The following is a 144,179-nucleotide window of genomic DNA, read 5'->3' on the forward strand; positions in this document are numbered from 1 at the left end:
CGAAGACTTGAAGAAGTTATGTGCGGCGGAGCGAGGCTATGGCAAAGACCAAATGAAGAAAGGTAAAGAAGGGAGCAAGAGTACGAGATGGCTATACTCGGGGAAGAATTTCTTGACGAACTGAGGTATCTGCTGGTTGAAGTTGGGTATTTGAGCCAGATAGTCTCTGAGAGTCGTAACATCAAGAACGTTAGAAAGGAGAATGTTAATCGGTCGGCGAAAATTGCACGGCAGTTAACACACTTTAAAGGTTTCAGGGAAGAATCTGGAAACGTACGGGTGCAGCCTGTGAGGATGACGCAGGCTACACAGACGGAGGGCCCCGCCACTGAGACCAAGATTGGTTTAGAACTGCTGCGAAGACTTCTACAATCGGACTCACTAGATGAGCTTGCCTTAGCGATAAACAAGATAGCAGGTACAGGCCCAACTCGATGTATGGAAACGTATCAGAGGAATCCGGCTACTTGCTGGAGGAAGAAGAGAGGGCCAAGATCTTTATCCTAAACTCCAAGGGTGATAAGAGGAGTTAGTTTGCCGGACATGCGTGTTTGCTGTGGCAACTGAATGGTGGCAAGCTTTCCCCAAACGCTGTTAACAGAGAGGTCTCTGCAGTGGCCATCCGTGGGGAAGAGGACAATCTTATTAGTAGGGGAGACAATTATGTGATTGTTGTGGAGGGTGAAGGCAGTGAGGTGATTACTGACCTAGTGAAAGGCCTGGACAAAATATAAGAAGTTGAGGAACATGATACGGTGTTTGCGACCACCAAGGGCAAGTTGGGGCTGACAGTTAGAAAGACTCTGGAGTACTGGCTCAGGAAACGAAACTTAGAGGCCACACTCTACCTAGCGGATGAGGGACCCGGACCGATCCCAAGGGAGGTTCAGAGAACGGCAATAATGGTGGTGCGCCACCTATACCGACCTTCTTGGGAACGATATCTTGTCCGTTAGAAAGGACAGGGGGAAGACCTAGAAATTAGACTAAAGGACGGAGGAAGAGCTCCCCAGCCTTTAAAAGACAAAATCCTCGCTTCTGTTCCTAGTGCAACGGTGGCTGAAAAAGGAGTTTTGGGGACAGCTGTAGTACATATTAAAGAACTAGATGCCGAGGTGACGAAGTTATGCCCGCGGTCAATAGGTCACTGAGTGACACCACCTCTGCCAAGGTTACGTCGTTGAGGCCGGCGTTTGATTGCACACAAAACGCTACAGTGGTTCTGTCGCCAGGCACGGCGGCTGACGGCCGGTGGGAGAATACTCGTTGGTTGGCAGTCGTGCCGAGCTGAGATCAAGAGGCCGGAGGTAAACCGCTTCAGGGAGGTTGAACACACAGCGTCCACATGTAAAGGAATAGACAGGAGCCGTGCCTGCTATAACTGTGATGGACCTGCCCAAGGATAAGGCGTAAGGAGAAGCCTAGGTGTGTTCTATGTGGAAAAGCCGGTCACAGAATGGGTAGCCGAGAGTGTGAGTACAATAAATGAGGTGCTTATATATGAATGCAAATAGGTTCTTATTAACACTCGATATAGTTAATTTTTTACTATTATCGATAAATCATAAAAAATTCTTTGATATATGTGCAATATTTTTCGCTGAAGAGTAACATTAGTAAAGTAAACAAACATAAAATACCATAATTACAAAATTCTCGTAGGTGTTTTTGACTTAATCAGCTTGGAGAATGGAAAAATATTTTTTTATTATTTTTTATGAGCAAAACATTTCCATTTCTAACTATTTCCATGGTGATTTTATCACACGTTACAAAATTATATTTTATAATTTAAAAAAAATAAGTTAGGGTACTGTAACTTGGTATAGACTTGTAATTACTGAAGGAAGACTAAATAAATACAAATAAACCATACGTGGTTTATTTATATCTATTTCCGCTCCTGCCAAATCTTTTTCAAAAGATAGCTGGGAGGAAAAAATTCCGAGAAATAGAAATTAGCCCTAATATCACAAGGAAAGCTTTCAAGTAAAATGAAATCGGGTAATTTTTGAGGGACTTTCTGATTAAACGGAGCCGACCTGTTTTCAATAGGAAGAATAATGCTTTTAAAAAACCCCAAACATGTACACACAGTATAGCCTTTATTTATATCATACAAAATTTTCGAAATTTTACAAATTACATTTGTGCTTGAACAGAGTCCCAAAAGTTGACGATGTCGCCGAGGAGCTCGTTGAATAAGTTGCCACCGGCCGCCATCGCCACATTTAATCAGCCAGATACGAATCTATATTTGACCTTCACTGCGATAAGGGCCAATCTATTAAGAGGAGTATTTTCTTCAAAACAGATAGCAAACGAACCTCAACCTAACAGTCGCAGCGCGCTGTGTTAGGATGACCTCAGTTTAATCAGAAAGTACCGTTTTTGAGCTAATCCATCCACTTCACAAGAAGGGTAACAAAACAGACGTCAACAATTATAGAGAGATATCATTACTACCAGTTACGTACAAAGATTTCTCGAAAGCCTTTCTAAACAGATATGAACCCCCATATCGAAAATAAATTAGGATAATACCGATGAAGATACAGGAAATTGAGATTATCTCCAGAGCAAATCCTATGCCTTTAACTCATCCTGAAAAAAACCCGGAACAGAACACAATTTATTAGATTTCTGGACCTCAAAAAATCATAAGATTCCTTAGACAGAGAAAAATTGCTAAAAACGATGAAATAATACGGGGTACGTAACAAAACAACCAAGCTAATCCTAAGAAATACAATATCAAAAAGTTAAATTCAGAAGACAACTAAGCGCTTCCTTCGAAATTGAAACAGGATTAGAGCAAGGAGACGGACTATCTTTTCTGCTTTTCGCCCTCATCCTGGACAAAATACTCAAAACCTTCTCGGAAAAGAACGAAAAAGAAATAAGAGTAGGAAACAAAAACAGCGGAAAACAGCCAAGTCAAATGTATGACCTTTGCGGTGACCTGGCTTTGATAGCAGAAACAGAGCGAGATGCGATTCAACAGGTAGAGTATCTGTTCTAACCTACCGGGTTAGAACAGATACTCTACCTGTTTTCGCAAATACTCTGTTTGTATTCGATATATACGAGTGGTGAACTCGTATTCGCAAATCAGCTGATTTCGAAGTTGAGAGTTCTAAGGTTCAAATCCTAGCTTTAATACGAATTTGAATACTAGATTATGGATACCGTGTTGAAGAAACAAATTGAATAGATTACATTTTCAGATCAAAGGTATTCGTACTACATTAAAATAGAACCTCTCAAAAAGGGCCAAACTCAAACACTACAGTGAGACCAGTAGTATTATAGGGAAGTAAAAGGATACATTTACCTGGAACCATTAAAGAAAATTGAAAGAAGAACACTAAGATCAATCCTAGATCCCAAGAAAACAGCAGGATATAGACTGAAATCCAACCGAGAACTGTGTAAAGAAATAGATGATATCGAAAATAAGATAAAAAGAAGGAAAGAAGATTCGTGGGTTACGTTTAAGAACATGTTCGAATGGACGAACAGAGACTAATAAAGAAATATTCATTAAACTCTGGGAACAAAAAACCAATCGTTGACACCTAAAAAAAATTAAGAAATAATTACAGACCCTAGGGATTCAAAAGTAGATAATGAAATGAAGGAAGGCAAATCACATAAAAGTAAAATATTCGGAAAAGAGAAAGACCAAACACACGGAAAGAATATCGGGAGAAAAGAAAAAGGAACTAAAAGAAAGGATGCTTGCATTGTCCATAGTTGGCTTAAGCGCAAAAAAAAAAAACCAGCGTGAGCCTGTATAAAAACAAACAAAAAGGGCACATTTTAATACACTTGAAATTATAAAATTCAAAAAACAAAAAACGACAGCCAAAATTCAAATCCAGTGTACTTTATGATCACATTCGAAAAAAAATCGTTTTTATCGAATTCTTAAATAGAGGCAGAATTTTTTATCTACTAAAAAAAATCATTACGATTATATTAGTTGACGGTTGAAAATAGCAGCACTATAAAAGAGAACTAAAATATTCTGAAATAAATAGATGTGATTTTATTTAAAAATTAACGTCATAAGCTGTTTACATAATGGAATCGTTAAATTAAACAGAATTGCAATTGAAAACTGCATTTTTAAAATTTATTTTACAGATTTAACCCTATCTACTTTAAATATTCGTAATATATAATTATATAATTAATGTTCTTAAAGCTCCACTTTCACGTGTTGACGTATGCGCACGCGCCCAAGAGAGAGAGAGATTGTGTTCTGGGACGTATTCCCTGAACTTCAGGAACCGATTCAAGATACCAAAATGAGCAAAGAAGTTCATATCGACGTAAGTCCTACTTTGCTTTGTTTTCCTGTCGAAAATCACAAAATTGTGTCCAGAAGGAAAACAAAGCAAAATAGTACTTACGTCGATATGAACTTTTTTGTTCATTTTGGTGTCCTGAATCAGTACTTGAACGAAGTTCGGGGAATACGTCCCGGAATATATATATATATATATATATATATATATATATATATATATATGCTAAATGTTATAACCATAATGTTTGTAGGCAACCTGATATGAACCAAACAAATCGAGGCTATTCTCAGTAATAATAATAATAACCAGGCTTATTAAGCCTGACTTATTCAGAAAAGTGAGAAGTACAGTGGTTTCCCATTATCTTCTACATCGAGTCAGATTTTCACAAACGTTTTTAAGTTGGTTATTAAAAAAGCTTTTTTTTAAATTTTATTCGATTTGTCGCCGCATAAATTTATATATTTTTAAATAATATCATAATTCATCGTAAAATCAGTCGATTGGAAAAATTATTTTTTAACTTTTTTTTTCAACAGAAAACTTAAATTGTATAGTTTTCAGCGACGCACTGACCCGTTAAAAATTTTCGGTGAAATAGTAATTAATAATAGAAATATTTATAGATTACGTGTATTTTTTATTAACTATTATATTGATTGTAAGGTAAATTATTCGGCTAGCGGTATACGGTGGAATTACAATCTTGCACCGTGAATATAAAATACGATATTTAAATCCGGTAAAAATTAAACAGAGTGAAAAGAATTTAAAATTTATTTTGCCCTTCTATTTTGTTTGCGTTTCATTTACGAATTGAAATACAAACAAATAAAATAATAAAATAAAAAGGAAAAAACACGCTATACATAATTTATGAATTTTATAATAAATAAAAATATGTTTTGAATTTTTATTATTTTAGAACCCGAAATCGTACAAATAAATTTTATTTGTCTTGTTCTTTTATTTTTTTAAATATATAGATATTTTTTTAATACTTACGAGTTTAAAAATTTTGTTATTTAACTATTGTTTTACACTTTTGAAGTCATTATAAGGTCTTTTTTTGAGAGAGGAGACCAACTCTATGAAATAATTTTTTTTTTCAGTTTACACCAAGTGCAGCCGGTTCCTTATAATCCGACATTCTTTAGTCCGACACCTCCAGTAATCCGCCACTTTTCATTTTAACTGCTGAGGCAATTCGTGTAATACCACCAATTATTTGTTTTTAGTTTTGAAGACGTAAAACCGTATGCACATCGCGCTGAGTTTATTTCAAAAAGCCGAAATTCTTAAAAGAATAGACAAAGGTGAAAAAATTGGTGACCTAAGTACACTGTACGGAATTGGACATGCAACAATTTATGACTTGCAAAAAAACGGGTATAAATAATCGGAAAACATTAAAATGTGGCACGTTCCCGTTAATGGAAGATGCACTTAATGCTTAGTTTATCCAGGAACGTTCCAAACATTCTCCTGTTTCTGGCGAAATCATCAAAGAAGAAGTTAAGCTTTTCTATAAAGAAATGATTTAAATAATTAAATAAATTTATTTAATTATATTAATTATGTTTTTTTAACGCGATTAAAATCTATGATATTTAAATTTGTTTTTATTTCATAATAAACATGTTTTATTTAATATAATATGTCGCCGACCTCCGTGGTGAGTAGGTAGCGTCTTAGCATTTCCTGCTGAAGTCTTAGTTTCGAATCTCCTTTCATACCAATTTCCACCTGGCTAATGACCAAAACTGTTGATTCCTGTTCTTTCATAACAAAAAAAATACATTTATATAATCTGACAAGGAGGAAAAAGGTGTTAAATCTCAAATCTATCCCTTTTTGTATTTAAATTTTGTATCACGGTAACGAAAATATTTTTCTAAGCTTGAATTACATTTCTACTGGGATTGATTAAACTAATTTATTTACAGGTTACCATTTTTAAATAAATTTTAAAGAAAAGTAATTTAACGGTTATTATAGATTTGTATAAGAAAAAACTCTACTGTAATATACGACAGCACCTTTTTCGCATGTACCATTCAATTAAAAATAAATTTGTCCTTCACTTTCCCTACCGGTTATTCTTGATAAATGTTTACACTGTTTTTAGAAACGATAAATGACTCACGATAAATTCCCTAGAAAAGTTACGGTTGTCATATTTGAAGAAAAATGGCAAATTAAAAATAATATCATTGTAATTGTAGACGAGGGAGATCTCTGTATCTATTTAAAGATAGTGGATTTTTTAAATTTCACGATTACTAAAACAGTAGATTATTATTATCATATTAAACTTTCATTTTATTTTCCTACAAAAAATTAAATATCTTTAATTTAAATAAATGAATGGACAGAGTAGGAATCTTTTTTCTAAGAATTTGAAAATGAACTTTTACAAAAAAAAATATTAATAGGTAAATTATAAAAATTTAAGAATCAATTCTTCACTATTATTTTCTCATTAATTTGCGAATAGAAACTCTATTATTATACGAAAACATACACAATAACGTTTAACTGTTTATCTTACTGTTTACGAATTATACCATACAAAAAAAAAACTTTTATATCAATTATCCCGTTCGTACTTTCATGACAGGTTTATGTAATAAAATCTGTATCCTACACGAAATATAAATGAACGTTTAAATTCAGAAGGAAATTAGATTTCTTTTTTTTAAAAAAAAGGAAATAAAAAGATAAAAATGATGGAAGGATGCAAGGTTACTTTTCACATAATTATTATATTTATACCTGCTAAACGTGCCTCATTATTTTCTTTTTTAAATTTACATTTCACATTTAACTTTTACTTTTTTTCTGCTTAGTATTTGATCGTATGATAATATAAGAATACATCGTAGCTGTTATTTTGTTTAGGTTAATTGATATTTTCAAACACGTACATATTCTGATTGATTGATTGATATTTTACAATTTTTCTAATGTTTACAAAACTTTCCAAGTAGAACGTTTTATACGTCTGCCCAAAAAGGAGTGTAAATGTGATTTAGGCTGTATGAGTGCATGTATATTTCTTCCTCCGCAGCATCTCATCGGCTGAACCGATTTATATGTATGACCCCGCGTTGGAATTCCTGCGTTACCAGGAGTGTCATATGCCGTATAAGTTTTTGTGTGTGTGTGCGTATATATATATATATATATATATAAATATTTTTTTTTTTTAAATTGAAAAACCTATACTATACACAATATTGTCACCCGCACACTCTTTAATTATCCTATGTTAGTAATTAACCTACATTAAAGAGCAATTTTTTTCGGCAGTCGTGTTTTTTAGTTTTAATGTTTACCTCTTTTTAAAGAAGAAATCTCCTTCAAAATTCTTCCTTAAAATCCCTGTATATAATCTTTTGACTGACGGGTTGAAACATTCAGATAAAACGTAATAACTACATTTAACATTTCATCTGACATCTTAATTTTAATATATTTTTCTTGGAAGTAATGTTGATGGAAATCATTAACGTTAGCGTTTTTTTTTCATTTTGTCTCATTAAGTTAAAAAGAAAAAAAAAATTTTACAAAATGAAATTGCTTCAGTAGTTGACTGATGTAAATATTTACGAATGGATTTCGAAAAGTATTTGAAATCCTTAATGACCACAAAAATAATTAAAAAAAACACAGACATCAGAATAGGTTTCTAGACAAGGGGTCGCAATCGTCATTATATATCGTACGGTTTTTACAACTACGCAAAAGTATCCACAATCAGATGGAAAATCCAAATTTGACAACCAGTCCAGAGCACTCGGAATCGCTTGATGTAGAGTCCCCAGATCATCGTCAAACGCTCGAAGCGGGTACTCCGCAACAATATGTATTATTGACTGCTCCGCTGCGCGGTCGCAGTCAGCAGATGGGCGGAAACCCCACCTCTTCAAGGTGCAACCACACCACCCTTGACCCGTTATAACGCGGTTCAGTCTCTACCAGGTTTGTCACGGTAGTTGAAATCCCTCGACTTTCTTTGTTGGATCTTGAACCAGGTGAGCATTGTTGGGTTGGAGTCCAGCGTTGTTCCCACTTGGAGGCCGGGTCAACAGAACTGATACTTTCTAAATCAGTCCAGGTCGGTTTGCGTGACTTCAGCCGAGTTATTGGCAGATCCTGCAGGGCCTTCCCGAAGATTGTGGTTACTGTAATCGGGCGATACATGGGAAACGGTCTAGTACCGGCTGATTCTTCTACGAAGGTGTTGCTACACAACAACAAGTATGCAAGAGAATTTATCATCATTAATGAACAAGCAGTTGTGCACAACGATCCTGAAACCGATTTGGACCTACGGGATCCAGCTCTGGAGTTGAACTACTTCGCCTCATAATCAACTTAAGATTTTTAACAACAGATCGAAAGGATTCTCAGCCTTGATTTTCAAAGCAATCGCTAATATGATAAGAGAAATCTGTAAAGCAAATATTAGATCTGAAAAATGAATATTTAAATCGTTAAATTAATCAATTTTTTAAATCTGTTTAATAATTAGGAAAAAATAAATATAAAATTTCGTCTTACAAATATTAGTATAAATAATATTTAAAATGAAACAACAAAACAAACGAATATATACGTTTTGCAAAACCATTAGCGATTGACCTTGGAATCATAAATACAATTAATATAATAATACAATGAATGGAAAATAGAACATTCAGGATAAAAAGTAAAATAACAAGTAATTCAAATTGTGAAAGAAAACTGATAATTATTGTAAATGAATAAATATATATTTTACGCTGATCGGAACAATATAATACATGAAATACTGTAGAATACGTCAGAAAATGAATGGATTATGCTACACCACGGATAAATAAAGGAACTGCTGCCTCAGCGTTCGCTAGAATGGATCAAGAGAAACTATTATAAAACCTTGATCAAAGCAGCATCACAATTAATTGTAAAATAGAATCGATTAATAATATTAAAGTGTATAAAATTGTACCTCATCGGTTTAAATCGGGCAACATAGCCATATATTAACATGTGGCTGAAATTTTTAAATTGCGTTTAAAAACTGACAATTTTTTCCATAATTTTTGGCTCCGCTTGAAAAGGAAGGTAATTTTATGAGAAAAAAGCTCTGCTGTAATATACGACAGCAATTAAAAATAAATTTGTCCTTCATTTTCCCTACCGATTATTCTTGAGAAATGGTTAGTTTGTAGAAATGATAAATTACTCATGTTTCCGTAGAACAGTTGCGGTTAATTTGAAGAAAAATATGGCAAATAATTTAAAATAATAATATCATTGTAATTGTAGACGAGGGAGCTCTCTGTATCTATTTAAAGAGTAGATTTTTTAAATTTCATGATTACTAAAACAGTAGAGATTATCTTGTATTCAATGTATGTATGTTTGAGATCGCAACATTACTTTTTTATGATGTAGTGTCAAAGGATTCTATCAGGTCCATAACGAAATAAATATATATATATTTAGAAAATTTTGTTTCATTTAATGTTTACTTAAAAGTTTATCATATTTTGATGTTTTCTTTAAAATAAAAATCAAAGTGCTTACATTTGTGTTTAGTTTCTGTAGATTTTTTCTTTCTCTTTCAGTCAGAATAAAATTTTCTACAAGTTTTGTTTAAAACTTTTACGTATTAATTACCCGTTTAACAATATTATTTTACTTCAAATATACAATAGTGTTTTTTTCGATCGAATTTTTTGTGTTTACTCCAAATTTATCGAAAACTACTAAAAATACAGCTTTGGGACTTATTATTTTCAATTTTTCATGTCACATTTCTTAAAAAAACCATTAAAATGTACTCCTTAATTTGGTTTCCAAGAATTACAGTCTGATTTAATTTTACCGAAGACGCAGAAATGTAGTCGAAATCTTTCGCTAACGAAGCGTTTCCGCCCTTATTTTATCATACCAGTAGAACATGTCCTGTAATTTTTGTACATTCATCACGAATCACGTGTAAATGTGTGTGTGTGTGTATGTATGACCCCGTGAACCTTGTTGTTTATGTTGATTTCCTGAATCGGTTAAGTTTGGCCAACACCGGTCGGAACATTCCGTAGAGTAATTACTTTTAATGCGGCAGGAAAATAAATTTTAATAAAGCTGAAATAAAATGATACTTTATTCCTCCCTAATTTCAATATTTTTATTTTTATTAATAACAAAATTTATCAAAATGATTAACCTATTAATAATTTCGAAATAATACGCAAACAAATAAATCAAACGAAGGTAGGTTGGTTATACATACATACGGTGTGTGTTGAAGGGACATGATATATCAATTTATTTGTAATTTGTTGTCGGTATTAGTCAGCTGTAACCCCGATGACGCACGCGTAGAGAAGACGAAACCATGAGACTGCATGACACATACATACATATAGTAACAGTAATCTTCTCCGACCCTCGCTAACTACCCTTACGATAGTATAGCCTTTAAGCGATCGTATACTACGAGGTTGTTTGTGTGACTCATCCTAAATACATCGCATAACACCGGATACTTGCATTACACTCAACATATTAACACATACGTATGTATTATACGTACACAGATAGTAAGTATTAACAGGAAATGAAAGCTATGAACTAATACTAATATATATTTAGATGAGTAGTGTGTGAAGTAGGCAGTACTGGATCTGCTGTTGACCGGAAATACACACAAAACTATTTATCTATAGTATTATTGTGTAAAATACTTTGCGTTCCGAATTTATTTTCAAATAAATAAAAAAAAAAACATTACAATGAAACGATACGTTAACCTTTTTTTTACTGTAGGTTTTTATTGAATAGTATTATTTTGTACAGTATAATGAATTATAAGGACACAATGCAGTTTGTTAAATTAAAAATAAACTTTATATTACAATGACCTGAAAGTAACAGTAACTGTGCGTGGTTTTTTTAATCTATTTATTAATATAGAGTACTCCTTTTAACTTGCACTACCAGGAAATTTCGTAATTCTTCCTTTATTTCATTTTGTATATAATTTTCTACATTTATTAGCAAAATATTCGTATTTTAATTATACGGAAATTTTAATAACTCAAATAAATAGATCTTCTGATCGGTACGTAATAACAGATTACATAGATCACGTCAGGAATGGGTAAATCATACTCCACAAACACAAAAAGGTAACTGTCACAGCAGCGGATGAAGGAAACCCGTAATAAGACATTGATCAAAGCAGCGTAACAAAATATAAAATAAAAATATAACGAAAATAAATGTAATTAAAGTCCACATTAATTATTTTAAAAATATAAACACAAGAAATAATTATTATTAAGATAAATATATGATATAAAATATAGGACTGAAATAATTCACAAATTTAGTTTTCTTATAAATATTCCAGAAGTCTCCAGATATCCCATGCAGCTTTCTGGATTCGGGAACCGAAGGCAGCCGGGTCCCTTGTTCGTCACGTGCGATTGAGGTGTAGTCTTGTCTAAGGTCGACCATACCTGAGATGAATAGTTACTAAAACCCCAAAGAACAAAAGTATTCAAAATTAGTATTACAAACCGAATTAGGATTTTAACCTGAAAACTTTTGATTTCGAAATCTGCTGTTTACGATGTCGAATTTAACCGCTGTATCAAGCCGACGGGTAATTCACAAATCAGAATATTTTAATGAAACTTATTTAAGCAAATATTCATATACACGTTGAACGGATATAGAAAACTCTGTTTCCTAATTAATATTATTTAAAAATTCAGGATAATATTGTTTCTGTAAAAGAAAATTAACAATTTATTAGTATATATATATAGTACCCTGTCAGGAGACTCTGTCCCCTGCAACCCCCTGTGCTCATTAAACTCATGCTTGTAAAAATAATAATGATAAATAAAGATTAAAGTTCAATTTATAATAACTATCAATGCACTGTAATTTCTTCAGAGCAACAGTTTGTTCAGAACAGGACAAGAAACTTTGAGTGATCTGAAGAATGCAGGTTTCAAAACAGTTGGCCTCCCATTTAAAAAGAGTAGTTATAGCTGGTGGTTACCCGTCCATTGAACGGGTAAAAATGAATTTTGCCCGATTCTTAGCGTTACTCGACAAACAACGCTAAGAAGTGACCGTACTTTGTTTCTCTTACTTTTTCGAATGTTTTTATTTTATGTTTTTCAGTCAAGTAACCGGAGGCACGTTGCGTCGCACGTATAGTAACAATGGCAGTGGCTCTGTTGGTTGAGCCATTAACAGGTCGCACTCCTTAAAAAATCCAAATTAAAAAAAAACCCGAGAATGATTTTTAGATATTTTTCTGATTTGCAAGCTCAAAACGAGAGAAATCTCGTTCAGTATGGTCAGAAATGGGGGAAATCTGCAATCACTGTTCAAATCTTTTTCCCTTTCTCAGTCCCTTTCAAGGTCGAATTTCGAAAAATCTAGAAATTGATTTTTAGATATTTACATGATGGTTGCGAGCGCGCAACCACATGCACACACAACCACACACTTACACACACATCACACCAAAAACCAAGTTGATAACTTCACTTGTTATCGAAAAATTAAAAAAAATAGTAATTTCATTGTTACTCCATTAACCTTTTAAATTAGGAATTTCAAAAAATCCATTCTTATTATGCCTTACCATAAGAACTGGTACACAAATTTGCATCAATTTATCTTCGCAGTTTTTACGGGAATTGATTACAATCACTGACTATATATATATATATATATATAATTATTATTGCAATAAACGAACTTAATGAATTATATACCTAATTTATTACTGTTTAGAATTACAATGTGACATATTTATCATTATTCAAACGAAAGATAGTTAATTAAATAAAATTTTTATTAATTTGAACATATCACGGAGTTCTTTAGAACTTCGTCGGTAAGAGGCAACGAACGAACTACGTTTACAGTTCTAAACATGACTTAACCTAACAGTGAAGTGAAAATGGAAAAAATAAGCGAGAAACATTATATTTCAGTTCAATTAGATTTGTAATAAAGAATATTTTCAAAAAATATTTCGAATTTTGATAAACAACGTTTTTTTCCATTTGATGAACCGCGGGACTCGAATATGTCATTTTATTCATTTTTTTTTAATGTGCCTTTACGAATCGCGCCGCTAGATAATAGTACTAGGTAGCGTACAAAAACTTCATAATGTACTTGAAATAATAAAATTTAAAAGAAGATATACTACAGCTTGTTTTGATAGTAAATGTTCTTATGTAAATGAAAGTACTGAAGATCAAACAATTTTTTTTAATTCCTATCACTTCTACAAGAAAAAAATAAAAGTATTAGTTTGCAAGAGATTATACTAATTTTATTAAAAAAGAAATAAATAAAACAGAGATAAATTCGATTGGTAAAATCGAATTTAACGATAAAATTCGAGGGTTACACTTACAAAGTAATAAGTGCAATATTACATCACGGATCTTTGATTCGTAAACGTCATTATACTAGTTTTATTAAAAAAGGAAAAATATTGTATGAAGTGAATGATATGATTATCAACAAAAAAGACTGGCCGTTAAATTCACAAAATTTGTTTGTTCTAGAAAGGAAATAAATTTTAATAATAAATCCATTAGTAATTCAAAAAGGCCCATAAGATAACAATCAGTAATTCGTAAAGAAAATAAAATAAAAGAATAATTTAACAAAACGCAGTGAAATCCAAAAAAATTACAAGAAATTGTAAACCGTACGGTAAGTCTCGCAGATATCATTTCTTCCGCTCAAAAAATAAAAATTTCTGTTAATATAAATAGAACTGTTTTTAACAAAGCGATACTGATGTCAAAAAAAGTTAAAGACACTGCATTTCTATTATCAAAATCTGTGATAAATTTAGAATTTTGTTTAAAAAAAAATACATGCTAAATATATGTAATAGATAAAAGAAAAATGTTACAAAACTCTTACCGGCCCGAACTTATTTATTAAACGAATACATATCACATTTACAGAAATAATTCATTTCTTATGATTATTCGTTGTTTAATAAATGAAATCGAGCCAGTAAGAGTTTGGTGAGAAATATTTCTTTTTTTTTGCTTATTACACGGAACGCTTAAACATTGTTTATTATGTATTATTGTATATTTATTGTCTATTACGTATATTTAACGTGCATCTTTTTTTTAAACAAAATTCTAAATTAATAACAGATTTTCATAATAGAAATGTAATGTCTTAACTTTTTTGATATCAGTATCGTTTTGCTAAAATTTGTATTTATATTACAGAAATTTTCGTTTTTTGAGCGGAAGAAATGATATCTGCGAGACTTACCGTACGGTTTACAATTTCATTGTAATTTTTTTTATAATTTATAACGTATTCACAATTCTAATTTTAAAAAGTAAGATGATATTTCGATTATTTATCTACCTTCGATCGACGTATGAAAACATTGCTTTGATTGCATTTTTACCGGTTTATTTTTAAATAGATTTATATTTTCCGGATTATTTTTAAAATTGGATACAAGATATGCCTTCAAAATATTTTTAACTCAAAACAGTAATCTAGATTAGAATGTATTTTTCTTGACAAAAGAAGTTTTGTGGCGGTAAAACCTGTAAAGTTTCTAGTTTCATATCCACCGATGACACCAGTCATTGATTGCTTTCTCTGAAAGTTCACTTTACACGGATCAGTTATACATTTGTTTTGTTATGATTTGGTCGATTGATCTGATAATCGAGAAATCATATAGACGATGACAACGCTGTAGATGTGTACAACGGGTTTCTACAAAGTATTTCTAATACTGTTTTTAACGATACGTAATCAATAATTGAGTTTATCTAAAGGATGGTGATTATAATAGAACATTCGTTCAAATTATATTGACGGGACATATAACCGTAATAATTGGTTAAAGAAGATGATTGTCGATTCATTTTTTTTTTTTTTTTGAGGACGAATAAAGCTTTCTCGTTACTATCACCAGGACTATAATGAGTTTTTTTTTTAATAACAGAAATTAGAACTGGCCTAAAAACTAATATCACAGTTAAAAATTCTCTTAAAGCACATTTAAAATTAATATCACAGCCATAAACATGAATTAAAATAAGCCTAAACACAAAAAAATTTAAAATAAAATAAATAGAAAAAATTTAACGTAAATAGAATTTAACAAAGTCCGAGAGGGATGTAAAGGGCCCCTTTCCGGATAACAGAAAGACTAAGAACTAACATAAAAACCATAATTGATATAAAAAGTAAATAAAACTAATATCACAGTCGGAATATTAACAATACAATAAATTTATTTAAAATAAAAACTACATAAACATAAATAAAATTTAACAACGTCAGAAAGGAGTGTAAAGGGCCCCTTCTTCTCGGATAACAGAATAAAAAAGCAACACAAAACCCAAAAAAATTAAAAGAAAAACAACCACATTAAAAACTTTTCCCGGTACAAAACAGTATCAAATTTTACATATAAAATCAACACGACGCAAAAATATAAAATCCGGTCTAAAACTTTATTATCATTGCCCAAGAATCGACAGATATTTCTGGGCAATATAAACTTACGACGCAAGGCCGCATAACAAGGATGTGACGCATATCGGAATGACTCCGATATGTATTAACCGGAATCGGCAGAGGACTACTTCCTCTCGACGAATTTTTCTATAGGAGTTCCATGACAGTACAGTATCTTTGATGTGCCGGAGTTTATGTCCATGTAGCAGTCCAGTCGCTTTGCCCGAAGGACGATTTTTACACAATTAATAAAACCGTATGTTATAACGCGAGTGTTGAAGGACGGTTGACTAAATGCGTCTTTAGCAGCGGAATCTGCACGTTCATTTCCTGGAATTCCCACGCGGCTACAGATCCAGTAGAAACTCACTCGTATGTTGTGACTGTTTAATTAAGCGACTGCGTTATAGATATTTAGAACGAAAAGGTGTCTAGAACACAAATCTACTAAAAGATTGGAGTGCACCATACAAGTCACTACAAATAAGGATATTACTGTATTTTGGGTTGATAATATTCAAAGACTTATCGATATCATATAGTTCACAAAAAAGACAATTTTAATATCAGATAGGCCAAACAAATTCGTTCATTAACGGCAAATGGGCATCCGATGGTATCATTCTATTTCGATCCATCTGTTTATGCTACTGCGTCTGGGTTTATCTTTGGCGAAGCATTTGCTGAAAGACGATAGGAGTTTTTGTGTCGATTGTTTATTGCATAGTAAGTTCAAAAATATAATTTATAAGGTTGATTCTCCACGGAGAATATGAACAGGGATAAGTTGGTAAAACAGATGTATCAACATTTATAAGGTTTAGTAAACGCCGGGTACGAATACCTACATCTTCTGTACAACGAGAGTGGTCCTGATACCTACGTAAATAAGAATTAGCAAGGACCGCATTAAAATTTGGGTGATTTGGATGCGCTTTAAGACGGATAGTGTAAGATGTAATTGTTGCTGATGATATTCCATAAAGATTATATGGCAATATCAAACATTCTATTTTTGATTTGTTCGTGGATAGACATGCTCAGTCTAACTGCGTTTGAATATGGCCACGGAAGAATATATATGACCGGATTACGTTTAATAGTAGAAACATATACGAAAATTAATTATTATTTCACAAATCGAGTGTTAAAGCGTAAATATAATCAAATTTTCTTTACGTCGATAAGAGGAATATCTAATGACCAATGTTATTAAATAACAAATTAGAGAAAAAAATGACTAGAAAAATTATTATTTATTCAATGACAATAAAACTACTTTTCAATGTAATAAATTTAGGCACTTTTTCCATTTTTCTGATTCCAGTAAAAAAGAATTGTTGACTTCAGTGTCTGAGCCATCCTTGTACCGAATTCTTCACCCGATTATTGTTACCGAACTCGATCCCACATAAAAACCATTCGAGAGGACCAAACAAATAAAACCCAGATAGCGCGAAATAGGGACTTATGATGAATGCGGCTTCACCTGCCGTTTCGACTTGTGAACATTTTTTTGAATGGTTTTGGAGCGGGCGTTATCGTGCAGACGTATTACGCCTTTTTAGAGAGAACCGGGACGTTGCTTTCTTATTGGGGTTTTCACTTTATTTTCTATCACATCCTAATACTAACTCGCTGTTGATTGTACGTTGTTCTTATAAATAATCGCAATAATTGGGACTAATCTCAAAACATCATTATCATCACTTCACCGGCTGGTTTGTAGGTTTTGAATTTTTTTTCTGGCGGGCGAACGGGGATTTTTCCAATAGACAATCTGAAGTTTCGATTCAGACTCAAAATTATGAATCCAAATATCATCACAAGTTGTTACACGATTTAAAAAAAGGCTGACAACAGCTGCAGGAATTTCTTGGAACGCGGCATTAGTCGCGTGAAGGGAAAGTCGTACAATTGTAGATTGATTGTAATATTTTTTCGTTTATATAATTAGCTAAACTAATAATATAATTCCACAACTTACATACAACAAATTTCGTTTGTACGGTCAGCAGATTGGTGTAACCGCGAGGCTTAACGCACCAGCTACAGAGTATATCGGACTATCAGTTTGAAACCCAGCCAGACCGAGTTACTTTTTTACACCTTAAATATTATTCATTTATTTAATTCTACCCTCACCTGTGACGTCACAAAAAAACGGACAAGTACAACAGCTGTACGTAGCTGCTTTCAAATGTTAACTAAATTGAATTAAATAAATAATTAAAATGTAAAAAATAATTTGGTCGACGACCCTGTGGAATTTCAAATTTCCGGTCAGAGGATGGGGGAAAAGGGAAATTCCAGGATGGCGGACTGCGACACTAGCGCTCCTTTGTGATGGCAGGGGTACTATTGACGCAGTATACTCACTTAGCCATTAGTTAAGAGCATTTTTTAGGGTGGGGGTGCGATTTAAAAAAAAAAAAATTTCCAAGTATGTTATTTTCTAATTGTTAACAGGTATGCCTAAGAAAAACATGACCTTAATCAGGTGAAATCTCGAGATACTGAGTGTGACCTAGCTCTAGAGGCTCACCCGATTGAGCTTTTAAGTTGAAAATTAAATGGCATCAATGCCCCATATGTAAAAGTAATCCGATCAAGTTTGGTCAAAATCGGTCCAGTAGTTTTGCAGATATAAGGTGGTTTAGAGGCCGACACTGAACACACACGCGTACATACGAACATTAACATCGGGAAAATTTCCATCCGGTTTTTGAGTTCAGTATCAAAACGTCAAGATCCGGTGAAAACCGCATACGGTCAAATTGGACAGATTACATTACTTTCCCTTCTACAGCTATAGCGCTACCTAGACGGAAAAGTAATAAATATTTATATCTAAAGCACAGACGTACTTTAAACAGAACTATTAACAACAACAAAAATTCTTACCGTCTTGAAGTCGATGTACCGATCACCATTTCGTATATATAAATCAACAGTATTAAACTGAATCCTTCTAAGATCTGATATATTTTTTCATACCGTTACATTAACGTAGTCAAAACTGCCTCAAGCTATCGGATACCGCTAAATTTTAGGCGGTATATCCCTTTAATGGAGAAGTTAGCTAAGCTATTCGCGTGCGCAAGATTTATGCTTAATGAGTATATACGTGCATAGTACACGTAAATGTTATTATTATATATATATATATATATATAATGAAAAAAAAGAAGTATAATGTTTCGGTTTAAAAATGTTGGTGAACGGTGTGGTAATGCGGTAACTTGTGGTAATGGGATAATTTAAATAGAAAGATTATTATTTTCTTTTTTTTATTTCTGGTCGTTGTACTTTCTTCTTTTATAACTGTACGAAAGGATATAAGTACAGGATCGTGAACCTGCATCCTTATTCAACAGCTGACACTCACTATAAAGTATGCGGCTGTTAATGTATTACCTGTTCTTATACCCATATCGGCAACGTGGCTTAATAGGAATGTTGTGTTTGTATGTGTGCGTGTGTGTTTTATAGAGGGGTTTGTAGTAGTGGAAGGGTGGAATATAAGTGAGAAAACAATAACGATCAAGTACGTTACACCTTTAGATGGTAATTTTATTTTATACTGTATTGTACTCGTATATCTTAAACGGTAATAAATGCTAACTTGACATACTTTTTCAAATAAGGATTTACTTATTATAGTCGCACTATATTTTTATCTATGAATTTAAACCGCGATAATTCTCTTCATTACAAGTGTAAAACAAATAGAACGGTTTTTTTATTTTACTAGCAAATAATTTAATTTTTTCAAAAACTGGAAAAATTACCAATTTTAATCATGCTCCATTTACACTAACATGAATTGAGAAAAAACTTAAAATGTGCCCTAATAACTGCCTAATTTTTCCTTATTATCCTTAATAAATTTGTAAGTTTTTAAACCGACAGTTTTCTAGTTACCGACCATTTTACGGGCTTATTTCTCACTACGGATACGGAATTATAATTAAAAAAAAAAAACATGAACGCTCTTTTTGCAACTAATCTCAGAATGAATCGCTGCACGTTCACTTTTATATTACCTGTTTGATTTCTGAAATTCAATTAATAACATTTCTTGGAACTATAATATAAGCATTATATATTACTTTCCCGTCTAGACAGCTCTAAGGGAAAGTAGTGCAATCGGTCCAATTTGTCATATGCAGTTTTCACCGCATCTTGACGTTTTGACACCTAAGGAACTCAAAAAACCGGACTGAAATTTTCTGAATGTTCGTACGTACGCGCGTGTTCGGTGTTTCACACCTTAACATCCAGCAGTACCGGACCGATTTTGACCAAACTTGATTGCTTCTATATATGAGACATTTAATTTTCAACTTAAAAGGTCAAGGGGATGAGGCTGTAGAGTAAGGTCACCCTCAGTATCTCGAGATTTCGCCGAATTAAGATCACATTTTTCTTAGGCACGTTTGTTAACGATTAAAAAATAACAATATTTGCAAAATCGCACCCCATCCCAAAAAATGCTGTTGTATTCGTGTTCTATGTTGTGATGTCACCGGTGAGGGGTAATATGAAATTAATGAATAATGTAATAATATTTAAAGTAATAATGCTTATGTTAAACAGCTCGATCGCCCGGTAGAGTCGTTAAGTGGTGCGTTAAGACTCGCGGCTACACCGGCCTGCCGACCGTACAAGCGAAAGTTGTTCTATGTAAGTTGTGAAATTACATTAATTTAGTTAGTGCCGATAGTCGCCGCTAGTACTACTACACCCGCGCAAATTAAATACGATATGCGCGCGCGCGCTTTAGTTAGAATCATTGAATTAAAGAAGCGAAAAAATATTATATTTAAATGAAATGATAACTATTTTAAATTAAGTTGTGTGTATAAACCACGCATCAGAAACAACGACAGAAACATCTCGAACAATAAATAATTGTAACCTTTGGATATTTTCTAAAATATCGATTTTAAAATATCGTTTAATCGATTAGGGGACGGTAATACTTTGTTGTAAAATACTTTTACTTGCAAAAAGAACAGAATTAATAAGCCTAACACATTCGATACTCAAAATCATGTTTGATTTTGTCTTCTACGTAAATCGTGGATACTTTTTGCCACTTGGGAATCCGACTTCAGCCGTGTGACGGGAAACTTCTACAACTGTGTTGTCAGCTTTTTTTGTTCAACAAATTGCACGTTATAACGGTAATAATGGAGAGACATCTTATTTTATTCCTTGATTACGGAAATTTAATTTCACGGTTGATTTTTTTCCCACAAAACCTGTAGAACTAAAGAAAAACCTTTCTTCATTCATTACACTTAATTCTAACTCGATTTATTTATGTACGAAATTATAAATAATTTAAAAAATAATTCCTATTAACTGTCACATAAATAATCTTTTATAATTTTCTTTACTAACCTGGTTGTTTATGGCGTACTAGTTTTTCCTTCGTTAGATACTTTTTTAGATAATAGCTATTTAAAGTAACGAACATTTACTTTAAAAAAAGGCAAACAAAGAATTACACAACTTTCTTTTTTTGGTAGACAGTTATGCAACTAACTCTGGCTACCGAAGGTTTTGTCCTCGACAGACTACTGGTTAGAAGGGAAATTAGGTGGAACGTTAAATTATGTAATAAAGGATTTTTTTAAAATTATTCTACTCTTTTATTAAAATTTACGGTATTCACGTAAGGATGGGACATTATTACCGTTTACTCCCCACCCCCTTGACGAATTGTAAACAAAATTAAATGGAAACAGCGAACCGTATTATGAAGTTATCGTGCAAAATTTCATAAAATCCGGGTTATCTAGCCTGAAGATATCCAGAAAAACGATAACTGAAGAACAAAACAGAAAAAAAGCTTGTTCAAGATCCTCCGCCTAAAAAATGAAATCGCCCGCAAATACATAACAAAAGCGATGGAATCATCTAATTGGTATAAGAATGTAACAAAAAAAAAGCGATTCACCTCTTTATAGCGATTTAAATAAGGCCGAATCGCTATCCTAAAATATCTTTGGTACCTAAGGGACAATAAATTATGTGAAAAAAAAAAAAAACTTATCCTCTCAGTAAAATTTTGAGATATAATATCCATAAGTTTGGTATCTTCCTTCCTTCATAGCCACATGTACCAAACTTATTACGATGGCATCAATGTCCCATACACAGAAATCATCGCGCCAAATTTGATCCAAATCGGTCCGTCCAGTTTCGAGATATCTAAAAAATCAATCAGGCCAGCATAAACACATCCTTCTGGAATTCTTCAATACTAAAATGGTGTTTGGTTAAAAGCAGAGGTCATGAACTTAAAAGACCTGCAAAAATGAAAAAAATTGACTCGATTAGCATTTTTCCCCTTATACAGTACATCGTTTAACCCAGCATCGTAACTACATAGCGGGAAATATAAAAAAATCATAACTATAAGTTAAATAAGATATACAACTATGAAAAATATCTATTATTTGGATTGTAAATGTACCAGTGTTTGTAATGTATAAAGATACGTTTTGGGGAAACTTTACAGATATCTTCATTTTCCGAACTAAAAGGAGTGTAATTAGATCAACTGATACGTTTGCGTAGTCGTTCGTTCATCTTGTAGGAGGGTTTTCATCGAATACCGTACACTTTCTTCTGTCTTTCAAATGTACATATATATTTTTTCGGATAGAATTTTACATTTAAAGAAATATGTCAAAATGTTTAACAATTCATTATTAAAATTTTCATAGCGGTAGTCAACTGATAAATCAAACAGCATTTTTTCTTTGAAGTGTTTTAAATTATAAATTATTTTTATAATAACTGCCACACACTTAGATTCGGGGAAATTATTCTGGAAGTGACTGTTAAAATAACTTAAAAACACTTCCAAAAAGAAAAAATATACATATTTAAAAAAAATTATTTAATAACCCACCGGCTGGGTCTAGTGGTTAACTCGTCGTCGCAAATCAGTTATTCAACGGCTGATTTTCAAGGTCGAAGGTTTTGAGATTCTAATCCCAGTAGAAATTAGTTGCTTTTAAAACGGATTTGAATACCAGACAGTATATCCGGTATGATGTGGTGGTTGGGGTTCATTTAACCACACATCTCAGAAACGGTCGGCTTAAGTCTGTACAAGACTAGATACACCTCATTTACATGTCATACGTATCATCCTCATTTCATTGGGCCATGGAATTGAGTATTCTTCAATAGTCGAACAGATTGTAACGTAAACATTAGGAAAATAAAAAAATAATTTAATCTATAACGTCTTTTACATTGAGGATGAGGCTCTGTTTTATGGAAGGTGAGAGCGGCTACAAAAAAATTCATGTTTTTTACGATCGTAAATTGTTTCCGTGGCCGTAGTGAGAGAGCGTTTCCCGATTACTTTCAAATCCATTAACTAATAATTCATCTCTTATAAATTTACTTGATATCTGGCTTAGTAATATTTTACAATTATAAAAATGTAATACTCGCCCGGCTTAAAACCCAGGAGCAGATCGTCTATTTGTTTTATTCGAAAAATTACATAGGTAGCAAAAAGAATGAACAACCGAATTTTTTGATGTATTTTTTCTAACACGCCAAAACAAACGATTTCCAGATTTTCATGATATTTATTATTCGATTAGATTTATAAAAATGTAAAATATTATTTTCAAATTTTACGATAACTAAAAATTATATTAATTTTGCTACAGGCTTTAAATAATTTAAACGCAGATAAATTAAAGAATTTCTCTTTCTACAAATTCAAATTAATTGATTAAACTACAAACTGTTTTTTTTCTTTTTTGTAAAATCGTGTATAAAATTTATTGTTTTTTCACTGTTTTATGTCGTTTTAGGTTTTAAATGCGTTTCCTGTTAACCAATTATATTGACTGATTGAAGAAATGAGTAACGGATACACATGATAACTTCGATAGGCCATCGAATGAATACGACGATAGCCGATTGGTGGATGATTTTTATGAAAGTGGAGGGGGTAGGTTAATCGACGATATAAATTTTCTCTGCTGAACATGATAATATTTTTTTAAAAATGTTTATAAGAATTACCGATTTTTCCTTTTAAGAAGAATTACGAATAAGGTTGACAGGAAACTCAAATTTGAATAGGAAATAAGGGACACGAAAATCACGAGCGGTAAAATTTTTAATTAGTATTTTTTCATCGTAGTTTCTAATAGGTTTCAATATAAGGTCGGCATTACGTAAATGAATTACAGTAATTCATACTACATAATAATGTGGCATTGTAGAATGATTCATTTGAAAAGTTAATGCAAGCTATGATATCCTTGTGTCCTTCTACCATAATGCACGCACAAAGAAACCACATATATTTAACACCATTTAACTACTACTGACGGTAGTCATGATAGCGTAATCCTAATTCACGGAATGCCGGTTCGAATTTTGTTCAGACCATTTAAAATATTTAATCTACTGAATGATTCTTCAACCGACCCAATTAATAGGTACATCTTTTAAAAAATTTAAATTTTAGAAGTGTAATGGCGATCACATCGTTCATTTGTCTACCTTTTGCTGTAAAATGATGTAGCTCTGTTTACGTCATATATACTTTTCTATAAAGAACAACTTTAAAAGCTATTTCTAAATTTTTAACAGTTCTGGGGCAAGATTTTCACAGAAGAAAAGCCTGACAAGATTCTCATGATTTCTGAGGTAAGAAGAGGTTTGAATTTAACCCCATCACACATTAATAATAAATGAAATTTATACTAATTCCTTTTTTTTACTGTTTGTCATCAACACCCAAAGATGTTTATTTGTGCATCTTTTTAATAAACATAAACCCTGTTATATCATCTATTTAGATAGAAAACTGATCTTTCCACCTCTTCACTGATTCTCTTAAACTACTTTATATACAGTATTCTTTCAAATTCATATATTTTATGCGATTAAATCGCAGTTCTCTACATCTCTTACTTTATCATAAAAATATACATTCGATTCCTGACCAATATTTTTAGGTATCTTACTGTCTAATTTGGTCTATGGAGCCACTGATCTTGGTAATCTCAGGTTGCAGATGACAACCGATCGGCGATCTCAGTGTTGAAGAGGAAATTTTCCCTAATGTTGGCGAGAGTAAAAGAATCTATAAAGTAATATCCTAACAAAACCAAGCGTATGTCTAGTTGCTCTAAGGCAGCAGCTCCATCATCGGTCTTAAATGCAATCAAGCTAGTGTATTATTTGGGTAATTTCAATCGCCTTAAACCATTAAAAGAAATCTCCTTTGTAAGGTAGCTCTCCTTTGAGAGTACACACGTATACATCCTCAACTACCCACACAATAAGACATAGCCGATCTGAATAGAGGTAAACTCCAATCTAGGAGACCACCTGTGAAAACTGTCGTGGAGCTGACTGTGTCAGGGATCAATTTGACAGGTTTCTGGGAATGAAACTGGATGCAGATCTGTCCTTCCTGAAATGCTGGAAACTTCCCTCTATAAGGGAGAAACCTCCCGCCTTCAAATGGCCTCACAGAGTATCGACGTCAATCGATAGAATCCGTACTAACCGTGGCAGATGTGCAGACTCACTTCATAAATGGGGTAAAGTGACATTTCCAAGTAGTGACTGTGGAGCCAATACAAAAACCGTCCACCACATAGTCACATAATGTTCAAACAGGGCCTACGGAAAAAACTTTGATGAGTTCCTGATGGCAATAGATGCTGCAGTTGACTACGTTTTAAAACTGAAAGTGTGATAGTAATTTTAGTATTTATCACTTGTCTAACCTGGTCAATAATAATTCTTTATTACTCTTTTGTATGGTTTTTATAATTCTCTATCTAATTTTTTTTTCTATCTTAATATACAATGTGAAATCATGTGCATGTGCCAAACGATAAATAAATTAAAAGAAATAAAAACAAACTGAAATTTGGATTTATATTATTAAGAAGGTCTTAAACTAAAACATATCAAATAAATCTAATCTAATTAACAATAATATTGCTGGGTTTAAAGACTATGATAATTGCAATTTAATTTGGAGATAAAAGACTCGACTGTTAAAATATTAAATTTTCATTAAATATTTTACTTACTCGGTTTTTATTAAGCTCTATTATGTCAAAATCCAGAATAAAAGGTTCATAACTAAATAAATCTGTTGCATTTAAAATTATATTTGTACTTCTCATTAATAGAAACCAGTCAATCTTTTTGTTTCAATTCGATCTCCTTAAGTCACAACCCAGTACTATCTATTGACTACAATAAATCTTAATGATAAAAATACGACTTAATTTATGTGTAAAAGTAGCCCTGCCATTAAGTCGTATTTTGTAAAAAATACGACTTTATTCAAGCAGCATCTCAAATCCAGGTCAGGCTTCTAATACCTGATAGGAAATAGAGTCTCTGAATAGGTCCATAGGCAGAACCACACCATCCCAATTACACAAGCACAACCGAATGGTCTTCATATCCTTAGTATTAACCCGGCGATTGTTTTAAGCAAAACCAACAGGACAGGATACGACAACAGCAAGAAAGAATTGGTTAAGGACAAAGAAAAATGTTAAGTATTGTGATAAATGGATAATCCACCCGTAGAGGAACTGTGAAACGAGATAAAATTCCACTAGGCGTTGGACATCTATGATCATAAACTTAATGTCAATAGTCATAAATACATGGTACAAAACGTTACTTTTTGTCTAGATACTAAAGAGCCACCTGCAGGTTTTCCTTAAGGAAAACCTTCTCCTGTCCCAGAACTGTGTTGTAATGAACAGAATTATCCGATTGAACATCATCCAAACACCATCCACCCAAACTTAAACTAGAAGATTGGTAATTGTTATCAAATTATTTGGCACGACTTAAAAGACTAAAACGAATACGGCCCGTTGATCAATAAATTGCAAACATTTGGGTTATTGCTAATATTACTCAATTTAACCATTATATTACCATTTTTATAACCATTTACATTTATTTATTTTATAAATATAATTTAACCAAACTTAACCAACGCTTGCTTTGCTCACTAATCTTGACTAATTAACACAAGGTTAGTGAGCAAAGTAAGCATAGGTTAAGTTTGGTTAGATTATATTTGTAATTTATATCTAAAATTATAAGAAGAATGCTTATATTTTTAATATGTAAACTATTTTAATAATCCCATAACTTTGAAGTATTTTCAAAGTTACAGGATCACAGGATCATTATGGTTATGGTTGACAGGCTATGAAAGCACCCTTAAAAGCCTTATGGCATTTGAATGCTTACTTTTTTAATAGTAGTAGTAGTAGTAGTCAGATAAAAAATAATATACTCGTAAACAGAATTTTTATTTAAATTTATGACCTCAGTCAAAGAGTACTCTATTAATGATTTTTATGAGGAAAGTGAAATGAATGAAATCTTAAACAAACAAAGGTCTCATGTCTATTTCAAAGACTGAAATAGAGATCTACTGGAATATTGCCAGATATATTTACAACTGAGCCAACTAGGTGGCATTTACAGATTTTTATTAAGGAAGTAACACAAACGGTTTTACATAGAGGTAAGAATAAAAAATGACCAATGTTTTGCTTACACAAAAACACTTTACCTTTGTAAGACACTCCCATACAATACCAATATGATAATGTTACAAGCGAATCAGAAAATCATGCACTGTAGGTGCATTGCAAATCGGACTATGTAAAAATAAAATAGGAAAAAAATAAGTTTTATTGTTAATTAAATACATCTAACAGATCAATTACCCCTAAATATTACTTTTTTTTCATATTATAATACATTAGTGTTCAACTTACCTTCAATATGTAAATTTCCTTCAGTTCTGTAACTGTTTAATTCCTGAATTTATTGAGTGTTGTATGTAATTTTACTATATTTCATTATGATTTGTTCTCTAAATTCTTAAATATTTCTTGAAAGACAACAGACTTCAAATGGTCCCACAAGAAAAAATAATAGGATTGAGATTCATAATTTTATCATTCTTTCACACTGTGAAAAAAAAAGAATTGGAAAATATTATGTTTACGGTCAAAACTATACTTTAACATTATTATTTAAGTACATAACTTAAACTTTAATAAACAAACTTAAACTTTAATAAATTTCGGGTACTTTTATGTAATTATAAGGCAAATACTCTCACATAACTGAAACGTCTTTACAAATTTATTATTGCTAGTGGTTTTTATTTCAAACTAGCTTTGTGCTATGTCAAGTTTCATGGCATTTTTTAATTTTTAATTTCTTAATTGTTCATTTAGTTGTCATAACTTTACACAACACCAAATCCATGTGATTTTTAATCGTAATTGTTTTAACTTATGTCAAATAAAACTATTTTCCACACTACCCACTTTTTAAAAATCTATTATTTTTCCAGCTGCTTTTTCAGTTTTCTGCTATGAAATTCTATTATCATAGACTTTTCTTTTTCTTTTTCTGTTTAGCCTCTAGAACCACCATAAGGAATTACTTACTTAGAGGATGAATGAGGATGATGTATATGAATGTAAATGAAGTGTAGTCTTGTACAGTATCAGGTCGACCATTCCTGAGATGTGTGATTAATTGAAACCCAACCACCAACAAACACTGGTATCCATGATCTAGTATTCAAATCCATACAAAAGTTACTGCGTTTACTAGGATTTGAACCTTAGAACTCTCGACTTCATAATCCGCTGATTTGCAATGACTATTTCACCACTAGTCCGACCCAGTGGGTTCTATTATCATGAACCAGCATTGCTCAATCTGTGGTTGAGGAATAATCTGCAATGATGGGAAGATGGTCCACAAGCAGATTAAATTGAAAATTATCTAAACAAAACAAATAATAATTTGGAACAATTTTTATGATAAATTTCTGTAGTTTTGTGATTCATTTCAGGTTTATAATCACATTGAAGTTCTTACCTTCAATTAAGAGGTAAATTAACTGAATTATTTGAAGAAGCAATGAAAATCATGCATTTTTTAACAACCTATCGTGAAAAGGATTTTCAATTCTTCTTCAAATAAAAATAAAATACAGAAATCGTCTTAGCATAAGTGCTGATCTTTGACCGAAGTTGACCAGTAATGAGCCAAATATCCAGGAACTGTATACGAGCCAACAACCTTAACCATCTCATTAAAAGTAAGTAACATAGTTATATCATATGATTTATTAGTTTAATAAAGATGAAATCTTTGTTCAATGATGATTCACTTTTAATAGTTTACTGCCAATTTAATTATTTCTCATATCTATTCAAAACATACCTTCATATCGATTATTATATAAATGACCCAGTAAATCCCAATTGTTGGTAAAAGACGTACATCAGGGAAAAAATGAGGCTTACATAATTTAATGGTCTGTAGAGTTTTTGAGACATTTTACTGGTCCTTGAATTTAAAAAAATTGGGAAACACAGTCATAGACCATTGTAATTTGCTCTAACTATTTTAAATGATCAAATAAATGTAATCAAATGATACTGGATGCTGTCAAATTATTATGTATTAATATTATTCATTTTGTAGCAAACAAATGCGATATTTATTTATTTAATTACAATTAATATCTATAACAAAGCAGACAGTTTTCATTCTTATTATATGAACTGGAATAATATCAATTAAACTAATTAGAAATACCAAATGAACAAGAATAAAAATAATTACAAATAATTTATCCTTTCTGAGATAATTAACAGGCCTATACCAAATTAAAACTATCTAACATTTGTAACAGAATTATAGGATCTCAATAATATATACCAACAGAATTAATGAAAAGTTAACCACAAAAATCAAAAAAATGTTCTAATAACATTCATCATTTTTTATAAAAAGACATTTTTAATAAATCAGAATTATAAGAATAATTTTTAGTAGTTTAACCATATTTTTTTTATCTGATCAATGAAAATCTTACAAAGTATTTAGAGAGAATATTTTTGTGTGTAATCTATCATATAAATAAAGAAAAATAATTTAAAAATCAATTACTTAATCATTTTTAAAAATTCTGTTTTCTTCTGACACGCATGAAGTATGAGTGTCATCTTTATTACTTTTTCAACCATTATATGAGTACTTCAAAGAGGAAATGATTAAAATTGTTTTATTATATATCTGAATTACTTTTTCATACCGTATGACTTAAATTATGAACATATTCAGATCACAAAGTGTACAATTTCAGAATAACTGTGATTTCCTTTAATTTGAATGGAGTTTTATAACTTTTTAAAATTTTTATATTTGAAATCTCACTTCAGTATATCAAGAATATTAAAACTATTCTGAAAAACTACTACTTAGATAATCCTCAAAGAAAAAAATCTGGTGATGTAATGTCTGAAAATTTTGCCAGTCATAACATTTTAAGATCAAAGAATCATAAAAAAATTCTTGAAACAAATGATTATCATTTCATTAGTAGTATGACAAGTAGAAGTCATCTTGCAGAAACCATGTCTCCTTCATTTTTTCAAACGGTATATTTAACCGTTGGATTAATTCACGATAAACTTCACATCTAACACTTATTTTTTTAATAAAAAAATCGATTACACAGCAATGAGAGATTGCATAACAAACACTAATTTTAAACGTTCATGAAAATTATAATTTTCAATGCTCTGATTTAAACATTTAGAATCTAGGAAAACCCATCCTCATCAATAAAATAAATATGATCCAGCAACTCATGCCATTTTCACCAACAAAAGATCAAAGAAATGAACTACAATAAAGTAAATATTTTTTATGGAGTGGTCCTTTCAATCTATGAACATTACTGGTATGTTAATTATGCTATTTCAATTTTTTGAAGCTTTGAGGACAATAACTATTGGTAGTTCAATCTTTTGTATAATTTACTAACAGAATTTTTTGGTGTGCAAACAATGTTCAATTTTTAATTTCCAAGAACTTCTTGATTAAATTCAGCTTATTGATTGATGGCAATGATTTGTCTGGGCCCTTTAGATTTTAAACCCTTCCACACTCATGAAATTTATGTTCAATTTATGATGTGATTGAGTCATTGAGAACTGCAAACTGAGAAAATTTGTACTGAAACTTTATATTTCACTTTTTTAAAAGTACATAAGAGAAATAAATCTACAAAGAAAATACAGTCAGTCATCCTTGGAAGAAATAGCTGAGGCAACACAAAGAAATGAATTCTGAATGAAAGGAGATTCTACACACAGCTGAACTGTATGTAGTACTGTGTTGCCATTTGATAAATATAATAACATAAAATTTACTCTTGTTTAAACTACAGACTCTTTCTCTATGAGGAGGGTACAAGAATTCCTTTAGTAAAACAGAGGAAAAGTATTTTTCAGTATTTTGAAGTTCCTGAGTAAAATGACCAAAATCTTGGTTAAAACGTCTTGTATATATTCATACATAGGTATGAGTATGTGTTTATATGTACACTGGCATAAATATTTATCTTTTGGTACTGCTATATTATATGTTTGAATTACACAGCTGGAACCTGAATCATAATGAGGGTCATTTTGAAATATATTTTCATTATGATACAGGCATTCAACCAATCAAAAGCCTACTCTTTTCATCCACTGACCGATCAGAAGCGGATATTGTTGAGTGTATCAGCTGTTTTTTTACTTTGATTCTAATGTGTTTAGTTGTTAACAAGCAGAGGTTAATTTGAAAGTACACTGATAGGTAACTAAGTGTCTATATTACACTGCTTATCCTTTTATTAATTATGTTGGATTCTGAGGAAGAAATTTCTTTAACACCAATTAATATTAAAGTAAAGGCAAAATGTATAACTAAAAACATACTGCCACTAAAATGTATTATTTATGGTATTTTTTGAAAGATTTTTAAAACCTATTCTGTAAACAATGTATTTTAGCATTGATTTAAATCAATAATCCCAATATCTTCTCAGCCATAGAACTCGCATCATAGAAAGCACATCAAAATTAAAGTGGCTATAAATAGTACTGTAGGTGAAAAAGTTCTATCTGCTACCGCAAGACACCACCATGGGTATTAACAACAAACCTAGTTGCCATTGTGATATGTATTGATCACATGATACTTGGAGTAGTGCTTTGTTTATTACTTGGGAAAGATGTAATTTTCCCAAGAGCAACCAGTTTTTATTGTTGAACATTATTTTCGGTCATTCTTATGCACTTGTTTTAGATGAATTTCATGGGAAATATCCAGATGTGGCACTACTTATCAATTCGACCACAATAAGATTAACTGTCTGTTTTAAAGAGTGGGTCAGTTGCAGATAAGAAGAGAACTGGGAGATCAGCTGTTTTGACTGATGCTAAACCGGTTGAGGTTAAGAATGTGATAGTGTTCACCTTCAAAAAGCTTGAGGAGACTATCAACATACTCTCAGATCTCATATGGAAGTGCTCAGAGAGTGATGAAGTGGTTACACTTTCGAGCATATCATGTTTGCAAGAACTAAATAAAGCGTAAAAAAGAAATAAAGCGTAATAAAGCGATAAAGAAAAGCGTGATGAGTACTGTACATGGTTTCAGTCATTTGTTGTCAACCATGGATTTGCTGAGCTTGACTGTGCTTTCTTTACTGATGAGACGTGGTTTCACCTTAGTCACTATGTGAACAGTCAAAACCATCCCATATCACGTCGTTGAATAGTGGGCACCATTTTCTTTGAAACTACAATGAACAGTATTGTGTGCCAAGATGTCATTAACAGTTTATTGTGCTTCTTGAAGATTATGAATGTGATTGTTGGTTCCAGCAGGACAGTACCTCATGTCACACATCTAATGAAGCCGTGCATTTCTTGCACGAGTTTTTTTGGAAGTGTATCATCTCTAAAGCATTATGGTCACCACGTTCACCAAATTTGACATCCCCAGATTTTTCCCTGTGGGATTATGTAAACAGGCCCCACACACTCTGGAGGAACTAAAGATGAACACAACAATGGAGATTAACATCAGTATATACATGTTCCACAAGGTGGCCTCAAACACGGTAAAAAGAATTTGTACACGCATTACTGAATGGGGCAGCCATTTTGAGAATATGCTGTGAAAATAAATAAATCTTTAAATATTATTACTTAATGTCTTTTTTTTAATTACTTTGATGTGCATAAAAAGAGAATCTCTCTTTTTGATTATTTGTTTATTGGAGAGGAGGAGGGTTGATTCTACAAAGTTTTAAAAAATACAATAATCAGGTGGAGAGATATTGAAGAGAACTTATCTTAAGCAGGGTTGACTGTATAGAATTATTATGAGCAGATTTCTTCAGCTTATGAAAAAATATAAATTTTAAAAGAAATTTAAAATTTATAATATAAATTATAAATAGAAATTTTATTTTTAGTGGTATTTCTGAATATCACTAGAACAAAAACAAAATGAATAAAAAAATGACAGAAAAAGTTTGCAAAAAGGATCCCACCTTTAAAAATACGTTTATTTGAAAAATGTTTCAAACTGTCTGCTTGAATTTTTTTAAATTTACTCTTCTATTAATGAGGCATTATCAGAATGGGAACATTTTTAATACTAACAAGCAGGTTAAGGGTTTAATAATGCTGGCTCCTAAAAAGTAGTTCATCCACACGTTTTACAGTTTCAGCCCAACTGTCTTAATTTTTTTTCATTATTTATTTTTGAATGAGATGTTATAAGAGGAAAGTTTATAAACTTTTTTGCAGTTTAATTTTTTTATTCTTTTAAAAATTTTATTTTTGTTTAAATACGAGAGAATAGCCTTATTTTGACTTGAGACTTTTTAAGTGCAATTCATCATAATTTAAACAAAATATTTTAGCACAGCAATGTACTTTTAGTATAACAAATTATTCTAAAATATTTTCTTATTACAGCCACTTTAATTACTTTTTTTACATAATTTTTTTCTTAGAAAATAATTTTTGAGTTCATCACTGATTAATTTAAAGCATTATGTAGATTTTGGAAAAGTTCAGGAACCTAATGGACCAACTTTTTAAAAAATATAATAAAAGTTTAATTCAGAATTGTCATTTTAACAATAAATTGTTTTTATTTTACATGACCTCAATAACATCTCACTCGGGAAACATGTTTCCAAGAGATAGTATCTTTAGCAAATATTTTACCCGTTGGACACTACTAAACGCCAAGTAAATTAAATAAATTTTTGTTATGTTTAAAATAAAACAAATTAGTTTAAATGCATAATAAAAATTAAATTCTTTCATTTATTCTTAAGATATTTTACATGTTTTCTTTAATTCAGTTATTAACCATTATCTTAATTACTTGACATTATCTTAGTATATTATCGCAAGAACATTATGTATTGTAGCAATAAACAAATAAATTTTTCGCTTTTGTAACCTTGGACATGATTAAGCATATTTTAACAAAGAATTTGCGATGAATAAACCGACAAATAAAAAAAAAATTACAGAATTGATAGGAATCAAACCCAACACTAGCTAACACAAAAAACCTACTTGCTAACCACTATACTAGCTGCCTGACTGTTGAATTTTATACCTCGATCAGAATTTTTTGTATCAGATAAACAGATTGAAATAAGCTTGCCTTTTTTAATATTAAATAAAAATAATTTTGGATGAATAATCTTTTTATTTTTAGTAAACAGCTATGAAACTCAAGATATAATGAAAATTTACCCAAATTATTCTCTAATAAAAGACCAAATTTATTATTTCTTAAAAAAATATATAAATTCAAAATATATATAATTCTCTATAAGTACTTATAAAATATGATTCACTTTGTAAATTTGTACCTTCTGTATGCTTCCAGAAACTTTTTTCAGATCTATGATGAAGTTCTTTTCATGTTGATGTTGCCATGGAGGAAGTTCCACATACTGTTCTTCAGTGTAACACTACTGAGAATAGAACTATATCATTTTTCTAGAAAGGTAATCTGGAAGCATACCAATATTTACAAAGTGAACCATATTGATTTTTTTTTTTGTAATGTTTAAATCAAATTTTACCTAACTGTTCCACAAATCTATGTCTGATACTAACATTTTTAATTCTGTGATTAATATACTCTGCTTTTAATGGTTTTTTGACTTCAATCAACTGTTTTAATTTGATTATATAGTATTATAATTTCTGAACCTCTTAAATTACTCCCATGTTTACTGTTTGTTTTTTGTACAGAAAATTTATAATGGTCTATTTCAAATAAGCACTGTAAGTCACAAATAAGTATTAATAATGTTAAATAAATTTCATTCATATTATTTATTTCATTTTTAAATAGATTTCATCCTTCTTCATGGTATTATTTACAACATCTGCCTTTTTATTATAACCATTTTTTTCTATAAGATAAAATATAATATGTTGAACATCATGATAAAATGTGATAATATTTTGATATTATTGATTATTAATCAATAATATAAATTTTACTTATGAACTGATGGAACTCGTTTGTCCAAAGACTTTTGAGAGCTAATTATCAGCTGCTTTTGTTTTTACACATTAAAATTGTATTTGTTCAAACAAATACAATCCAATTATAACCATTACCAGCTACAATACAGTTTCACATACACCAGCAAGACTCATGGACAAAAATATTAATTCAATTCAAACAAAACACTTGAAAACAGCTCATACATAAAGAATACAAAAAAGCTTACACAAAATCAAGGTGTTTGTCACATTATCCATACTAACATACCAGTACAAGAATCCATCAACAAATTGCATAAATTGCAAAAAAATAACGCAAAGATATAACAGAGCAAAATTACTGAAGTAACTTGAATATGAATATTCAAGTACAAATATAACATTTAACAAGCCTATCGGTGGATTCATGCATTTTTACCCTCTTAGCTGATAAATTTCTAAAAAAATTGAATATAATCGCACACAATGATAAATACCAGATAAAATAAAATAATGCTGGCATCAATTCCTGATGATTGAGATAGATTTCTCCTTCAGATCAACAAATTACACCCTAATTTTTTATTTCACTACAGAATATATAATACAGCAGATCAGTTTACTTTTTAAACTCATCATATCAGAAGTAGACAAAAGATGCTCATTCAAAATTAACAGAAAACCTAATGCAGCAATTATATTTATTTACAACACATCTAACTAACTATTCTACACAGTACAAACATCTACAATTTTTTTTGCAGATAATACATAGTCTAATTTACACACCTTCAGCCCACAATTACATTAAACAATTCATTTAAATAAAACATCTAGCATACATTAAAATGGTTGCCCCATTTACAATTATAAATAATATGCTACATAAAATAAAAAACAAATCAAAAACATACCTAATGACAGAAAATCAACCAACAATTATATGTAATTGTCATCATTACAGAAAAAAAGGTTGCTAAGTTGTTTTCAAACCAATAAGCAGAAAATAATTCAGCAAACTAATAAAATACACAGACAAATATAGATATATGGGAGTATAAAAACCAGTGCAATGATTACACTAAATACTGCAGTGCAGGTCTCAATGAACATTCACTCTCGATACTAGAAAAACTTTTGTCAATCATATCATAAGCAGACCACAAAGACCTACAACATGAAAATTTTGTACCTAGCATATAAAAATTAAGATCCAAACACATCTCCAATATTAAATGATTAAACACAGCTGAATATATGATTCAATTATACTTAAATAAACCCTTAAAAAGTTTCTTAAACCTTTTAGTAAGGGTCACAATAACAATGGTAATAACATATAATCCACTGATTAAAACTGATAAAAATTAAAATTAGTATTGAAAGGCATTTGTAAGAAAAATTTCAATACATAATAGGCGAGTGGTTTAATATTTAATCAATTTAAAATATAATGCATTATCAAATAAATTTTTCAGTAAATTTATGTTTTTAACTGATTTTTATTATTAATTAATATATCTGAAAATTTTGGCATGTTCTTAACACCCACTATTTAATAGCAACCTTTTAAAACCAATTTGGGTTATGAATTTAAACATGAATATTTTGTTCATCATTGTAATTTTTATTTAAATAATTCAAAACTCATTCCAAATGTTTAAGTGAATATAAAAAATAATTTTTTTTTTTTATTAAAATAATTAACCAATTTGTAATAAATTAAAATCTAACCTATATCAAAAATATTCTTTAATACCTACAACAAACTACTTAAAAATCGTACTTCATTGAACATTAGAAGCATAATAGTTTCATGTAATTCTGTAAGAGTACGCATTTAATCAAGCCTCGTTGCTGCTGCTCGATAGGCGTTTTCAATTGTATTTCAAAGTTGTAAATTTTTTAAGTAATATGTATGCTTTATCTACGGTTTTTTTTTTTAATTTTCAATTGTAAAAAAGTTAAGTGCATTATAATATATTGATTATAAACAGCAGAATTTGAATACTTCAGCGATTACGAAAAATACTGACAATAGGCAAATCTATTGCCGTCAAACGATTAGTTTATCCTTATTGGTTTTCCACGCATTAAAGTATCACATTAATCATTGTTAAATCGTTTTTAAGAGTAAGATTATTATAAATCCAATAAGAAAAAAACTAAAAATATATAATTTATTATTTATATTTGCCGTATCGTATAGTTAAAAACGAAACCAAAGAACATGCAACTAAGAAACCAGTGCTAAAAACAGTACTGAGGATTCTCACGCGATCTCTTAACTTATAATAATGATTTTAGAAGTAAGCTAAAAGCATTATACAAGTCGACACAGTGATAATGAGTACATGAAAATAAATAACTTCAAGTTTTTATAATGCACACAATTAACGCACCAGTTGATTTATATTACATTCTAATTATAATGAAAAAAATAAAGACTTTTTAGAACGGTTTTAATTGCAATATAATTTTAAAAACAAAGGCAAGTTACACGACTCTGGCTATCAACAGACTACTACTTAAAAGAAAAATTACATGTAACATTGAAATATGCCATTAAAGAGACATTTTACTACTCAATAATTTGTTAGTAAATTATTTTTATTTTTAAAAGTAAAAAATTTACTTTTTGTAAAAATATTTTTGAGATCCGCGACCATATCTCCCCATTCCTTTGAACAACTGTAACCAAAATGAATTTGCATTAATGACACATATTCGGAAAATATCGTAGAAAACTTCATAAAATTTGTATATCTAGTTTACAAATATCAAACATAACGATAACTGACGAAAAAAGTAGACTTGTTAGCCCCCCCCCCGAAATATATTGCCCAACTATATAACCAGTCGAATATTATTTTAATTATGGAATTATCTAAGTTTTTTGTCCCCAATTCTTTGTGGGAGTTTGAATAAGACCAAACACCACCAGAAAGTATCTTAACTAACTAAACGGCATTAAATTCTGTGAAAAATATATTTACTATTTAAGTAAGATTTTGAGATACGGAATTATAAAATCCGTATCTACCTGACCCCTTGATCGATTGTGACAAAAATAAAATGGCATTAGTGCCCCATTTACAGAAATCATCGTCCCAAATTTCATCCAAATTGGTCATCTTTTTTATTGTACTGCCGAATATATGTTCAATTTCTAATTTCAATCTTTTTTATTGAATAATACGTGACAGTAAAGTGTACTGCAGCATCGGATGTATATATATATATATATATATATTTAATATTACACAAAGTTTATTGAAAATTATTGACCCAAAGCGGCATGAGGACGTTTAATAAAAGTGAGGATTCTTTAACGCTAAGCTGACATACGTATATACGGCTATTTAAAATAATGACAATAAAAAAAATGTATTAGATTAAAATTATTTAAAAACGAAAAAACTGATATTACATATCAAATTATAAATATTTTTAAATTAATTCTTAGCGAAACTAATAGATAAAAATGCCTGCAACTTTTTTAATTTACTTTTCTATTTCTGTTCTGCCGAACCTAGAAATTTTCTGATGTAATTTTGTGAGATTTACTATTACATAAAAATAGATTAACGAAAAGAGAGAACACAAGTAATACAGTAATAAATGAGCTTTTCACGTGACTTACAAAATATTTTATATTCAGGAGCTTCCTAAAATTATATATATACTTACTACATGAATATCACCACGTCGTGATTGTCTTAAAATAAATTCGGCGTTATTTATCAATTTATTATAGTTTACTTCTTTCATTTCATGTTAAATTAATTTAAATGCAACATTTTTTACAATAAATTACAAGGACACATAAAGAAACAAATTTATTTATTTATATATGTACTAGTATGTCATTTAAACCAAAATCATATTTTTCGTAAGTGTCCTTTTTACGAAACAAATTTTGGTCATCCGATTTCAGTACTCGCTTTGTTAACAACCGATCTTTCTGCAACAGAAAGAGACTATTTAAAAATGGCTGGCAAATTAAAATAATTTATTTTTACAGTAGTACCTCAGCATCCAGAGCCTGAGCCAATATTAAATATCGCTTGAAAAGCCGGGCCGAACGGTCAATTGTGAAGAACTTCATGAAATATTTGGTTCTTCAGCGAGTTGGATGGGGAATTCGAGTAACCCTAATCTTTAGGGACCGCTTGGGCGTTCTCGTGTCGCTAAGAAAGAAGCTGCGTCTTTTTTTTTGTTCTGTTATTTCATGATGCTCGTTTTATTTCGTGGTAGGACCATAGCTCAAAATTTAAATAATTTATTTCTGTTCGTTTGAGTAGTTTGTTTTTGATTTTGTTTTGTGTTTATTGTTAGAAGGTTGTTACACCGATGGAAATGTCATTCGTGGCATTTACATCGGTGGCATCCTGATGGAGGCCAAGCTGTTAACTGAGAGATGTTATTCAGTCTGTGGGTTCAGAAGACGACCTCCGGTAAAGCCCATCAAGGCTAGGTACGGAGGATGTGGCGTGACAACCGGAATCTTCACATAGCGGGATCTTCCCCTTTGGGGTCAGGATGTTATCTGTAGAAGTGGATTGAAGTGAATTTTTTTCATACAGCAGAAAAAATTTATTTTATTATTATCCACTAGCAGCTCTAACACGATGCCAACAAGAATAAAACAGAATATAAAATAATTAATCGGTGTTGATTTTTCTCTCCTTCTAGCCGATTGTAGACATTCAAAACACTTATTCATTGTTCTGAGGGAACATATTGCAGATATTTAATTCTGCACAATAAAAAAATCCTTAACAGATTTGTTTTGTATTGTCAGTTAAAAAGTTTATATTTTTAAATTACTATGCGTTATATAGAAATAGAAGAGATAACAAAATCGTTTCATTTTCATTACACAAGTATAATCTATAAATTATATTACTCTTCCATTTATTTTATTTGCAAATATAAAAATACAGAATTTGATAAATAAAATCTATAACATAGATACAATACTATAATATTAAGAATGGTTTGACACAACGAAGTAAAATTTATTTCAGTAGCACCAATATCATAGTTAAAGAATATTTATTTTTCATTACTCAATCGTAAATATTATCTTAATGTTAAAACAAAAAAAAAAAAAAAAAAAACAAATCGCTGAGGCCCTACAGAAAGACTAGAACTTGAAAATTCATGAGAGGGTCCCCCTTTCAAACCCACCTAATGAAGAAGAGATGACAAAATTAATTCAACAACTAAAAAGAAATAAAGCAGCTGGTAAGGATCAAATAATAGTGGAATTCCTGAAAATAGCCGGTGACAAAGCGACTAAATATTTACTTAAATAATGTAAAGCATCTGGACGGTGGTAAAATCCCAAGAAACTGGAAAACAGCATTAGTCCATCCAATATTTAAAAAAGGAGATACAACTGAAATAAACAACTACAGAAGATTTTCACTGCTCTCAGTTCCATACAAAATTCTCTTATTACCGCTTTTATTTGTGAAGGATTGAACCGTGTGTGGAAAACATTTCGGAAGAATACCAAGTACGATTTAAGAAGGGTATAGATTAGATCTTTTCTTTCAAATCCATTCTGAGGCGCAAGACTAAAGACAGTAAATATACGGTTGTAACATTCGTAGAATTCAAAAAAACATGACTGTATCGATCGAGAATTGCTCTTTAAAATATTAGATGTAGGAATAGTTAAGGAAACTGCAAAACAAAATTAAAGACACTCTAACAAAAACAGTCTCAAAAGTTAAATTCTTGAGGGTCTGTCAGATCTGTTCAAAGTTGGGATAGGAATTAGATAACGCGATAGACTTTCACCCCCTTTATTCAACTGCTCCTGGAGGAAGTTATATTTGAGAATGGAGGAAAAAGTTAAAAGGAAAAATACAAAATATCTGCTTGGGAACTAAAAAAATAAGAAGATAGAAATTAACCGTTTTGCATTTGCAGACAATATAACCATTTTTACAGAAACGATTAAAAACACTGTAGATAAAATTAAGGATGTACCCAAATAAAAGAAGTTGCTGAGAAAGTCGGCCTAAATATCTACTTTGTAAAAACATAATTCTTCATAACAAAAACTGTGGAGAAGAGAAAGATAAAAACAAAATATGAAACGATATGCAAAGAGAAAAATCCAATACTTGGGAGAATAGGTCCGACTGAATGACCACGAAAAGAGTCACTGTAGAACAAGAAACAAAGCTAGCACTAACCGTCAAAATACATCTACAATAAAAAATCTATTTTGATCAAGACAGTATTGTAAAGCAGCGAGACCGAAAGTACTTTATGAAATAGTATGCCGTTCTCTGAATGGCATCAGACATATTCAAAGGATTAAGAATGTAGAGAAGAGAATAATAAAAAAAATTCTGGGACCCAAAGTAAATGGAAGGGGGCACGACAGATTGAGTCCAGCAGAAGAACTGTATAAAATAGAAGGAATGAGCAAAATAGAAGATGCAATAAGACAAAGAAGGCTCAACTACTTCAGGCACTTATACCGAATGCATGGAGGAAGGCTGAAAAATAAAACTCTTCAATTACATCTATAAGAAAAAAAATAAAAATCAGTTAGTTGATGGAGAGAGTGACTGAGGATATTGAAGAAATAGACATTGAAAAAAGAACAATTCTGTACAGAGGAAGGCACAAAAGAACAGTCAAAATGTTTAAAGGTTTTCGAAGATAGTAACAGAAAAGGAGGAATGGGTTACTCAGTGGAGACAAGAGAAACAGCAAGAATTAGAATGAAAAAGTATTGGGAAGATGTAAGATCTGAAAGAACAGTGAGAAGAGTAAAGCCTAAATAAGCCTGTTATATGTGATCCATAGATAGCCTGAATGCAGAAAAAAACTTAACAAATAAAATAAACAATCAACTAATAACTAAAATAAATTTATAAATATAAATATTAGAATAACAAAAGGTAAAGTTAATATAAGTAAAATGTATTAATAATACTAATCAGTAATATATAATTAGATCCGTTATGATATAAATGACTACGTCTTAAATGCAATAATAAATTATGAAATTAGTATAACTCATACAATAAAGTATAAATAAATAATTGTATACTTCAAAAAATTTCTATTAATACATTAATTCATGAAATTTAAAAAAAAAAATTAAAAAAAAAACATGGTACTTATATATTCAACACTTATATAAGTGTTTCCATACGACTGCTAAATTTGAATTTATACTAACAAAAATTTTACTTAAAATATTTTTAAGATTGTATCTTTCATTTTTATGAAAAAAATTGGAGCTTACCTTGGACCTGAAAATGCATCAGGGTAAGCTCTTAAAAAAAAAATTGTCTCTAGTAAACACGTTAAATTCTTTAAAGCTATCTGAACACGGATATCTTGTTGGTCTTTATTTTCCCGGCAACATCTCAATTTCTGGTGCAGTAGCATAGCTATAAAGGTAAAGTATAGCATTAGGCCATAATATTGGGTATCAGGGTTTTAGGAAATGTTGATATTTCAATACCTTAGTCCAAAAATTATAGAAATTTCTGAAAGTTGCATGTACATACAAATAATAAAGTACTAACAGCTCGTGAAGTTGCATGTACATACGTACATGCAACTTCATAAGCTGTTAGGGAACTTGAGAGAATACATTCCTTTCTGGATCTTCGTAAACTGAATGATCCGCGATGAGTGGTCTATAGTAGCTAGTTTTCTTTGCGCCCTTGTGGTGTGTAAGTCTGCAGAGGGAGTTTAATCGAGGTATTTGATCGTGATAGGATCCCGGGTGGCTAAGGTTCCTACCTAGGCATTGGATTGGTTGGAGGAGGTAGGCGCATTGGCATCGTGCCAAGATTATATTAGTATTGTTTGCGATTCGATTTGAGACTCCAGCCGGCGGGGGTGGCCGCGTTGCCGAGGTATGGTAGCCCGTGCGACCGGGGGCGTAGCTTCGTTCCGCCGGTGGCGGTGGTGATTGTGACTCTGTAATACCGCGCGAGACTCCATGGAAGGATCGGGTGGGGGTGCAGGGTTTGTCCCCCGGCTCCTGCGCAGACCGGAATGAGATTACGTTCCACTTGTTAGGTGACCTAATTTGGTCGAATTATTTAGGTGTCTGAATTTCTATGTTGCGTAAAACATAATTTTGATCGGTACGAGTGTAGCACTGATTTAACTTACAAATCGTTCGTTTTCTGAGGCATTCACAGTCACGAACGGTGTTGTCAAATTTAGACTAGGCGCGGGGTCCGCACTTCCGCGGTCTCGGTTAGTTAGTTTGAGGGAATCGTGTTCGGTTGGATGTGAAGATGTCTGTTTGTGAAGGCAAAATATGATTTGAATTTGTAACTGTTGCAAATGTCTGCCGAGGCATTTACATCGGCGGCATCCCGACCGAGTCCTGGCTGATGACTGTGAGACGTAATCAGTTAGAAGGTCTAAAAACGACCTCCGGTAAAACCACTAAGGGCTGCGAACGGAGAGGGGTGGTGTAACGACCGGTAACGTCAGAAGAGGGGTATCTTCCCTTACGAGGTTGGGATGTACGTACGTACGTACTTAGGTCTAAATTGCCATTGTTGTGATCAACAATTTTTGAGTGGTATGAGTTCTGAACTGATATTAGACTTGTTTACATGAAAGTTATGACATTTACAGCCATATCAAGCTTATTCAACTTCAGTATTAGGAATAGGAGCGGGGTTCACGACTATTCTTAATACTCGGTTTGCGAACTTTGTTCACCGGTGGTTGGGTTTTAATTAATCACACATCTCAGGAGTGGTCGGCCTGAGACTGTACAAGACTACACTTCATTTACATTCATACATATTATCTTCATTTATCCTGTGAAGGATGAATGAAGATAATGTGAATAAAGATAATTCTGTTTAGAAAAAAATTACTATTAGAGAAATAATCTCGGCATTTTTAAATATTATTTTATTGTTATTTTTATTTAAAATAATTTTTTATTGCTTATTCTATCAACAAAGGCTGAAAATTGATAAAGCCAGAGTTGACCGTTTCTGGTTGTGAGCTAGACTTCGGTTTGGTATTTTTTCAAAAACCTATAATATAAATTTTTTCATCATATAAGAAACTTATTAACTAAAATAAAAATAAAAGTAATATTTTAAGAAGAAAATACAATCGCTCGTTTAGATTTATTAAAACACGCATTCATAGATCGATTTCATAATTAATATGTTACATTCGGCTATCAAGATAAATGTATGCATTTTAACAGCTCTAATGAGCTGCAACTAAAACGTAAATACTATAAAATAATAATCTACGAATATTTTTTAGGTACGCTAATAATCACGAAATTAAGATTTCCCGTAAGTCAATACAAATCAAACGTTTGAAAAATCTTATTCATATTGGATGATTAAGGCAAAATATTTACCGACAATTGCTCATCCTGACGCTGCTTAACTATAATATTTTTTTTAGATAATACTTCAGAGGATGATACGTATGAGTGTAAATGAAGTGTAGTCTTGTACATTCTCAGTTCGGCCAATCCTGAGATGTGTGGTTAATTGAAACCCAAACCACCAAAGAACACCGGTATCCACGATCTGGTATTCAAATCCGTATAAAAGTAACTGCCTTTACTAGGATTTGAACGCTGGAACTCTCGACTTCCAAATCCTAGTAACTGCCTTTACTAGGATTTGAACGCTGGAACTCTCGACTTCCAAATCAGCTGATTTGGGAAGACGCGTTCACCACTACACCAACCCGGTGGGTTGAATTAACTTCAATATTGAAATTATGTAAATGAACAGTATATATTTAAACAAGTACTATTTAACGAAAACTAATTAATATTATTATTAGTATATTAAGAAAAAATAAGTTGAAATGAATAAGTTTACAAAATTCAAGATCGTTAGTCGTTATTTTAATAAATAATCAAGGGAGATCGAAATAACGTAAAAGTATTTTTATTAATTAATGCATGGTTCAATAAATTCTACTGCAAAATGTTAAACTATCCACATTTTTTATCTTAATTCATTACTTTTTTAAACACTGACCTTAATTAAAAATAAATTGATGCGTGGGAACTGCAGTTCATTGTTGTTTTTTTCACGTGATGTATAAGCTTAAAGGTCATGTTAAGCGCAGTGGGAGAACAGTCCCAAAAGTAATTTATCTACGCGTTTTAGTTATATAGATACAACATCGAATGACATTTAGTTTGTAGTTTACATTATAATAGTTATTTGTTAGGTCACGAGGTTTTTAAAATTTTTAATCTTATAAATCAATACTTATACGTAAGTAATTTTAATGGAATTAATATTTATTTTCGAGGTCAGATTTTAACGTTATTATTAACTTTAATAAAAATTGTATAAGATAAAACATGTTGAAAAAGGAGATATTTGATTTTATGACGCGTAAGTAATAAACAAAAATGTCATATTTCAAGGACATATTCTTTCTGCAGATATAAAAATAAATAACTTGAAAGGGAGTCGAGTCGTGTGAGTAGCCTAAAGGCAAAGAAAGAAAGAAGCAAAAGCACAATAAATTAATTTAACGAATGACCTCCTGTAGTGCAGTCTATGGCGGGAATATTAGGTTAGGTTAGGTGTGAGGTCTACTAAATTAGCATGCAATGACGTCATGTAAATTATGACGTCAGTTCTTTTTTGTGACCAATGATTTCACGTCGTTGTGTTACATACGTACAGTGGGAGTAAAATGACGGTTGAACATTAAAAATTTTTTTTTAACTGTATGAACAGTTTTTTCTTTATTTTAGCCTGCTCTCTTTTTATCATACTGAATTCAGATGTGATCTTTTTGTATATTTATTAAACTTATTACAATGTATAGTCTTTGTCCTAAGAAACTATTTTATGATCAGCTCCATTGTGTGTGTGTGTGTGTGTGTGTGTGTATGTATGTATATATATATATATATATATATACACATACAGACACAATGAAGCTGCAATGTATATGTATATACATATACATGTTCTTAGCAAATTTCTTCTGATCTTTAGAATTATATTTGTATTATATACAACATCTCAGTTGGTTCATTATCCACTCAATACTGTAATGTTATTGACCTCAAGACTGTATTCATGGTCTATTAGTAATTGATTCCGAGTACGTTTAGGTTTTCTCTTATTCACAAAAACTTTTATTTATTAAATGCACCAGTAGTAGAGAATAAAAATGCTCATGACCCACCAACTCTAACTACTCCATGCCGGTATTACCTGTTTCTTTTTTTAGATTCATGGATACAAATAAAAAATCATGGCATCCCACCTTTGATTATACCACTAAAAAAGAATTAATTAAAAATAGGAAAATTAAATAAACAAGAATAAGCCAGTACATAATTAAGAAAACATTTTAGCATTAATGATAATAATTTAAAATTCTCTGTCTCAAATAAGTTGCAGAAAAAATAAATGTAACAGGAATGTAATAATGCAAAATGAAACTGATCGTAATGGTCTGCCTAATTTATTGTTACTTAATGTCATTTGTTGTATATATTAGAGTTTAATCTTAGCATTATGTATCTTAATATATATTTTATTTATCTTTTTTTATGGTAAATATTTTTAAATAATGGACATATGTACTGTTATACATACATACATACATACACAAACTTGCCTTAATAATTTTACTACTTATTCCCTAACACTCAGAAATTTTATTTAACTGCTAATTCTCACATATACTTCCTAGTCTATCTACAGTTCTCTGATAATTACAATCCTTCCTATTTAAATTATAACATTTTCCCAACAAAATCTTAGCCTGAGAGCTTTTTACCATTTTGGTAGCTTCATAAAGGATCTTTCCAAAATTTGGACATATGACAGTAAAAATTAAGATTTCTTCCACGCTATTATTGTTATACAAGAGCACATTAAATGTTTTTCATCTACCTTCAGTTAATAATTTAAATTTATTAATTATTCCCTAGTTAAAAATATATCAAGTATATAAATTAAGTTTATTATCTCCAACATAACCTCTTTCTCCAAAATCTCAAGTCAAATTTAAAAAAAAAATATTGTTACCTATCAGCTGCACAGATACAATTTTTCTAATAAAGGTGAACTAACTGTAACAACTTTGTTTCTGTTGATAAGTTCAGAAAAAAAAAATGGTTGAGTTGCTCTCTACTGATACATTCATTTATCATGAATCATCCCAAGAATTTATTATGATCATCCTTAGCTTTAGTCTTTATCTACCACCTTTTGTTCTAAAATCTCAGTCGAGCATTCCCAGAGGCATTTCTAATACTTTTAAAATATATTTAAACTGAACTGTTCCGAGTCTATTCAAATAATGATGATAAACCTGTTTCTAATGCAATAACATATAAGAAGTATTATGTAGAAGATCAAACATTTTTAAAATAAAACACCTGTATAATTAATCTAATTCCCTGTAAACTTCAAATTTCCAAATATGACCTCAATAGTAGACAACATAGATAAACAGAATTAAATGGTTCGGTCTTTACAGTGAAATTAATTTTCTTCTTGTTTATAAGTTCTTCCAACTGAATACAGTACTGCCTTAGCTATAATAAATTGTTTTGTCATCAGATTTGCTATTAGTAACAGTGTGTATTATATTTAACTGTTTATGTCCTTTATAATTCATTTCTTGTCTTTAATTCACCTAGCTAAAAGACAAAGAATATATTTGTATATATTTTAATTAGATGACTGACAAGTTTTCTTGGAATGATCAAATTAATTTCATTTGTAATAAAACCAACTAATTTAGTTTAAAGCACCTTAAAAAACCTCTAGGTTTATCATCATCATTATTAAACATTTACTATCGTTACATACATTTTAAGTATATAATCTCTTAGGGTTCCCTTAAAAAATGAGAATACATTTTTAAGATAAAAAAATGAACTGTCAGATCATTGTTTGGCACCCTTAAGTATAAATCACGTAGAACAATATTTAGAAAATTACACATGTTAGCTTATCCTTATGTTTATATTTACTGATGCATAATCTTCACTAAAAAAAAGTAGCCGCTTATTCTTAAAAAATAACAGTATCCAAACCAGACAACAGAACTGTTTTCTTGTAACTAAATACATACTTTGACGTACAAGAAAGGGCCTTATTATCCTTCTGTTATCATTTTTAATTAATTACAAAGTTAAAAAAATTTCCCAACAATTTATTTAAAATAAAATTATAAGATTTTCTTTTAAAATATTACTCTGTCAGTGGATTTTTTTAATAATATTAATTAAAACATTTGAAAAGAAAACACATTTTCTGCAACCTATTCAATGTGTACATACTTCCTCGTAAATATGTACTAAAATAATTTTCATTAATGTCTTCAGAACCGTGAATTATTTTGAAATGTTTATTTTTATTTTTAATGCAATTTACCTTAATATTATTTCACGTGTTTATATTATAAATAATAAATATGTAGTTTAATCGACTGTACTTTTTCACCTTATAATATATATTTTTATATTTACAATTTATCTTTTAACAATGTATTCTATAAAATTTATTTTTATGTATAAATCATAATAAAAGATCATTTATAAAGATTATTTATTACAGAATCCACAATTCTTGAATTTGTTAAACTAAAAGAGATGCCAGGTAACACAATTATTTTCCAAATTTGTTATTACATGCTGTAGGAGTGTTGAATTTGTGATATAGTAATGAAAATGTCATGTATTTATGTTAGTACCCTAATAACTTACATACCCTCTTACACACCATCAATCAAATCATATATTTAAAAAAAGAGAAAATAAAGGTTTTAACTTAAATAAACATCTATATAAGCCTCATATTTGTAAAGAGAGTCTCTGAATAGAGTAGTGGGTACTTACGTATTAACGCCACCGCAGCTACAGCTTTATTTAAAAACAAAGTAGTCAATCGGATTTCGGTGGAAAATGAACAATCTCTTTATTAATTTTAATAAATGGTTATTTATATTTATTTATTTTATAAATATAATTTAACCAAACTTAACCTACGCTCGCTAACCTTGACTAATTAACACCGTAATTTTTTGAGTATTTATTTAATAAATTCAGTAATTATTGCAATTATTTATTATTTAAATAATCAAAACACTCCTGTTAATTAGTCAAGGTTAGCGAGCGAAGCGAGCGTAGGTTAAGTTTGGTTAAACTATATTTATAAAATAAATAAATATAAATAACCATTTATTTAAAATTAATAAAGAGACTGTTTTGAATCTATGTTAAACTATATCGGCCCATTTTCCACCAAAATTCGATTGACTACTTTGTTTTTAAATAAAGCTGTAGCTGTGGTGGCGTTAATATGCAAGTACCGTAGTGATTCCCATACACTAGACACTAGCATCAGTACTTTTATTTAGTTATCCAAAATAGTTAAACATTTTGTTGAAACTTTTAATCATTTCAGCTTAAAAAACAATTTTCCTAAATGATATTTTTTTAAATTTCTGAAAAATCAAAAAAAAAAACAAAATATTCAACAACAAAAAAAATCAACAAAACACAGAATATTTTCTAGATGTATCTACATTTTTCAAATTTCTTTTTTTATGTAAGAATATTAACAATTTCTAAACAAAACAATTCAAATAAAAAATATAAAAAATTAACTACTGTTAATAAGTTTGATTTATATTCATTTAATTAGTATCACAATTCACCCATTTAAATAGTCTGTTCAAGTCAGTAAACTACAGGTTGTAATATAATGGGTATAAAAAAGAAATGAGCAGAAAAATGAATAAAAATAGAAATAAATTGAATGAAGTTACAACAACAAACGATGAAGATACCTTTAAAGTAAATTAACATTTACTGGGAAAAAAATTTACCCAATTAAACAATTCTTTAGTAAATATAATATAAAAATGGTTATAAATACATATAATAAACTAAAAAAGACTTTTAATAGTAACATAGAAGAAATAGATACATACAACATTAATGGAACATACAAAATAAAATGTAAATGCAATGCTACATACATTGGACAAATGGAAAGAAAATTAAAATTAAGATATAACAAACACATGAGATCTTTTAAAAATCAAAAACAAAATTCTAATTATACAACACATTTAATAAAAGAAGGCGATACCCTGATGAGAATGGAATAATTAATGAAATTAATTCACAAATGCATTGAAGGAAGAAGAATGAACGTCCTTTTCAAGAACATCAATTTATTGAAAACAGGAAATAGATAAATAAAATTATAAGATAAGTATAATCATTAATAACAAATAAACAAGAAGAATGCCAGATAAGGCATAATGTCAAATAAAGGGAGGGGCGTTGACTAAACACTATACGAGTATAAAGATTAACAAAAATTTAAAAGTACCAGTACAATAAGTTTTGACAATGGAGTGGTTCTGAAATATGTTAACATATAATAAAAGAATGACCCATGGTAAGAACCAGTAAGTAAATTTCACACTGGTCCATATGGATAGGAACACAAATTACCAAATCCATCTATAAATAAAACTTAAAATTTATAACAGCCACTAGATAACCTATGAAATCTGCCCGATAATAGAAAGATACAGCAGCAAGGGACATTGTCCAGGCTCTGCGATCTGTAGGGAGAAATATTGAAACTCCCGCCATTCTTGCGTTCCGTTCTGTAAAAGAATGAAGTTAAGGAAAGTAAACAGTACTCAACATAGAAATCAGCAAACTATTTTTCTATTATATTAATAACAGATCTGCCTCTATAATTAGTAATACTGTTCAAATTTCCTTTTTTATTTACATAGAAGATTAAAAATTTCTTAAAGCAAACTGAAGATGTTGCTCATGCATTGTAAAATAGTTAATAGTGCTGATTAGGATCAAACCAGTATTGGCCAGATATCTTGTTCATATCCCTCTAGCAAAAAGGACCATCCAGGTCTCTTTTGCTAGGAACATGATCTTTATTACATTATTTCTATACCTTTTTTCTGGTTCTATAAATATAAAACACACACAAGTGCACACACCACAACACAGGAATACATTAACTGAACAATTAGTGTTATTTACAATATAAGACGTAAGTGTTATTCACATTAATCTACAAGACATAAAAGCTGTACATAACAGATGCAATCTTTTGATAAACAATCAATGAAATTACCGCAGTGCTATATCAAGTGTACCACTGTATAGTGCTGAAACATGGACACTAACAAAGGAGGACAAAAGACGATTAGATGCACTTGAAATAAGGATGTAGAGAAAAATGGAAGTTGCAAGATGGAGGAAAAGTAAGAAATGAGGAAGAGCTGCAAATTGCTGTGGAAAAAAGAAGAAGAAGAAGAAAGATGAATGAGTTAGGACTATTCTATTTAAATATAATAGAATCATTAAAGACTGGAGGAAGATATGGACTGCAAAATGAGGACCTACCAGACTTATTGTGTGAGGACCTCCCGGAAGGCAGAAAACAATTTATTGTTTGAAAAGTGCACTGTTTACATATTAAACAATATGTTCTGTATTTCTCAAATGCCTAATTACTTGTATTTGCAAATTGTTTAAATACATATCAATTTTGATCATTTTTTTTGTATTAATTTACTCATTAACACTATACTGTTATCTATAAGAGTATTAACACCCAACCATTGATAGTTATTTATAAATCACATATACATTGATAATTAAAAAACTTCAGAGATATATCTCCAAAATGGACAACCAAACCAAAGCAAAGAGTGCAGTTTCTATCACCTAGTAACCTTCTGTAGGGGACATGCTTACACCATGAGTGCAACAGTTTGCTTTTGTAGCTTTACAGTTGTGTAACAGAATACTGATATCCTTTCACTTGTGAAGGATGAAATTAAACTTAGCATATTCTGTTCTTGTTAGTTTAGTTGACATTATATTTTCTAAGATAGCAACATTTTATAGAGGTAATTTTCCTTAAAATTGCCTTTACAGTTTAAACATAACAAAAATTATATTCCCTAAACTCTACATATTTATCACATGGTTTTTTTATTCACCACAGATGATAAATCCAACATTCTACGACATCATAATAAAGGTTTCTCTTTAACATGTTGACTCTTTTCTTTTCTCCTGTTTAGTTTCCAGGTATCAGCATCAGGTATACGTCTGTGGATGAATGAGGATGGTATGTATTAGTGTAGTCTTGTACAGTCTCAGGTCAACCACTTCTGAGATGTGTGGTTAATTGAAACCCACCCACCAAAGAACACTGGAATCGACGATCTAATATTCAAATCTGTCTAAAAGTAACAGCCTTTACTAGGATTTGAACGTTGGAATTCTCGACTTCAAAATCAGCTGATTTGCAAAGACGCGTCACCACCAGACCAATCCGGTGGGATATGTTGACTGACATCACCAAAGCGTACATAGTTTCTTATGTAGTCTATGCACCAGTTTTGTAATTCATACAGAGTTCCAACAATCTGAACTCACGTCTATTCAACATCCATCTAGTATGTTTGTTTTGTTACAGAGGCACACATTATGACTCCTAATTCATTACTCAAGTGTTGGTTTGAGGAAATTTTTGTCATACAGTAATTTAATCAAGCTTTTTGAAAAATTTAACCAACTACATTTATTTTTGTTTAATTATTTTTACTATCCCTCTCTATGAATCATGAGACCTTGTCGGCGGTGAAGGGGCTTGAGTGCTCAGTAATAAAGAGTATCAGGACTGAAGAAGCAACCATATCAGAGTGGTATCTGTTGAGAGCCAGGCTAAGGAATGATTCCTGAAAGAGAGCAGCAGCTGTTGGGCATAGGTCAGGAAGACTTAAACGACCATATTAACATCACTCAATCTTCAAGAATACTGCACAGCTGAAAGCAAAGGAAAACTACAGCTAATTTTTTTTCCAAAAAAAATGTAGCATCTTCATGTAATAAAGATGGAGGTGCCTTCCTTGGTAAAATATTCCGGAGGTAAGCTAGTCCCCTGTTTGGATCGATAAGTGGGGACTGCTAAAAAGGGGGTCACCAGAAAATGAAATAATAACATTCTTTGAATTGGAGTGTGGAATATTAGAAGTCCAAAAAAGTTTGGTAGGTAGAAAATTTAAAGAGCAAAATGAGTAGGTTAAATGTAGGATGAATAATTAAAAAATATGAATAATTAAAATGAATAATTAAAAAGGAAAAGTAAGAAATGAGGAAGAGCTGCAAATTGCTGTGGAAAAAAGAAGAAGAAGAAAGATGAATGAGTTAGGACTATTCTATTTAAATATAATAGAATCATTAAAGACTGGAGGAAGATATGGACTGCAAAATGAGGACCTGCAAAATGAGGAAGAGGAAGATGACTTTTGGTCAGGTGATTTTAGAATAATTAACTCAGCATCAAATAATGGGCAGGCAGGAGCAGGATTCATACCCCACTGAACTGGTCTTGTGGTTAACGTGTCATTGCAAATCAGCTGATTTCAAAGTTGAGAGTTCTAAATTCAAATCCTAGTAAAGGTACTTTAATATGGATTTGGATACTAGATCATGCCGTCCTCTGTGGTACGATTGGTAGCATCTCAGCCTCTCATCTGGAGATCCTGTATTCGAATCCCAGTCAGGCATGACATTTTCACACACTACAAAACGTCCATCTCATCTCTGAGGCAATACCTAACAGTGGTCCCAGAGGTTAGGAAAAAAAAAAGAAAGGATACTAGATCATGGATACCATTGTTCTTTGGTGGCTGGGTTTCAATTAACCACACTTCTCAGGAGTAGTCAACCTGAGATTGTACAAGACTACACTTCATTCACATTTATACATATCATCCTCATTCTTCCTCTGAAGTAATACCTTACAGTGGTTCCGAAGGCTAAACAGAAAAACAGAGATGAGTAGGGTTTGTAATGAACAAGAAGATAGGGAAGAGAGTAGAGCATTTCAAAAAGCAGAATCAAAGCAGAATCTGACAGAATCATTGTAATCAGGATAAAATCAAAACTTAAGCTGACAACGATTGTTAACATCTATATTCCTACAAGTGCTCATCATGATGATGATGAGGTAGAGTGTGTATACGAAGAAATTGATGAAGCAATTAAATGCATAAAAGAGAATGAAAATTTAATAATAGTTGGAATGCATCAGAAAAGGCAAGGAAGGAAATATTATGGGTGAATACAGGCTGGGCAAAAGAAATGAAAGAGGGGATTGACTTATTGAGTTTTGCACAAAGTATCATTTAGTAATTGCCAACACCCAGTGTAAAAATCATAATAAAAGAATATACACATGAAAAAAGCCAGCCGATACTGCAAGGTATCAGCTAGATTAATCATGGTTATGCAAAGATTTAGAAATCAACTTATCGACTGCAAAGCATATCATGGAGCAGACAATGATAGCGACCATAATTTAGTGATAATTAAATGAAAACTGGGGTTTAAAAATCTGATTAAAATGTGCCAGATGAATCAGTGGAATTTAGAGAAGCTTGAGGAAGAGGAGGTGAAGAAGATTTTTGAGGAGGACATCACAAGAGGTCTGAGTAAAAAGTAAAGTACATAATATAGAAGAAATATTGGAAAATGTTAAAAAGGAAATTTTTAAATCAGGAGAAGCAAACTTAGGTGGAATAAAGAGAATTGGTAGAAAACCTTGGATATCAGAGAATATATTGCAGCTGATGGATGAGTAGAAATTATAAGAATGCTAGTGTGAAGGTTTAAAAGGACCTATCAACAATTAAGAAATACTACAAACAGGAAGTGCAAATTAGTGAAATAAGAGTGGATTAAAAAAAAGTGTTCAGAAGTGGAAAGAGAAATGATCATTGGTATAATAGATGGAGCATACAAGTAAGTTAAGGAAAATATTGTGATACACATGTTAAAATATAATGTGTCAAATAAAGATGGTACACCAATTTATACTATGAAAGAAAAGGTTGATAGGTGGGTGGAATAAATCGAAGAGTTATACAGAGGAAATGAATTAGAGACTGGTGTTATATAGGAAGTAGAAAAAGATGAAAATGGAGATACAATACTGAGATCTGAATTTAATAGAACATTAAAGGATTTGAATGGGATAAAAGGCTTCTGGGATAGATGGGATACCTGCAGAATTACTGCGCAGTGCAGGTGAGGAAGTGATAGGTAGATTATACAAACTGGTGTGTAATATTTACAAAAAAGGGGAAGTTCCGTGAAACGTCAGAGTGTTACTGTCATGATACCAAAGAAAGCAGAAACACATAAATGTGAAGGATTCAGAAGAATTAGCTTAACTACTCACATATTGAAAATTTTAACTACAATTCTGGACAGAAGAATTGAGAGGAGAGTAAAAGAAGTGCTAGGAGAAGAACAATTTGGTTTCAGGAAAAGTATAGGACAAGGGAAGCAATTTTGGCACTCAGATTAATAGCAGAAGGAAGATTACAGAAAAACAAACCAACATACATGGCATTTATAGACTTAGAAAAGGCTTTTCATAACATAGAATAGAATATATGTTCAGCATTTAAACAAAATTAGGTTTTTAGTATAGAGATAGAAGAATATTTACAGGAACCAAACAGCAACAGTAACAATTGAAGAACATAAGAAAGAAGCCGTAATAAGAAAGGGAGTCTGACAAGGATGTTCCCTATCTCCGTTACTTTTTAATCTTTACATGGAACTAGCAGTTAATGATGTTAAAGAACAATTTAGATTCGGAGTAACAGTACAAGGTGAAAAGTTGAAGATGCTACTATTTGCTGATGATATAATAATTCTAGCCAAAAGTAAAAAGGATTTAGAAGAAACAATGAACGGCATAGATGAAGTCCTACGCAAGAACTATCGCATGAAAATAAACAAGAACAAAACAAAAGTAATGAAATGTAGTAGAAATAACAAAGATGGACCACTGAATGTGAAAATAGGAGGAGAAAAGATTATGGAGGTAGAAGAATTTTGTTATTTGGGAAGTAGAATTACTAAAGATGGACGAAGCAGGAGCGATATAAAATGCCGAATAGCACAAGCTAAACGAGCCTTCAGTAAGAAATATAATTTGTTTACATCAAAAATTAATTTAAATGTCAGGAAAAGATTTTTGTAAGTATATGTTTGGATTGTTGCTTTATATGGATGTGAAACTTGGACGATTGGAGTACCTGAGAAGAAAAGATTAGAAGCTTTTGAAATGTGGTGCTATAGGAGAATGTTAAAAATCAGATGGGTGGATAAAGTGACTAATGAAGAGGTATTGGGGCAAATAGATGAAGAAAGAAGCATTTGGAAAAATATAGTTAAAAGAAGAGACAGACTTATAGGCCACATACTAAGGCAACCTGGAATAGTCGCTTTAATATTGGAAGGACAGGTAGAAGGAAAAAATTGTGTAGGCAGGCCACATTTGGAATATGTAAAACAGATTGTTAGGGATGTAGGATGTAGAGGGTATACTGAAATGAAACGACTAGCACTAGATAGAGAATCTTGGAGAGCTGCATCAAACCAGTCAAATGACTGAAGACAAAAAAAAATCTTGGGACTGAAAAAATAGATCAACTGAGAATTGCACTTCGGTGTATTGTGGTGTGCAGCAGACTACTCTCTAGTGAAAGAAACTATAAAAAGGAAATGAAATGTAAAAAGAGGCCTTTTTTAGTAGACCTGAATATGGTGATGTCTTCATTTGAATTGTAAATTTAAAAAATGATATCATGCTTCACTCAAATCAGTAATAGCTTTTTAAATTATCTTTTTCTCAAATTATTCCAGATAAACTGGATGAAATTTGTCACATAGCTCTTCCTGATCTATATGTAAAGAATTTCATAAAAAATCAGTAATAAACTCAAAGACCAATTAGCACTACCTTGTAGAAAAAAGGCTGCTGAATCAACATTTTGTTTATTCGAAAGTTCTACCTAGTAAATGGTACTGAAAAATCACTAAATTGACATGCTAAATAAGTGACCTGTTAACTTGTTAAATATTTCATATTTAAAAAATATTAATAAGTAATATTAAATAATCATAAAGCATATGATGTTTTAGCAAAATTCTTCATCAGGCCTAGTTTTATGAGTAGAGGTGGTAAAAAAATTTTTTGGCCAGTGTAACATTTTGTAAAGCCACTTTGGTGACCCGAGAATAAATCCCATTTTTTGACATAGTATTTGGTGAAACGTGCAAATTCCTAGGTTCACAACTCACAAATTAGGTCACCTTAGTTCTGCTTGAGTAATGTTCAGTATTTGATTCTTCTGTAATGTAATTTCATTTTGTTTAACGTCATTTATTTATTTCACATCTGGTTCGACATGAAATGACATTCGTCTTAAGTATCAAATATAGGTCCAACAACTTATTTCTTCATTGTTCCGTGAATGATGAAAAAATTTAAGTGGTTGTAATTTAAAAACATTACACGATGGGTTCTATCATCAGGTTAGCGGATTTGAGGGTCATCTGTACCCCTCACCTATACTTATGGATAAAGTATTATTTACTATTTTATACTATCTTGACCTTTAAAACCCAAATTGGGAAAATTTTCAAAATACTATCAAGTATTGTTTATGCTAGGTCATGTTGTTCAAAAGAAAAGGCTTAATATTTTAGCACAAACATACATTTCGATAACACTAATGTTTACAGAGATAACAATAAACATGGCTGCCATTTTGTAATTTGCGAAGGTATTTAGAATCCTAATTTTTTAAAAGTTTTAACAAGACGTTTTCAAAATATTAATGTTATTTAACTAAATTGCAGACAGTGCTAGTCCGACACTCTCCTATTTATGGTGGATATGTAAATGGAATTTTTCTTAGACTCATCGACAGTGAGAATGAAGGCGAAATTGCAACTTTTCTGCCACTTTTCCTAAGTATATATTTTGTAAGTAGAATCTGAAAAATTATAGTCACCCCCAAAACACGAAGTATTTAGTGAATATACATGATTCATTAAAAATTTCAGGTAGTAAAATAAGGCTTGGTTAAAACTCATCCAGATCTTTAGTATGTTAATTTCTATATTTATAATTTTATGCTTTCGCCCCATAAGCATGAAGCTTATATGTGGAATATGAAAATTGTATGTAACAGCGAATAAAAATTGACATGCCTAACCGGAATTCAAACCTTGGACCTACAACGGCTGAAATAATACCAATCACAAAGAATAAACTGATAGTCAAAAAGAATATCTGAGAAATAATATCAAGAACCAAATGAAAAACCAACAATCAAATATAGAATCAATAAGGTCAGACCTTTCGCAGAAACTAATATGGCCCGTATATGAAAAGAAGTCCTCAATATAGAAAAATTACAGTACAACATAGTACCATGACCAGAAGTCATATGACAGACTCCTACCTACATTAAGACAAGGGGAGGAGGTATGGTGACTGGAATTGTAACAAGATGGGCGTCTTCCCCTACATGGGTTGGGATGCAAATCTGTTTCATGATTTCTAGTTATTATCTCACTGCCAGAGTCAATTTTCTAATCATTCAGGAAACAATTTCCAAATAACTGTCTCCAAATAATGCAGTGCTGCAGGTAACCTTATTCCTATTGTCCTCTTATCCAGAAAAAAAATTAATTAAACGCTACAAATGAAGAAAAGAAATGATCAACCCACAAAGGTATTTCCTTACAAGGTCTGGATATTTTATCGTCTTATCCAGGACTGTGTTATCTTTCCTTACAGGAATCCTAACAGTAAAAATTTAAGCAAATGTGACGAAATTGACCAAAATTTTGAAAAGTATACAATTAGAAAAACTAAAATTTTATATGGTCACTTCAATGGAATGGTTGAATCTAAATAAATAAAACAAATATTTAACTTTGTTTTAAAAAAAAAGTAAACCAATAAGCTAGTTCAAAAGAATTGATTTCTAATTATTAAATATCTCCAAAGAAATAATTTTTGGTGAAATTTTTCAGAAAACTTGTGGATGAATCTACATTTCCAGAGGAACAGAAAAGGAAACACAGTGAATGGATCAAAGAAAGAAAAGAAAAGTTTAGGGAAAAATGAAGTAATTTGGAAAAGAAAGAACTCAGGACACTATGCATGGGTGATCCTTACAAAGACTGATCGCAAATTTTCTCAAGAATTCCTAAGACTTATATTTATTTTTAAAACTGTAACTTTTTTTAAAAACTCAACTTAAACTATAACTATAGTGGCTTCTTCAAAACAAACAATATAGTGCATTTAAGAACTCATTCGAGTTGTACCTTACTGTGACAATGTTTTATGTCTAAGTGTCTTCATGAAAAGAATTTCATTTCAGTGTATAAACAATGAAAAGTATTTTTTTTTTTAAATAAAGATTCTCTTATATTTTAAAACGGTTATTTTGAAGACACTTAATACTAAACATTAATTTAAGCCGCTTAAGTAACAGAACAACCTATGTACATACCCATTTATGTTTCATTTACTACTGTTAGATTATATAATTCTATGAAAGTTTATTATAAAAACATCAAGGATGTGTTCAATAAATATTATATTCACTCAAAAAAGTGAATTTGATTTTAAAAAAACAGTAGTTTTGCCTAAGTCTTATACTGTTCCAAAGACCTACAAAATTTCTTTGGAAAAACCTTATAAAAGTTGTAAATATACAAATATGTATATAGAGCACATTACACTTTTTGACATTACAACAAAATAAGAAATCCAAAAATTTTAACAACAGAAAGTTTAGAAATTGTATTACAAAGTTACAAATTAATGTAGATTTTATACCCAATTAAAAAAAAAAAAAAAAATAGTTTAAACATTTATTCTCAAAATGGGCTAAAAAATGCCCCCTTGTGAGCACTGCAGACATTCAGGGTGACAGTGAAAGGCCCACAAAAAATTGGGAACGTTCAGGCAGGCAATGATTAAAAAAAAGGCAAAAATATGTTTTCCTGATATTTCAAACTAAAATTAAACACCTACTACACTAGACAAAAAATTGTTCAATTGAAAGCTTTATTTTAATTATTGTATTGTTATAATGAATATGGTAGCAATATTGTTGTTATGTAACTATATAGATAAGAAAATTTAATAAAAATACTTTAAATATGATTTAATGTTTTAATTGCTCATTTAAAATGAGAAATAGGATATTTAAAATTTAACTAAGAAATAGGATATGCCACGTTTAAAAACAATAATTGCAATTGCTGTATTTAAGAGACCATCTTAAAAACTGCAAATGTAATTATTATTTTTAACAGATGATTAATTTAAATATTTTTAGAGCGCTAGAATCTTTATGATTCTCAATATGGGCGGCAGGTAAAAAATTTCAAATGCTTTATGCAGCTATTACTATCTCATTCCTATTTATTATTGGAAGGAGCCAATAATTAGTTACAAATGACTTGGAAGAAAAATTACATTAATCTTAAACTCAATTATTAATAACTTTAGTTTTATGTTATTTTTGTCATGCCCTTCGATGAATAAATGCACTATGCATTTTACAAAAGCATTATTACAAATTTGAGTTTATAAATAACGTTTTTGAGGGTTACATTTATATCATTTGTGCGAGGCAGTAAATGTTCAAGCATTTCTTCAAGTACAAATATTAAACCCTTTAAACAAACCATTAAAATAGATAGCTGGGATGGGTAAATAATTTCAGCAACAATAACCAGTATGCCTTAATATTAAAAATAATTATTAACACGGAAAGTAGAGCTAACTACAGGCATGAATAATAAAACGAAAATTTGTCCACGGGCAAAAAAAATATTAAAGTTTCAAATAAAAGATGCATCTAAATTGACTATAAACATGACGTCTTAAAAGTTACTTACAGTTTTATATTATTTAGATAACACCATTAGTATTAAGTACAACTGAAAAAAATTAATGTAAAACGGGTTTCAAAACTCACATTCATATTGTGTACAAATTAAGAAAATTAACTACATGTCGTTCATTACATACTTTTAGTTGAAAACCTCCAAACAAAATAGTATTTCATTATTCGCAGAAACAGTAAGCATTCAAATAAGATTATTACAACTAACAAATCAATCCACATCGTTAAATTAATTATTAACCGTTAAGAGTACGTTAGAAAGGACGCTAACCGTGCAGATCCATGTTGTTAGGTAATGAATTTTAACCCACCGGATTGGTCTAGTGATTAACGCGTCTTCCCAAATCAGCTGATTTGGAAGTCGAGAGTTAGAGCGTTCAAGTCCTAGTAAAGCCAGATATTTTTACATGGATTTGAATACTAGATCGTGGATACCGGTGTTCTTTGGTGGTTGGGTTTCAATTAACCACACATCTCAGGAATGATCGAACTGAGACTGTACAAGAAAGACTACATTTCATTTACACTCATACATATCACCCTCATTCATCCTCTGAAGAATTATCTAAACGGTAGTTACCGGAGGCTAAACAGGAAAAAAAAAAGGTAATGAATTTTACGCGTTCCCACGTCGATTACAAAAAACAATCTTACATATGCCGCCATTATTATCCGATTTTTAAAATCTACGCGGGAAACAAATCAAGTTAAGTGTTGTTATAAATTTATTCAAAACAATATTATTCTGGAACTTATCAAAACCTAATAAAGAAGACAAGATTAAATAAAAATATTATACTTACATTATTTATTCACACCAATACATTATCTTTTTTCTATTTACAATCACTGTTTGGATAATTTTCTTGGAATATCCTTTCATTATTTACAAACTGATAGCCTGCGTTGTCAGTTTTAATTCTATTATTGAATTTATCATGGAAAAAAAACATTGATATTTATTATACTTCCATCAAATTATTTAGTATGGATTATATATGTATCTGTTTGATATTCTCTTACCTACTGTTTTTTATGATTGTATCTTAATGCATTCTATTACTACAAACCTGTAAAAAAATAGCTTAGTCTATCAGTTTTATATTCATTTATTATAACATTTAGCTATGTTAATTTACTATTTTTAGAAACATGTTTGTTATTTAAATATATACACATTTATATATACTCCAGCTGGTAAGAGATGCCTGTGTTAGTGAACACATCTAGCCAGATGTGTTCACTATCCAAATGGATGCAACAAAAATAAATATTTTACAGATATTCATTAAAAACAAAAGAATGAGTTATTTTAAGTAAAAGGATTAATTTTTGTTTCTTTAATGAATACCTTCAAATCAAAATTTCACTCCCATAGGAGCTAGGGCCTTGATCTATGGCTAAAAACCTTCCCCAGGATAACATGTGTGTACCATACAAATTTGAAAGCAATCAGTCACTTGGTTCTCAACTGATGCTGTTGCAGACCAAACTATATATATATATATATATATATATATATATATATATGTTAGTACGTTGTCTACCCATTCCTGTATATGTATTTATAAGTACAGAGAAATATTTATTTAATAACATTAAGTTTACATTACTGTAACATAAATATGCTGAAAATCACAAGAAGTCTATGTTTTAGCCCTAGTGAACTTGCAATAAAGTATCTGAACTTAATTTACCATTCCATCTTTCCTAAATTGTTCTTAAGCTGACTGAGATAGTGCTTAAGGGCTATTGTTTCCTTTACAAAAGGTTGAGTGTCTGCTTGTAAAAATGAAACTTATCCTAGAGTCATTTATCCAGTCGTGTTTAGCACTTGTCAGGACAACATCCTCGGCTCCGCAAGTTATCGTGATTAGTATTTGTTGTAAATAACATGGCTCCACTCCGCCAGTGTATCATAAAAATAAATTTCTATTTATTATGTCTTATAGTTTAGTGAACAGTGTCATTAAATATCAGTTACCTTACATATCAAGTATATTCATTCACATACCGGTTCATAGGATTGTTCCAGCCCTAGCATTATACTAAACAGTACACTACCTGCAAATCAACATAAATTTTCTACCTAAACTGTATAATCCTATCATTCATTAAACCCAACATTTATTTTAATTTTCTTAAGTAAACCCCAAATTTTTATGGTGCTCCAATTTCAATATTTCTTCTGTTTCTCCCAGTTACTCCCTTTTCTACTTTACAAATAACAGAGTTTCTTATATTGTAGCAATGAAAACACAGTAGTTTGCATATGATTGCATGAAATATCACAATTCTTCATTATTATAATAAACATGTTTATTTTGAAACCATCATAAATAATTTTGTCCACATCAACTTTCACTATAATTCATCCATTTTTTGTAACCATTATTCCTACTTAATTGCAATGAATTTATTCTAGTCTCATACAGTTTTGCGTAAGCTTGCAGTTACAATTTCTTCTACTGATGTGTTTTGTTTTTCCTTTCTTCCCAATATTTCTAAGTGCATCTGCTTACTTTCTTCACTCCATTTTAAATCTGTATTTGATGTTTACTCTTCAATTTGATGATCCTTTATTCCTTTTATAAATCTTTATAATAAAGTAATGAGGAGGTATGCAATGAAAACCTTTTATTTTGCTAATATTTCTACCATTGTTTTAACATTACTATGAGTCAAATTTTCTTCTTAGTTTTTAACTTCTATTTAGAACAAAAGAGTATTCTGTAATAATTTTACTCTAAGATAAAAGAAAATACAAGACATATAGTAATACCTGAGTGATGTTAGAAATCGGTTTAAACAGGAATTGTGACTTACTACTTACAGAAATATAAATGCCTTATCTTATTTATTTTGTTTTTACGTCCTTGTATGAATTACAATGAAGAAGTATTGTACTGGCAAAAAATTTCAAATTTCAACAGAAGTATCCATTTTACCATCCCTGAATCCATTTTGACTAGTTTTGGCATGACATCTGTATGAACGTATCTCGCTAATTGTTTTTTAGTTACACGAGAATGTTGAAATTTTGGATTTAGGACTGTTGTACATCTAGTTGTGCACCTCCCTTTTTTTGAAATCACCTTAAAATCTCTTAATTTGAATTTTATCAATTCACTGATTATAAATATGTTTCAAGAATTTTGATTTAACATATAAACTCCAAGCTTGTAACTGGGAATATGAAATGAACATTCGTATAAAAAATGTCATCTCTAAACAGAATTTGAACCCAGGACCTCCAGATGAAAGGCTGAGACACTACTACTCCGCCATGAAGATTATTTGATTAAATGTTTTCCTAATAAAATAAATAATATTTTTTCTAAAAAACATAACATTTTTTTTTTAAAGTAAATATTTTATTTCATTCCATGTTACCGGATGACTGTATTTCATTCCAAAGATAATTAAATGAAGGAGAAACTTTATATGTTAAAACACTGTCTAAAAATTTATAGCTTTAAAGATAATAAAAATAACTTGACGATTAATTTTCAAACTTCAACGAAATTAGTCTTCCAAGGACCTCCTGTAATAATTATCAGCTCCTACTTTAGCTCAGTTAGCGGTGGTACTACATTAATGTCATCTATCTTAAAAAGCATTTTTATTATGTAGTTAAACAATATATTTTATGTATATTATGTTCGTTAATTTAACATCTTGGTTTTGTCGTGTTTAGTGTGTTTAAAATTTCACAATTGTTGCAATGTACTTTGATCTTGATTTATTGTATTTTGTGTCAAATTTACCTGTCATAGTTATAAAGTATTTATATGTGTTCTGCTAGTATGAATTGACTTTCAAAGTTTTTTTTTTGTCAAAGAAATGTTTGTTCTCTTATGAAATAATAAAAATAATGAGCTACTGTAATAAAAAATTGATTCTCTTTAAAAAAATGTTTTCTAAGGGATTCTCATAACTGTTTTAGGGCCATTACCAATAAAGACTGAGTAAGGTGATGTACAAAAACTTCTGTTACTTTACATCTTATTTCTATTTTCACATCACTTGATGCACATATTTTTGTAACATTTATGTAAATATTTTGCATCAAAAATTAATTTAAATGTCAGGAAAAGATTTTTGAAAGTATATGTTTGGATTGCCGCTTTATATGGATGTGAAACTTGGACGATTGGAGTATCTGAGAAGAAAAGATTAGAAGCTTTTGAAATGTGGTGCTATAGGAGAATGTTAAAAATCAGATGGGTGGATAAAGTGACAAATGAAGAGGTATTGCGGCAAATAGATGAAGAAAGAAGCATTTGGAAAAATATAGTTAAAAGAAGAGACAGACTTATAGGTCACATACTAAGGCAACCTGGAATAGTCGCTTTAATATTGGAAGGACAGGTAGAAGGAAAAAATTGTGTAGGCAGGCCACATTTGGAATATGTAAAACAGATTGTTAGGGATGTAGGATGTAGAGGGTATACTGAAATGAAACGACTAGCACTAGATAGAGAATCTTGGAGAGCTGCATCAAACCAGTCAAATGACTGAAGACAAAAAAAAAAAAAAAAAAATGTAAACAATATAACAAATTTTTCAACATTTTTAAAAACTTGCTTCATACTTTTAGTCATACTTTAATCAAATTATTATCACACATTTCATGAGTTTAATTAATAGGCTAATTTGGATTTCAACAGATATCATCATATATTAAAATTTCTAATACATTTATAAAATATCAAACAAATTTTCAATCAAACATTTACTATACGAAGTAATGAAACAGTGAAGTTTTTATATCATCTGCAACCGCAAAAACCCCACATAGCCGTTTTGCAATATTTTACACCCATACGCTTAATTTATCCCCATACACAAGAATGTTTGCAAAAGTAATGGTAGAATATTGTATTGTCACCCAACCTTAGTAATTGTGCAAAATTTCATCAATCAGCAATGTCAGGAAGTATATTAAATTAAGGATGCAAGATTTGATAACAGACATGAAAATAACATTGTGAGTTAAAGAAAAGCAAGTAAAAATTAGATTACTTACAAATTTTATTTCAAAAATATTATTTTTTAATGCAACAATTTAAGATAAAGAAAACCCAATATTTTAAAGACCTACAAAAACTCACTACTTGGTGCACCTTTACTGGAGAATAACTCAACAATACTCGGCCAATCTAAGGTTAATAGAATAGCAAAAGTAGGAACTTTATTTTGTTTTAGTACTTAATAACAATTATTGACAACTGTTACTTGTACATGACGTCATTTGTGTACATGAATTGTTAACAGTACACAAACAAAAATATACCTATTTTTTTTAACAAAGTTTTAGGTTTTAACAAAACTGTCAGCAGATTCAATGTTAAACAAATCCAGAGCACACAGTTATAAAAAAAAATCATATAATTACTATTAATATAATAGTATTATTATTACTTTTAATTTATCAACTGGCAACAATACATTTTTAAAGTTTTATAAAGTATTGCATTCTATACTGTAATTGGAAATATTCTTCTTTGCTGTCAACATTTAATCTCTGATCTTGATTAACTTTTTCTAGCTTCTGGTTACGATACTATCAATACAATCTTCATTTTTACTGTCATTCTTAACATTATCACTTAGTTTTGTTAACTAAATGATCTTTTATTTTGCAATTTAATCATTACTATTTGGTTTTCTAGTAAAAAAATACTGTTATTTTGCAGTTTATCACAAAAACTAAACTTAGTCAAGAATCTTTAGAAAGCTATAAAAAAAATACTGGTTCTAATTAATAAATCATTAACATAAAAACATTCCTGTCATCATCAAACAACATGCTATTGCAAAACATACCCTCCTATCTGTTATTTAAATAAATCTACAATAATGTATTCTGTCAACTGTTCTTGCTTGTTTTATCCAAAATAACTAATTGGAGATTATAAATATCCATCATCTGTGCTATTAAGATCCTGATTCCTTTAAAGTCTCTTTGTAAAAGTACTTATACAGATATTTTCCAACACAACTGTCTCAGCAAAACAGAAATTGATTTTTTTTCTGGATGTGAAGAAAGTAACTAACCTTAATAATTTAAAAGCTAATCTAAAAAAATAACTAATTATTTTACAGGCATGCCTAATTAGGATTTTTAAAATTTCTTACTCAAGTTAGAATAATACCTAGAAAAAACACATTAGTTAACCAGGATAGCAATGTCAAAAAAAGAAAAAGGTATATATTCAGACACCTGGTAAGATATTCTTAATACTAAATTTGTCACTACATTATACTAAAAAAGAAATTAAAGTGAACATTTATACCCACCATGATTGTAGATAATATAGTTATCATTAGAAACATATACAAAATAAGCAAATATTAATCAATGTCTGATTAAAACATTTCATTAACTCCTTCCAGAATGTTGTACACTATTTTGTAGTCTTCATTAAAAATGTAATTATTAAATGTTGGTAAAAAATGCAGTGACTATATATGTGTAATTCTACTGCAACTGGCCAAATTGCTTGGTAAATGTTATGCTTGCTTTTAAACTATAAAACTAAATAAATAAAAATTGTTTATTTAAATCAGTACATTATTTAATACCTCAGATCACAACTACACTTCAGCAAGCAGATTATTGGTTAGTATATGAACTTGAATTCTTCTGTTACATTACAATTAGAAATATCGTACCTAGACAAATATATAAATTAAAAATAATTCTTTTAATTAACTTAAAGTAAATCCATCTATCAAATTTATTTAGGCTAACACTTAATTACTAACATTATATTAACAAGCTCCCGCAAAAACGAAATACAGAACTAGCGCTATCAATACAAACAAGAATTCTTACAAACTAATGAACTACTGCTGTTTTGATGGCAATTTCTTTATGAATAAATAGTATACTAAATAAATGATGCAGACAAAAACGATTCAGGAAATAACAATGAAGATATTCTGAATTTTCTACGTATACGAGGCATCAATTGAACAACATTTTATAAATAAATTCGTTTCTGGATAAGATTAATCACTAAATAAAAAGGTTTCACCTCTGCACCACCTATTTAAAGTATTTCCTGGTATAAATATGAGAGTTCACATAATGTCAGCGTTCAGTATCAGCTTTTTTCAAATCCATCAATAAAAAACAAGTTTCTAGAACATTAACATTTCTCAATTAAATGATTCAAAATAATTTAATAACCACTCGTTCTTATCGTTTTATTATGTAATTAATTTAACTTATTGAAAGATCAACGTAGCTAATGTACTAGTAAATAAATCAGTAATTAGCTAAGAGCTAGTGGCAACCATTAATATTACTGTTACTAAAAAGGAACCTTTCTGATATACATTAATATATAGAAAACAGCTAATAATCTTTGCCTTCGTGAACATATTGTACTGTCATATTAATACTAAAAATTATTTTTGTAGTAGTAGTAGTAAGCTTTGAAAACTAAAAATGACAAAAGTGAGAATCCCTATGGTAACTATTCTTATTTTTCGCTGTAATTGTTCATGAAGGTTGGCGATGAAAATTATATATCTTTTAATAAAAACCGAACTAAAATTATGCGTGGAAACTTATATTTAACAATTCTGGCTGAGCTTTCCTTAAAAATCTATAATGCTACTTAATTAATCCTATCTAACATGCGAGTCGTCTATTTACCCATAATTTCAAGAGGGAAAAGTCTTGCCTACTGCATTAGTGGCTGGGGGCTGGAGTATTACCACGTTTACAGAGTAATTATTTAATAGTGGTTATCAGCTGAGCATTAATCGGTCTCTGATTGATAAAGTACAACTGGAAACTGAAAGAAAGTTATTTCAAAATTTCTTAATGAAAATGAAACAATCAATTTAAATCAATAGTACTTATCCTCAAGTCAGAAAGTTAATTATATATATAAAAGTAAAGTAGTTTTATTAATTATTAAAAGTAAAGATATTACTTTTTTTATTACTGTAGTATGTGTTTAGGTTTTTAAACCATGGGTATATATTGAAAAATTCTAAAGCGTATTCCCAGTTTCATTGAAACGTCTTTGGATCAGGAATAAAATCAATTTGGCACCGATACAAACATCGCTGTCAAAATTATTTTGGTCAGCTGTTTCAAATAGAGGTGTTAGTGATTTTTTAATTTAAATTTATATAATGTATTATTCATATTGTGTGAACAGTTCAGCGTATAAAAAACGTCAAATAACGTCGTTTTTAAACTTAAGTATTTTTGTACGTAATACATGTATTGTTTATGTAAAATGTTCGGCCTAAAGTTCGTATGTTTCCGAAGATTGTTAGGTACGCCTACATAGTAAAGGAGCCGAATCGTTTATATTATTATTTATTGTTTTAGGTAGATATTCGTGATATTATCCAAAATAAAAATGAATCATATAACTCAGTATAGAAGTGCTTTACCGCATCAAATTCATCCTAATCATTGTCCGCCGCTACAAAATTTTCCGGCGAGGTTTCCAAACCCTTCAATACCCGATAATGTGAACGCATTAATGATTTCTCAAATGGCTAATGAAGGTACTTTACAGTATCATAATAGTAATATCCAACATTTTGTAGTTGAAAATAGACATTTAAGTAACGATACAAGTGTTAAAGATGTTCAAAGAAAACAGGAACCTAGAAATTTTCAACCTGTATCTATGAATGTGGAGAGGCCTCAACAGCAGCAACAAGAGGTTAGAAATTCAGAGAATTGTAACGATTCAACTTTTAAACAGGCTCCTACTACAAGTTCACCACCAGAACCTCAGCGATATGTACATTGTAATCGAGGTGCTAAAAATTGTGTGCAGTGTTTTAAAGGACAGCAGTCAGGGAAAATTATGGTTGATGCATCTACCATGACAGACAATGATGAAATGGATCAGGCTGCTGGGTGGGCTAATGCAGGACCTCAGTCTGGCAACAAAGTTGCTGAATACTTAACTAGTCTTCGACAGTTTCTTAAGGTAATAGATAATTAATGTTTATTTATTTCCAGTATTCAATACTTACTTTGTTTGTTTTATTTTTATTATTTCATTACTTTTGTTATCATTTTTATGTTACAATTAACAAGCAGTTGTATCAATATTGTTTTGTTGCTATTTAGCGAGCTCTTTTTATAAAGTTACGCCAGCTTTTAATTAATTTCCTATTTTTTTCCTACTCTGGAGAAGATTAAAATATGTATTATGAAATTTCATTTTTGTCTTTGAAACGCCAATTTATGTTGTATTCTTCATACTGGAATTATATTCTTAGATTCCACTTGGTAGTAAAAGCATGAAAACTTAGTCAAATAAGGTTAAATTAGCACCAAACTTAGCATCAAATAAGATTTAAGAATTTTGTTAGTAATGATGAATTACATTTCCTTAAGATATATTTTCAAAGAAATGTATATTAAGCAAAAAAACAGATCACTTTGAGAGTTCCTAACTAATACCATTATGTTTGGCTTTATAGTTTTCAGTTTCAGTTTTTAGGTAAAACGTATAACATCCAACATTAATAAATAACATTTACAATTAAATATATATATATATATGTGTATATATGAATCGTAACCAATCATTAAATGTGCTGATTTGCATAGTTTCATGTAAACTCCTTTGTGCAGCCATAGTAGCGGTTACTATGTACGGTGTTTACCATTCTGTGTAACATAACATTTTTGAAGTCATATGAAGGAATTATTACATTTTTTGTTATATTTATTGATGCATAAACATAATTTATCACCTTTTATATATGAAATTGACTGTAAGGCTTACCAGGGAAAGTGAGGAGAAAAGTGGATTTATAGCGCTTGCTTAACTGAGCCAAATAAATGGTTGTGTAGCAGCATGTCAAGCTCGGCAAAATGCAATTTATATCCAATCCTACTTGTGATACCTTCATTCTGCATACTATAGGCTGTATAATGAAGTAAGTAAATCTGATTGGTTCCTGTAGTAACAAAGATGCTTTAAATGTGATTGGGACAAATAATATAGAGTAATGTAACAAGTTAATATCTCCTTTTCTCTTATGAAACAACATTACGCTATTTATGCTGCTGATTTAAGTTAGTAAGGAAATGTATTAAATTAATTATGTTAATGGTATTTTTTATAAACTTGTCTAAAGTGTGACAACTTGTGTGTTGACTTGTGGGTTGTCAATGGTAGGATTGTTTATTAGTGCTAGTACTAATGTATGTTGTTGAGATCAAGTGCGTTACAAGTGTAAACAATCTAACATTTAAAAAAAATTAGACTTTAGATAATAATTTTCTTTTATAATTTTAGTAATTAAATGTTTTTTCACAATATCAGTATCATCCTCCTTTGAATTTCTAGTTGCGACTATTTATTGAGCTTGTAAAATTATGTTAAAGATAATGGTCAATTAATTATTAACTGTATAGTTTTTGGGTTTCAAGTGTGTGCATATAGTCTTCGGCTGAAGTTAACCTATGAAATATTTTATTTTAAGGTTTTAGCTACCTGATTGATTTTAATTTAAGGTGCATTACCACTTCTTTATAGTCTAGTAAAATTATCGTTGGATTATAATTAATATTCCTGTACCAATAAAATTAGTTGATCTGGATTCTCATCCCATTTGGACTTAATAGTGCACTTAAACTGTTAAATTACTGATTATAATAGTAAGAAAAATGTATTTTCTGTATTACAAATCCTCTGAAGATATATTTCAAATGTATTTCTCAATATTATGTAACTCTGGAGGTGGTTTGGATGTCTTCATTGTAGCCCTGTTAAAACATAAAAGAGTTCTCTTGAACAATGACCGATAACCTAAGAATTGATAGGAGGCATCCTACCCCTGGCAGTGAGTTGTCATATAATTTTTCTTCAAATTCCCTAATGTGTTTTTATGACTGTCATAGCTAGAATGGGGCAATTATACATAAAATATAAATATATCTGAAATGTTTCTCCACAGATACAAACACTACTTTTTTGCTCTGGCAAAAGTTTTTTTGTTACAGTCTCCATGATTAGGCAACAATTGGCTTGGCCTATTCCTGGGCTAAAAATCTTCCAGTCATACCAAGGTTATAAATCCTGCAAGTTGATTGTTATTCAGTAATTAATGGCATCCCATTTGTTTCTACGGGTTGCCAATAGAGAAGAGTCCAGTTTTTTATTGAGGAGCTGTAATATGCATATTCTTTTCTGGATTAGTTGGGTGTACTTAGACTGGAAGAATTACTCTATTCTGTCTAATAAATCTCTCCCAGGCTTGATTCACAAAACTGTATATATTACTGATCTCATTTTAATTTGAGTAATACATTGCTGCAGAAATAACTTTGCAAGGAACATGGTAGCTTAATTAAATAACATTTGATATACCCCTGGAACTAGCAATAAGTTATTTTTCTGAAATAACCTCAAATTTTGCTGCAGTTCTATTTTGTGATATCCAGCTTGTGGCCTTATGGATGAAATATGAATAGTGGGTGGTCAATATATTCCAATTGATCCAGCAGTGATTTTAGAAAAACTTCATATTTTGTAGGTGCATTCTCTTATATGTCGGTAGTTCTAAACTAATCTTATTAAATTTTTCTTCTATCCAGTTCAAAAATGGGCCATTTATGTTTTAAGCCTTGTTTTTTTTGCATTTGTAGACATCTACAATTTTCTAAATTATTCAGCCCAAGTTGTCCTATCCTTTTTAAAGAACCAACTGAATTAGTCTAGTGGTGAACTCATATTTGCAAATCTGCTAGACCTTAGATCTCTTGAATTCAAGAGCTCTAAGCTCCAAATCCTAGTAAAGGCAGTTACTTATATGGATTTGAATACTACAGTGGATAACAGTGTTCTTTGGTGGTTGGGTTTCAGTTAACCACACATCTCAGGAATGGTCGACCTGAGACTGTACCAGAGTACACTTCATTTACATTTACACATATCATCCTCTGAAGTATTACTTTTTTATCCTCTGAAGTGGTTCTGCAGGCTAAACTGAAAAAGAAAAGCCTTTTTAAACTGCATTGTGTTCAGTACATTCTGGCCTACAAATCAAAGCCCTATTTACCTACTTAATATGATTTTGTTCATGTATGCTTTGTAGCCCAAAGATATCGGATGCAAATGAACAAAATTCAATTTTTTTGTAGAGTAATCTCAAAGAAGGAACAGTTTCTTAGCCTCATTTATTTTTGTGCTTTTGCATATGAGTATATAGTTACTTTATATAAAATATCAGTGTTGAGTAGCTTCCAAAAATTGAATTTGTTAGATTTTTCAGCTGCAGTATCTCTATTGGGGGACCAGATAAATATCTGAAAATTGCACACATAAAAGGTCTCTGTGGTATCAAACTTCATTATAAATTTCAACTTTTAGATTAAACCCAATGTAAGTATAAAAAGTATAAAATTCAAGCAAAAAATGCTTGATTTCCTCATCTGGGATAAGTGGGCATAAGAGTATAATGATTCAGTTATTTAAACGTATATCAAATAAGATAATTATTTTGATAACAATACAGGATATGCATTTAATGATGTGTGGTAAATATGCTTGCAGTGTTATATAATGTTAAATTTAAAGGGAGTAATAAAATACAAACTCTTAAAAAATAGAATGAAAACAGCAATCAGGTAAGATGTTATAAATTGTTACCCTGAACTACCTTAACACTGAATTAACAATTAATAAGCTGAACATTTTATGTCTTCTCACTTTTAATCATTTTTATTTTAAAGTTGTTTTAACAGCAGTGAGATTTCATCAGGGTGCCTAGATACAGTGGTGAATTCCAGGGGAGTCAGCTTCTTCAATATATTTTTGATTGACATCCAAACTTGGTTCTTTTCATTTTTTTTGGAACCTTGAAGTATCATTGGTACTACTTTTGTAACTTGATGAAGTTCCCTGTAGGTTGATGATGATATGTACTAACTTTTTAGCATACTTTCTGATTGTGGTATAAAACAATGAAATGATCTAATGCCCTTAATTTTCTGACAAGTGTTGTTATGTCATTCCTCTAAGGTAATAATTTTCAACTTTTTAGCTCCATGACTGCCAAAAAGCAGAACAAAAATTGAATATTTCAAAACCCCCAACCAAATGAAACCTGTTAAAATTATTTAGCTGTATTGGTAGTGACGTGTATGAACATGCTTGTATAAAATGTACAAACATGAGCAATTTACAGATTTCAACTTGATGTTTATGTGCTACAGAGTAGTGTGTTTGCTGAACTGTGTGATGAAATCGGTAAAAAGAAAAAAATTTCTTCATTCCCATTTCAGATATTTGTGGGGGAAAGTGTTAATCTGGTTATTGGAATTGCAAGATGAATTAATAGTATTTTTTTAGGATAAACAAACACCATTCTCAATGTTTTTACAGAATAATGAGTATGTTGCTGTTGGCTTACTTAGCGGAAGTATTTTCTCATTTAAATGACTGGAATGTGAATTTAAAAGGACATGATAAAACATTTTATTAATGACAAAGTTCATGCTTTCATTAAGAAGCTTGATATCCAGATTATTCACCTTTGAAGGAAAGATTTTAATGTTTCCATTCGCTTCAGATTATATTGAGAAAAATTTAGATAAGGAAGACACTATTAATCACCACAGTTTGGATAGCATGAAGATGCACTTACGTGAATTAAAAATTCAGTTGGCGGAGTATTTCCCAAAATATAAAATTGATCTATAGAAGTGATGGGTACTGAATCCATTCAGTGTTGCAGCTGCTAAGTTACCAGATGAAATTCACAACCGGCTCATCGAAATGTCTGCCAGTAAAATGTTACAACTGCAATTCACATTTGAAGATTTATATATGTTCTGGCTTGCTTGTTGAAGTGAATGTGGAAATTTAGGCACAGAAGCATTGAAAATATGAATCTCTTTCGCTACATATTACCTCGGTGTAAAGGGTTTTTCAGATATGGTTGTGCTAAAAACTTAATATAGGAATTGTCTTTTATCGCTTGAAAGCAATCTACTTCAAAAACAAACAAAAAACAAACGCAACCATTTCATTAATTTATTTTCTTTACATGTGTGCTTATAAATTTAAGTAAAATATATATATAATAAATGATATTTTTTCACATAGAATGATTTCATTATTCCTTACTTGTAAAGTTGTAGGCTAATTTTGTAAACCTCAGGTTGAGAAATGCTGCTCTAAGGTATTGGAACTGAGTTCTTGTATTTCCTCTTTTTTTTGTCTTCAGTCATTTGACTGGTTTGATGCAGCTCTCCAAGATTCTCTATCTAGTGCTAGTCGTTTCATTTCAGTATACCCTCTACATCCTACATCCCTAACAATCTGTTTTACATATTCCAAATGTGGCCTGCCTACACAATTTTTTCCTTCTACCTGTCCTTCCAATATTAAAGCGACTATTCCAGGTTGCCTTAGTATGTGGCCTATAAGTCTGTCTCTTCTTTTAACTATATTTTTCCAAATGCTTCTTTCTTCATCTATTTGCCCCAATACCTCTTCATTAGTCACTTTATCCACCCATCTGATTTTTAACATTCTCCTATAGCACCACATTTCAAAAGCTTCTAATCTTTTCTTCTCAGGTACTCCAATCGTCCAAGTTTCACATCCATATAAAGCAACAATCCAAACATATACTTACAAAAATCTTTTCCTGACATTTAAATTAATTTTTGATGTAAACAAATTATATTTCTTACTGAAGGCTCGTTTAGCTTGTGCTATTCGGCATTTTATATCGCTCCTGCTTCGTCCATCTTTAGTAATTCTACTTCCCAAATAACAAAATTCTTCTACCTCCATAATCTTTTCTCCTCCTATTTTCACATTCAGTGGTCCATCTTTGTTATTTCTACTACATTTCATTACTTTTGTTTTGTTCTTGTTTATTTTCATGCGATAGTTCTTGCGTAGGACTTCATCTATGCCGTTCATTGTTTCTTCTAAATCCTTTTTACTTTTGGCTAGAATTATTATATCATCAGCAAATAGTAGCATCTTCAACTTTTCACCTTGTACTGTTACTCCGAATCTAAATTGTTCTTTAACATCATTAACTGCTAGTTCCATGTAAAGATTAAAAAGTAACGGAGATAGGGAACATCCTTGTCAGACTCCCTTTCTTATTACGGCTTCTTTCTTATGTTCTTCAATTGTTACTGTTGCTGTTTGGTTCCTGTACATATTAGCAATTGTTCTTCTATCTCTGTATTTGAACCCTAATTTTTTTAAAATGCTGAACATTTTATTCCAGTCTACGTTATCGAATGCCTTTTCTAGGTCTAAACGCCAAGTATGTTGGTTTGTTTTTCTTTAATCTTCCTTCTACTATTAATCTGAGGCCTAAAATTGCTTCCCTTGTCCCTATACTTTTCCTGAAACCAAATTGGTCTTCTCCTAACACTTCCTCCACTCTCCTCTCAATTCTTCTGTATAGAATTCTAGTTAAGATTTTTGATGCACGACTAGTTAAACTAATTGTTCTGTATTCTTCACATTTATCTGCCCCTGCTTTCTTTGGTATCATGACTATAACACTTTTTTTGAAGTGTGACGGAAATTCCCCTTTTTCATAAATATTACACACCAGTTTGTATAATCTATCAATCGCTTCCTCACCTGCACTGCACAGTAATTCTACAGGTATTCCGTCTATTCCAGGAGCCTTTCTGCCATTTAAATCTTTTAATGCTCTCTTAAATTCAGATCTCAGTATTGTTTCTCCCATTTCATCCTCCTCAATTTCCTCTTCTTCCTCTATAACACCATTTTCTAATTCATTTCCTCCGTATAACTCTTTAATATATTCCACCCATCTATCGACTTTACCTATCGTATTATATATTGGTGTACCATCTTTGTTTAACACATATGTATTTCCTCAGTTTTCACAAAAACATATATAATTTTCGTTAACATTTTCTTTGCAGAATTTAAATATTTCCTGAGCTGTCAAGATTTGATCCTTATAAGGTTACTGTAAACTATACTTTGTCATGGACTGCTTCATACTACCCCTTTTTCATTACTGGCATTTTTCTCAGTCCAAAAAATGCCACTTTATGTCAAGTCCAATATCTACTTTGTGATAGAACATATTTAAAAATTTTTTTTATTATTATATTGGCTTGCAGCCCTGTCAGAGATACAGATTAATTTTTTTTAGAAGGATGGTATTTAATGAAATTTGTTAATTGAAGTTGAAATGCATGGACTTTTGTGGTATTATGTTCTAAATGATCACTTGTAACACAAAAGCTGAGGCTCATTACTTTCTCTTGATTTTTGTAATAAAACACAAATGGATGAACTGTAGCCTGCTTGTTTACCCAGTGGTGCCCATATGTTTTGTCTCGCGCAACAAAGGAATAATTTTCTGAAAAGTCAGCTAGAACAATGCATTCATCTGACAAGATTTGTTTTTTTTGTCTTTAAAAAAATTCCCTTGTGATTTTCAATAAAATAATGAATCTTTAGATTTTCAAGTTTAACAATCAATATTTCAAAGAATTCTTATTATGATAATTTTACAATTATTTCAATTCTGTTAGTGTTGCCTATTGTTTGAATTCTATATTGTTTTACATTGAGTCTCCTTCATATTCTTTAAAACATGTCAACTAAGGCTTGTTTGCCTGGACATTCTTGACATTTTCCTATCATACAATCACAATTATTTGTTTTCCATACCAGAATTTCCAAAAAATTGACACCATCAATGATCAACTTCATATTCTGATGGTATAACAGACACAAACATTACAAGTGCGAGATGCCCCACCGCAGAATTTTGATCCTCCAATTTAATGTCAGGGTTCTTTTTTTTAAACTCAGAAAATATTTTATTTAAATTACAAAGCACTAACCTTTTTGTTTTTGATCCTTAGTATCAGTTTCCTTCAATGAAACACAATCCTTTTTCACAAACGACTATTTTTATCTTCATAAAAACTTCAAACTGTTTATATTATGTCTACTTATTACATTTTATGCTTTACTATTTTGTAATTCAGGTAAAATACCTTGTTCTTTTACTAGGTTTCTTGTTAACTTTAACCGTACATTCTGATACTTTAAATTCATTGCTAACTTTTGCTTGGCTCCAAGAATTTGAATGTAAACTGATAATTTTAATTTTGTTCTCTTTGCAGGAAATGTGACATTTAGTTTTTCTATCAGATCATCATATTTGGTTTGTAAGGTTTGAGAATTGTCATCTGGATCAGAAATAGGAATTTCCTTTTAAAAATGGGACTTCAAAATTTTTTCTGACAGTAGTAGAAATTTTTTCAGTTTTTGTTTTCAAGGCTACAAATCTTTTTTCTTCACTTAATTATCAAATTTTTCAAGCAGGCAATAAATTTAGAATAATACAAGCTGAATCTAACCTTGTTATTTCATAAAATTCTTTCTAAACTTTCACCATCCCTTTCTTTGTTCGCAACAAATATTTTAAAGTAACATGTTGGGCGTAATGTTTTTCCTGGTATAAGATTGACAGGAATGCTTGTATTCTTAGAATAGTTATTCAAAGCTATTTGTGTATCCCTTTTGTTATAGACTTTATATGTCTTTTGAAAGGATCCAAGCGAGATGGCTATAGAGATAATAAAATTTTTTCAAGTATTTTATTTCATGATATTTACAAGTTGAAGTGACCTCAGAGTTCATCTTAAAATAAATAACACTTTTTCTTCTTTACTATAATCTTTAATTGAATTAATGTCTTTAGGAAAAACTCCACAGTTTTGTGGCAATCTTTATTAGTAAAAACATCTGAAGAAAACTAAACTCCATTTTGATAAAAGATTACACAACTGTACACTTTAAGAGCACAGAGTAAAGTGACAAATAATGGTGGAGGGAAGACAATACACTGCAGGCACAGACTTGCAGATGCTTGAGTGAGCCTGTACAATCCTGAACCTATTTAAGAGAACTGTGATTCTTTAGCACCATTAATTAACAAATTAACAGTATAAATTGTGTGTGTGCGCACACGCACATGTGCATGTATATATATGAGGCTCGGCTGATAAATTTTGCAAACTAGTGTGCTACATGACGACAAAAAGTACTGTCGAGTTGGGCGTGGCAGCACATGATAGCTAAAATCCCCCACTAAAAACCTGCGATAATGCGTTGAAATCTGTTTACTAGTTTTTTTTCAGTAGCAGTTAAAATGAAGTAGAGTACAGCCAATGTGTTAAAACAGCGCAGTGATCGAATTTTTAATAGCAGAAAATGTGAATCCTACAGATATTTTCATTGTTTAAAAGCAGTTTACAGTAGTAAAACTGTTAACAGGAGTACTGTGAACAGGTGGGCATTGAAATTTCGTGAATGTGAAGCTGGTAAAGCGACACTTGAGGATGCATCTCGCAGCAGATGACCAGTTTCTGTGAATGACGAGAAACATAGAAAGGAGCTGGACGATTTGCTTCAAACTGACCACCGAATCGCCCAGCAATGCATTGCTATTCAGTTAGGCATATCTAAAGAACGAGTAGGCCATATTATCGAGTAATCGGGTTACCGTAAAATCTGTATATGATGGGTACCGTGCAGACTCTGATGGCTCTCTGCAAGCTGAAGTTTGAGCCTATTCCGCATCTGCCATACTCACCGGATCTGGCTCCGTGCGACTTCCACTTCTTCCCTCATCTCAAGAGGGATCTCTAAGGTAATCATTACATTGACAATGAGGTGAAGGAAGGTGTGGCCACCACTTGAGTCTGAGAAAGACCACCAGAATTTTTCAGTGATGGAATGCAAAAACTTGTCACACATTGGGAAAAGCGTATCAGTGTAAATGGGAATTATATTGAAATAATTCATTTTGCAGCTAAGGTGTACTTTTATTCATTTTTTATTTCATTCCAATATCTCTTTTCATTCCCACGCTACACATATGTGTGAAAAATTTATCAGCCGAGCCACGTATATGTAATTTCTTTCAAAATATAATTTATTTAATTGAATTGCAAATATAGACTTACTTATTAATGATTAAATTAATTTAGGCCTCTGTGTAATAATGAGTTAATTTATTATCTCTTATAAACAATTTTTAATATTTATTTAGTATAGGTCCCAACTTCAGGATAAAATTATTTTGATAAAGATAAACTTTGTGTCTAAAATAATTCAAAATTATATATTGGGTAGTCTACATGATAATTTATAATAAGGTACTTCATTTATTTTAAAGAAATGTGGTTTTTATTAGTTTAAAATACCTTAGAAATAATAGAAAACTCCTTATGCCGGATGTGGATGTGGATGTGGAAATCAAGCATTTTTTTCTTGAATTTACGATTTTTTTACTTACTCTGAGTTTAATCAAAAAGTTGAAATTTATACTAAAGTTTGATACCATAAAAACCTTTGATGAATGCAATTTTCAGGTTTTTGCCCTTAAACAGTGATATTGCAGCTGAAAAATTTTAACAAATTCAAAAATTCAATTTTTAAAGGGTAAGCTTTTTTTATATTTTATGTAAAGTAACTATACTTGTATATAAAAACACCCTTCTGTGAGGTTATCCTATGAAAATTGAATTTTGTTCATTCGCATCAGATAACTTTGAGCCACAAAGAATAATAGATTGGTCAGCAAGATCACCCGACATGTCACCATCGGATTACTTTCTATGGGGCAACTTAAAAAGTATTGTTTATCATAATAAGCCCCAAAATAATCAATTATTTACAAAATATAATTTGAGAATCAACACAAAATATCACTAGGAAATCATTGAATAATGCAGTATCATTCTTTTACAGTCAACTGGCACACTGTCAAACAACAGAAGGAGGACATTTCAAACATTTATTAAAATCAAATGTAAGCAATTAAGTAAACGTTATCCTTAATAAATAATTTATTTTTTAAATAAATTTACTTGATAATATTCATTTATATAAATTTATTTATTTGTGATAACAGTTGTTTAAATTTACAATGTAATTTTTTTCAAAATCCAAACTTTTTATTTATACTATTTTTTTTGTCCTAAAGAGATGTATAAAATGATTTATCACACAAAGGGTGTTAATATTTAAAATATTTGAGTTACATTCCTTGGGCCATCCCCCCAAGAAGGGTTGAAATTCTATTTCTCATCAAAAAGTGAAGTAGTTGACCGATACCTTACCCTGAAAGTTGCAGTACTCTATTGGGAGTGGTTTTAAAGTTGTGATAGTTTCCATACTTTTGACTCAATTGTTTATATTTGGATTGGATAATTTTTATCTGGATGCAATATTCTGTTATAAACTGTGTTATTATTTTACTTTTGCCTGTATTAAAAGTGAAAGTAAGGATAAAAAAAATTGAACAATTCTGTCGGCAAGGTACATGACTTATTTATTTAGATGACTTAAAATTATTTATTAAGAATAGTTTCTCAAGAAATTGATATTCTCTTAATGTTGAACAAATCAATTGTTATTAACTGAATGCTGGAAAATTGTGTCCAGTTGAAAAAGTATGTTTTATCAGGAAATTTTCTATGAGGTCTGATAGAAAAATATCAGAATTGATGAAAAAAATTAATTTTGTATGGCTAAGCGTCATTCACATTATCTTCAAATTCTGCTTTTTTTTTAATTCACTGACCACAGTATCTCCACATTCTTGCAATTATTGGAAATGTCTCTGGAAATGTTTAAAATCTTTGTGTTATTCTGTCACATTTCATTTTATTTCTTTCACATTTTGACGTTACCATTTTTGCCCTAGGGAATAAGCCAAATTCATAAGAGGTAGTTTGGACGATGTGCGGAATCACACATTCTGGACTCTCACAGATGGCATGTTTTATAAAAATTTGGGATGAAAGCTCAGGAGTACTGTCAGTGTAATGATTTGGTTGTTTATTTGTATATATATATATGTTGCATACGTACAAGAATTCATTTGCCGTATTCCTTTATTATGATTTTGATCCATTCGACTGATTCATGATGACAAATACCTTGTAAAAAAAAAATAAAAACAAAGTCTGTTTCCCTTCACCTGGAGTAAATTTGTCTGCCACCCTCCCCATTGCCAAATCAGCAATAAAAATATTATGAACTAATAACTCTGCAACCGATTTCCATAAACATGAGATGACTAACCTCAGAGGGCTGTATGAATATGAATTTTTCCAGCCATTTAATTACCTTGAAGGATATTTATCGCTTTCAAAATTCACTCTATCCTGTTTAAATCTTGTAACTGCTAAAAAGCACATTGTATAATGCGGATCTTTATCTATAAGCCATTTGTGACAACATTTGGTAGGTTTCTATTGAGTTTTATGCAAGTTATTGACAGAAATTGTTGCATGTTTGATATTTGTAAAATGTAATCCAGATTTTTAATACGATACAGTTAGATGGAAAAATAAAACAGTTTTACTCAATTGCTTATATTGGCTGACTGAAATCAATTGGCTTGAATCTGTGACTAGATCCTCTTTTGCTAAGTTAAACCCACTTTCTTTACTTCAAAAATTTGCTAGGAATATAATTATCTGCATTTTTGATCAGTTCTCATCTAAGAGAATAAGAATTTTGTAGTAATGAAGTGTAGAGTAATTTTAATAAAAATAATATCATTTAATTTATTTACATTGTTTTACTTTCTTATATTTTTTTATTATTTTAATGTAAAATAAATTTGTATTCCAAACATTTTATATAGGATTAACTTATCTGTTAGTAATTTTGTTTTGGTAATTGTTTTTCTTTTTAGTTATCTACACCGTCAGAAGGAAAAAGACGTTTAGGTGATGTTCGTATAGTATCATCGGCAGATGGCACAAGATTATATTGTTGTCCTGAATGTCATATGGCATACCCGGACAAGAATCTTCTAGAACCACACCTTGCAGCCCATAAAATCGAGCGTAGGTTCATCTGTAATGTATGCGGTGCCGGATTAAAACGTAAAGAGCATCTAGATCGTCATGCGCTCAGCCATAGTGAAGAAAGACCATATAGTTGCGGCATCTGTCCGAAAACATTCAAACGTAATGAACATCTCGCAAGACATGCTATTGTTCATACAGGACATAAAGCTCAGGTCTGTACCGAATGTGGGAAAGCTTTTTATCGTAAAGATCACCTGCGCAAACATTGCCAGGGACATTTGGCTAAACGGTTGCGTATGGCAACCATGCAAACATAGTTTATATCTTAATTATATACAGGGATATACAATTTTTTTTTAAACAATATTAAATAATTAACATTTCATATCTTAATACCATCATCACTCAAGCATACAGTATATTATTTATGCTGTGTTTAATATACATTGAAAACTCAATGTTATTTATTATATTATTAACATTAAAATATTATTAAATATTATGAATAAATCAATAGAGGTTCAGCTTCCTGCACTGAGTTCCTTCTAAGTGGTAGCATTATATTATATCATTTGGCCATAATATATATATATATATATGATTTACAGTTAAAATTCTTAACAGAACAGTGAATTATTTGATTTAATTAGCTATTTGTAATGGGGAAAGTGCAGTTCAGTACTATTTTACACGTGTTAATTTAAATATGATTTTGTTTTTAGCAGTATGTCATTTAGTAAAGCATAATTATTTACAACTTAATTAATGTATTAATTTAAAATTTTATACTTGGTAACATATACTTACTTAATCAAGTAAGTATAAATTTATTGCAACTGTTTCATTTTAATTATATTAAGGAATACGATACATAATTAAGTTTTATTATTGCATTATTAAAAAGTAAAAAAAAAAAAAACAAGTGTGTATATAACATTTGTGAGATAAAATTTTAATACAGAATGTTCATGTATATCTATATTCTTTTTTAATTTTACTAGTAGTATTTTAAAACAGTAATTGTATTAATGATGAACATTTTGTTTATATTAAGACATTTTTAGTTTTGATAATTTAAAGAGTTTTTAATTGCTTCAAAATTTTAAAAATAATTTATAGTTTTATATTAATACAGTTTTAAAGTTTTTTTTTGGAGGCTGAACTGATTACTGGTAGATATATTAGTAATTTCTTTTTATAGACATGACTAAGAAAGCTCAGTAGAGCTGTTATCCTTGAATTTTTTCTAGGTAGTTTAAAGATTATCCAAGTACTATTTGGCAAAGTTAGAAGTTGCTACCCCTGTCTCAAACTGTCTGGTTTTCATTTTGGTAATGTTATAACAAATTCAATCTGCGAGTCAAATTGGAATGTTCTTAATTTCTCAATTAATACTGCCCAATTAAGTCCTTCTGTGGATTGTAAAGTTTTGCTTTACAGAAATAAAGCTAAATTCAAAGGTGAAATTAAATAAAATAGAAGCTGTTTATATATATATATATATATATATATATATATATATATATATATATATATATATATATATACACATAATCATTATAATGGTTTTTGTAAGCTAATTCTTATTAATTTATCACAATTTTATGATGCTTAAGCATCATAAAAATAAATCTGTTATAAAAATAAATTGTTTTTATAACATGAATTGTTTTCCTCAAATTGAAAAGGTATATATTTGGTTTCTTTATGCATCATTAATCACTCAAGCAAATTAAATACAAACACATAAATTTTAAACACTTGCATTTTTGTGTGGCAGGAAAACAGATCTAGTCTTAACCATATCAATTAAATTTTGTTGATTTGAATTCTTTGGATCTATCTTCCAGCCACTGTTTGATTTTAAGATGTAATTAAACCAATGTTAGCCTGATGACTGTAGCTTATAACAGTTACTGTTGATTCATTAAAAAAATTCAAAACCTTTGGGTCTTTATTAAAGAAAGCTGGACAAGATTTCCTTGCAACAGTCAAATTATCTAGATTTCATTGAAATCTGTATTTTATATTTTAACATGTATTAATTTTTCTCCTTTATATTTTTAGACTGTACAAATTTTATGAGGGACTGATTGCTCCATTATACTCCTCAAATATCGATTTGAGTTTTATTTCACTGTTTGTTTCTAACTTTGCCAAATTGTCATGCAATATGCAAATTATACTAACCTAATTGTCGTAAGAAAAAAAATTTATTGGACTATGATGGTAACATATTGGATGGGTGGTTGTATTAAGATAGAGATGCGACAGAAATTTTATATCTAGTTACATAACAAGTGTATACATATATATTTTTTTTTTATATGAAGTAAAATATGCGTATACCGAACAAATTATTAAATAAACTCTTAATATTCTCTATAGCTTAAATTTACAATTTTTAAATTTATTACATTTTGATGATAGGTTTTGTAAATTTTAACAGATTTATTGTAGTGTATGACTGTTACCATATATATTTCTAATTTGTGATAAAGTAATTAATTCAGTTAGAAATATATGGTATCTTTTGTCAATCACCTATTTTCTGCAGGTTTTTGCTTTAATTTTTTTTCTATTAATATTAGATCAGTTATAAATAAACGGTTATGATGATACATTATTATTAGTAGATCGGGTAAATTGACTGATTGACTGTACATGCAACACAGTTTAGCTGTATTTTCTTATATGCATTAATTTTTGTTTTCTATTTAATTTTTTATACCAGGACTTGTGTCATATGAAGTGCCATAGAAATTTTTTAGGTTAGGATGGTTATTATGTTAACTTTGAAGTTTGATATGCACAGATATGTTACAATTTACAGTAATTTGTCTGAGAATAAGTATTACTGAGATTTTTTTTTATTAATTATATATTTTCATTTTGTTCTTTGCTGTTAATAATTTTGTTTAATTTAGTTACATCATGTTTTATAATTGATTTAAATTCACACCAGAAAGTGGTATAATTAAGTTAAAAATTGTAATGATAAATCCAGAAACTCTTTATTTTTTAGCTAGTGGTAAATCTCTGCTTAAATCTAAAATGAGGATATACTGAAATTCTTGAAACATGAATTATAAGACAGGTTTTTTTATTTGTTTTTCATCAGAAAAAATAAACAAATTCTTTCCAGAACTTTACCTTCACATTTGTATAGCCAAAAAGTTTGAGTTGAAAGTCTGAAGTTTTTGATTGTCATTTTGTGAATAAAATTCCTTCATTGTTAAAAACAAAAACTTTCTTTTTGGTGGTTATCTTAAACACAGTGACAAAAAAACGACCAATGGGAAATTCATGCAGTACTAAGTCCCAGTCTACATTGAAATGCTAAATCATGTTCTTCATTGACAAAAGTGTTCTTGACCTTCAATGAAATATGAAGATGATAGAAATGAAGCAGTTATAGGTCAACACTGTAATACCAAAGAAAAGGTTTTGGGGTTGGAATTCTCCTGTTAGGCAAGCTTTCTGCATATCTATAATATACAAGTCTTGCACTTCTATTACAAAGTCCATTAACAGAAATTATGTTTGCTTAGTTTCTACAATTTTTTTTTACATCAAAAATATTTTTGATTTGGTTTAAAATTATGACATTTGTCTGCTGCCTTTTGGTTTTGTTTTACTTTTAATTTTTGTTTCCTTTACTTACATAAGTTCTTTTTAAAGTAAATTTGCACCAACCTAAAATAGTGTACGTCTTCACTCCAGTTGTTTGATCTTTACAGCAAGTTTTTCAGAAATTATTAGAGATGAAATTTCTGGAACCTGATTTTTGTTTTTAGTTTTTTTCCAAGTCAAAAATATAAAAACCACCAGTTTTGTTCCATACTTTATATCTCAAAGATTCAGTATTGACTCATTTTACCACTGGAATTGAATTTTTCACTAACCTGTAGCTTGAAAACCCAAATATCTCTGGACCCCGTTGTATAAATTTTCTCTTTACATTTATTTATCTGTAGAGCATATCCTGAAATTATTTCTCTTCCTTCATGAGATACCTTCTCTCTCTCTCTCTCTCTCTCTCACTCTCTCTCTCTCTCACTCTCTCTCTCTCTCTCACTCTCTCTCACTCACTCTCTCTCTCTCTCTCTCTCTCTCTCTCTCTCTCTCTCTCTCTCTCTCTCTCTCTCTCTCTCTGTGTGTGTGTGTGTGTGTGTGTGTGTGTGTGTGTGTGTGTGTGTGTGTGTGTATGGATATATATATATATATAATATATATGTTTGGCCCATCTCTACCTTACACATATATTGATTATTTAAAAGCATTTTTGAACCCTAATGGTTCATCAGATAACATAATATCCAGATCTAAGTATAACATCATCCCATATAAACCTCCTGAATATTAACATACCAATAATATAGTGATATGAATTTTTACTTATATTTACTGTTAACAGTTACACCAACTTGGTACTTTAATTTCATCTCTAAAAAAATTATCATTATCATTATTATTTCATTTTTTAAAAAATTATCTTGTTTGTTTGTGTGTTTTTTTTCATTGTTTAAACTATATTTTTTTGTAGTTTATATTTGTAGTGTGTCTAATAGTAATATTTTTTTTTTAAATAAAAAAAATATATTTTTAAAATCTCAGAATCATTTCTTGTCTTAGCATATTTGAAATTAAATATTCATGTACACAGAGCCTTCTTTTTAAAATGGTGAAAAATTGACAAATATTTTTTTAAAGAAGCAAAATTTTAAAAATTATAAGTTGGTACAACTGTTAATTATTCAATATATGTTTATAACATTTATTTCTCCAATTGGTATGTCAATGTATATAGTGTTTTATATGTGACAATAGTATTCCTGAAATCAAATATAGCTGATGAACCATTAGGTTAGAAGTTCTTATTTAGAAATGTGAATAAACAAATAAAGTAGATACTGACAATTTATGCTATTCAACACATTTATTCAAGACAATTATTTTTATGTTTAAAAATATATATATATAACATTGTTGGGGTTGCATCTTATTTTAATTAATTTTTTCTTGAAGTAAATTTAAATTATATGAAAACATGTTTACATGTACTTTGGTTAATGTAAGAGTGGACAAAAATAGTATCAAACTGCTATCTATAATTAGGCCTAAGGCCTGTTGCGATGCAGTTAATCTTAAATAAAAAAAAAAAAATAATAATAATGAGTGATGACTCTGCTAATAATTATATTAGAATATAATTAATTATATTAAGCTGTAAAATATTTCACAATAATAATTTTTTAGTTTAAATTTAATCCAAATTCATTGTTCAAAATTGCAAAAGTGTATGGAAATAGGTAGATTTTGAAATTATATTAAATAATATTTAGCTCACATATTTTTTGCCAAAAGTAGTTATTTTATTACACTGGGCTGCTTGACAAAAGTAGGAATTTTGCGTTAGGTTAGGTTATGTTATGTTTGGACAACGAAGTCAACTATATCAGTATTGTGTAGAATGAATTGTGTATGTTATGAATAGTACTTTGTCATTGTACAATCGTTTTTTCTAGATTCCATTTATTTTAGCAGTGTTTTTATGCAGCTGTCATAAATTTAATTATTTTTGTTTTTAATTTATTGAATTTTCTGTTAAAAATTATTAAATATATTGTAAAAATTTAAACAGAATTTCTTATGCGGTAAAATAACATTGAATTTAAAATTTGAAATGAATAAAATAATTGAGACATGGTTAGTTCAAATTGTGTCAATTTGTTTGAATTTTTAAACATTAGTTAATTAAAATAACAGAGTAATAGAATCGTAAAACTATTTGTATTAAAACATGCAAGTGGTAATTTGTATTTTTTATTTATTGTAGGGAAAACTTCCAATCAGCAATATTTTTCCCAACAACTAACTAATTTTCTAAAAGAATTCTTAAATAATATTCATAAAATATGTATTGTTACTGTCAAAAGGTCTTTTGATAAGCTGCCATAAAATTATTTTAAAAAGAGTACAATTTAAACAGACTAGAAATTAAAGTTTTTTAAAAATTTAAAGTGATTTGAAAAAATTGCTAATTTTTTATTGCATATTTTTTATATCTTGTTGCCGCAAGATCTTCACCTTTTTTTTTGCAAGAATAGAGTTATAACTGATAATTCAGATTGATTCTCATACCAAATTAGCAAAATCTCTTGTGTGGTGAAAACTTCATCATAAGGACCTGCATTAATGTCATCTACCTTATTGCCATTTTCATCAGAATAATTTTCAAATTCACAAGTCGTTTCTTTTACCAAGTTTATAATTTTACTTTAATTTAAAAGTATGAAGACCCCTCTCCCTGTCTTGTCATTATTTTCTCATCGATCTTCAAAGATAATTTTAGTTTAATATTTCATCACATTCAGTTCAAGTTTTATCATTTGTTTATCTGTGAAAGGCCAATTAATCATGTCAAACAGTTAAGGTCTTAATTTTGAAACGCATTTCATTTTTTCAAGCTTTTCTTCAAGGAAACTTAAATGATTTCATTTTTCTTAACTATACTAAGAACACATGTATAATACCTTTGCACATATATGTTTTATAGGCTGAATTGACTTAAGATTTTTGAATGTTTTAATTTTTGATGTCAAATAATTGACATTCTTATGCTGTTGAAAATTGCTAAAAAAAAAATTAAATAAAGTTTAAATCCATGATTAATTAGCTGTAGGTAGAAAATAAAATTGTGTGGGGAAGTGACTTGCAAATGTAAATATGTTGTGAAAAAAAATTATAACAACTTATCCCATATATATGTATATATATTTTTTTCCTTAAATAATCTGTTCATGTAATTTGATTGCGTATCTCAGTAATTGAAAAATCTTTCCCAGTTGTCTGCCCCTTTGTACAAGATTCCATGAGCCGTTAATGTAATTTATTATTTCTTGTAATATTTTTAAATTCTTTTTAGAATTTTTTTTTATCAGGTGCTTATTGTTTAATAATTGATATTTTATGAACTAGTCAGTATTTGTTATTTTTTATAGATTTTATTTCAACGTAGGTTTTTTCTAGTTTTATAATTACTATTTATATGTTACTTATGCTAGTAAATAATTGATTTTAAATTAAGTTTAAATTTGAATTTTTTTTACATTTTAGAATTATTTCTGAATTGTTCAATTAATATTTTCCCCATAATTTGGAATGCTTTGTCAATAAAACTTTATAAAAAATATGGAGTTTATTAGGTTCATCTTTTTTTTATTAAAAAAAAAAAATTAACCATTTTTAAATTGTTTTTTTGTGCATGTATTGAATTATTAGATTATTTAGTAAAAATGGTAAATTCAAATTTAAATTTTTTTCATGGTTTTTTATTTTATTATTTTTTTGTTAGTTTTAGGTATATTTTATTAATAGATATTGATTAGTTATGATAAATATGGCAGCTCTATTTAACAATTTAGAAAAAATTATTTTCTTTATTATCATTATAGTTTTATTATTTATTATAAGCTTATTTTGCTATTGTTTGTACTTGCTCCTGCAATATATGCTATTTTTTTTCTTCGTTCTCGTTCAGGTTTTCTATAAATAGAAGTATGGATATTAATAAATAAATATTCTGAGGTCACTTGGTTATAAAATATTTCATTTATTCTCAAATAATTTATCCAAATTTAAACTATTCAAGTATTAATATAGAAAAAAAAAAACATTCAAAACACACAGTTTATCAAACTGTTAACGTAAATTAAATTTGAAGAAGTACTTTATTGATCATTAACATTTCATTTTTCTACACCATGAATCTATGTAATACCTTTCAAAAGCTTTACTCTTAACATAAGATACAGAAAGAAAAGGAAAAGGTTTTTTTTATAATAATTCACCATAAAATTTAATTAAATTATGGATTTGTAATTGTTAATTAATATAAGTAACATTTTTTTTTTAATTTTAAATTTGCTTAGAATGAGAACTGTAAAACTGGAAAAGTTTTAGAAGTATTATTGAAGGAACAAGTATTGATAGCTTTACTTGTAAGTTATTATAGGTAGTCAGGTATTGCGGACCTAATGAAACGTCTTGGCGTTGAATTCAAGATGGAGCGACGGTTTGTCTGTCCAACTTGTGGGATCGGTCATGTCCGTAAGGAGCACCTAGATCGCCATGTCCTCTGCCATAGTGATGAACGTCCGTACACCTGTCTCGCTTGTCAGAAGAGCTTCAAACGTAACGAACATCTTGTCCGGCACGCTATTATCCATTCCGGTCATAAAACAGAGGTCTGTATCGAATGCGGTAAAGCGTTTTACAGAAAGGATCATCTTCGTAAACATCTTCAAGGACATTATGCAAAGAAAATAAAGATGGGACAGAGTAGTAACAGTAACAATAATAGCAATAGTAACAGTAGTAATAATGGTAATCTTTCGAATCCTAACAATCCGATCGATGCTTCGTTACCATCTGTTTCAACATCTCAACCGCCTCCTCCATCCACAACTTTACTGGTTCCTCCACATCCTCTACCTTTGCCTCCTGCTTTTCCTGATTTTAAACAGAAAATGATGAATTAGTTGAGTACTTAAAAGTAATTCATTCTTATTTGTATTAAAATAATTATAATATGACTTGTATTTTTATTAGAGATCGGTGTGTATATTTGAGCAAAAAAGTTAAAATTTTTAGGTAACTGTTATATTTGACTTATTTCTTACTGATGATAATAATATTTGTAAATATTTTCTGTCCATTGTATTAATGCTCTAATATTATTTCTTAAAATATGAGAAAAATACATCAATTTTCAGTATAGAATATTGCAAAGAAATGGAAATTCCTATTAGTTCTTGTAATCAATCAGTAATTATTTATATATTAATCTGTCTTATTTTAATTACTTTCTTCTATTTATTTTTATTTAAATTAAAACTATAGATTACATAAATAAATAAATAAATTTGTTTTTATTAAAGGTAGCTTGTTTGCTTAATTATGCTTAATAATCAATCGTCAATTTTATTTAATTTTTTTTGCATAATTTCCTTCGTAAATAATATGTATGATCAATTTATATTTCTTTGTTTTGTTTAATGTACTTTCAGAAAATAATAACTCAAATAATCAATAATTAGTTCACAATCAGAATCAGTTTTATTCAACCTTTTGTTGCTAAACTCATATTCGGTTTTTCAGTTTGTAATGATTTAAATTTATCTCTTGAAACATCTAAATTAATTGTTATATAGTAATAATATTTGGAAAAAAAAAAAAAAACATTAAATGTATGGATGAATTTCAAAACCAAATTTTATTTTATTTACATTTATTTAAAGGACATTTATAAATATAACAATGATTTTGTTTGTAATTTTTGCATTTATTTAATTAATAGGCTTTATTTTTAATTAGTACAAAAGTAATAAATAGTCATTTAAGAATAGCGGTATAAAATTATGCTGTTACTCTTTAATACCGATTGGAATTAGTTTAACAGAAATTTCTAATTAGAAAAGTTACTCTGTGGACATTATACTTATTATATTTTCTGTTTGGTATATTTTATTCAATGTTTTTCTTCTTAATTTGGGTAAGTATAAATTTCTTGTAACTAATATATATATTTATATATAAAAAATTCTATCCTCTCATTGAAATTTTAAATGAAGTTAAAAAATCTTAATTAAGTTTTGTTTATTATTATGTAAAATACTTTACATTCGTGAATTATCACCACTCATTCTAACGTTATAAAACATACAGTTTACCTCTTTTCCTTTTAAATAATTCTTTAGCTTATATGTTGGTTTTTCTGAAATAAGAAACAGTTAGCAGAATCTTGTGCTTACATTTTTAATTTACCATTATTTTATATTCACTCCGGTCCTGTCTAGGAAAGATATCTTACTTATATGGCTGTTTTTAGATTTAAACTATCTCTGCTGTTCAGTCTTTTGTAGGCCTGTAAGTGTTTTTACTTTTGTTTAATTTGAATTGAGCTAAATTTATCATTAAATTAAAAACAAAATAAGCTTAATGTGAAAAATGTTTCGGTTTTAAAAAGTTTCTTATTTTGGCTCGTATGAAAACTCTTGGAAAACTCCTTCCATACTTTGCTTAAAGGCTAAATGAATCGGGTAGTTTTTTAAGCTGTTTGAAAACTGTGATTTTTGAATTTGGACAGTACATGTGGTGAATGTGTGTGAATGTTTAAGAGTACATTTTTTTTGTTTTATAGGTGCTAATTTTGTTAATAAAAATTACAGCTTTCCATTTACTTTGGCTTTTATTACTTTAATCTATTGGCTTAATTTAATTTTTAAAATTATTAATACTATTTACCTCTGAACTATGTTTAAGTGATTAATCTGGCTGTTTTTTTGGTCATATTAATATTAGTTTTTAAATTTAATGATAGTTTTATTTTTAATTTTTGTTAATTTTGTATTTTTATTTTTTATCGAATAAAAACATTTTGTATTGATCATGGGCACCATACTGGTATATTGTATATAAAGGTATGCAGTACTAGTACTGCCGATGTAAATTATATCTGACGGAATATTGGTGAATAATTATCCTGCCCCTTGCAATTTATAATTTATATTTTTATATTTTATATTTACAATTTATAATAGTTTATGATAGAAACAAAAGTAATTAATTTGAAGATATTTTAAAAATATGAAGTTCAGGTTCAAAATTGAGAATACTTCATAATTATTGAAACTGAATCATCATCTTTTTACTTAATTTTCAAAATACAACTTCTTATAAATTCTATGAAAAGATTTAAAGTAAATTTTGATCAATTAAGTAAGATCTTGCTTAATCTGGAATAAATGAGGTACAAAATTCCGATCACCTTAGAGACTTTACTTCATTTCATGTTTTATATTATATTAAAATAAAATTTTGTTCCTCTGTAATAACAGTTGCATCAGTCATCTTTTCTTCAGAATAAAATTTCCATTCTTGTAAGTAGTTGAACTGTGTGTAAATGATATATAATTAAAAGTTTTGATTCTGTGATCCTGTGATTAACTGTCCAAAGTTTGTTGATTTACTATTCTGTTGTTTTTATTTATAACTACCCTTAACAGGCATAGCAGCACATAAAATTTTGTTTTTTATTATCGAAAGTAATTTAACATTCATGAATGTTAAATGCAACTTCCTTTAATGATATAAAACATAATTTATCTCTTTGTTTTTCCATTTAAATTATTATTTAACTTGCATGTAAGTTTTTTCTGAAATAAGAAACAGTCAGCAGGATCTTGTGGTTAAATTTTTATTGTATGAACATTTTATATCCATCTCTGGTTTAGTCTAGATAAGATATTTAACATACATGATTGTTTTTAGATTTCAAATACCTTTGCTGTTCAATTTTTTTTTAATTTGAATTGAGCTACATTTTTTATCATTAAATCAAAGTAGGAAATAAGGTTAATGTAAAAGATGTTTCGGTTTAAAAAATTCTTATTTTGGCTGTTAGAATTCTTTAAAAATTCTTTCCATACTTTGTCTAAAGGCTGGTTACCAGGCGTAGCAGGTTACTGGCTTTGTTATCAGGAATAGCAGCATATTTAGTTTTTGTTTTTGTGTGTTTACAATCAGTGTAGCAAAGGATATAAAAAATTATGTACAAAATAGAGCAGCTTTAATCTAATTTCACTCTAAATCTCTATGAATATATTTGATTTCTTAATCATATTTTCAAAATATAATGTGGGAATACTAATAATAAATGTACAAATAATTATTTAATCCTTCTCATTGAAATATAAATGAGAAATAAATATCAGAAAATCCACTGATATTAAAAAATAGTTATGGAAATTACTGGATTTCATTGTACATCCCTTACTTACTTTTTTTATTGATATTTAACATAGTTTTGAAAGCATAAAAAGAAGTCAAATTGGGTTTGGAAAACAGTGCTGTTAGTGCCTAAATTTACTCTATTGATGTGTGTTTGATAAATTAGAAAACCAACCGTTTGGTAGGTAGCATCTGAGTAGCAATTTTTATGAAACTAATTTCAGTTGTAATAGTATTTTGACTATACTATTATGAAATAGTATTTTGCTACCTTTTTGTTCATCCGTTTTATATATATATATATATTTAAAATCAATTCTTTTAAGAATCATACTCCTTTGTACTGTATACAGATATACTTTTTATTAGATTAACCAAAGTACTGAATAAATAAACTAGGATGACCTACCTTATTCCACTATATATAAAGGAAAGCTTTCATGATTTACTAGCATCGTCAGCTGCATTATATATTCAAATTACATGGCAAACTTTGTAAAATATTAATATATCATGCATTTATTTACTTTTATTTAAAATTTAAAACCTTTAATTTTTTTTGTTTTAAACTTGTATTCAAAATTACAAATTTAACAAAATTTAAAAATATGAAAAAAATTATTTAAATTAACATTGAAAATTAAATTGTAAAAGTTTTTTTTTTACATATGTTAAAATATGACATCAAGGCATAACATCAAATTAAAATTAAAATCAAATAAAAATATTTTAAGTAAAGCAATTATACATGTAGTCCATTTAAACTGAACTTACTTTATTATACTCAGTAAGTTGTAAGTATATTCAAGTAAGTTCAGTTAAATGGACTACATGCTTAATTGGTTTACTTAAAATTATATTTATTTGATTTTAATTTTAATTTGATTTTCTGCCTTGATGTCATTTTTACAAATGTAAAAAAAAACTTTCAACAATTTAATTTTTAGTGTTAATTTTAATTAATTTTTCATATTTTAAAATTTTTATTTAACTTAAATTAAAATTTTTAAATTAACTGAATAAAAGTTGAAAATAGAACTAAAGATTTTAAATTTTAAATAAAATAAATAAATGCATGATATATTAACATTTTACAAATTTTGCCATGTAATTTGAATATATAATGCAGCTGACGATGCTAGTAAATCATGAAAGCTTTCCTTTATATATAGTGGAATAAGGTAAGTCAAAGAACTTTATTTATTCTGTACTTAAGTTGATCTAATAAAATAAATAAATAAATATATATATATATATATATAAAACTCATTTGGAGCTCCGCAGAACTGAAGATTTTCCCACTTTGAATTAAATCCCTTGAAACTTTTCCTTCCAGTTGTTCCTCTTTGTAAGAAGCCTAATTGTTATTGTATCCTATATCTCCTGCAACCATGTCATCTTCAGATAATTTCATGTATTGCCATTAGGACAGCATAGGAGTAATTTTGGGCCATATGTCCTCAACATGTGTCCATACCATACCAATTAGTGGGTCTCTATTAATTTGAATATGGTGTTAAATCTACTTAGACTGGTACATTGTAATTATTTATGGTACAGTTTGGAAATCCTAAATGACCATGACAACCAATCCATTATTAAAGTTTAATTATGTAGCTATTGGCTCCAATGCAGCGCTACAAATTAATTATTTAATTCATAATCATATTTTGGTGAATTAGAGTGAGGAATTCTACCTCTGAAGAGCAGCTATACCTTGACTCAAATGATTTCTTGCTTTCGTGTAACTTAGGAAAATATCAACTCAAGTTGACTGTATTGATCATATCGATTGACCTCATCGCCCTCCACTTCCTGAGTTAATTGTAAAGTATCTATTTTAATAATTGAAAAAAACAATATGCTTCAGAAAAAAATATTAGACAAAAATTGTTTGTTTGAGGGGCAAAAATACTATTATTAATTTTAAATTTGTTGGAAATGTTCAGTCTACTTTTTTTCAAATAAGGATCTATATTCATTTCAGTAAATTTATGTTCTGTGCAAAAGCCAAAAATCTTTTATCCATAACTGTTTTTTTTTGTTTATTAAAAAAAAATTATAAAACTTAATAAGAATAAACTAATAATGAAAGGTGCATGATTTGAAGAGAAATAATAATTATTCAGTATTCTAATTTTGTTTTATTAATTGAAGTAAAAATAATTTTAAATAAAATTCATGTTTTAGTTTCGTGTTCTACGTGAAACAATGTAAAACTTTTCTATGAAATTACTGGTGGAAGATCACCATTTACGGGTGCCTGGGCAATGTCAGACTCACTAACAGGTTCTGCAAGATATTATTAAACGCATATGTGTTTGTGCACACTTCCAACTAAACCACCACCCGTGGGGGCTATCACCCTTCCTGGTACAGCTGCTGTGCATTACTTAAGCTAGGGGGGAATATGACTTCACACATATTCAGACACCACAGTCAACAGATTGTGGTGTCCTTACACCCACAAGAAATTAAATTCTACCCACAAGAAATTCTATGAAATTACTTATAAAAAAAAAAGTTTAAACAAAGCATTAGTATAGATCAAACGAAAATTGTTTATTTTTTTGTTTAGAATATAAATTTGTAAAATAAAGATAATTAATCTTGTTAAAATAGCCTTGACTTTGAAATGAAAAAAATTTTACCAGATACTTTTAATACTCATGGTTTTTTTTCTTGAAACAAGACAAATTTGTCTAAAACATTTTTTTCCCGGAAATTCAGTTTTTATAATTATTTAGGTCTGTAGTAGTGACCTTAAAAATAATCTGCTTACATTGGTGGATTTATTTACTCAGTTATACATGTATGCATGAAAAAAATATTAACGATACATTCTCATTCATTGTTTATTTATTTTTTTTAGCTGAATTAAGTTTAAATTATCTTAAATATTCCACATTAGTAAGGTCTTACTACATTTCTGATATTGTTATTTAACTTTAGTTAAAAATTTAATCATATTTTTTATTGGGGTTGGATATTTTGTTCTATAAAGTGCTAAATAATTTTATGTTCATATTTTTTTCCTTGTTACGTGTTTTTATAGTTTTTATTTTTACAGATGACAGTGGTACCACTTTGCTTTGTACTAGATTGATTGACAGGTGATTAAATCTTATATATTTTTTCAGAAGATGCAGAGTTCAGTATATTTGTACTAGTTTTATAGTTGGATTAACCTTTAATTTTTGTTTCTAAATGTATTCCTATTGGAAGAAAGAATAGCTTATATCTCAGAAAATAAATTATTACAAAGCCAATCTCCACAGTGGAAGTAGTATCATTTAAACAGCCTTTCATTTGGGGAGGGGGGTTCCGGCCCTCACGGCACTTTTTCATATACTACAAAATTGCATTTCCATATTCCCACTTACAAACTTCTCTGTAAGCTTGGTAAATTTATTCATCTAGAAAAAATAGTAACACATCTTTCCTATATGTAGTTTGCTAATATTTTTATTAAAAGGCCATAAATTACAGAGTGATTATAAATGATTCATCAGTTTTAAAAATCTGTATTTAAAATAAATAGTACACAAAATTATATATGATTCCTGTATGTCATACAGATATACCGGTATGTCATACAAAAAATTATGTATGTCATACCTTCATAAATGTACGATATGGCTTCCATTTGACATACATCTATGTGGTAGTCCAGTTTAGCCCATACACGTGTTAACATACCCCTATTGAAGGTCATAAATGCAGCTGGTGATTCCTGTAGCTCAATATATTATTGAGCTACGTATTTTTAACTATATTAGCTCAATATGTAATTGGATGTGGTGACACATGAAGACAGTCTTTAACATGCTCCCAAAGGAAAAAACACAAACTGTGAGATCAGGAGATCAAGGAGGCTATTTTAAGAGTACTAAGTCATCATCTGCTCATTGCCCGATCCAGCTGCACAGGAGGTTTTCATTCAGGAAGCCTCATACTTCAGCATGCTAATGAGGAGGAGCCCCATCTTGTTGGAATACAGTTATATCATCTTTCAATTCAGGAAACAACTACAACTGCATCATATCAAGGTATGAAATACCCATCATGGTATTCTCCAAGAACAAAAACAGTCCATACACCTTGTTTTAGAAATTGCACCAAACACATTAAGTTTTGGGGAATTATGTTTACGTTCTACAGATTTAGGTTGTTCAGTACCCCATATCATGATGTTATGGCGATTCACCTTTCCGTTCAAGTGAAATATCAACTAGTCACTAAAAATCAGACGGTTAGCAAAATTGTCATCCTCTGTAGCTTCCAGCATGTCATTACACAATTTGTATCATTTTTTGAGGTCATTTAGTTGTAACTTTTGTAATAACTTTATATGGTATGGTTTCAGTCGTAATCGAGTTTGCAAAATCTGACAGGCTGCACAATAACAAGTTCACTACTAGCATGTCTAGTTGACTTCTTCAGGCTACAAACAAAACTCACCCTGACTCTCTTCGCTGTTTCATCCGAAACGCTTGGGCATCCGGTGCCTTTACCTTTGCACAAACAACCATTGTCTTTAAACTGTCTTAGAATGCTTTGGTGGTCTGGTGGTTCTGTTTCAAACCATCTCCAGTTTGGTCTTAGACCCAGGACATAGAATAATGCTTTCTCTTGCATAGACACCAAGATACAGAATGTTTAAAGACAAGACCCATAATTCTTTGTTGCATAGACACCATTTTTGAAACTGAGCTTGTGCTGCTACCTGTTGGTAACTACTTTAAATCTAACCTGGAACTTGGACAGTTTCTGTTTATTTTCATGTATCAGTCATAATTTTACGTGTACTACATTTTTAAATACAGATTTTTAAAATCCGATTAATCATTTGTAATCACCTGTTGCTACCTATAGGTAAAACTATTTCTACCTTTCAGTCATTAGACAACTTGTAAAGTATATGGTCCTGTTTGTTCATTTTTCAACTTTAAAGTAGTTGATTTGAAGTTATGTTGTTAATTCAAGTCTTTGAATTTTGCTTGAGGTACATTATGTACTCCAGTTATCAGAAACACTTTATTTAGAAAGTTTAATTTTGATTCATAATCTGTCTTTGTAAATTTCTTTATTTTGAAGAGAATGTAATCCTTTGTTATAGTTTATTTACTTCGATATTTTTTCTGCTGTTTATAAATTAATGATGAGAAGTTCGTTTAATATTTTGCTGATTGCATCAGGTCAGTCAGGTAAAAGCATTAAATGTTTTTGATTGACGATTAGATATTGTCTGTGCTATAACAGTCATAAAGTCAGTTGTAACAATTATATGAAAATAGTTACTGTCAGTATTCTGTTTTGTTCCTTTCTCCCTTGTGTTGTCTGCAGTGGGCATGAAGGTCTGGAGGAACATTTACTATGGGAAATGCACAGTAAGTTAAGGTAATATACAAAAAAATAAGTTAAACTGTAGCTTACTGACAGAATTAAAAATAAAATTTATATGTTTGTTATAATGTGTGTGTTATATTCTTGTTGTTAATATGATTATTCTTATAGTTAGTTTTTATTGCAGATCACATGAATTTATTTCAGGAAATCAAATAATGTGTAGTTATAACAGTGAAATAATAATGCAATTATTTGGGTTAGCTTTATAATTAGTGTATACGTAAGGGTGGTGTAAGATTGGTTTTAATACTACAGATGTTAAAATATTTATTTACTGCCTCAGAATCCAATTCCTGGCAGGGAATTAGCATTATTTATACAAACACTTTAAGGTAAAGATTAAATAAATATAAATCAAAGAACTTAGTAAATACAGAATAGAATTAAATACAACAATATTAAACCAAAAACAGTTAATAATCAAAATTATTAATACTTTAGTATAATTATTATTAAAAAAATTAATAAGTCAGGAATCATGTGTATAAAGAGCAAAACTATTAATAGATTCAATGTATTGATAAATATTATAACAGTACACAATTATTTATTATTGCCGACTTTAGCATCTTATCATTTAGTAATATATATATAAATTACAATGTACAGTAAATATTTTGAATAGACCTCATATATTTAAAATTATTTCTAATGCTAAAAGAGTATAATTTACCAAAAATCCAAAATAATAAAAAAAATATTACAATAATTCCACAGATTAAAAGCTACACTTAAAAATTTAAAAGTGTTTAATCTCATAAATTCATCTACAGCCCAAAATATGATGATCCAAAACTCAAGAATTAAAAACAAAATACATTACCTACCCCTATATCTACTAAATAATAGAACAGCCCTAAACAGATTATTCATTTTACAAGAACAAAACATCTCAGTTTAGCTACTAAAAAAATTATAAACTGCATTTAACTTTTCCTCTGCCTTTATTATCATTTTTAACCTGTCTAACAAGTCTACTTCAAAGGCTGGACAGGAAATATTTAAAAACAAAATTGGTCCTGATAGGCCATAGAACTTTACAGTGGAAAAGAAAATGCAAGATCGAGTCATTGCAATAAACCCTTGCAGAACAAAGAAATGATATCAGAGTCAAAAACATAAACTGTACCCTCTACATACATTCTGCACATTTCGGTCTATACAGTTTTGGTTATGAAATTGTTCTTAACATCTTCATATTACAACCCAGATTTAAATAAGTTTCATTATAATCAAAAGGTAAATTGCTTATATAGCTCATTATCCTTGGAAGTCAAAATATTCTCTGTTTCCGTTAAGTGAAAATTACTTATAAATTTATTCTCTGTATTACTCTTACCTTTCTAAGAATATTAGGATGCCAGTCAGAAATATATCCAGGTCTCTCATGTAAGCCATCAACCTACTGAGGAGCACCATCCAATTATTGCTGCCTTTAACTAAAAAGCGATTAAATAAAATACTGTAATAAATAAAGGACAAATGAGATCTGACAATTTGAAGAATTTTGATGAAAAAATTACACAAAGATTAAAAACAGACACTACAATCAGGATAACATTTTACCCAAATGACCTAAAGAAATGTGTGTACTTCTAGACAAATGATACAGAACTTTTAAGGGTTAAAACTGCTCAGATTTGAGACATCCAATTAATTACATGCCTGATTTCAGAGAATTGCAGCATAGTAATTTTGTAATAGAATTAATTAATACCATTCTTGGCTGCTGAAGAGTCACCAAGAAGTTTACTAAAATGTACTTAACCCCCCTCTCAGTGACCAATATACCTAAAGCAACAAAATGTCTTGACATTTGTGGACATTTATCTGTCCTAGCAAATGGAACTCTCAGAAACTGAAAATTATTTACAACCTCCAAAAGATTCCTTCAGTTAAAAATTTAACAGACTTTCACCACAGGTTTTCTATTAAAAAAAGGAGTCAGACAATTTAATAGTAAATATAAGTTTTTTCTATGATTACTGGGTAAAGATGGTTAACATTTTTACAAATTTTCAAGGCATCTTAAATAGGGATCATCAAAAGTAAAACATTCATATTTATCAAGTTGCTATCTTTTCTCTTAATTAAATGAATTGTGCGTTACAAGGAGAATTGGCTTCAGCATATATCTAAATCGGATAATGATAGATGGGTTAGGCAAGTGATTATTTATAAACCAAGAGGATAGAGCAATATGGGGAGACCATTGAAGAGATGATTATGAATTTGCTTAAAGTTGATAGATGTTTAATGCCTATTCAGGATTGTAAGAAGAAGTCAATCTTACTCAGTCAATTGAAACGAGTCACATTTTATTGTAGACTTAATAATAATTTCCGCTATAGTCAAACACTTTTTCAAGCCAATTAGTTTAATTTATATTTATTTTAAATGGAAATTTATTCATAAATAAATGTAACTATAGATGCAGGTGCATTTTACACCCATGTGATCAATGTACAACATTTAATATATAGAATATAAATGTAGTTTTAGTTAAGCATATAAGGAAGGGATGTAGGATGTAGATGGGACTTAAAAAACAGCATTAAGGAATGACAATAATTCTAAACCCTGGCAGTAAGGTTTTCAGATCTTATTTTGATGTATGTATTGTTCTCTTTTTATTTTTAAATGTAGTTTTTTATTGCAGTAATGGACAAGTCATAGTTTGAGGAAGAAGCAAGTAATTGCATTACAACCTTCAAATATGTTAACAAAATTGATATCCAAAAATATTTGTTAATATCTAACAGTATAACCTACATGTTAGCTATAAGTAAATGGAACATTGTCTTTAATACAATATTAATCTGTTGCCTGTGTTAAATTAGCATACATAGTTCTTAGTTTCATGATGCCATTATCACCAATAAATCATAAACATAACATTGTTAATCATTAATCAGAATTTTTATTTGTGTTACAGAACATTTATACTGACTAATTTATTGAAATTTATTAATTAAGGATTCAGTAATTAAAGTACAGCATTTTCTTTTGTACGACTAAATAATAGTCTCTGTGATGTTAATTTGCAATAAAGAATTTAATTTGTTTAAATGAAATTACAGTAATTTGATTACTGTTAACAAGCTAATGTCATTAATTGTTGCTTTGTAGATTGACCCATCATTTCCTGTTGCTGTTCTGTTGTGCAGAAACTGGCAACTGGGCGTGCAGATGTTTATACTCATTCTGTAATATTCTCAGTTATTGTAAATTGTAATTTTTATGAATTTTGTTAAATGAGATGTTACAATTCAAATGAAGTGAGAAATGTTAGACTAGGATATTATTACTCGTACATTGCTTACACATTAATATGACTGAAGTGGTTTTTTTTTATTTATTAAATGATTTCAATTCACCACATGGCTTGAAATGTGTGTGTGGGAATATGATGTAGCATATTTTTAACATGAAAATTTCCAAGTCTGGTCAAATTGAAACCTGGACTTCATCATTATAATCATCTATGTCTTATGTTTTTTTTACATTTTATCATTTTAGTTAATTTTATTAAATTCTTTTTCAGCCGTTTAACATTTTTAATTTTTGTTTTTTTTTATGTAAAGAGATTTAGAGAAAATTATATTATTTGAAATAATTAATCCTTTCATGATTATCCATGAATAAAATTTGATATTTTCTTGAGATATTTATTATTTTATTACATTATCTAATAAAGTAGATGCGCTGTGTTATGCCATCAGGTTTACCTGAATTTCTTATAAAGCAACTATTCTCGCTTTTTTATTTTTGTTTTTTTAAATTTGTGTTATGGGTATTGGTAAGTATTTATTCTGGGTTTTTCTGTCTTCAGAATGAAAGTGTTCTTTGTTTTACATACCTATAAAAGTACCTATGTAGCCTGTACCTGGTAAGAGGATGGGTATGTCAGTGGGTACATAAAAGTGTGAAAAATGCCTGTACCCTTGAAAAAAGGAATATTTTTTTAAATCTGCCCATTCATTTTTTGAATATTTTTTTTTATATCAAATTTAATTCATTAGTTCTGGCAAAAATGCAGATAAACGGGATTACTTTCCATCATAACAATTAAGTGCCAACACAGTGCTGAAGGAATTGTAATGAAGTCAAATTATAAAAGTTCTTATTCCTACTTTGTTTTTTATGCTTAAAATTTTCAGTTTTTTATATTTAAAAATTATAATAAATATTTTTTTAAATATTTCTTTTTAATTTAGTAATTTTAATAAAATACTTGATATGTATTGTTACTTATTCACAATTTGTTTTAAAATTTATGATTTCTTTGTACATAATTATTTGGTTTTTGTAGAGACTTCTAGTTTTATATTTTGAAGACTAATAGACATCTTGCAGATTATAAGAAGATTCTTGTTTTAGTCACTGATATAATTCGTTGCAGCCAATTTAAAATAGTTAAAGAATCAAAAACTTAATAGGATTTATTTTAAAAGGATATACCAGTAGTAAAAGAATTTATAAGTAAGTAAAAAGATTTTTTTGTTTTTATTCTTAAAAAATTTTAAAATAATCTAAAAAAGATATCTGTATATTATAGTACTTAATGTTAATGTTTTATTATGACTGTAGGCCATCAATAATTCAAACTATCTAAAACCCAAACGTTCAGTACATCCTGACTCAAAAGGGAAAGATCTCGCCATGTAGCGATTCCAGTAGTCATGCTAGTCATGCCAACCCCTCTGTACCTAGCCCTGATGGGCTTTACCAGACCTCTTTTTGAACCCATTAACTGAATAATATCTCTCGGTTAACATCTTGGCCTCTATCAGGATGCCACCAATGTAAATGCCACAAATAACATTTCCATTGATGTAAGAACATACTATAAATAAACACAAAACAAAACCAAAAACAAACTACTCAAATGAACAGAACAGAGTAGAAATAAAATATTTAAATTTTGAGCTATAGCCCTACCAACGAAATAAAGCAAACAAACATCATGAAATAAGTGAAAAAAACAAAATTACAGAGCACCTGTATTACAAGCGGCTCCTAACCAGCTGGGTAACTTGGAACTCCCCATCCTGCATACCCTTCACAACTCGCTGAAGAACCAAATATTTCATGATGTTTTCCATGATTGACCATTCAGTCCAGCTTTTCCAGTTAACATTTAAATCTAAAGTAGACCCAATATCTCCGAGCTGCCTCACTACCTCTAATTGTCTTTCATCATATCGATGACAGACATATAAAACATGAAAGCTGTCATCTAATATGCTACACCACAGACACAGACCCGAATCAGTCAGGCTGAAACGAGCCAACCTATCTCTAAAAGCACCATAGCTTGAATGAAACTGAGTTATATACTTACTTGTTAGGAGACATTCAAGAGGCGCCCTACAGACTCCTCACATCAGGGAATAGACCATGCATGTAACGCCATCACCTGTCTCATCCACCAAGTCTGCTACAATTGAAATCCATCATTCTCAATCTCTCTCATTCTAGCAGAAGTTAGTTGACCCAACTGCTTTGCAAAATAGCATTATTGACGCTCAAGTGCAAGAATATCAATAGGCTTTACTCTAGCAATCACCAAGACAACCTCATGATAAATTGTATGGTAACCACCTGTCACCTTTAACAACAAAAGGTGCGGCCCTCAACAAAATGTTCCTATAAGTTTAAAATTTTTGCTTATCCACCTAAACAAAAGTTTGGGCAGATAAGCTAAAATTTAAAAGCTTTGCTAAGTGTACTTAGCAAAGGAAAGGATTGCTAAGGGGATCTAGAGCTCTGCTTGGGTTTCTCTTGTATTCTGTTTTTGTTGATAAATTTCTGTTTTGTTTTATAAATTATGTTTTTGTTGTTATTTTTGTCCTTTGTTTTGTTTCAATGTTATTGTGTTATTATTAATTGTTCCGTGTAATATTTTTATGTTTCGTGTCATATGTTGAACTCACTTTTACCTTCTTTTACCTTTCTACCTTCTAGGTAATCCAATTCCTTTGTTTAGTTTGGTCTTTTCAGTTTTGTTTAAGACTCAATGAAATGTGTTTTGTTTTGAGCTCATTAAATAGTATTATACTGATGGGAATGTCACTTGTGGCATTCGTATCAGTGGCATCCTGGCCGAGGCAGACTGGAATATGTCAAAAGCCGAGGTTTCGAAGATGACCTCTGGTGTAGCTCATAAGAGCTTGGAACGGAGAGGGTAACAGAAGATGTCTTACCATATGAGGTCAGGATGTCCAAGAATGATAGTTTACGATATTTACTGGCGTCTAGCTGATGATGAGATGATATCTCTCTTTAGAGAGCAGAACACGCAGTTCAATGAGGCTGCAGTTAAGTCTGAGTGTCTGTTTTTATTTACAATGGGTAGGCACGATGCAGAGTGCTACCATGGGGTGTTTGAGGTGGGTCCTTTATTGTTCAAGACCTTTCTCGCTGAAGGGAGGCTGTTTTACTTTTTGCAGAATTAAGAAGTATTTCGATGGTGAGTGGTGTTTTAGGTGTTGTTGGTATGGTCACAGAGCTAAGTTCTGTGATCTGGCCTGGATCTGCCTGTTATCCTTCCATTGCTATGAGGAAGGATATAAGCATGAGGACTGTTCCAAAAAAGCTGATCCTCCATCGTGTATAAATTGTAAAAGTTTGATAAAAGATCATAAGCACTTTGTTGATAGCAAGGAATGTGCATCATATTTGAGAGCTGTCAAGATGTATTTTAAGTCTCTTGATGGTTAGTTTGTCAGTTGAATGCACAGGGTGTTTATATTGTTCAAATCAAGCTAGGTGAAGTGGCCTTACATCGTAAGTTATTTGTTTTGTTGCAGCAGCCATATATTACATCTATTGACCTCCCAGGTAGGATGGAAGCAATTTTATTGTGTTTCTGACAGCATGTTCCCCTGCTTTATGCAGAAAAGAAGTAAGTTGTGTCTTCTTGCGGCAGCTAACAGTCATCATGTTATTGTTAGGGTTGATATTCAGAACTTACATCTATATGTTGTAAGTTCTTATTTTCAGTACTGGGACCCTGCTGAGCATCATCTTGAGGTCTGGGAGAAAATTCTTCAGTTTTCAGAGTATAGTTCTATTGTTATTGGTGCCGAAGTTAATGGTTAATCTCTTATGTGGCATAGTGATTATACCGATGACAGTGGTGAAATGGTTGAAGGTTTTGTCATCCAACATGACTTAGAGGTTTTTAATAATGTTTCTGGTGAGCTCCCAACATACACTGGTATGCTGGCCGGTAGGAGATAATTTTCTTGCACCAAATTGATGTCACGGTTGGAAGATACATTCTTGCATGTGTCTGTGGTTGGAAACTTGTCGATTGCTCTAGTGATCATCGACTTATTGTTTCCGACATCATTGGTGGCCTGAGTGATGGTTATAGGTGTAATTTCCCAGTTCAGCAGGAGTGTTTTCTGCACAGGATAGCCAGTTGGTAGAAGCTGTCACAATTCTTTGGCCAGGCTCCTTGTCTTGGACAGGGGACTAGATGGTCTTGATCTTTACAGAAGTCCTCTCAAACTGAGAGTGATCTCAAGTGTGAGCAGATTTTGCTCCGAGGTATAGGGAGTTCAGATGTTGTTATTATCACAAGGTTAGACTAGCCAAACATGATTCTTAGTGTACTTTGTTCAGGAACAAGGGAATAAGGAAACAAAGACTTGTGGGGTGTTGTTTACTGTTTACTGTTGCTAAAGCATAAACAAAAGAAAGGCATTCTTCTGTTTGTTCTCTCAACCAGACAAGGAGTGATCTTGGATAAAACATGAGATCTTATGTACTTTGTTAGATGATCTTTCACCAGATGATAATTTAGCTGCAGAAACTGCTTATCATCGTTGTGTTCAAAGCGATGTTGCTTCTCATTACGTGGATGTTTAGTTTTTAGAAGTTACTGAGGCAAAGGTGCATGAGAATCTGTAACTCTGGCAGAGGTAAAGCTCCTGGTTTTGATGGAATAAAGGTAGAGCTTCTTATTCGATCAGAGAATGTTAGTGTCGGAATATTCACTGAAGTATTTGACAAAATGTTATTTGCAGGCTGTTTTCCAATTTGTTGGAAAAAGGGAATAGTTAAATTGTTGTTTAAGGGTGGTGGCAAGGATCCCACTGTTAGTTCCTCATATCGGTCTCTTACATTATTGCTGGTTATTGATAAAATCATCGAGAAGATAGTATATCTGCGTATTAATAAGAGGTTGATATCGCAATAATTATTGATGGAGGATCAGCATGGCTTTCGTCCTGGTAAGGGGACGAAAGTTGTTATTTTAAGAGTTTTAAGCATTGTCTAAAACAGTAGTTATGGGTATGTTTTGGGGACTTTACTTGACATATTCAAGACATTTAATAATCTGTGGTGTCCTGCTTTATTCCAATTACAGAGACATGGTTATACCAAAAATGAAATGCATAGCTACTTTGGGTATTACGACGTTCTACGTTGTGGTGGTGGCGGCCATGAAGTGGAGAAGTTGCTGCCTAAGGGTTGTCCCCAAGGCAGTGTGCAGGACCCCTTATTGAGGGTTGTGAAATTTGATTCTTAGATGTGGCTGAGGTGCCTGGCGAAGAATGTGTGTGTGTGTGTGTGTGCATGTGCGCATGTGTGTTTTAGGTTATTAAAAAATAAAATGTTAATTTGAAATAATGACATAGTAAAGTTTTTGGAAAAAATAAAAAAAATAACTTTATTCCTAAAATTTGAGTTTTATAAATCTTTCAACTTTCAACTTGTAAACTCTTAATTTCTTTTTATTAGTTTTTCCTAAGTAGGGCAATAATGAGAAGTAGGAATAGATTTTCAGTGCTTGTGAGTAGATTAGGGATTAGACATCCATCTACTCTAAGAGGAGTGTGTTTTTTAATATACCGCTTTAAATTTTTTTCCTTGCTTTGAAACAGCCTAGATATTTACAAATAAAGTGAATGCTTCAAGTAAAGTAAATGCGCTTTTATTTCTTTCTAAAAACAGATTAAATTACCATTTTATTAATTAAATTATTTTAATGCATTAATTAAAAAATGAGTTTGTGAGTTCAGTTTGCCATAATTCTTTATGTTGTTTTATGGCTATTGAGTCAGATCCTCTTTCCTGATAAAGGAAATTATTGAATTTTGTGCGTTCAGCCAGTAACGTTTGTTATTGATTTGATGTGTTTTATGTAGTAAATTTATTTGGTATTGGTTGTTACTATTCAGTAGGTAATTGCAGAAAAAAAGAAAAGACTAATTGTGAGTTTTTTATGTTAAATGAATAACCCCTGATGGCCATCTAAGTGAATGCATGCATTTTACTAGGACTTTTTTTTTATTGTTTTCTCTGTTTCCATGACTTCCCAAAACACTTTCGGGAAATGAATCTGTTTGAGTGTAGTCTGTAATTGACATAGAAAAACAGATGAGCTTCTCCGTACTCCAAAAAGGGTTTTTATGCACGTTTAATACTTTCTCATGGTGAAACATTTGATTTTTATGATGATAATTTTTTTTTTCTGAGAAAGTTCTCTGTTTGATTCCTTGGAAAATTTCTTTAAAATTGAGATTCTTTAAATTAAAAATTTTTTTACGTTGACAATTAGGAGGTATTTTGTATTTATTTTTTGTTACGTCATTACACGGTGTTGGATTCTTTAGCATAATAATATGTGGTTTAAAGTCAATCTGATATTCAAATAATTTTTACATGAAACATGAAGAAAATTAGTTAAAAGAAATCTTGTCTTATATTGCAAATTTTTGATTCATACATTGTTTGCTCTTGCTCAATAGTAGTTACTTAATGTAACATTTTTTCTTACCATTATTTTTCTTTTTTTTTTATCAATATCAAAATTTTCCACGTTTTTTTATGTTTTGTGAATGCCTTTTTTTCATATGGGTAATAGTCTTTTTTTTATTAGCAGAACTATTATTTAAATAATCTTAAAAATAAAACTGACTTCAAAAAGTACACTATAAAATATAACAAAAAATAATATTACTAAATTCTTCAATGTATTTGTCCTCAGTTTGCACTGAATTAACGGTTATTGTGTTATTGTTATTTAGAGACTTTTTAAAGTTAGTTTAATTATTTTTTTATTTGTAATTTTTTTTTTTTTTACTTTTTTGGAAAAGATTCTGGTTGTTGAACTATTCAGATTTATTTATAATAATTTTAAGTAGTTTTTTGTTTTTTTTTTAATGAAAATATATAGCACTCTGCTTACATGCAGTTGCTTTTTTATTCTCATTCAAGCATCATTGACCATCATTGACCCTTTGCATGTTCATTTATTATAAATGTTGGATTTTGTTGTTTTATTAAAACTTGAGTTTTTATTTATTATTAAGTTCATGGATCATTGAGTTTCCTTTTTTAATAAAAAATGAATGTTTTTTTTACTGTATTGTAACATCAACTAATTTTAATCTTATTTTGCAGAAATTTGGAGTTTGTGATTTATAACAATTCATTAATATTACGTTGAAATTGGGTTACTGTATGAAATAACTGATTAACATGCACACGTGTTGAAAGAGTTGGAATGACATAGTAGTTTCACATATAAGTCACATATGTTGGGTATTTGATTTACCAAGATTATAATTCAAGGTGAAGTATTTTTCTTCTTTATTAGATATTATAACAATTTGTATATTTAAGGACTTCATTTGAATTTCCATAAATAAGAATTAAAAATGTATTTTGATATGAAGTTAATTATAAATTGCTTATTCTTAAAAAAAAACAACAAAACTGTTTTTGTATAACTCAACACAATTATGGCTTATGTGAAAGGGCCTTATTATTCCTTAATTGCATTTTTAATAAGTTACCTAATTATTTAAAATAACATTAAAAGATTTTCTTTTACAGACATAATATTATTCTTGTCAATAAATTTTTAAATATTACTAATTAAACAATTTTTTTTTTAAATCCTACCTGTTTTGCATCCCATTCAGTATATACATATGTGTGTGCTCAAATATTTACACCAATGCCTTTCGAATTATTTATTTTATAGTTACTTTTTATATTTAGTGTCTTCCTATACATACCTTAACATTATTTTGTGCATTATATTTGAAGTAATTAATATGAACTTTAGTCACATTTATTTTTTTAATCTTAATTCAGCTTTTCTCAACCTTTCAGCATTTGCAACCCAATTTTCAATCATACTTTTCATCGCACCCCCCTCTCACAATAATAATGTATTTTGATACTAAAGCTACACTACAAACTTAATAACAAACCTTATAAATTACCAAGAATAAATAAATTTATTGATATTTGGCAACACCTATTCTCTGCATTGACAAAACCAGAATCGATGCCTCTCTATTGCTCTCTGTCTTATGTCCACCATATCAAACATTCTCGTGGCTTTGCAAGAAGTTCTAATTTGTCTCAAACATTCTGGAACATCTGCGAAAACTTGTATAAATGCTACAACTCGTTCAATGCCAACCGGTCTCGGTCAACACGATCCTTCTATCCCTATTGAATCTATTGTGAATGTGTATGTTGTAATTTGTGTGTTAGTTGCAATTCACGGTATTAACTATTCACAGCAATATATTTATACAGAATCACGGATAAATTTTTAAGTGGGCGTAAGTGAGCATTAGACAATAGTGAAGCATCAACAAGTGCACAGATGAGCATGGTTCAGAAAATAAAATCAAGAAAATGTTCTCAAGAATATTTAAATTTTTGGTTTACCAGTACTGAAGTAGAAGGCCCTTGTGTGTCATTTGCTCAAAAATTTTGGCAGCAGACAGCATGAAACCTAATAAACTTAAATAACATTTGGAAACGTTTCATAGTGAGTACGTTAACAAAACCTGAGAATTCTTTGAATTAAAATTAAAATCATATGAAAAGCAAACATCATTTTTAAAAAAACAACTCTGTAAATGAAAAAGCTTTACTTGCCTTTTACTATGTTTCATATAAAGTAGCCAGATGTAAAAAGTCTCGCACCATTGATGAAGAGCTTATTTTGCCAGCTACAATTGAGATTTTAGAAACTATGTTTAGAGATAATTTTGCCGAACAATTGCAGTCTGTACTTTTATCAAATGATATTGTTGCTCGTCGAGTAGGCGATATAGCTAAAGATGTTCAGCATCAACTTTTCAGGAAGCTGTGTGATAAATTGTTTTCAGTTCAGCTTGATAAGGTAATAGATAGCAATAAAATGCTCATTTCATTGCCTATGTTTGATTTTGTGATGGTATGGCAGCACTAGAAGAACTACTTTTCTGCAGACCAATAGAACTCAAAGGAACAGTACTCACATTATTTGCTGTCTTAAATGAGCTTATAAATGAGGTAGATATAGAGTGGAAAAATTGCATTAGAATAAGGAATATGCATTGATGGTGCTCATTCAATGTCTAGAAGATTCCAAAGTATACAAGCACTTGTGAAACAAAAATCTCTACAGTGTATCTGGATCCATTGGATGAGCCCTGGTCTGAATATTGTGCTAATGACAGTTGTAACCGTAGTAAATTATATAAGAGTGAGACCCCTAGAATCAAGACATGGATGCATACATTCAGGGTTACTATTTTATTGGGAAACAAGACGGTTGTCAGTGGGAAATTTTTACAACTGAATTAAGAGATGAAATCGCTATTTTTCTAGAAGAGGAAAACCAACCTGAAGCCGAGAAGTTACGAGATGGTTTATTTATGATGGAATTGAACTAATTGTTTGACATATTTGAGAAATTAAATAAATACCTTGACTCTTCAACTCCAAGGAGCAAATACACATACATTGGATAAAGTTAACGCTTTTTGTAGAAAATTGGAATTGTGGAGGAGAAATTAACAAAAAAACTTAGAAAGGTTTGCAGATGTGGATGAATGTTTAAAAAATGGAAAGCTGAAGAACTTGTGAAAATTGTTTTTGTAACCGTTGAAAATCATTTAGCCATGCCGGCAAAGAATTTAAAAAGTATTCTCTTGCTGCTAACTTGGTGACAAGTTATGTGTGGCTTAGGCATTCATTTCCAAAATACTCCTGAAGGGCTCTCAACTGCCATAGAAAAAATCTTCACAGACTTAATGGCAAGTGGCAAAATCAAAAGACAATTTAGCATTAAATCACTCTTTGAATTTTGGGCAGGGATGGATGTGAAAAACAAGAGCATTTCATGTAGTATTACCTTTTTCAGCATCCTACCTTTGCAAAATCGGATTTTCTGCAGTGGCTGCTTTGAAAACAAAATGTAGATCTCCGCTAAATGTAGAAAAAGAACTCAGAATGTCTATTTCTAATATTAAACTTTCCTTCTAAAAACTTTGCTCTGTAAGACAGGCCCAAAGGAGTCTCTAATTAAACGTAAACATTAATTATTTAAATACATTTTGCAGTACTGATACAATCCTATTTATAAGTGTATTATATCAGTGTAAATTTTATTATTTATTATGTCAGAATGTATTTTGTTTTGCTTTCCTTTCAGTAAATTAATAAATTTTTTTAATATTTTCTTTTTGATTTGCTCGCCCCCATTTAGTGTTATCACATGCCCCACAGGTTGAAAAACACTGTCTTAATTAATTGTGTATTCTTTGATGCTTTGCTGATCAAGGATTTTACTGGAATTTACCTTGATAAATCTAGACAATTGCTGGGACAGTTGCATATTTAATCATATCTTACAATTTTGATGTGATCAAAAAATTTGCTAGTCAAGAGTAAAAAATTTATATAAAGAAATTTTCAATTTTTCTTTTGTAGACATTCTTTCTTTTATAATGCAGTATACATAATTTTTTCTGTTATTGCCTTAATTCCATTTAAGCAGTAACTGTTATCCTCTTATAATTATATTGCCTATAAAAATATAAGGGACTAAAATGTTGCTATAAGTATAGCAACTTTATCTTTTCATATATTCAATTTGTTTTTCTTTCCTTTTTTTTTAATTGGAGCATTATTTAAGTTAACTGTTCAGATTATGATAAATTTAATTTTACCACTACTTTAATTTATGTAGTGCACTTTTATGTAAAAAATATAAAGAAACAAAAATTAATACAGGAGGAGAGTACTTGTAATCAATGTTATCATGTTATAAGAACAACACCCTTTACAATAATTTTTTTCTAGTGAGATAATTTTTTTTCCATAAGATTTTATCTTTTCACTATAAGATGTAGTTAATTATTTGTGTTCTGTAAGCCACCTGAAGTTCATCATGCAATAGTATCCAGGTCATTATCATTTACAATAATGCACATTAACATCTGATCTTATTACTTTTGCTGTTACTAAATTCATGAGGCATAAATACAGCGTCTTTTTTAACACAGACAACATTATCCACAAAATTGAGGTTAGTTTTTTCTATGAAAAATTGTTACAGTAACATATTAAAACATTGACTAATAAAGAATGTAGATATGTCTGTAAAGGATGTTTAGTCAATACCAGAAAAAAAAATAAATATGCCACAATATATATCTTCAGAACTTCTAGAAATAAAAATAAATAAGTGTTCTTAATTTTTGACAATTTCATTTTGAAGAAATTTTTTAGAATTTCATTCTAAATCTATAACAATAATTAATCAGAATTGACATTTCTATCATTATTAGTTCTGCGGTGAACAGGATTTTATTTTTTCTGTAACAATCACGTTGAGGAATTGAAATTAATACCTGGAAATTATTTCCATTTTTAAAAGTAAACAAACTTGTTACATTTTACTATAATATGATTACATACAATGGGTATGTTCATAAAATCATGCATCTTTTTTGTTTCAATTATTTCAATATAATCATTTTTTTCTATGCACAGATTTTTAATGTGTATTAAAAAATAATAGAATATCTTGTACTTCATTAACTCCTTTTATTATTACTGTTTTAGAAACAGATGTTTAAAAAGAATTAATTAATTGTAGATTTTGATAAACAAAATTTTTCATTCCATAATGTTTAAATTAAATTAATATTTGTTTAATAATGTCTGAAATTTCACTTTTAGAATTAGATTCCGGTTCATCAAGTATATGAGTATTGTTATAAAAAAAAATTTTTTTTAATATTCTTGAAGAAAAAAAAAGATCTCGTAATGCTAGACGTGGAGATCTTGGCAGACACAAATATTTTGAGCTCTTGTGATTACAAAAAAAAAACCTTTACCTCAGGCTATCATTTCATTAACCTTATGACAAGTCTTTCTCAAACTAAATATTCTGTGTAATTTTCTTCTAAAAGTGCAATAAACTACTCAGTTTACTGTTTCTATGAGTCGCAATAAACACTTAAAATTAACCCCTACATCAATTATATGCAATCATTCTTTGGATTACATCATTTTTGAAATAAAAAATGTGATGTGGACAACACATGACTTCCTTGTATGCCTATTAAATTACATTTACACATTTTTTTGTGTAAATTGTAAATTGAAAAATACATAAAATTCTATTTCATTCTGATGTAGGTGAACTGTTTACGTATTTGAGTTTGACCATGCTTATGCCAAGAAATAAGAAAAATGATATAAAAGAGTAGTGGTCAACAGACATTCTCCAATATTTTCCATAACGATGGCTAGATAAATTAAATATAACATACAAAACACACAGATATTTGAAAATTTTTAGTATGCGTCATTTGTCAATATTAAAGATCAACCACCTGCCTTCTGTCTTTTCAAAAGCCAAGAATTATTTGATAAATTGAAAGAAATTCTCAAATATATTTTATTCTTTGCAAAATATAGTGATGAGTTCTTAGTTTTGTTCAAAGAAAGACTTAATCTTGTTTACGTTATAATAAAAGTTGTGTTTTAAAATTTGTTTAAAAAAAAGAAATTCTAAATTTTAAATTAATTAAAATAATATTCATTCCTAGTGATTGTGAAATGATAAATCATACAGAGAATGACTACATAAAGATAAGTAATTTTAATAAAATAACCTAGTCTGAGCAGGAACTATGATTTACTGTATGCTAGTCCCAAAAAGGTTAAAACGCATATTAAGTGTATTCATGAATTTGTGATGTCAATTTGAAAGTTCAGGAAGGAGTGAGATCACAACATATTAATAAGATCATTTCATAACATTATTATGAGAAGTATTAGAGATGTAATGCCTGCAAAATCATCCCACTACTTGTGTAAGCAGTTGTACTTCCTCAACCACTTTGTTCACCTGAGTGGCTCCAGCAAACCTTTCTTATTTCCTTATCTGAAATCTCGAGATAATTGAAAGTAGGATAGAAAATTTTCATAATGGTATCAGCATCAAGATCAGTTTATCAGATGAGGATGGGAGTATTTAAAAGTAAATAAGACTTAATCAATTATGGGTATGTTTGGCTATAAATTAAAATTTGGAAACGTCATCGACCGCTTTTTTTATAACTTCAGTGAAAAAAATTTAGTGTTAAAACATACTACTTAAACAGATTGATTTATTTCTAATTTTTGTTGTATATTTTTTCTACAGTGGTATCTGTTGTCAAGATTATGGAAAAGAGTGACAGTTGTGTGACTCCAGACAAAAGACATTTCATTTCAAGTGTTTTATTTATCACTAAAACTTCTACAGTAAACTGAAGCAGAAGTAAGATTAAATCTCCTGGTGGATCTAGAAAAAAAATTGTTTTGTCAGGTTTGTAGTTTATTTAATAAGGTGAGGGATTTTTTTTTAATATAAGTTTTTTGTTGAAAAAAAAAAACAGCTAAGATTATTAATCACTTAAACAATTTTTATTTTCAATGTTCTAAGGTTTTTTTTAAGGGCAGAAGTATATAATAATTTCTAGAAGTATGAAACTATCTTATTTATTGGTTTAAGCTAATTTAAATCGCTGTTAATTAAGATATCCAGATCTTTTTTATACTTCTAGGTAGTACTAGAATGAATTTATTTTTCGTATGTTACTGCCTTTGTAAGTTAAACTTTATTGTATATTACATATATTTTTTAGTATCGATGTATAATTTTTTGAGAATTCCAATAATTCTATAAAAGTCAATATTGGCACCATTTAAAGCTCGAAATTATTTTTAAATTTAGTATGGAAGGTGGTATAAATTTAAAAATTTTCCTGGATGGTGAATTAATAAATATCATATAACTATTAAAAAATCATATTGTTGCATTTTTAACCTGATTGTATAAATTTTTAAAGTAACAGATTTATAAGATAATATTCGGTATGAATCTGTGTTTGGTTCAGCAATGAATGTTTAGTTACTAAAATTCAGATTTTAGTTCATAATCTAATAAATCCACTTTTATTTTCAGTATAGTAGTTTCACTGGAAAAAATTTAAATGGCATTTGGATGAGTTTGAATTGCAGATTTTTTATATGTAGCCTTATTTTTTTATTGCCTTATTTTATATTTAGCCTTATTTTATTTTATAACTTTTTTTATCTTAATAGTCGCTTTTTGTCATGTAGTTATGAAAATATTGCTTTAAAGTAGTTCTACTTTAAATTAAGAAAAAAGAACTGTCATTCTCTTAATTGGAGAGAATCAAAATTCGTACTTCCATGGTCATTGTATTTTCAAGAATTAATTCTTTCACAAGAATGACTGTGTTTTTGTTTTAAAAAAATACTACCTAGTAATTGCTTTAAAATTTAAAAACGTTATTTTGCTAAACATTCTTTTTTCATATTTTTTAATATTGCTATTTTTATGACTGAAAATTTATGCCTTTTTTCTCTCCTGGTGCATTTTTTATAAAATAATTGTCATTTTTTTATTTTTATTTTAGTTAGCTACTGTAATTGTAGAGTATATAATCTTGATGTAAAGATGGTTTCTAAAGGTAAACTATATGTATTAGAAAAATTGATAAATGTGATGACTATTTCTAAAGTAAAGAGTAATAGATTATAAAAAATGTTTAATATAAAAATACTAGAATTTCTTCTACTTAAACTACTGCATACTTTGCTCGCTTCTCTACACAAATGCCACCAATAATGAGGTATTTACCATAGTAATCCATGAACTTCAAAATTCCCTATTATACTTCTTTGGCATTAGTCTATTTAACTAATTCATGATAGTATCATTGCTTACAGAATTGATTGTCGGTCAAAAATACTTTTAACTAAACAGATGGGACTCGCTTAGACAAGATCACACTATATGGGTGAGAAACTAAACTTATCCCAGTTATTTTCTAAGCGAATGATGCATCAAAATTGCAGAACTTTGATGCATATTATTGTACAAATATATATTGCCTTTTGTCTTTACCCCATTTTGAATAATGTTATCTTTCAGAGCATTTTACACTACCCATGTGAAGTAATCTGTTTCCTCTGGCATAAACTCTGTGTACGAGGTACCAAATCAATCTCAAAGATCATAGCCATAAATTTGCATGCAGATGGATGCATGATGGTGTGTTATGCAACTGACTAGTCATTTTGTCTGAGTAGCACTTGTCAAGTGCAGTTTAATACCGCTGGTAGCAATCAAGTAGAGAAATTATGTCAAAAGTTCCAGTTCATATGTGTTCATAATTATCGTCCATATATTTTGGTAGGTAATTTTTTTATTACCAAGAACTGCTTTCGAAACTCATGACAATGTTTTTTGTTTTTGTTTTAATTAATCATTAGTGCATTTCTTCAGGTTGTTGGTAAATATCAATTGTTGGAATGCTTTCTATTATAAGTATTCATCCACTATACAGATTCATTTCCCATATCAAAGAATATATATTTTCACATATCAAAGAATAATTTATTAATAAATATCAGAGCAGTAAAATTATTATAAATTGATTAATTAAAGAAAAACTTATTGAATTTTCCTTTTTAAACTTCACTAATGTTTTCATATTAGTATCTCTCTGTTTTAACATTTGACTAATTTTATAATAGTATATTAGTCACCTGATGCAGCAGTGCACACCGCATAAATGTTTGTGAAGTTTAAAAAGAAAATAACTGTTTTTTCTTTAATTAATTGTTTATTATATTTTCACATATTCCTTTCAGTCATTACATTAATGCCATAGAAAACGACTGACTTGTTGCCTATAGCTATCAGCTGCCATCAGGTCTTGAATTTCCTAAAACTAGCATCACCTAAATTACTTGGTGGTAATATCAATTGTATTGTTTATTTAAAATGAACATACAATTTGCTATTAATAAATAAATAAACCGTAGGGAGGTATCGCTAGTAATGAAACTGTAAGAGACAGTGTCAGCAAACTGGAAAGCCTTGTGTAAAATATGAATGTTTTCCTTATTTTGCAGTTAACCTTGTTAATTTAATTAACTGATAAAGCAAAATAACTTCTAAAATCTATGGAAAACTACCTAAAATTACACCAAAAACATGAAATTAAAATATAATTTTTTAATCTGTAAAAGAAATTAAATAAAAAAATGGTTTATTAATAATGTTATGAAAGTAAATAAAAACTAATGAATACAATAATTAAAATATAACAAACAGCTCAAATTTGTGATCATTTGTATATTTTGATCTAAGAAGATTTGGGAATTTCTTGAAAAGTCACTTAGTATCATAAAGAAGTAGTCATAATTCTTAAAGAAAATACTAGTATTTTCTTTATGAACTGTGACTACTTCTTTATGATATGATAAAATATTATTGTTATTTCCTATCAGATGTTACTGAGGATCAGTTGTAAAGAATGGTGTAACTACTTCTACTTGGAGTAAAATATTTAAGGTAATACAAGTGCACTTTTATCATTTGAGATTCATTTAAAATATTGTCTGAAAGAATGACTGACTGATCAAGTTGAGAATGGATACATGCAATTAATTAATTAATTGTAATTGGGCTTACAATATGTTATAAAGCATATACGTGCAATAAAGAAAGTAAAATTTATATTCAAAACTTGCACTTATTCCTGTTATTTTTTTTAGAGGAATGAAAATGGCATTAAGATAATTAAATTCACTAAAACACCAAAAGGGTTGGAAATATTATTTATGATTAATTTTTTTAGTGTTTGATGCGATTCATTTTACTTATGTTACATTTATTTACTTTATTTAGTATCATTAGATTATGTACTTATCTTATTACAACCAAAATATGTTAATTTTTTATGCATTGATTTTTTTCAAAACAGCTACTATTCCAGAATAATCATTGCTATACTCATCAATTGAATAATAGCTGATTTGTTAAGTGAAAGTTCATTAATTCTTGGATAATTGTCATTTTTCCTGCTTGAAGCTTGGTCCAGTCCCATTTTTCATCTCCGTATTTCTACTTCATATACAGTATTACTAATGGTCGTTAAAATATTTAAGAGCAGATGTAATACTATACAGGTTACTGGCATTTGATAACATTAAGTTCCCTCAACATAAATAAGAATAGGCTAATTTCTCTTTTTTGATGGTTTTATTTTAGTGAAAGTCGTCATCATTTCTCTTAATTTTTTATAAAATATTAAATTTTGTTCAGCTAATTATATTAATTTCTTTTTCTTATTAAAATTTATATTCTTATTTTTCAATTGATTTGTGTTTAATTTGCATTAGCATGGTCAGCAATATATATTGGGACCAGCGATAGTAAATGAATACAGAGAAAATTTTATAATTTTACAGAGAATTCAATAAAATATCGTCATTTCCTTGGCATGACTGAGTATCATCTCGAATCTTTAAATTATTATTATTTAATCTGTTCTTTTAAAATTTATAAACTTAGAATTTTTACCTCCTTATACTATACCAAATGTTAGATAGCTTGGTATAAATTATCTCCATTTATTTATACTGGGAACCTCATCTGTAATTTTTCTCTTTTCAAAGATCTTATTTCATAGATGTATAAATATCATGTAATAGAGTCAGTGAAGTTCAGTTTAATGTTTGGGAATATTGTGCATATGTCATTAAAAACTAGAATTTTAATATCGATATTGCCCTGTTATTTGGCTATAAACTGCTGTATAACAATTGTCAAGTTTCATTTACTTTATTTCTATTTTTTATAATTATTAATGACATAATTAGTGGTTTCTAATGTATTATTTTTTTTTAAATTCACATATACAGTGAACATTCATTAGTACAAGTGTGAATAATATCTCAAAAAAAAATAATTTAACTGGATTATGTTTAACCCATTCAACACATTGAACATGAAGCTTATTGATATGAACTCTAACTTTTTGTGAAGCTGTAATATAGTATAATTTTATTTTAGTATGAAAGAACATATAAATGTACATACGAGTAATTGCAGTTAATATGTTCTTTACATTTCACTTTGTCAAGTAAATATCAAAAAAGATAAAAAACCTGAGAAGTGTAGATAATTATTAACAAAATTTATATCTAATGATAGAGACAGATAAATTAGTCTATATGTTTGTAATATTTTTATTTTATTTTTAATGAGTTTCAGTAAGGACTGAAACATTCTTAAACTTATTTTAAATTAAAGATTTTTAATTATTATTAAGTAGAAGGTAGAATAAAGCCTAAAATTTCATGTAATGTGATAAATTTTGTTATTTTTTTTTACTTTCAGTTATAGTTTTAGAAAATATCCAATAATTTACAAGGTAGTCAATGTTAAAAATGTTGCTTGATAGAAGATGTTATACAGAGTAGGATCAGTTAATACTGTTTGCTTATTTCTATTTTTTTAGAAGAGTCTGTTTATATGGAAGACAATATATAATGTGCCATATTCAAGAATTACGTTAATTTTTTTTTTTAACCGAAAACAAAAATCACCACAGAGCACTGAAAAAATTTTAATTGTATTATTCTATCTTATTATCAGAAGGTGTTTTCTATGTATTTAGACTTTCACTGAATTTTATAATGCTACTTCCAAAACATTAAAAGATTATTATTATTATTATTATTATTATTATTGGAATGTATCTACTTTACTGTATTGCCATTATCTTATTGGTCTTATTGGTATCTTATTGGTATTTTCTACTATAATTTTTATTTTTAGCATTAAATTATTCCCAGTTTAGTTATTTAATTTAGAATACTCTTTATCTATTTATATACCTTACCATATCTTAACTAAAATATAAAATACTATTCTTAATGACAGTGTTTCAATTATGTTTGTGATTTTTCTGAAAAAGTTGCATTAGTGAACTATTTTGTTTTTAAAATATATGTGCTGTTTAATGTTATTATCTTTCCTGGCTATTGTATGAAAATTCTCAGACTGATTCCAAGTTAGATAGAACTATTCACAAAGAAAAAAATCCTTCAACTACACCCCTAAACTAATATCCTGTAGGAAATCTATGTACATTATTATTTTCCACTTGTTTTTATTACTGTAATACATCCATAAATTAAATGTGTTTTCTCCTTTCTGATATTGTTTTATTATAATTTAATTACAATATTTTTATATTTTTTGTAATAGCAGGAAAGTCAAAGTTTTCACATTTTAATCAAAACTTTTTTACATGATTTTTAAAAAAAATAGCTCAGTATTTTAATGGTGAATATGTAATCCAGTCTTATATTTATGGTGAATGTTGATAATTCAAAGCAGTTTTTCAAACCTCTGAAAGATTTTTCAATTTTATTCTTGTTTAAAAGTTGGAAACTTCCCACTTCAGTATAATTTTCAAACTATTTATTTACAGTTATCACAGCTTTGAAAGTGTAATTCATGAAACAAGAAGTCTCTCATTTTATATTTATACCTTAACATTTTTTGAGTTTGATCATTTATTTTTATTTTTTTCTTTGTGAAAGGCCATTATATTTTAATGCAAAATGCATTATATGCATTTTAAACATTAAGAATAGGAAATAATTAGTTAATAATAATAAATAGGTTTTGATTCATTAACCGATAATATACAATCATCATGTTACTTTTTTAAATTGTGAAATGAAGATGTAAAAATGGATTGGTATGTATTTTTTTATGAAACAAAAAGTTTTTTATGTATTTCCAGAAATACATAGATTTTGTAAACATAAAGTACATCAAGTTGAACCGATTGGTTAGATTTCTGACAGTTTAAATTATTGGTATTCTATTGGGTTAAAGTGTTCATAAAATGAATGGAAATAGATTATTTAAAATTAACTCTGCAGCTTGAATAAATTTTTGTACAGTATTGGACTAGTTTTTGATCATTCTTGTTCTCGTGGAAATGTAAAGCCATGATATTTTTAACCCTCTTCCACTCATTTCAACTATTTGTATGGTGGTAACTTATCTTATTAATTTGAAGAAATATCGATTTTAGTTTGATCTTCATTCACATACTGTTTATTTTATTATATCTGTCGCTACAGCAATAAAATTTGGTGTATGCTTTAAAAAATCTACCATTAATTATAAAAAACTAAAATTAAGAAAAGATGCAACTATTTTTTTATTGGAACGCTTTAACACCCTCTCTCTTATGATACTCAAGAACTGACTTTTATCTTTTTAGAGCTACAAAGTGCACACTTTTGAACATATTTTTCAAGTTTTATGAGCTGGCAGGGATGATTTTGGGGATTTTATTGCAGCTGGAAAACATTGTTTACGTCCTAGTATTTTTCTTGATGAGAAGTTCCAATGAGTTGTATAAGATTTTTTCTGAATGTTAAGTTTGTCCAACTCATTAGAACCTTGTGGTAAATCATGATTAGGGTCATAGTCGTGCACAAATAAACTAGGTTCCATAAAATTATTTGGATTTACTTAGTCAAAAGCTTGACATAACCCACTATCATCTCCAGCCCCATCATCTAAATTTTCATCATTATCGCTAGAATCACTGTCTTTAGAAACATTACTAAAACTAACAGAAGAGTCACTATCGCTTAAAAACTCTAAATCTTCAATATCACTTTCAGAAACATGATCAGTACTGTAGAAGCCATTTTCACATACAATGTAAATCAACAGCGAATTTTCAAATGTTCACATCCAAATCAGACGGTTGTACACTGTTAAAAACTAAAAATAACAGTACTGTGAATAGTATTATAAAGGTTTAGTTCATAAAAATAAAACTAGATAGCAGCAATAGGCTTGTGTAACTGACTAGCTACTGTGCACTTTGACAAGGAGGCTGGCATAGGGTGCGGTATGATTTCGTGCGTCAGGACAGGGAGATGGTTAATTTTCTGTGTGAATTTTGTAGGGTCAGCAAGAGCACTCAAGTGTTCTCATATGGCAAAGGATCAATATAAATCTGTTTTTTTATGTTAAATATTTTATTTTAACTTTTAAAACTATTACTTGTCTTTTTTTTATTCACTTGTAAAACTTATTTTATTCTTTATAACTTCTGATTGTAATATAATTACCAGATTAATTATAGTTTATATTACTAATGTAATTTGTTATGTAATTAACAAAATTTAATGTTTTGTAAATTTTGTTATATACAGTAAGTACGTAAATATTTTTTTTTATCTTAGAATAAATCTTAGAGACATTAATATGCTGTATGGAAAGTTTTTTTCTATTGTTATATATTTGTTACCTCAAGCTTATACCTTGCTTTTGTCTTTATTATTATTTTTTTATTTTAATAAATATTTGCCATTTATAATATTAAGTTAGTTTATTTAATAATATCATTAAGAATAGTTCAACTAGTTAATTGTAAAATCTGCAGGTTCAAATAACAGTGAATCCTATTACATAGCTTTTGTTAGATTCTTAAATCTTCACTCCCCCCCCCCCATTTTGGTGATACCATCAATATTGATGGCTTTAATTTCCTTAAATCTTTCTTGACCCAGTCTCATCATCTTGTCTAGTATGGTCTTCCAAAAAATTTTCTGCATATTAATTTTTCCTTCTGTAATTCCTTAATCTTTAAATTCTCTTTGTTACATTAGATGCACCTGTCACTTTAATCTCAGTTTTGGTCAAGGCTGTATCAAGATATTACAAAGAAACTATATAGCTTGTTGAGATATTTTCTTAAAATATTATTTATGAATATTACTTTCTTTGAGTGTTTTTTTCAGTATCCATGCTGAACCATTTAATAACACTAACTGAATTATACTGACTCACTTTCTCAGCTTCAAAAGAAACCGAGGTAGTTACCAAACTTCGGTTAGTTTAGTTAATTGTTAAAATATTTATCGGCCATAATAACTTTGACTCTTTGCTCTGTATAATAAATTGTAATTAGGAGTTTGCAATCAATTATTCCTTGTAAAAAAAACTGTTGGTTTCTTCTATCAATTATAAGTTTTTAATGGCTGTAATCCATATAAAGCAGCTGCGGTACAAAAGACACTACTGAAGGTGTTTTTAGGAAAGATGATTTAGTCAGTTTCTTTGATCATAGTGAAGTAAAACTGAATGTCATATTTATTTCAGGGAACTTAGCATGTTAATATAAAACTCCTATATTCTGCTCTGTGAAGAAGACTATAAGAAACCACTTCACTCTTTATCTTCCCGTTTAATAATAATAAGGAATGCTTCTTATACTTAAGAACTGATGACATTTTCAATAGCGAATTTTGCTGCCTGTAACTTTTTCATTATTCTTATACTTAAGAACTGATGACATTTTCAATAGCGAATTTTGCTGCCTGTAACTTTTTCATTAAGAAACCTATAGTAAGACATGTCATATTGTTGCTTCGAATAAATTTTCCTACCTTGCATTTGCTTAGTTACTTACTGTCTGTTTTAGAAAAATTTATATTCTCTATGAAGAAGAAATTTAATATTGAGATTCTGTCATATAGTTTAGAAAACTTACATTTTTTAATCTGCATTGTGGGATACAGCTCTTAAATACATACATTTTTATTTTTTATGTTTTTTCTTTGTTAAAAACCTCAGCATAGTGTATTTTGTGTTAATTTTTAAATTCTTTATACCTTAGTTATATTCAGACATTAGGTTGATTCCATCTATAATGTTAATTAATATTAAATATGATCAGTTAATGAATTTTTAACACAGGGTGTCAGAGAATTATCTGAACAACTTTGATATTGAGTAAATTATTTATTTATGTAGACACAAAAACAGGTTGTATGAATTTAGAAACGTTAAAACTGAAAGGTTTTTTTTTACCTGTAATCAAAGACATTCAATGTATGCACCATTAGTAATTTGCAAAATATCCAACCGGTAATCAATTTCATGTCATGTTCGTTGTATCATATTCACATCTATTAGTTCGAATGCGGTAACAATCCTCTCTTTAAGGTCATGAATATTCACTACAGAGTTTTATATATGTTATCCTTGATGAAACCCCATAGGAAAGAATTACATAGAAAATAAAAAATCACATATCTGGTGAATGAGGTGGTCAAGCAATCGGTCCATTACATACAATCCAGCGATTTGGGAATGTGTTGTTGAGGGATTCACGCCCTACTAAAACCCCATTGTAATATCTTGTTGAAATATGATTTCGGGTTGTAACTCATTCAAGCTGAGGGTAAAACAAACCCTTCTAACAAGTCCAGATAGATATTCACGTTAACTGACATTTCTGCCAAGAAAAAAGGTCCGATCGCATGATTGTGAAGCAGTCCACAGCAAATATTAATTTTTACGCTATCCCTAATATAGTCAAATGTAAAATGTGGGATGTCTGATCCCCATATTCGTACATTCTAAGCATTCACTTTTCTAGACACAAGAAATGTAGCATTGTCTGAGAACATAACTTATTTAAGATAATTATCATCATTTTCAATTCTTTCAATCATTTCTGTAGAAAATTCCTTTCTAGCAGCGTGATATTGTGGTACAATATGCTGAAATATTATTTTGTAATTTATAAGGACATAATTTTAACAATTTCTTCAAAACATCATGAACAGTAGATTGCGGAAAATTTAAATCACACACTGCACTCTGAGTTGACTTCCCAGGACTGCAAACAAAAGACTGACAAATCTCCACATTTCATCTGATGTTCTAGGCCTACCTGCACCCTTCTTATGTTCAACCCTGCTAGTTTCTTTAAAATTATCATACCATGAGTGAATACTTGTTCTAGAAGATGGCTCTAAGTTGTGCAGAGTTCTAAAATTGTGTCGAACTTGAGTATCTGATTTTGTTTCAGTAAACCACTCTCTGCATTGTACTTTCATCTTAAATTAATGATGATTGACATATGCAGTTACATTGCAATTACAATGCTCCCTAGTATTTGCCGAGAGAAACTTCATGAGTTAACTGTTAAAAGAGAGCCCAACCAAATAGGACTATTACTTTTTTTCTAATAAGGCATCAAAGTTGTTCAGATAATTCTCAGACACCCATTAGTTCATTTTTTACTTCATATGGTGTATTGAATATTTAAATTCAAGGAAATTTGGTTGTACTCACATTAAAAAATTTTAACAAATGAAAATAACTTTGCTTTTTATCCTGTAATAATTATCTATTTTATTTTTTCTAGGCGTATTTGCTATTTTCATGATTGCAATAATTATTTTTAATAGTTATTTTAGCTAATAAGGATTTCCACACAATGTTATTTTCCTAAGTAAGCTTTTTCATGAAAGATTTTTTATAATTTTTATGAAATTCATTTTCACTCATGATCTTTTTTACAAATCTATTTTTAAAAATGCAGCCACACAGAAACATATTCACAAATTTATGTAGTTAAAATTTTAATAAAATAACATTCTGCACTTTTGTTAATGTACTTTTTGTGTATACTTTCTTCTCTGTAAAATTCTGCTAAAAAATTGAAAGTAAATTACTTTCAGATAGTTTTGTGTACTTAAAAACCTAGGAGAAAACCAATGACAGACACTGGTGTAGTAAAACATGTTAAAGAGTGTACTGCCAGAACAATTGTCCATTGTTTCTGACAGCGAAGAACCTGTTGTTTTGAACAGACCAGTTGAATCCTACTTTTACATCCTCCTGATCAGGAAGAGTGTGATGAGAAATTTTAAAACAATATAGAGGAAGTCTGAAGAGCACTCAGAAAATCTCCCTGCACGGATAGTGTGCTTGGCAAAAAATGGGATTCAGAAAAATGTATTTGAAAATTTATCTTCTTGAATTTTTATTATTTATTATTATTATATTATTGGTTATTTGGGAAAATATCTGGGAATTGTTAAGAGATTTAAATTAACACATTTTTAATCTATATAACAAGATTCTTTGTAGATTGGTGAACTGTTGATAATGATTGTTTATAAAGTGTAATCGTTTGCAATTTTAAAAACTTAGAAAAATCGATTGTACTGCATCGATTTTTGGAGGTGATATATTTTAATTGTAAGTCCGCTAAAGTTTTATGAGATAAATGGGGGATATAAATATATTGGTTTTTTTTATATTTCTCATACACCAAAGTAATTAAAATTTTTATATCTTTTTTAGTATCTTTAATTTCCTGTTTGTAGTAAGGAGATTCCATTGTGTCTGTGTAAGCTAAGAAAGTAGATTGTGTATTTAATATTTTAATGAAACTAACACAGGATTTGAACCTGCAAATTATAAAAAATTCAGTATTTTATAAATAATGCTATTTTTTTCCAAATTAAAAAAAATGTGTTAAGAAATTTTCTCAGTTTTATTCATTAATTTATTTTTAAATTTTATGTTTTTTGTACATAAAAAATATGACATTTTGTGTAATCAGTTAAATGTTATTATTTTATTAGTAAATGTATTATTTTATTAATACATTAATATTGTATTGTTTAATGTATATTATTTTTGTCATTTAATCATGGTTTAGGTTAGAAATTTTTTAATTCTTTTTAATAATAATTTTATATAACTTATTAATCACATATACTTCTGATCTAGGTATAAATTATACTTTATTTACTTGCAAGTTAATGCATAATTGATTTGTTTATAATTTTATTATATAATTTATTTTGATGTATTCTTTGTGTTATTATTCTGAGTTTTTTTTTAATGTAAAACTGAAATTCTCTTTTATATTTTCCTAACTGTTATATATGGGAATATTGTAGCAAGGGGAGCACAGTGATTTTATAATTGTTCAAAATTTTAAGTTCTTTATGTGGTTTTTGATGTTTTTTTGTTAAAAGGTCTTTTGAAGTCAAAAATTAAAAAATAGGTGACAATGCTCCCTCATTATCTCTCCTCCTCCTCCTTCTTTCTTGAACTCTCTCCCCTCTCACTCTGTGTGTGTGTGTGTGTGTGTGTGTGTGAGTGTGCGTGCGCGCGCGCGCGCGTGCGCGTTGGTGGCATCTATTTTGTTTAATGTCTTTGAAATTAGAACATAATCATCAGTATGATTTGGTGACTCATTTAAATATTTAAATATGAAAATTGGATAAAGGGCTGGGATAGTTCCTCCATAAAACCTCAAAATTTTTGGATTTTGATGAAAACTTAACTGTGGAACTTTTTGTATGATTAGTAAATGTAAAACAAATTGTTTTAATGTTTCCTTACCAACAAAAACAAAAAAAGATTTTTTCAAAAAGATCTGACAGTAGGGTGGATATACCCCTGTGCAGTCAGTGACTATTATCTCAACCTAGGTGCTTTTCAGTGTAAGTAAAATCACTTTACTCTTTAGATATTGCTTGCACCTTGTAATTTCTGGATATTCCCTAAGCCATAAAGGTTGTAATTTGAGAGCCAGGAGAACATTTTAAAAGATACAAGAAAGTATTCAAAGGCCTTTCAGAAATACATTTCTGAAACCATAGGAAATGTGCCAGACGTAGGGATGCAGTGCTCGGCTTACAGTTAGGTTGGACAGCAAACTATAATTGCAGTAGTTAGTCGATGCTGAAAGAATTTTGCTTTCTCTTTTTTTTTGTTCACTCATTAAATTATTTCTAAATACGTTTATAGTTTACAAAGTTGTTTTTTTAAAATTGTCCATATGTTTATAAGAATTAAATGATCTCTTTGAGTTTAATTGATGTCTTTCCAAGTTTTCTCCAATCAACTTTTGAAAATTTTTTTATTTTATTGATTAAAGTAAATCACAGTTTTTTGTTGTTTTGGTGGAAGTAAGTTATATTGATTGACAAAGAAGAAAATCCATAATTTATTTATTTTTTTGTGGGGGGGGGGGAAATGTATATAATTTGTATTAAAGTAAATAATATTTTTTTTTTAAAGTAACTTGCTATTAAAAAAAATTTGCTTACCACACAAGTTATTAATGATATATAATGTACATGATTTATCATATTAGTAATTTTTGTTCTTTTTATAAAATAATTATTGTAATATTTAATTTTGTACATAGCAAATAGTATTTTATTATTATCTAATTTATTCATCTGAATATAAAGAGATTTTTTAATTAATATTCTCATTTACATTCAGGTTATTAACTGTAATGAAAAGTATGATATTTTCAGTTCAAATTATTAGTGCGGTATTTAATTATTAGGTATGAGCTGCCATAATTCATCGAATAAAATTAATTAATTGTAACAACATTAACCACTCATTTTTTTTTATTTTTAATCTAAACTGTAAATATTATGTTTTATGGTAAGATAAAAATAACATAGTTATCACAGAACATTATTTAAAATTATATATATATATATATATATATATATATATATATATATATATATATATATAAAATATGTGTACAGTATATAATGTGTTTAGGATAAATAATTATTATTTTAATTTTTAATTAATAATATGTATTCATTAATTAATTATGAAATAGCAATTAAAACCATATTGTGCCTCTGTTCAACCATTTTTATTTTTATTATATGTACGGTTTATTTTATCTATATTTTATTTTATTAAAGCTTTAATTTTATTATTACTTTTTTTTTAATACTCATTTTATAATTATTTTAATTTGTTATTTAATAAATATTAATGTTGTATTTCGTTATAGAAATTATTATAATTAGTTTGAATGTAGTAGTTGTGTTTATATAGTTTTGAGTAGAAATTTTATAAATTTTTTTTTTAATTTGTATTTTGTTTTTTTTATTATATTTTATGAAGATATATTTATGTTGTGAATTAGTTGAGTAGATTTATTTTATAAAGTTAATTGTTTTTCTTACTTTTTTTTATTTTAGCACACTAGATTATTACAAAATTACTATTTTTTTTCTTTTTATTATAGTTGCGTGTGTATTTGCCAACTTTTCTAATTATTTGTTTTGTAACAGCTGAAAGTCAACATAATTCATTCTATAATAAAATAAAATCCTAATTTTGTTTCTTAAGATTTTATTTTTTAATCATGATCACACACAAGAAATATGAAAATTTATATATTTAGAAAATGTTAACTTTTTAAAATGTTGGCATATAAGCTCTGTTTTTCTAGGTTATATGGAAAGTTAATGGTAGTTTGAAAAACTGAAACATGTTTTTCGGCTGTATTTTTTATTAGATTACAATTTGTTTTATAAATTGATGAATTTGATCTCTCTGCATTATTGTATATCATCATCATCATGTTTCTTATGTGTGTATCATCTTGTTTGTAATAATAATTTAGGTTATTTATAAATAAAACACAAGTTGTATTTCTGATCGATTATAAAAATGTGATAATTTATCAGAAATGAAGTTCTTGAAAAATGCCTTTATTATTACATTCAAATATTTTTCATCGTTTATTTGTTGGGTTTTGAAGATAGATATTCATAATTATAATTTCGAGAAGTTGGCAAGAATGTGTTTTAATATGTTGCTTTATTATTATTTTTTTTTTATGTAAAACAAAAGTATTTTTATGTTAAACAAGTTTTTTGATAGGTGTTGTGATAGTGTATAAAAAATTAATTTTTTTTCATTAATTTAGCAATAAAAAAATATTTTTGAAGTAATAAAACAATATTGTTATAAGAAAATTCTTCTCTTCAGGAACAAGTTTTCTCATATTTAGTTGTAAAAACATGTTTTCCTATTAATGTATTAAATTTAGTAAATCAGTGATCGGAGATTTATTTTATCCTGATTATTATATAGTATTTATCATTTATACAGGTTTTCACAAGCCTTCCATATTATAACTCTCTTCATTCTTTCATACTTTCTCACCATCATGATTTATTAATTACCGATACATATTTCATATTTCTTCTCCCTCTTTTCCTTTAAATTGTGTGGGAGTCTGCGCATTCCGCAACAGAGATTTTACAATTTCTTTCTTTGATATTTTGTCTGCAACCCCCATATTAGGTCTGTATTCCTTGCCAATTAGTTTAATGACAATGAAAAGAAATTACCATTCATATATGTTTGTCGATGTTCCTGAAGAGTTGTAATTTATCAATAATTTTGAAATCGCCATCAAAAGCATTGCATCAGAATTCTGTAATGTTTATTTTTTCTTACTTTACAAAATAAATAAATTTAATAAAAGTTTCTCCCTTACCAAGAGTCATCTGGATAATAAGGTCTATATAAACATAAAACATATATAACCATGTATGTATAAACATAAAACATATATTACCATAAAAAACATTTATTATTAGACATAGACTTTTGTTGTCATTTAGCCACTAATGAAATACCAACTACACAATGAAACTGCATCCAATCTTGCTTAACTTTCGTGAGCTACAGAAATCTGATTTATATTTGAGATTTCATCATCAGCATTTCACTGTACTTCATCTCTTTCAATTCGCAAGATGTTCCCTGAGATATTCCAGCTATTGTGGAACCATTAAGTTGTAAGAGATGCAGTTCACCATTTTTTTTTTTTTTTTTTACCCAAAATGAAAATTGCTGCTATCACTATTTCTTTACAGTTGTCATATTATTTATTTTAGAAAGAAATAATCATCATATTTCAGGGAAAATGGTGAGAATTTTAGTTTGACCTAATGAGACAAAAGAATGTCTAAAATCCCAAGACTGAATTAAGTATTAAACCTAGTATGTATTGTATGCCAGCTAGTATTTTTGCCAACCGAGCATATATCAGTCAGTAAGATATCAGCCAAACACATCATTTCCATACTTAATTTATAAAAGTTCAACTTAACTCTAGTTTTAGTTAAGTTAATGATGTGAATGTTTATATATGTTTTAATCTATTTTTATCATTTACTTTATTTTCAACCATTCTTTAATAACTATGATACGTTTTATGGTTGCACATAATAAATCATCTCTCCAAGCAAGAGATTTGGTACAGGTATTGATGCGTAACACTCTTCTATACCGTACATGATCAATTTTATGATAAATAAATATAATAATGTATTATTACAAAAATTATCTTTATTGTGCATATAAACTATAAAAAAAAAAAAAAACTTAAATGAAACTGCAGTTATGAAATTATTCTTTAGTTCAAAAGTTTAATTATAAAAAGTTTGTAACATGTAATTATATGTGTAATAATTTAATTATAATGTGTAATAAAATTTGAAATTTTTAAGAATTAATAAAAATTTAATGAATAGAAATATTTTTTTCAAATAAAATATTTTTATTACTATTAAATTGTTTAAATAACAAGTAACAATACTGGAGTTTATAATTGATAAATATATTTTCTCATAAAAAATGGAATTGTACAAGTATGTAACTAGCAAACATTTAAATCAGTATGTGAAATAAAAAGAAAAGAATTTTCAACAACCCTATTTCAAGTAATATATATTACAATAATTTTCATGTTATTCTAGACTTAGATAGTGATAAGAGAAGAGTTGAATAAGTTTTACCATACAAAATAATTAACATGCATGTAGAATTTATTTTTTTTTAAATATATCACTGGAAATTATAAAATAATATGAAAATTTATTCTAAAAACACAAAAGGTTTCCTATTTGATAATCCACCTGGTTTTTCCTTTATTCATTTTGCATAGTAATATTCTTTTATTTTATTGATTTTCCTTTGGTGATGCCATAATAAGTTTTCCCTGCGTAATGTAAATGCAAAATCGTTTTAATGATAAATTATGTTGTTTTCAGTAAATGTAGAAATGATCTTTAAACTAGATTTGAAGATTTTTTTTCATTTTCATTGCTTAGTATTGGATTTTTATAGCAAAATTATATTTACACTCTGTCATTTTTATATTTTAACTTTTTGAATTGTTTAACTTTGAATTCTAACAGAATACTAAACTAAACACTAATAATGAATGATTGTCCAGATTGTCCTTATTGTCCAGATTTCTAATATATCTAGTTATATACTGAAACTTGTATTTTAAAAACAGTTATCTAACAAATACGTAACTATCTTTGATAGTTACACAATTTTGTAAAATTTCTTGACCTCAGCAGGATTTAAAAATATTTTTGAATATTACGTATACTTATGTTTGAATCCATATTTATACTACAACTACAGGATGTTGTAAATCTACAGTATAATAGCTTTTCTTAGATTCAAGAAATAGTGCTAAGGTTGTATTTATTTTAGAATTTTTGCATCTCCTATTTTCTGTTGTAGTAAAAATCCGATAATCTGGCTTACTCAGAATTTCTGTATTACCAGATTGTTGTTTATTTTTTAAATTTGATTTATAAATAATGTTGTAACGATAATAATAATACACATGTAATTTAACCTTAACAAGTTTTTCTGTTGGTTAAAATAGAAAATTGTAAATTTTATGAAGATGCTTTTTTCTATGTTGTAAGAAGCTTTTAGGAGTAGCTATTCCTGGATTTAATTATTTATAAAAATGAGTGCATTATATATAAATTCTGTTGCAATAATTTTTTTATAAGCAAATTTGAAATCAAAATTTTTTTTCACAGTTTTATACCTTTTTTTTTTGGGGTGTACTGTTTTTTTCCTCGTAATGTTATATCAGCTTGTGTCTGTTATGTATTTTTGTACCAAATTAATTTATTTACGATGGCTGAGACTTCTTTTTCTAGTTTATGTTTCTGTTTTTAATTGAACTTTTATTATTATAATTTAGTTCCAGATTTATTAATTAAAAAGTTTAAAATTTGAACTGTTTTTTTAAGTTTTAAAATTTATCACATGATTACTTTTTTTGGCTTAATTTTTAAAAGTTACATTTTAAGTTAAATTTTTAAAAGTTACATAAGTAACTTTTAAAATAAAAAAAAAAATTGTATTAATAATTAAATTCTTTAATTTCTAAAGGGATCAATCAAACTGTAACGTTGCAGCAGTAAAACAACGAATTTATATTTTGGGGATTTTAATTTTACTTTCAGATCAGTTATGAATAATATTTCTCTAATGCTTGTATTATTCCAAAATAACTTCTATAATAATAATTAATGTATTGATATAAAGGATAGTTGAATACTTATATTACAGTAATACATTGTAATATATTCTTGCCATTTAAGTTGCTGAATTTATCAAAACCCATTTATTGAGAAAAAATGTGGTTAATTTGAGGGAAGTGACTGTGTGCTGTGTTGTCTTATGTGATTTATTATCATTAATATTTTTTTTTTACATGTGCATTTTATGTTTCTCAAAATGCATAAAATATAATTTGATACTAATTTTTTTTTTCTATCGTAATTTATGAGTTAAGTTACCAGATGTTGATTGACAGTAATTGTTTTCAGTTTTTTTTTTGTACGAGATACAAAATATATTTAAAAAATTTGTTATTAATTAAAAAAATAAATACCATTGCACTTTTGTATAATAAACATTTTGTGAATTCAAGTTGAAGATTGCTTTATGAAAGCCGGTAGAAAAAGTAAAACATTGTCTTAAAATGGTTGACATAGTAATAGTGTTCATAATGTAAAGGAATCAGTGACAGAGGTATAAATTTTCAAATTTATGCAATTAATAAAATTTTATTTAATAATGATAATATTTTATTCAAATCAATATGCATGTGAGAAAAAAGTTTGTAAAACATAATTATAGAAATTGTATTTTTAAATTAAAATTCACTCTTATTTTAGTTGTACAACCATTTAGAATCTGTTTGTATTTGTATATAAGTTTACACTCGTCACCTCTTTAAAATTTAATATTTTCATACTAGACAATTAAGAGAAAAAAATTTGTTTTTTGTTATGTTACAGTGTTGTACCTTGATGATTGCAGTTTTATATATATATATTTTTTTTTTTTTAACTAAGAAATATTAAAACAAATATAATGTAACATTAATGTTTTAAGCAAATATGTACTGTACGTCATAAAAATGAGAGTGGTATACCTGTAGACATAAAAAGTAGTTTCTTTTTTTTACAATTACAGTTATAAAATAAGTGGACAAAATACTAATAAATTGTAATATTAAAAATTATATAACAAAACAGAAAAAATTTAAAAGGCATAAGAAGAAAGAAAAAACAAAAAAAAGATTCTTTTTCATCAGATATAATTAATTAATATTAAATGAAATAAATATCTTACTATACACATGCGTGCGTGCACACACACACACACACACACACACACACACACACACACACACACACACACACACACACACACACACACACACACGCACACGCACGCACACGCACACGCACACGCACACATGCACATGTATATGCATGCGCGCGCGCGCATGCATATACATGTGCACATACGCACACATTAATTTTATAATGTATATGTAAACATATTAATTTTATATTAATAATGCATATATGTATTTAGGGTGCCCTATGGTGTTGACAAACTTAGGGACTGACCAGAATAAAATATTTCATGCAGACAAATGTGTCCTTCTTTGCTTCACTTTCCAACGATTATCATTTTGGTTTTTCTTTTTAATAAAAATTTATATCTTAAGTACGGATTAAGATATTTTAATGAAATCTGGTGTATACCTACGACATCTACAAAATAAACTTGAAAATTCCAAACTAATGGCCATTTAAAATTTTTAATCATTATTAGCTCCATAAGTATTAGTTTTTCAAATTATGTTTTCTTTAAATAAAATTTTCGAGAACGGTTGGATTTCTGTTAAATTCATCTTTATAAAACTACTAATACTTATAATTAATTAATTTAATTTTTTCCCTGAAAAACAAATTATAATTGCACACTGTGAGAAATCTTTTCTTGTGCTGTTATTGCATTAATACTGCTCCTAATATTTGCCTGCTTTTATGTTCTTAATGGTAGCATCCTCAGCCTTTTACCAAAAAAATCCCCAGTTTAAATCCTATTTGGACTATCCATTTTTCATATCCTGTAAAATTTCCATTTGTATTTTCATACATGAGTTTTTAATTTATATGGTAAATAAATATCTGTTAACAAAAAAAATGTTAGTGTTCCCTTTTATTCTATTATTTCTATGAATAATATTACTGTATACTGTTAATATATACTAATTAATTTTCAAAAATCATCTGAATAGAATGTATTTATTGTATTTATTGGCTTCAGAAATAGTATTACAGCAGTTGGACTTATGTACTTATTATCTATTACTGTAGTCTATCTGTAATGAAATTGTATTGTAAGTAATTTTAAAGATGTCTCTGTAGGTTATTTCATATTGGCCATAAGTTCGACCTTCTATATATATATATATATATATATATATATATATAATCTCTTTTTGATGGTTCCATTTTTTCTAAAATATATGTTTACATTACTACATTTTTCTTAATTTCTTCAATGAGTGAATCAATCCAGCATCTCTTGGTCTTACTTCACAATTCAGTTTCCTTGGTATTTGTTTATGTCTGTCTAATTTTTCATTTAACTTTGACATCCAGATCTCAAGTTATTTCAAAATAGTCTCCTCAGAGGTATTTTTTTCTTTAGTTCATTATCATCTGTTAATGCTCTCTTAATCAGTAAGAACAAGAAAATGTTGTCATGCCTAGAGAATACAAAGTCTACAGCATCAATATGGTGGTATTTTTGGTTAAATAATCACAAATTAATAGTGAAATGTGAAGTAGAGCATTAACATGCAAAATAAAAGAATTGCTTAACCACATTTATTATTATTTTGTACGGATAGCTTTGATTAAACTACGGCATAAAACTTCAAGTAGTGCTGTTTGTTGACCATACAGCCTTGTAACAAAAATTAATAATGTTTCATGCCATTGTAATTTTAAAGTGTAAGGAGGGTCTTAACATTCTAACAAACTCGGCAAGCTTTTTTTGTTCATTGTTTTTTAGGTAGCTTCCATTGCCGGCCTCTGTGGCACGAGTGGTAGCATCTTGGCCTTTCACACATGCTACAAAGCATTCATCTCATCCTCTGCGGAAAAAATGCTTAACTGTGGACCCGAAGGTTAAACAAAAAAAAAATGAAGCTTCCATTAGGATGATTAGACTTTCATTTTATACATGCATGTTTTACACATTTGAGTAATTCTAAGTCATCAGTGATGTCAGCTAACAGTTGTTATACAATGCTGCTTTTTTTGAAAATTCAACAGTTTTGGACTAACTGCTATTTATTTCATATAGCAGTCAAAATTGTTTCACACGAACCATAAGAGGTACCTTCCTTTTAACAACTTCTCCATTGGTGGTCTCATTCTTTTTGAGTGATGGTTTAAAGTCATTTGTGATGATTATTCATTGATCACAATACCTTTGTTTTTATCTGTTAGAATGTTCAACCCGTTAGTCGTCTTCATGGCCTTGTTGAAACTGTACCAACCAGCAGATATTATTCCTTTTGTTAGTATTATTGGTTTTAACAATTATGTACTTTTTATATTTCATTATAAACCCAATAATAACTAAAATATGAGACACACATTCATTCAATTGCATTTTATTTTCATTTTTATTTGTGTAGTGTCAAAACCCCTTGGTCTTGATGTAACATCCTCACCAAAAGCCTTTAGCATCTTGACCGCTGCATTTTGTTTTATTCTTAATGCAAAATTTAATAACAGATACTTTCTTTTATAATTTTCAAACAAAATAATCATCTCTCTTATTTATTCTATTCTAATCATCCTTATTCTAATTACTCAGCAACCAGATTTGAACTTGTCTAATATGACTGAAAATATTAATTTCTATTATAGATAGTGTGTCATCATGGGGAAAAAGTTGAATTAAGTGAAAAAGACATAGTGTGCATAATTAAAAATTTCTCATGTATATATATATATATATATATATATATATATATATATAATTATATATAAATTTATATATTAATATATACATTTTTTATTAATCCACATTGTCAGGAACAGGCTGGCCCTGCAGAAATGTGAAATGCAGATCACCCGATAAAAGAAAAAAGTCATACAAACTCATACAACTCATATTAAAACAATTTTTTGATGGTTACATGATTTTCATACTTAAAATAGATTTAAATTGATTTCCTCCATTAATTTTTTCCGAAAATTATAACTTGTGTTTAAAAAATTACAATTCCTGTAGCAAAGGGGTAGAACCAGGGACCTTTCTACCGGAGGTCCCTGGTTCGAATCCCAATTGAAAACGAATCCCATTTTTTTCATGTGCTACAAATTTTTCATTTCATAAAAAAAAGAGTTTACAGGCAAATGAAAATTATAATTTGTACTTACTTTTTATTAATTATAATTTTGTATTAAATTGAGAAATATTTTGGCCTCAACTATAATCAGGTTTTTATTACATTTTTTATTTCTGCTATTTTAATAATTAAAAAATGAGCATGAAATACATGTATTAACTGTCCTTTTTAAAACAAATATAACTCTTTGTTTTTTTAATAATAATTAATTGCCTTATGACACTCATAGTGAGTATAAAATGTGTGAAAATAGATTTTCTATGTCATAAACGAATAAAAAAAATGTATTATAATAATATAAATAAGATAAATAATAAATACACAGTTGTTAATAACAATAATTAATATTAAGATTTTGATGCATAGCTTGCTGTTTGTTAATTACTGTATTGTATGGACTATAAGACGCAACCAGTTATAGAAATAAAATTATTTAAAGAACCAGTGAAATTTGTTTTCATTCTAAGTAACTCAATTTCTGTTTTTCAAGTGTTTTGCTAAGATTTTTTTGTAATTTCATTTACTAAGAAACATAAGTTATTGTATGATGTAACAATATATAAAATTGAGTATTAATTCCCCTTCTTTTTAAAGCATAAATCTGCGCCAACTTAAATTTGGTTAAATCTGTATTATTTTTCTGATTTTTTCCTATAGTAAATAAGTCATTTACCTACAAAGTTGAAACAGTATATAAAATTATATTGTTTTCTGTAAAACAGGTATATTATTTCATACTTATAACAGCTCCTCTCTCAAGCATATGTCACACAGTCATGTGTTCATCTCATACAGTCCCTCTCGCGTATATGTTATAGCTATGATGCATTTAAGGTATCTGAGAACAATCGGCTGTAATCTGAATTTCTTTAAGTGTAATTTTAATTATACAGCCATTACCTCTGGTCAGTAGAATGAAGAAAGTGTGTCAAATTATGAAAGTGTTAAATAAATTTAGGGCTAATTATTGTCACCTGGATTTTGGAGCTGGCAGCAGCTTGCTGATATGCAATTGTACATTTAGCTCAGTAAAGAAAGAAACCACTTCATTCCTCGCTTTTATTTCATTTTTTATTTCTGTAAACCCAACCAGGTTGCTTGTTATGTTTGGAAATGGTTTTGTGAGCAATTTGTATCTTAATTTAATTGTGATAGTGTTTTTTTTATTGATGCCTATGATATTCCAGATATTTAATTCTTGATTCACAGCTTGTAAGCAGCTCTCTCTTTTTACATCGTTATCTATAGATTGTTACATCCCTGAATTCCCGGGTCAGGGTATGTTGCTAATTGGAATAGAATCTGACCAGGGACAATATTGAAGAGCTGTTAATGTTAAAATATAACTGGTTTTTCCAATTCTTGAATAATCAATTTCTCATCCAGGAAGGCTGTTGTTAACAAACAATACGCTGGGGTAAACTACCCATATCGAGAGGCAATCTCTGATTGTCCCCTTCCTCTTTCTCACTTTTTTGTATAACTGCCAAGGGAATTAAGTCTGGGACTGTTTGCACGAACTGGGAATCAAAATATAATTAAATAAGATATTTATATTATTATTCTTTATACAGATTATATAACTGCTGTAATAACTTATTTTTTAACTCCATATCTCGTTTTTGTATTAGACTTCAATAGTTACTTTTACATTTTGGCAGCTAGTTATTATGCATCTTATAATCCAAAAGATATTATGGTAATTATTTGTTTTATATATATAATATTTCTATTGTTTCATAGCATTTTGAATAATTATTAAATATTAATAAAGATAAAAATGTGTATTCAGTTCCTATTTTAAGTGATATAAATTTTATATTAAATGATTAAAGAAAAAAAATAACGAACAGAAATATTAATTTATGTTGTTTATCAGTTTTTATTATTAAAGAATAATCTTTTTTTTAATAAAAAAATGATAATTTGGATTAATTGTTTAATTTTTTTTAATTGATAAATAATGTAATTAGAATATTAAAAAATAAATAATAAAATAAATTATGTATATTTTAATTATTAAAAAAAATTTAAAGAAGATAAAAGGTAAAAATTGTTGAAAAAAGGAATTTTGTTAAATAAATAATTAAAGTGTGTTGAAGAATATTATGATAGATTTATAAATATAGTATATTATTATTAATTGAAGTGCAATCTCTATATTATTTATCAACTATTACCTTACATAATATTATGTATTTACATGTATTAAGATGTAATATTATTTAAAATAAAATTGATAAATGTATATATATATATATATATATATATATATATACACACTGTATGTATAGATTATAATATAATTTTATAAATTAATGTTGTTATTTATTATCGCTAATGTACCTATGGATATGGTTCATCAGTTTCACTATAGCTCAATGTTTGGGCAAAAATTTCTCAATTTCTCTTAAAATTATGTTCTTTCCTAGAGAATAATGAGGCTAAATCACCACTTTTCAGATGTTTAAGGGGAATAAAATTAGCTGTATCAAAGACACAGTTAAATAGTGCTCTACTACAAGATTCTTGGTTCGCCATAACAATTTAACTTCTATGTAACCTCTTTATCCAAACATAGAAACAGCTATCACAATGCTAAGATCTGGAAGTAACTGAAAAATTTTTGAATAACAATTTTTCAAACTTGAGAAGAAAAATGATGGTCTCATGTTTCCGTCTTTATAGCAGAATGGTTAATGCTACTTAAATTCAATGGTGTTGAATTAAAATATGATCCAATACATTGTGTTTGACTTAAGAGGCTCCATCGCTTAGTTTACAGAAGTTGTTGAAAATAATGACCAGTTATATATGCACTTGTCAACATGTTTGACCATGTTCCTGGGCTACTGTTATGTCTGTTTACCTGGATTGTACCCATCTGTTTCTTGGATGGCATTGGTAATGATTGTCATGGTAAATCATTGGCATGGTAACTCTGAAGGATGTGTGGATATGCTCCTATAAATAATTTCTTTTAACCCCATGGAAAGAAGTCTTTGTGGCCACAATGCTTTAGAAATGATTCTTCCACTTGTATGACAAGTGGCGGTGTCCTATTCCAACCAGCAGTTATACTCATCCCCTTGCAGTAAGGCTATGAACTGTTGGATAATTTCTTGGTAGATGGCAGCATCCACAGTTTTTTAAAAAACATAGCCTTATTATCTATCACCTTTAAACTGCACGCCATATGCTTATTTTTTGTGAATGTAGGGTAGATTTAAAGAAAATGTTCAGGTTTCCAGTATCCAGATCCCGTAGTTCTAAACATCAACATACCTACCCACCAAGGAGAAACCATGCTTCATCTGTGAAACACTTGATCTAATAAGCCAATGATGCCTCTGTTGAAGTACTTGAACCATTGATAGTAGTGAACCCTTTTAGTATAATCAGCATTGTTAACTTATGGAAAACGTGCATTCGATGTTCTTTTCTTGGCTTATTCTCTGCAAAAATTTATGAGATCTTGTAACTGCCATTTAATGTCCTGTATGATCTGTATTGTTAAAATTGACTACACTGAACCTTTTACAAAATCTTTTAATTAACTTCCAAATAACACTTTTTAACTGGTGTTTCCTTTCCAAACTTCTCCCTGAGGTTTCACCAACCACACAACATGAATTTCATCTCTAAGTAAGTTTCGATCACGAATGCATGTTCTTCAACAGTTAACCTCATTTTAACTAACACATTATTACACAGCCTTGTTGTTCAAAAGCCAATACTCGACACACTGGCAATACTCAAATGTGCAGGTCTCCTCACAGGCCTCCCCACTCCAGCTCCAGTAGTGCCAACATCTTCCATATTATTTTACCATCTCATACGATTAACATAAATATGCATTTAGTATTAATTACTGAGTGATGGGTCTTTTTTACTTTATAAAAACTTGGTTGGCTCAACAAGAGAATCATATGCTGATAATTTAAAAAGTACACAAAAAAATTCCTACAGGAAAGTTTTTATCAGTGGACACTACTGGGACTTGGGACCTATCACAATTTTATCTGCATATTATACTAGCAGCATAAGAACTACACAACTTAATTGTAACATGCAAATTTATAATATTAAACAATAATAAAAGTAAGTACCTTTAGTAGAAAATTATCCTATAGTAAAAGGGAGTACTGCATTGTAAGGAGATTCCAATATTACATTACATGCTGTGCCGTGATATTGTAACTTACGCATGGGTTTAAAAGTTTTAAAAATAATAAAAATAAATTGATATTGTTGTCATCATCTGTGAAATTAAAGCAGTAATAGTTTTTTTTTTTATTTTCAAAACGTGATACAGGCTGAAATTCATGGATAATTATCCAATATATACGAAGGCATATTCTAGAATTAGTAATGAGGAAATGGCTCAAAAAATGCCCCCAAAGTAAAAATAGGCTGAAAAGTCAAAACTAATTATCTTGGTTTCCCTGACGACTTGGCACTGCCAGCAAACAACATCAGCGAAACTAATCACAGATAATAGAATATCAAAACATTCCAAATAAAATTGGTCTCAAAATATCATTTGAAAAGAAAGAAATTATGTCACTAACACAAT

General features: G+C 29.3%; 1 protein-coding gene and 1 long non-coding RNA gene across 2 annotated transcripts; one reads left to right on the plus strand and one right to left on the minus strand.

Moving 5' to 3' along the window:
* Nucleotides 1-11,581: 11,581 nt before the first annotated feature.
* Nucleotides 11,582-68,872, minus strand: LOC142330162 (uncharacterized). Its single transcript, XR_012757711.1, has 7 exons — nt 68,829-68,872; nt 67,463-67,837; nt 61,963-62,229; nt 37,956-38,011; nt 34,693-34,835; nt 27,698-27,893; nt 11,582-11,849 (listed from the first exon to the last, which is right to left on the minus strand). It is a non-coding gene; the product is annotated as an uncharacterized LOC142330162 (long non-coding RNA).
* Nucleotides 68,873-69,265: 393 nt separating this feature from the next.
* Nucleotides 69,266-91,638, plus strand: LOC142329971 (uncharacterized). The gene is made up of 3 exons (XM_075374956.1): nt 69,266-70,134; nt 82,907-83,236; nt 91,091-91,638. Exons 1-3 carry the CDS (start codon nt 69,550-69,552, stop codon nt 91,565-91,567), a joined length of 1,392 nt encoding a protein of 463 aa, XP_075231071.1. The 5' UTR covers nt 69,266-69,549; the 3' UTR covers nt 91,568-91,638.
* The last annotated feature ends 52,541 nt before the right edge of the window (nt 91,639-144,179 follow it).

Source organism: Lycorma delicatula, chromosome 9 (genome assembly GCF_047948215.1).
Source record: "Lycorma delicatula isolate Av1 chromosome 9, ASM4794821v1, whole genome shotgun sequence".
Taxonomy (NCBI): domain Eukaryota; kingdom Metazoa; phylum Arthropoda; class Insecta; order Hemiptera; family Fulgoridae; genus Lycorma; species Lycorma delicatula.

Bases quoted from the DNA above. Each gene is read 5' to 3' on its own strand.
- LOC142329971 (XM_075374956.1), top strand. From the start codon at position 69,550: ATGAATCATATAACTCAGTATAGAAGTGCTTTACCGCATCAAATTCAT. The intron at 70,135-82,906 runs GTAATAGATAAT...TTTTCTTTTTAG, and splicing joins GTCTTCGACAGTTTCTTAAG to TTATCTACACCGTCAGAAGG. The intron at 83,237-91,090 runs GTCTGTACCGAA...GTTGAATTCAAG, and splicing joins ATACAGGACATAAAGCTCAG to ATGGAGCGACGGTTTGTCTG.